Below are 144,179 nucleotides of genomic sequence, written 5' to 3'. Positions count from 1 at the left end.
AAATAAGCTTGATATTTATAGTGGTGATGGGGTGGGTTGGCCGTGGGTTTTGGGGGGACAAGGGGGACAACCTTTTACTTTTTGTATGGTGGTGGTCTAAAGGTGGTGCTTGTTGTTGGGATCCCATGCAACATGTGTGGTAATGGTTAACAAAAATGCTAGTATGTTGGCTCATATTAATGGATTTTTGTCTTACATTTTAATGGGTCATAAACTTAATAAAGTTGGGCTAATTTAAGAGTCCATTAGCTAGAGTAGGGTGGGCTTAAGTCCAATAAGGTAGAAAGTCCATTAAGACTAACTAGTGTGCATTAGTAAATTACTATGCGTAATTAAGCAACCAATAAGCCAAGTAATTGTCATTAGAAAATAACAATTAGTTTTACGTAGTCATAATATTCCAATTATGACCAAAATTAATCGTGTACAGAGTACATAGCTCGTTCTAAACGTCAAGTGACACTAACGGTCATAAAAGCATTCGAGGATCAAGTTAAGTAACTACGTACTTAATAACACGTTTTAAAATATAAACGAAAGTAATCAACATAAATAATGATCCCAGAATATAATATAGCTCAGTACGCACAAATACGTAGTTTCGTGAAAGTAATAAGCACAAAAAAAATAAGTCAAAAAAGTCGAGTCGTTACACTATGCCTACAGACAGGCCCACTTCGTTATCTAACCCAAATGATTTAAATGATGTTGGGCCTAAAAAGATAAATGGGCGTGGGAGTAATTCCCCAGTTGAGGTTATCAAAAATAAAAATAAAAAATACAAGTCGTATGGGCAGGGGATCAAGCTCGACATCACATCGGGGTCAACAATCTGAGGAGGTTTCACTATGTAATGGCTGTTACTGGGACACAATTGGGAATTGGAAGGCGTCTTCTAGGTTAAAGAGATTGAAAAGCATGGCGCGGAGTGGGGTGGACTTATCGAAAGACAACCGATAAAAATGTAAGAGATGCTGTAAATCCTCAATGGCAAATGCAAAATCAAAGTCAAAGTCGTGCAATCAGGGTCCTGTAATAGAAAACTCAGTGTGTGGGGATGCCTCGGAGGGGCAATCGATTAATAATAAGGAGCTAAAGGAGTTTGGGGAGCAAATCGGATTGAGGTGGCCAGGCCCCAATCCCCTGTAGGTTTGATCTCCTTGTTTTCATTTTATCTAGTTTTCTTATGAAGATTCTGTCATTGAATATTCACGGGTTTGGGTTTAAGGGTAAATTTGGTTGGGTTAAGGGTATTTTTTATAGTGAGAAATCGGATGTAACGGTCTTTCGAGAGACCAAGTGTAGGTGCTTAAGCAATAATTGGGTTCATGCTTTGTGGGGTAATGATAATTGTGGATTTATACAAAGAGAGGCCATTGGGAACTCGGGTGGATTACTAGTTGTGTGGGATACCTCTAGGTTTATGGTGGAAGGTGCGGTCACGAATGAGTTTTTCATAGCAATTAAAGGAAAGTGGTGTGGCTCTGGTCATGGTTCGATAATTGTGAATGTATACAGACCTCATAACGATGAGAAAAAGAAAAAGATGTGGTGTGCCCTAGATGAGCTTATCAATAGGTTCGAATCGGCTTGGGTGGTGTGTGGAGATTTTAATGAGGTAAGATGTCATTCGGATAGGTTGAATTGTACGTTTCATCATGCTCGGGCATCACGTTTGAATGACTTTATCCTAAAGAACAACCTTATTGAGATTCTGATTAATGGAAGGAGGTTCACGAGCATTAGCGATGATGGCACAAAGTTTAGTAAACTCGATCGTTTCCTTGTAAACGATAAGTTTATTAACTTATGGGTTGATTTATCGGTTGTTCCTATTGATCGTAGGGAATCGGACCATTGCCCAATCTTGCTTAGGGATCGCATTATTGACTTTGGTCCGAAACCTTTTAAAATCTTTGATGAATGGTTCAACAAGGTAGGGGTCGATAAGATAATTGTCGATGCATGGGGTATGGGGGTACTTGGCTCTAGAAGAGATTGCATTTTTTAGGATAAATTAAAAAACGTTAAAAAAGAATTGAGAATTTGGAGTAAAAAGGAATTCGGGAACTTGGACATGGAAATTAATGAGCTAAAGGGTAAAGCTTCTAGATTGGAAAACATAGCTGAATTGGGAGTTTTAAGCGAAGAAGATCGTGCAATATGGTTAGAAACACGAAGGTAATGGATCGAAAAGGAAAAAGCAAAGTCGGGTATGTTAAAACAAAAGGCTCGTGTTCGATGGATACTCGAGGGAGATGAAAATTCAAAATACTTGCACTCCTCTATCCGACGAAAATACAACAAATGCAATATTCGCGATTTGAACATCAACGGGCCATGGAACGAGGATCATTCGGTGGTGAAACAAACTATACTTGCGCATTATAAAGACACATTCACTGGAAAAAAAACTCCAATCTACCATCATTAAGGGCTGAGTTTGGGCCTGATATTGGGCTTGATGCTACAGTTATTAACAGCCCATATACGGCTGCCCAACATGCTGCTGTCCACGATCCTGTCTTGGGCCAGAACGTACCGGTTGGGCCTCCTGACCATGCTACGGCTGATGGGCTGTCTGGGCCTGCTAGGACTACGGTGGGTGGTGTTCAGATTGGGCCTGAACAGATTGGGCCTGAACAAGGGGTACAAGATTTCAACAGTGAACCGGGTGCACACTCTCGATATAATGGGATGGGTCTGAACAGAATTTCGGTGCTGGATTCACAGGCACTAGAAGAGAAATTTTGTGAAGCAGAGATATGGGATGCGGTCAAAGGGTGTGGAAGTTCGAAGGTTCCCGGTCCGGACGGATTCAATTTGGGATTTTACAAGAAATTTTGGTATGTTATTAAAGATGACTTAATTGAGGCAATTAATTTGTTTTGGGAACGCGGTGTGATTTCTAAGGGGTGCAATGCCTCATTCATCACATTGGTCCCCAAAAAATCAGATCCCATTTCTTTAAGTGACTACCGACCGATTAGTTTGATAGATAGCTACTATAAAATCATCGCGAAGCTTCTCTTCAATCGACTCAAAAAGGTAGTTCCTAACTTAGTGGGCGCCGAACAAAGTGCGTTCATAAAGGGGAGAAATATCTTGGATGGCGTCCTCATCGCTAACGAAACACTTGCATTCCTCAAACGTAAACGGCTAAAAAGCTTTATTTTCAAGGTTGATTTTGAAAAGACGTTTGACAGTCTCAATTGGGATTTTTTGATTGAATTTATGGGCATTATGGGGTTTGGGCCAAAATGGAGGAAGTGGATTCTCACATGTTTCAAATCGTCTTCCATTTCAATCCTCGTCAACAGTTCACCCACTAGTGAGTTTAGTCTCGAAAGGGGGGTTAGGCAAGGCGACCCACTTTCTCCCTTCCTCTTTATTCTTGCAATGGAGGGCCTAAATGTGTTGGCTAAAAACGCGGTTGAAAAGAGATTGTTCTCGGGTGTAGAAGTAGGTATGAACAAGGTTGTGATTTCACATCTACAATATGTGGATGACATAATTTTCTTCGGGGCTTGGAATGATGAGAATATTCGTAACCTCATGAAATTACTCAAGTGTTTTGAATTAACTTCGGGGCTTAAGGTCAATTATCATAAAAGTAACTTAATCGGGATTGGGGTGGAAAATGTGGAGGTTGAAAGTGTAGCTAATGTATTCGGGTGCAAAGTGGGTTCGACCCTATTTATGTATCTCGGGCTCCCCGTTGGTGGTAATATGAAAAGGGCGGAAAGTTGGGCCCCTGTGGTAAGTAAATTCGAGAAAAGACTTTCGGATTGGAAGGCAAATTCGGTTTCATTTGGTTGACGGTTAACTCTTGTCAAAGCGGTACTCAATAGTCTCCCGTTGTACTACTTCTCGCTCTTCCGCGCTCCACCATGTGTGATTAAACATATTGAGAGTGTAATACGTTCATTTTTTGGGGCGGGGCGGGTAATAAGTCAAAATTGGCTTGGGTTAAATGGGATGTTATGATTCTACCATATTGTGAGGGCGGGCTAAATTTGGGTTCTCTTAAATGCAAAAATATGGCCTTGATTGGCAAATGGTGGTGGAGGTTCAAAATCGAAACTAACTCTTTGTGGGTCAAGGTCATCTCGAGCATCTATGGTTCTTCGGGTGGACTTGCATTTAATGATTCATCTCATTTTGATTCTTTTAAATCAATATGGAATGGCATCATTAAGTGCGGGCTTGATATTGAGAAAGCTAAGGTTCCGTTTAGGAAACTTTTTGTCAAAGATATAGGTGATGGCGCTTCGACTTCTTTTTGGAATGATATTTGGCTTGGAGAAGAGGCGTTTAAAAATAGATTCAAGCATTTGGCGAGACTAGAAAATGACTCGGCGGCTTCGGTTAAAGATCGGCTCCTTGTGGATGGTTTAAATTATGTGGGTAATTAGTCTTGGGTTCGAGCACCGTCCGGGCATGGTAGTGGCGAATTAGAAACCCTTAATGAGCTACTACTGGGCGCGGTCATTGATCTTTCAAAGCATGACTCATGGAGGTGGAGAGCGGGAAACAATGGGATTTTCACAACAAAATCACTAACGGGGTTGATTGAAGAAAAGTTGATCCCTCGAGGTAATAATATTATGGAAACGTTGCGCAACAACTTGATCCCAAAAAAGATTGAAGTATTTGTATGGCGCGCAAGGAGGAAAAGATTACCAACTCTAGTGAAATTGGATAAAAGAGGAATTGATCTACACTCGGTCTGGTGTCCACTTTGTGATGACGACATCGAATCGGTCGATCATTCTCTTTTTGTGCAAAAATGTCATCGAGGTGTGGAACAAAGTATTTAATTGGTGGGGGTGCGGTAACTTCAATCCACGCAACTTGGGGGATTTCTTTTCGGACACGAGTTATGCAAATTTGGAAGTGGGTAAACGTATTTGGCAAGCGGTATTATGGTCAAGTTGCTACCTTATTTGGAAAAACCGTAACCAAAAGGTGTTTTCAAATAAGTCTTGGAATGTACCGGTTGCCTTTAATGAAATTCAAGTCAAAAGCTATGAGTGGGTCGCGAAAAGAAGCAAGGATAAGGGTATCGATTGACACAATTGGCTTCACAATCCCCAAATTTTCCTACAATAAGTGTGTGTATTCTCATACAAGTTGTCACCTTGACATCTTGATCTAATATGTATGTAAATAGTGATCGATGGTGCGATTAGTCTACTTTGTACTTTGAGAATTTGAGTAATAAAATCATATTTGCCTTTCAAAAAAAAAAAAAAAAAAGAATTTAAGAGCCCGTGGTGTTGACAAATTTTCAAAAATTCTTTTGAGTTTAAGAGACCGTGGTGTTGACGAATTTTAAAAGTTCTTTTAAGTTTAAGAGAGCTAGCGGTGTTGAAAATTTTTAAAGTGATTGTGGGTGGTGTTAGTAACTTAATGTCTACAATTTTTTTTTCACCATTAATATCTTTTTAATATATAAATTATATAGTACGTAATATTTAGAGTACAATGAAAATTTGTCATAGAACGTAAGTTATATTATTTTAGAATTATTATATACAATATTTTTTTGAATAAAGTGTAACCCGCGAGTTTAATTTTAGAAAAGTCATTAGTCATTTCAGTAAAATAATGGTACTCGGGAGAGTCGTCAGTCATTTCAGTAAAATAATGGTACTCGGGAGAGTCGTCATGTATAATTAATATTATACTACGTTATAGTTATATTTGCGTGTTCATATATATTTTAAGGACTTAAACTGTAAATTTAAATCGTTTCCATATTTATTGCTAAAAAGAAATACTCTGTTGGGTTTGCATCGAAGCTTCGTTTCGAATACAATTTATTGCGTTTTGTACGTAAAATTATTTCGAGTTAAACGGTGATGGTGGTGGAATCTAATTCGTGACGAAAAGAAAAATAAATCTGTCAAAAAAAAATTGGTGAGTAATATATATATATATATATATATATATATATATATATATATATATATATATATATATATATATATATATATATATATATATATATATTAAATATTAATTACGGATATAATTATAATTAATATATATACTACTTAATGATAACGCACATATATGAAACCCAAAGTAACAAATGAATGAGATCATGTAATAAAATAAAATATCTTAAATCACTATTTTATTCCGTTTCACCCTGAACAAATTTATCAAACTTTAAATTCTAGGGACTAAAACATTTACCCATGTTACAGATTTGATGCTATATGTAGAAGTCCTAAAAGTAATATTAAAATAAATTTTATACAAATATGTAATCTACAAAAATCACGTCTTATATTAAATATCACGTTTAATCTATTGATATCTATATAGTATGATGGAGAATCCCTATTATTTCTCTAACAAATTTATCTATTTATTTTATTTATATATTAAATATTAAGTGTAATCTATATTTATATATGTTAATCTATATCTATAGGTATATATATTAAATTATAATGAATAATTAATTCAAATTAACTACAAAATGACAAGTAAGCAAATACCTTTTTTGTTTATATATATATATATATATATATATATATATATATATATATATATATATATATATATATATATATATATATAGTGGTAGGATCAATGAGGAGGTAACCAATTGGGGAGAAGCGGGGGGAGTGGGTGAAGTAAATTTTTTTTTTTTTAAATTTTGTTTTTTTTCAAATTTTTTTTCAGGCATCAAGATCACACGAAATATGAACATTTAAAAAAGACACTCCGCGATGAATGTTATTATTTAGGCGGGAAAACGATCGACAAAAATAACATTCAAGATAATATTAACCGTGAAAAATGTTAATCTTCGAACGGTTTTTTTTCCATGTTTTGTGAAGTACTTTTTGTCAAAATTTAGGCCGATTGAGGATTTAGGGTTTTGGGTTTAGTGTTTTGGGTTTAGTCCCTAAACCCAAAACCCAAAGCCTAAAGCCCAAAACCTTATACTCTAAACCGTTCATGTTAAAAATTCAATCTAAATCCTAAATCTAAACCCTAAATTTCTAAACCGTAATATCTAAACCCTCAAAATACGCTCGAAAAACACGATAATTGTTATATATTATTTCTTCGAGCGTTTTTCCGCCAAAATAAAAACATTTATCACAAAGTGTCTTTTTAAATGTTCATATTTTCATCCAATATATAATGTTAGTGAACAAAGTTTTTCAAAAAACGAAAAAAAAAAAAAATTGCTTCCCCATATATATATATATATATATATATATATATATATATATATATATATATATATATATATATATATATATATATATATATATATAATTTCGTTTTTTGAAAAACTTTTTCACGAACATTATATATTGGACTTTTTACAGAAATACAAACTTTTTCAATGTGCATCATTGTGCACAAGTGTATTTTTGTGCACAAATACAAACTTTTTCAATGTGCACAAGTGTATTTTTGTGCACATTAGTTAGTTCTGTAGCTTTTTAGTTATGTATTGAACCTCCCCATATATATATATATATATATATATATATATATATATATATATATATATATATATATATATATATATATATATAGAACCAAAAAGTTACAAAACTAGCAAATGTGCACAGATTTACACTTGTGCATAATGGTGCACATTGGAAAGGTTTTGCGTTTGTGCAAAAAAATACACTTGTTTTGTGCACAATGGTGCACATTAAAAAAGTTTTGTATTAAACTTTAGAATATATATATATACATATATATATATATATATATATATATATATATATATATATATATATATATATATATATATATATATATATATATATATATATATATATATATATATATAGCTTAAAGTTAAAAAAGGTTAACGTTTTCCTTTTTAATTATATACTAACTATTTATATTTAGGACATAAAGCGGGTAAAGAGATAAAAAGGAATGTTAAAATAATTGCAAATGTTATAAAATATCTAGATTGTGTTATAAAATATCTAGATTGGATGTTAATTTTATTATTATTATATTTCTTGCATAGTAATATTTTATACTATAAATAGACATGTATGGTAACCATTTAAAGTGCACCATTTCTCTTGAAATATCAATATCAATATTTCTTCTCTCCTTCTTCTCTCTTTTTCTCTCTTTGTTCTTATAACCATTAAAGGTAGTTATAAGCCTACTGAATTATAACACGTTATCAGCACGAAAAGCTTAGTGTAATTAAAAGATATCTCAAACGATCACGAATCACTAATCAAGGTATGAAATTATTAATAATTTTCAGACTCGAATATATCAAATTTTGGACTACTAACATTTATATTTATGTTATTTAAGTTATATATGGTCGGTTATACCACCTGAATTATATTTCTGTAATCTAACTTTTACTAACTTCACTAACATTTATATTTATGTTATTTAAGTTATATATGGTCGGTTATACCACCTGAATTATATTTCTGTAATCTAACTTTTACTAACTTCACTAACATTTATATTTATGTTATTTAAGTTATATATGGTCGGTTATACCACCTGAATTATATTTTCTGTAATCTAACTCTTATTAACTTCACTAACATTTATATTTATGTTAATAAGACCTCATGATTGTACGCAACACGTCATTTGACAACACGGTACTTTATGTACGCAACACGTCATTTGACAACACGGTACCATGGGTCGAGATTAATTCCGATCAATACGAATACGACGGGGTCTTTATATGTTATCTAACATTTATGATTACTTATGCAATTAATCATTATTTATTTCATGCATACTAATGTTTATTCTTAAATTTATAATTTTAAAAGTTAAAATAAAAAAATAGTTTGTATTTTTATTAAAAGTAAATCTTAAAAGTTAAAATAAGAAAAAGTAGTTTGTACTTTTATTAAAAGTAAATCTTAAAAGTTAAAATACAAAAAGTAGTTTGTATTTTTATTAAAAGTAAATCTTAAAAGTTAAAATAAGAAAAAGTAGTTTGTATTTTTATTAAAAGTATATCTTAAAAGTTAAAGTAAGAAAAAAAAGGGGATGGTAAAATGGAATAGTTTTTTGTCAAAAATGAAGTATTGAAAATGAAGTGGTCTCCTTCTATAACTAAAAAATATATATATACTTTTATCAAATGAATTTTTTTGTGGCCGACAATTTCAAACACGAGTCCGTGTTTAGTTTATCAAGAATATCTCTTGCTTTGGTGAAAGGTCACGATCACGATATCAGGTGTTGTGAAAGAATTAAAAAATTGGTCAAGTGGCCTTTTAAAAACTAGAAAAAAAATTTAAACAAAAAGTTTTTTTTATATATTTATAATTTACGGGTAACGTAAAAAAAAGGAAGTTTTTTTTTAAAAAAAAAACAAAGAAAGTGTTTAAATGAGTTTTACAGAAAGGGGGAAAGCAAAGTAAAAAAAAAACTTTTTTCCAAACAAAGGTAAATGAAAGTAGGACTTAATACAAGAAAAAAGTAAACATCTCCTAGACGTGATAAAATCTATCAATGATAAGTATTAGACTTGATGAGCTAAATGTGACAAAAATGTTTCAACATGTCTTATGTTAATTTTCTAAAATAAGTTATTATTATTCCGAGTTTAACACATATACATATGTTAATTAAAAACAACCTTTTTGTTCTTATGTAGTGTTGGGTTGTAATTTTGGTTGTATGCCATAATTCCATCCAGTAGAGTGACAATAGAAAACTTTTGATGATAATCAATAAAAAACTTTTTTCCAAACTTGTCAAATGTTTTGTTAAAAACGTGACCGTTGAAAAAAGGAGGTTGAATAATAAAACTTAAAAAACAAATTATTTTTTTAAGAGTGTGCATCAAAATGGCCCGTTTAATAATGGGGAGTAAAAATATAGTCAAATTGTTTCAACGAACAAGGGTTCAATTGGATGTCTCTTAAAAAAAAATCTGCGGGTACGGGTGATGGATCCAATGGATCCGCATCCACGACCCGCGGGTGCTATCCCTAATTGTGACAAGTACAAATCAACTAAAAGTCTAAAAAATAAATGCTCTTATAGGGACCAAATGTTCACAATAATTGCCTAAGCTAAATATGAAACAAATAGTTCATAAAAAAAAAAAGGTCGTTGTGCGTTTTCGAGATGATAGCCGAAATACACTTACAAAAGTAGGTCAGCCGTCAATTCTTTATGGCCATATCAACGTAGATCAATAAAATCATTTATGGTTTTGATAAAAGATTAATTAAAAATTAATTGTTTTTTGGTCTTGGATTCTCGGTAACAAAAGCAAAGGTTGTTTTTGGTTGCCACAACAAACAAGACAGAGGTTGTTGACTTTTGTTGTTAAACATAGCACAAGTGAACAATAACAATAGATTATTGTTTTTGAAAAGAATAATGATGCGTTAATTTTATTGTATAAAATAAAATTAAAGAAAATGGTTTTCATTGATGACTATGAACAAACGCAAACAAAGTGTTTGTGGTATTTGGTGATTAAAAAAAAAAGTGCATCTAAAGCTTCTACTGAAAATAATATGCATCTAAAGCTTCTACTGAAAATTAATGTGCAAGGTACAACGTATAACTATATGGTCAAATTCATTTGAGCCTTCGGAGTCACAAGTATATGATGTATATATATATTACTCAATTAACAAAATAGTAAATCTAAATTAATTCATATGAATAGTAAAACGAAATTAATTAATTTACTATTCACATAAAAAAGCGCATATGATAAAAAGCGCATCGCATATGATAAGCGCATATGATAAAAAGCGAATATGATGAAAAGCACAACGCATATGATGAAAATCGCATATGATTAAAAGCGCATATGGTGAAAAACACAGCGCATATGATTAAAAGCGTATATGGTGAAAAGGATATATGATAAAAAAAAACACACATATGGTGATTTATAAAAAAAAAAAAAAAAAAAAAAAAAACACATATGGTGATTAATGGAAAGCACATATGGTGATTAATGAAAAGTATATTGTGAAAAAGAATCACAAATGTTTCTTGAAAGAATTCAAGGTAAGATATATGAACCAATTCATCCATCATGTGAACCATTTTGATATTTCATGGTTCTAATAGACGCATCTAGCGGATGGTCTCATATTTGTATGTTATCATATTTGTATTTTGATATTGTGAAAAAGAATCACAAATGTTTCTTGAAAGAATTCAAGGTAAGATATATGAACCAATTCATCCATCATGTGAACCATTTTGATATTTCATGGTTCTAATAGACGCATCTAGCGGATGGTCTCATATTTGTATGTTATCAAGCCGTAATATGGCATTTGCAAAGTTTCTTGCACAAATTATTAAATTGAGAACACATTATTCTGATTACACCATTAAAAGGATGAGACTTGATAATGCTGGTGAGTTAACATCTCAAGCATTTAATGATCATTATATATCTACAGGAATTGTTGTTGAACATCCAGTTGCTCATGTGCATACACAAAATTGGTTTAGCTGAATCAATAGATAAACGCTTACAGCTAATAACTAGACAATTGATAATGAGTACAAATCTCTCAATATTTATATGTGGACATGTAAATTTACATGCTGCGACATTAATTCGCATTATACCATGTGGAAGTCGTAAATATTTTCACTTAATACTTGATTTTGGCCAAGAGCCAAATATTTTCTACCTTAAAACATTGGTTGTGCAGTGTATGTTCCAATTGTATCACCACAACACAATAAAATGGTTCTTCAAAGAAAGATGATAATATATTTTGGATATAAAACATCTTCAATCATAAGATATATTGAACCCATGATGGGTGATGTTTTTACAGCACGTTTTGCTGATTGTCATTTTAATAAAACATTGTTCCCTAGATTAGGGGGAGAAATAAAAATAAAAAATAAAATGATGCTTCATGATGTGAACATCAATTAAGGTATATTGAACTCGCACAAAAGAATGTGAAACGAAAGTTCAAAAATAATGCATATGCAAGAACTTGCAAATTAATTACTTTATGCATTTACAGATATAAAAAAGTGACTAAATCATATATACCAGCGATAAATGCTCCAGCTCGAACTGAAATTCCAAAAGCTGGCAATAATGTCACTGTTGAGTCTTTGCCACGCATCAAACGTGGAAGATCAATTGGTTCCGAAGATAAAAATCCTCGAAAAAGAAAATCAGCTGATAATGAGGTAAGAGAAAGTGTTCAAGAAGAACCACAAATCAATATTCCTTCTGCAGAGGATATTGATAAATGTAAATACTAAAATTGCGATAAATTATGCAATATTATGGAACCAAAATGAAACTAAAATCTCTATGAGATATTTTCATATAATGTTACAATGACATCATGAATAAAGATGATGATCTGGAACTAAAATCTGTCATTGAATATACAAAATGGACATGATTGAGCTCAATGGAAAGGAGCAATAAGAGCTGAATTAGAATCGCTCGATAAAAGAAAAGTTTTCAGATCAATCGTTATCACTTTTAAAGATGTGAAACGTATGGGATACAAATGAATTTTTATCCGAAAAGAAATGTGCAAATGAAGTTACAAGGCAAAACTAGACTTGTAACTCAATATTTTCCACAAAGACCAGAAATGAATTAGGAGGAAAAATTATCCTCCTGTAATGGATACAATTACTTATTAGATACTTAATCAACCTGGTAGTTATTTAAATGCATCTCATGAATGTTGTTACTACTTATCTGTATGTATCACTTAATAGTGATATATATGAATATACCTAAAGGGTTAAGGTATCATAAGCATCTAATGTAAAACCCAAGGGAATATATTCCATTAAATCACAAAGATTTCTAAGTGGGTTTATACAAACGGGACGTATGTGGTATAACCGATTAAATGACTACTTGATAAAAAAAAGGGTATAAATATAAACTTATTTTGCACGTATGTTTTATAAAAACAATGTTCGGATATGAGATCGTAGTTGTTTATGTCAATGTTCTTAACATCATATGAACAAATAAAGAGATCTATGAAATCATTCAACTTCTAAAGAATTATTTTGAAATGAAAGATCTTGAAAAAACCAAGTATTACCTTGGATTGCAAATTGAGCATATGCCTAATGGTTTACTTGTACATCAAACAACTTATACCGAAAAGATTTTAAAACATTTTTTTTTAAAGACAAACTCATTGTTGTTAGATCACTCAATATTGACACTGATCTATTTCATCCCTGCGAAGAGCATGAAAATTTTAACAGATCGGAAGTTCTATATTTTAGTGCAATTGAGGTTCTTATGTATCTTATAGATTATACAAGATCTGACATTTCTTTTGCAGTTAATTTGTTGACAAGGTTCAGCTCAGCCCCTACCAAAAGACATTGGAATGGGATCAAACAAATAGTTTGATACCTTCGGGGAACTACTGATTTATAATTATTTTATTCTAACAACTCGAAACAAGATTTGTTTGGTTATACAGATGCAGATTATTTATCCTATCTACATAAAGCTAAATCTCAAACTGGATATGTATTCCTAAATGGAGGCACCGCAATATCATGACGTTCTCAAAACAAACACTTGTTGCAACATCATCAAATCATGCCGAAGTGATTGCATTACATGAAGCTACTCGGGAATGATTTTAGTTAAGATCAATGATACAAATCATTATTGATTCTTGTGGACTAGAACGCTATAAAAGCGTAACAACTATCTATGAAGATAATACAGCTTACATAATACAAATGAAAGAAGAGTATCAAAAATGACAGAACAAAACATAAATGCTGACGAGGCGCTAAAGCTATAAACGGTCTTAACGGTCATAAGTTTGATGGAAAAGAATGGTATATTGGTAAGGCTCAGAAAAAGACTGAAAGGGAATAGGAACTGAAACAACGGTTTGAACAAACCATGAAGGAGACTGTAGACAAATCACGAGGGCCAAACTTGTACATAAAAGATTTAGATGATACAGTTTCAGATGAAAACCTCAGATTTTTCTCATATACTCAAGATATCGTAAAAGACAACCAGATTAAAATGAGATACGTTCAATCAACAACTCTGCTGATCTTTATACCAAAGCACTGCTAACTGCTATTTTCAGAACACACGTTCATAATATTGGCATGAGGCATGTTCAGAAGATGTAACAACTCAGGCGTTGCCTACTTGAGGGGGAGTCAACTTTATGCTGCACTCTTTTTCCCTTAGCTAAAGTTTTATCCCAATGAGTTTTCTTTAGCAAGGTTTTTAACGAGGCAGTACTAGTTATTCTCTAATAAAATTGTCATCCAAAGGGGAGTGTTATAAAATATCTAGATTGTGTTATAAAATATCTAGATTGGATGTTAATTTTATTATTATTATATTTCTTGCATAGTAATATTTTATACTATAAATAGACATGTATGGTAACCATTTAAGGTGCACCATTTCTCTTGAAATATCAATATCAATATTTCTTCTCTCCTTCTTCTCTCTTTTTCTCTCTTTGTTCTTATAACCATTAAAGGTAGTTATAAGCCTACTGAATTATAACAGCAAAAAGGTTGTTGAAAAAATTACAGATTTAAATTTAAAAGGAAAAAATAAAAAAGGCGAAAAAATATGAAGAGCTAAAATCGGTCAAAAGATAATGTATGGTCGAAATAGAAAATTTGGTTAGTAAACCGGACAAAAAACTCACAGAGGCGAAGTGTAAATAATGAACTTTTTTTAAAGGAAAAAAATTGATGCAATGTAGTAAAATCAAACTTTGTAGACCAATATAAACCTATTACTTAACACCGGAACCTAATATTTACTTTGATTATATTATATAGGGGGTTTAGTTATATAGACCTACATTCCGGATGGAAAGACCCATAAGTCAAAAAGTAAAAAGAAAATGATTATTTAATGATTGTGTCTCTCATTCAATATTTTTTCCATTATTATTATTATTATTATTATTATTATTATTATTATTACATAAATATAAACGACAACTTCCAATGAGATAACTTGTCACGAGCTATATATTGACTTGCACGTAGAACTTTTACAGTATATTACCATTGAGTATTGAATTGAATTGAGTATCCCAATAAGTATTGAATTGAATTGAGTATCCCAATATATAGCATGTTGTCTCAAATTCTTACTAGTAAACTGTTGTACCTTGAAGGAGTCTACTACTGTTGAAGCAGAAAGAATCTGCAACAAAATAACAAATAAATTTCTGGGTTGAGTCGCGGACTAGGTCGCTTTCTTTAAGACGTTTGTGGTACTGCCCGGAATTGTGCTAGCAGACTATCAACCCCAACGCTCCCAGGATAAAACAGCCCAGTATAATTCACTGTGTTAAATCTCCACTGCACAATGGAGACTCCTAAATTCACACCCTCTTTTATTGCTTGGAAATTCAAAAGAAATTATATTGAAGTAAGTAATAAGAAACGAAGGCTTTTTTGTATGTATTTCTCTTACTTCACTTCAACTTGACTTATATAGCAAAAGTAGGAACGGATAGTTTTTATTATTTTGAGAAAAGTGGGTCTAGTACTAGTATTATGGGGAGCAAAATGAGGTGGGTATAATGACCGTTTATCATGGCAACAAGATTGAGTGTATGACCATGTCAAAAAAGAAAAAGTTCATCTCCACTTGATAATTTAATATTATTTTTAATAATTCATATAAAATTCCAACAATCCCCCACTTGAATTTTTAAAAATATTTCCAAAAGCAATATCTAAAGAAATATAAGATTGAGCATAAACAAGGTATCTTTCGACTTGAACCTTTGCGTAGTGAAAACAATTTAGAATGAACTAGAGTGACTTGTAGTCTTGAACTCTATCTCTAACAATGTATCACGCTCTACCTTTTCAGGGTGTAAGTTTAAAGCCCGTGCTTTAAAGCCATGCACGTCTATCCCAGTATAGTGAACGCTCTAGAAATCTGCCTCAATTTCATAGGAAGCGGCCTCACTTCCACATTCACATAGGTGAGTTTATCAAGAGCACTCATGTAGCTAGGTACTCCACTCCAACTAGAGTATAAATCTCATTAAGAGTTTCTATTAACTCATCCTAATATCGCTTCATGAATTCATGCGTTAAATTTATAGTAGCATGATCATTCTCATATCACAACACAATTTGTTATTACCCATTGAACCTATTTCATGGGATCTCCAGTCAATAGGTCGGGTTACTGTCATGTGTGACTCATCATTCTATTGGCATAAGTCCCATTCCTTTAGATGTTTTAAAGACTTTCTCTCTAGCTAGTCCTTTTGTCAATGGATCAGCTAGGTTCTCATCCGTGTGTACATGATCCACTCTAACTGCTCCTATAGAAAGGAACTCTCTAACTGTACAGTGTTTTCGACGTATTTGTCGTCTTTTACCATTGTAATAACGGTTCTGAACTTTAGCAATAGCCGCGGTACTATCGCAATGGATCAACACTGCAGGTACTGGTTTTTCCCAAAGAGGGATCTCAGCTAACAGACTTCTCAACCAACTTGCTTCTTCACTAGCTGTGGCTAATGCTATCAATTCTGATTCCATTGTTGATTGAGCTAGTATAGTTTGTTTCTTTGATTTCCAAGAAATGGCTCCACCGGCTATATTAAAAATATAACCACTGGTAGCTTTAGAATCATCAGATAATGTATTCCAATCAGCATCACTATATCCTTCGAGGACAGCGGGAAACTTGTAATAATGTAATCCAAGGTTCATGGTTCGTTTAAGATACCTCATGACCCGTTCTATAGCATGCCAGTGCTCAATACCAGGTCTACTTGTAAATCTGCATAATAATCCCACGACATAGGCAATGTCGGGTCTGGTGCAATCAGTGGCATATCTAAGGCTACCAATGATGCTCGCATAATCAGATTGTCTTACACTGTCACCAGTGTTTTTGAACAATTTGACACTTGGATCAAAAGGTGTACAAGCAGGTTTACAATTAAAGTAATTATATTTCTTCAAGATCTTCTCAATGTAATGAGATTGATCCAAAGAAATTCCCTTTTCAGACCTGGTAATTTTTATACCAAGTATCACGTTTGCTTCTCCTAGATCTTTCATGTCAAAGTTCTTACAAAGCATAGATTTTACATTATTTACGACATGAATATTAGACCCAAAAATTAGTAAATCATCTACGTACAAGCAAATTATAGTACAAATTCCATTATCAGACTTATAGTATATGCACTTGTCACTTTCATTTACACTAAACCCATTTGTGATCACAAGATTATCAAATTTTTCATGCCACTGTTTTGGAGCCTGTTTTAAGCCATATAAGGACTTATCCAATTTGCATACTTTATGTTCTTGACCATAAATTACAAACCCTTCAGGTTGATCCATATAAATCTCTTCATCTAACTTACCATTTAAAAAAGCAGTTCTAACATCCATTTGATGCACAACAAGATCATGCAATGATGCAAGCGCAATAAGAACACGAATAGACGTAATTCGAGTGACTGGTGAGTAAGTATCAAAAAAGTCAACATTTTCTTTTTGTCTAAATCCTTTTGCTACTAAACGTGCCTTAAATTTATCAATTGAGCCATCGGGTTTTAACTTCTTTTTAAGTATCCATTTACATCCTATTGTTTTACAACCTGGTGGTAAATCAACTAAATGCCACGTTTTGTTAGACTCAAGAGATTCCATTTCATCATTAATAGCTTCTTGCCACATATCAGCATCTATCGATGTTAAAGCTTCTTGGATACTAGATGGATCTTCTTCTAATGTATAAGCACAAAAGTCAGAGCCAAAGTTTTTAGTGATCTTAGCTCTTTTACTTCTTCTAAGTTCAGGTTCATTATCTAAATCTTCATCAACTACATTATCTCTAATTTTGAGCGTGTTACTAGTTAAAGCACCCCCACTATTTCCTGATTTAAATGGAAATTTATGTTCATAGAAATCAGCATCATTAGACTCTATTATTACTCGTGCATTTAAGTCAAAGAATTTGTACGCTTTGCTATTAATAGCGTAACCAACAAATACACATTCATATGCTCTACTAGCTAGTTTAACACGCTTTGGGTCAGGTATTCTTACATATGCTAAACAGCCCCAAGTTCTAAAGTAGGACAGATTAGGAGTTCTATTTTTTAAGATCTCATATGGAGAAGTTTTACTTTTATACTTAGGAACTCTATTAAGAACATAACATACAGTTAAAAGTGCTTCTCCCCACCAATGAGAAGCAGCTCCAGAATTTAATAAGATAGCAACAACTGATTCTGTTAATGTTCTATTTTTTCGCTCAGCTTTACCATTCATTTCAGGCGAGTAAGGTGCTGTTTTCTCATGTATAATCCCATGTGTTTTATAAAAATCAATAAATATACTTGAATCATATTCGGTGCCTCTATCACTTCGAAATCTTTTTATTTTTCTATTAAATTGATTCTCAATTTCAGTAATAAAAACTTTAAATAGATCAAGTGCATCACTTTTGTTTTTCATTAAATACACCCAAGTATAGTCTGAACAATCATCAATGAAAGTGATAAAATAACGTTTACCATTTCTTGTTAAAGTTCCATCTAGCTCACAAATATCAGAGTGTATTAATTCTAAGGGCTCTGTTATTTTATTAGTCACCAACCTATGAGGAGTTTTTGTAATTTTAGCCTGACTTCAATATTCACACTTTTCAAATTCATTCATAGATACTTTAGGAATCAAGCCTAAGCTACTCATGTTTTTAACTAGTCGCTTGTTAACATGACAAAGTCTAGCATGCCAAATATTAAAAGTACACAACATGTAAGCAGAAACATTCATTTTATTAACTTCAACATTTAGTTTAAACATGCCCTCAGTAGCATAACCTTTCCCTACAAACATTCCATTTTTAGTTAAAGTAAATATATCAGCCCCTGTAATCTGAGTGAACCCAGCCTTGTTGAGAAGATAACCCGAGACCAGATTCTTTCTTATCTCTGGAGTGTGCAAAACATCTTTAAGAATTAAAGTTTTTCCAGAGGTAAACTTCAGTTCAATGTTCCCCATACCAGCAACATTAGTGGTGTGAGTATCACCCAACAACACTTTCATATCCTCGCTTGCAACAGTGTATGTTTTGAACATACTTCGATCATTGCAAACATGACGCGAAGCACCCGAGTCTATCCACCACCCATCTGATTGACCTACAAGGTTAATCTCAGTAATCATAGCTACCATTGGCAACTCTTCAGTCAGGTTGACACCAGGAGTGGTGTTGGACCTGTTCCTACACTTGCGTGCCATATGACCCGGTTTGCCACAATTGAAGCAAAGAAAAGGTTCCGAGTCATTCTTAATAGGTGGTTGGTTCTTGTTTTGGTTCTTCTGTGGATACCAATTCTGGTGGTTCCCCCGAGGATGAATGTTGCGGGTTTGGTTCGACTTACGATTCTGATTCTTGAAGTTTTTACCTGTTGGTTTCAGAAAAGCAGCTGATTTTTTGCTAGTGTTGTTGTTTGTAGAAACAAACAACACTTCCTCTTTCTGGTCTTGTTTACGGGCTTCCTCCTCAATGCGAAGGCGGGTGATCAGACTTTCAAGTGAAAATTCTTTGGTTTTGTGCCTGAGAGTATTTTTAAAATCTTTCCACGAAGGAGGTAATTTATCAATAATAACAGCAATTTGAAATTTTTCATCTAGAGACATACCTTCAGAGATGATTTCATGGGCTATTTTCTGAAGTTCATGGGATTGAGTCTCCACTGACTTGTCGTCAGTCATGGAGAATTTGAGATAGCGACTTACAGCATATTTCTTTGCTCCTGCTTCTTCAGTGTCATACTTTTTCTGCAATGCCTCCCATAGTTTTTTAGAGTCGAAATCATCAGAGTTGTAGTAGTCATAGAGATCATTTGACAACCCATTGAGAATGTAGTTTTTGCAAAGATAATTATTATCCTCCCATGTTTTCAAAGCCTTAGCTTGCTCTTCGTCTACCTGGTCAGCAGCTTCATTAACATTAGGTTTCTCTGTTGTAAGAACAGAGTTAACCTTCTTCATGGTAAGAAAAAACAACATCTTTTGTTTCCATCGCTTGAAGTGAATGCCCTCAAATTGAAACGGCTTGTTGAGATCAAGAGTAGCAACACCAGAATTTTCATTAGTAGTCATGGTTAAAAACCAAAACGTCTTAAAATTGTTGTACCTTGAAGGAGTCTACTACTGTTGAAGCAGAAAGAATCTGCAACAAAATAACAAATAAATTTCTGGGTTGAGTCGCGGACTAGGTCGCTTTCTTTAAGACGTTTGTGGTACTGCCCGGAATTGTGCTAGCAGACTATCAACCCCAACGCCCCCAGGATAAAACAGCCCAGTATAATTCACTGTGTTAAATCTCCACTGCACAATGGAGACTCCTAAATTCACACCCTCTTTTATTGCTTGGAAATTCAAAAGAAATTATATTGAAGTAAGTAATAAGAAACGAAGGCTTTTTTGTATGTATTTCTCTTACTTCACTTCAACTTGACTTATATAGCAAAAGTAGGAACGGATAGTTTTTATTATTTTGAGAAAAGTGGGTCTAGTACTAGTATTATGGGGAGCAAAATGAGGTGGGTATAATGACCGTTTATCATGGCAACAAGATTGAGTGTATGACCATGTCAAAAAAGAAAAAGTTCATCTCCACTTGATAATTTAATATTATTTTTAATAATTCATATAAAATTCCAACATAAACTTTTACGTGTGAGAATGCTTGAAGTTTGACCACCGCCTGACTCATCTCCCATGAATTCCTTTGAATAGTTGAACATCATTTCTTCACTTGTTATTTGTTTAATGCACTGGCTTTGTAATAGAGTTTAAAAGAATAACTAAGAGATATGATTCAATTATAACAAAATAAATCTTCCGATATATTTTAAGTTTAATTGATATAATATTTTATTTGAAATAAAAAAAAATTACCGACAAGCTAATAACTCAATGGTATCTATTGCCTATGCGTTAATTTTGAAGTTGAATCCTGTTAAATGAAACCTTTGAAAATATGGGCATGGTTCGAGCCTCACTCGCAGCAAGAAGTTACCCCTCTTGGTGCAGCGAGATTCAATTCCTCTCTTTCCAATCACGTATCGATTGAGGTATTTACGGGTGTGAAAATGGGGCTTCAAATCCACCCTGTCATTTTTAAAGCCAATTAGACCATATATATATATATATATATATATATATATATATATATATATATATATATATATATATATATATATATATATATATATATATATATATAAAACTATAAACGATGTATCAATTCTTCTATAACCTTCTTTTATCGATCTTCATTTCTCTTCCATATTCAATAAATGAAACTCATTTATCATATGAGAACTCATAATTAAGAGCACGATGTACCGTGACACTGTTTTTCAGTGTGCATTTCGGAATCTTAAAGAGACACTAAAATTGTGTATATTTTTATTTTTATTATTTATTCCTTTTTTTAATTATGATTAATATTAATTAATTTTACTTTAAGTAAAACAATATAATTAATAAATAATGATTACATAAAAAATATAAATAATACTAACAATTACAATTGAAAATTCTTAAAAATAATTACAGTTATTTAATACCACAAAATATAAAAAAAATTAGAATAATTTAAAGTCTTAAAAATTAATAATATAATTACTCAAAAAAAAACATGAAATACGATTTATATATATATATATATATATATATATATATATATATATATATATATATATATATATATATATATATATATATATATATATATATAAGAAATACAATTGAATAGATTGTAACCGAGTCTTGACTCACGTATCCTGACTCGAAACTGCCCAAATCAGATGGACGCTCACGATTTTCATCAAAAAAAAAATATAAAACACAACTCAAATCTAGAAGAGTGTATGTATATTTTTTTAATGACAAACTCACACATCCACCTAATACTAACATGAATATATACACCACAAAATGTCACAAGCATGACTTGAACCCTCAACCTCAAGGTTATAAGGGTGATCTCAATACCACCAAGTCATTGGCTCTTTGGTAGAAGAGTGTATATTGGATCGTTCTTTTTTAGCATCACAATTGTTATCTCGCATAAAAAACATAAATACTTTCTTGTTTGCGTCGCAATACACAATATCCAATAAGATGTGGGGTATTTCTTCTCCTAGGAAGCCACATAACCTTGATATATTGAAGTCGGTTACATCAATATTATTAAATGATTTTTTCTCCCGCTAGTGTATGACTTCTAGTCATACACTACTGTACCCCGTAATGTACGTCTGTTGAAACCAAAATCGGATTAATGGAGATAAGTAATGGTTGAAAGTAGAAAAATTATATAAATTGTGTGAGGAAATGTAGAGTATTAGATGACATTGTATAAAATGTGTGTGAAACGTATGAAACGGAGTTCTGTTAATATATTGATGAGATAAAATGGTTTAAAGCTAAAAGGGAAAAAATAAAGCTGAAAACAAACTCTGTACGTGTAGAATTTTGAAAAAAAAAAATCAAACGGTTAAAACACAACGTCGGAATCTCGACGCAGAAAAATCGACACCGGCATTCGACGCCGGCACGGTGTTGGGTTTAGTTACGTGCCCGGCGTCGATTTTGTTAAAGAGCTAAAAATTGATCGACACCTCGAACTCTAAATTACGTGGTCAAAGATAATTGCACCCTTTTGTCATCCGGCACATTCTTACTATGGCCTTTTTAATGTAAAAAAGTCAACCATTCCAGCAAATCATATATTTCACCGTTTCAATAGTTAAAGTTTGGTTCCCATTACTCACCTTTTGTCCATTCACACTACAAATCATATACTCGTATTTTTTAACATTATTCGGTGCCAAATTCTTTGATTTTGTGTAATCTATGCAGACTTGATCCTTTTTGGGCCAATATAAATCCAAGTCCGCAACAGTTTGACATTTGTCAAAATTAGGAAGCTTTGCCCCTCTCTTCATATTAGCTTGGTCAACTTTCAATTTTCAATTTTCAATTTTCAACCTTTATAATTTTAATTTACTATACTAAAAGACCAATTTCCATGCAATCTTTTGTTGTTTTCTTCTTGTAGTTGTCTCTATAAACATAACTATAAAACCCCCTCTTTGTGATCATATATTTGTATCATTCTACTTTTGTTTATTAAACTTTACAAATCCCTCGTGCATCAAGATTGTGTGAAAATGATTGACTCCAAACAAAATCCACCTCTCCTTCAAGACTACACTCAACTTTTGAACCATTCTAGTAGTGCCCTTGACGTAAAAAAGTGCGTAAACCATGAACCGGGGCTAGAAGAACGCGAGCTTCCGGTTGTGGACCTTTCGAGCTTATGGAGCCCGAACGAAAATCAGAGGGCTTCGTGTGCTTCCGAGATATGTAAGGCTTCGGCCGAATGGGGTTTCTTTCAAATTATTAATCATGGAATTAGCCTTGAACTTCTTAGAAAAATGAGGAAGGAACAAGTGGAGTTGTTTAAGGCACCATTTGAACAAAAATCGAATTCCGGGCTTCTTGATAACTCGTATAGATATGGAAACAAAACTGCAACATGTCCAAAACAATTGTCATGGTGTGAAGCTTTTCATGTTCCTCTTACAAAGATTTCTGATAACTCTTGTTATGGAGAGTTTAACTCATTGAGGTATTACTTTTACTTCCTAATCTATTCATTTACTTTTCATGATCTTTATTATCGCCTTTTCGAAAAAATCTCATGCCACTATTTTGCCATGAATGTTTCAAACATATATAATAGAAAGTTCACATTATGATAGTAACTTATGTTTGAACACAAGGGATGTGTTTTCTTGAGTTTACATTAGGAATATGATGTATATAATCGGATATACTTTTCTGGTTTAGGTTATGTGTTGAAGAGATATATATATATTTACTTTGATATACGCGATCTAACTGTTTATTTATCTATCTGATCCTCTTACATTTCTTTCCCTGGTCACCCCTATATATTTGAATTCATATAAGTACTTCAAAATATGATGTGTACGCTATAGTTTAAAGTCATAGTGCTTATTTAATTAATCTGAAACATATTAATATATTACAAAAGGCATATTTTGTCTAAAGTAAAGAATAAACTAATGAAAAGTCTCTTAAGCCACAACCACTTTTGAATTCTTAAATCTATAAAGGAGAAATTGAAGCATAATGTTACAAAATCTCTTCCAAAATTAGATGATTAAATAGTAACTGTATGATCCGAAAATGGGAAAAATAGTTCTCTGTCGGGTTTCATTACTTTTTTAATTCGAAGATGCTTTATGTAGCAGTTAGGGCCGACATTTTTGTTATGCTATTTTATAGTACTTATCTTTTCAACTGTTATAATAAATAATTAGTTATAATTATTGGAGTGCTCCACCAATATTTATAATAATCAAGTGATGTTAGAATAAATTTTAGAGAGAATCAAAGTAGCTAGTAATTGGAACTAGAATATTATCATTAATTATAAACGGCTTAAAGTTATGGAATAAAAGTATATATTATAGTTATTTATTTATATATAGATCCTAACTAATTACCTAAATATATTGCCTTTTTAAGAGATAAAATTAATAAACTGATAAACCGGCCACTAGTATTTGGAAAACGTTCATAACTGACGATAATTATTGACTCATACTTCTCATTGAGGACTAATTTAAGTTGTATGTAATTATCTACTACTAATTTACTAATCGAATGATTCAGCATTGAATGTTGAAATGTAATGGAAAATAAGTTAAAATGAAGCAAAGTAATTAAGAACTTTTGTTTTGGTATAGGGAAGTGATGCAGGAGTACGCGAGTGCAATGCAACAACTCGCAAATTTAATAGCGAAAGTACTGGTAATGAACATGGGGGTACGAAAAGGTGAATGGGAAGACAAGTGTGATGCAAGCACATGTTTCATGAGGCTGAACCGATACCCGCCATGTCCCATATCCTCAGAGGTTTTTGGACTTGTGCCCCACACCGACAGCGATTTCCTAACCATTTTGCACCAAGATGAACATGTTGGTGGGCTTCAACTTATGAAAGATTCTAAATGGATGGCCGTTAAACCTAACCCTGATGCCCTTGTTGTCAACATTGGTGACCTTTTTCAGGTATATTTTCTTTTACCCTTGTGCATGTGATGAACACCTTTTATATAATTGATCAACTTTTTATGTCAATGGGAATAATTATATGTGGTAAAGGTGTTATCCGGAAACTTTAGTTTTGAATGTGCTCATTCCCAACCCTTAATGTATCGTATAAGCCTTTAATTTAGGAGTAAATGCATGCATCTTTTTACGAATGTCAATGAATCAAGGAAGAATCAAAACGCCATTGACCTTAAGGTATCGAGTAGCCCTTTCAACCAAGAGGTCGTGGGTTCGAGCTTTGTAAATATCCGTGAAAAAAATTGTATAGGGTCGAGGAAAACATTTGCTAAACTCGAAAAACAAAGCTTAAATTTCTCGAACCATTAGATATGATATATTATTTCTACATGTGTTATAAGACCACTTGTAGTGGTTGGGGGCGTTGGTTGAGGGCGTGTGTTGCTTTTTGTACCTTTTTGATGACTAGGAAGTGTGGGTTATTTTTTTGGAGTAGTGGTGTTGTGGGTTTTTGGTGTGGGTTAAGAGTATTATGATGATGTGCTAAAATATAATTGGGTTAGGTATTAAAAGGGATATACAATAATATTTTTAAATTAATAAAAAATTAAAAAAAGTAAACAACACACCGTTGCCATCCCCGTTGTAGGCTCAGGCACGCTCCTCTTCACCCTTCTAACCACGCCTCGATACGGGAGGTGGGGGGCGGCGCCAGGTTACACATCACCCTCCCACGCCGTTTTCCTCCACCGCTACAACAGGTCTAAAGAAGCAAAATTTGTGTCATCAGGTGTAATATATACATCTAAACAACATGATTATGCAATTTTTGTGACAACAACGACAACAATACTCAATTATCATCTCTAAGAGGTATGAAGAATATAAAATGTAAACAATTTATTCCTATACTAAGATTAAAAAGGTAGTCGTTTGTCTGTCGGCCAAGAGTAAAACAAAGTCACCCTCTCTCTATCCAAAGGCATATATTTTATTCAAGTACGAATAAAAAAAATACGTATATCATCACGTATGCTTCGTCATAAAACTTTTGAGCTAGATACTTTTAAGTTATTGACATGGTAAAATAAGTCAACAAATGGAAGGTTTAATAATAAATCATGGAAAGAGAAAGGAATAGTAATATATGATTTTTATATTCGACCAAAAAGTGTAGTTGTTAAGATATTACATTACAATAAATCACTTTAAAGTCAAAACTTTTAGCAGAATATAATTTTAAGTCTGCATTAATTTTTTTTTTATTCAATGGTTCGGTATTAAAGAAGCATATGACACTAACTAAATGAACAAAATTTGCAGGCATGGAGTAATGACGTTTACAAAAGTGTTGAACACAAAGTGATGGTAAACCGTGAAGTAGAGAGACACTCGATAGCCTACTTTTTGTGCCCGTCTTATGAGTCGATCATTGGTTGTTGTGACCAAGAAAAATCGACTTATAGAAAGTTCACATTTGGAGAATATCGAAGTCAAATTCAGCAAGATGTTCGAGCCTTTGGTCACAAAGTAGGCCTTCCAAGATTTCTTGTTTCGAACAGAGACACATCAATGAGAGTGTGATTGTAATCATATATACTTACTTATTATGGATATATATATAACTAATCTCTTAAGTACTTATTGGTTCATATTATGTTATATCTACTTGAGAGAATTTTCTTCATAGAAAGATTAATTTTTATTTTTTTTTAATCATATAGCAGCACTTATAAATTATATTTGTAATATCACATTATAATACAAGGAATGAAATGATGATATATATTTATTTTTTTTTGAAAAGCAAGAAAATATTATTAATATTGGAATGTGAGATTACATGTACCTATATATCTATACAATGGACAATCGAATTATACGGAAGTAATGTTTATTGTGAAGATAACCGAAAAGACCAAACCATTTGTAACGAGGAATAAACGAACTTGAAGGAACAAGCCGGGGGAAAGGGGATAACAGTGACGATCAGAGCGACAACAAATTTACCCGGCCAAACGCCCCGATTAATCAACCCTTGCTAGAAATAGAAAGGAATTAAACGGCATCCTCAAACAACATTTGGTAATTAACCGACACCTACACTATTATGGGAATCCGCAACATAAGAAGATGGATTGATTAACCATTGATGCCATTCAATTTGCTTCTTTCTACTCAAACGTTTGGATATCCAACTAAAGCTTTGAGATTGAATTTCGGATATTATGGTTGCGGGGGACCATTCTTTCTTTGAGAAGACTTTTAAGTTTCTATGTTTCCAAAGTGTGTAGCACACGGTCCGTTTGGTAGCTTGCCACAAGGAGGCGCCAATATTGGAACTAGTAAAAGATTGTTGATTGATTATGGCATCGTCGATATTTGAGATCAAGGAGGTAGATTGGTTCCACCAAATTAGTATAAGCGACCAAATTTGTGCTATTTTTGGACAAAGTACCATAGCGTGATCAATTGTTTCGGTGTCCGTGTTACAAAGTGGGCAAAGGATGGTATCGAGATCAATGCCTCTTTTGTCTAATTCTACCCTTACCGGTATTTTGTTTTGGGCAGCTCTCCAAGCAAAAATGTTAACCTTTTGAGGGATGTATTTGTTGCGTGAGATCGAAAAGTTTAGTGTGTGGTTTCCGAGTTTTAGGTTGTTAATTATTTGAGCTAACGATCTAGTAGTGTAGATGCCGGATGGGTCGAGAGCATATTTCCAACTGTCGGGTTTTTCGGATAGTTTGATGGAAGACACAATATTGTTAATTTCGTTGAGCTCATTTAGTGCCCTTCCGCTAGGAGGACGGATCCACGACCAATTACCACAAGATGATGTGCCAATGTGAGAAATTCGGTCCGCGACATAAGCATCTTTATTAGAATCAAGCATGTATAGCCTATGGAATAAAGTGCAAAAACTTTCGGAGCCACACCAATTGTCTTTCCAAAATTTTATAGATTCACCATTTTCAAGTTGTTTGGATATGGAATTAGAAAACGAAGCTCCAGTATCATCTGCAATTGTACCTGCTTTAATAATTTCTTTCCAAACGGTTCTACCTGAAATGTTTCTAACAGAAATGTTAGTAGCCAACCCGCCCCCCGCCCCATAAATACTTGTGATGATTTTAACCCAAAGAGCATTCTTTTCGTTTTTGAAACGCCACCACCATTTACATAGTAGTGATATATTTTTACTAAAAAGAGAACCAACGTTTAAACCGTCTTTATCATATGGAAGTAAAATTTGGTCCCATTTAATCCAATTAATTTTGTTATATGTGTTAGACCCGCCCCAGAAAAATTTTCGTCTTTTAGATTCGAGTGATTTAAGAATCGAGGTAGGTACGTGGAATAAGGAAAAATAGTAGAGAGGAATACTACTTAGGATGGATTTGATGAGGGTTAAACGACCACCAACGGAAATAGATTTCGCTTTCCAATCGGAGAGCCTTTTGTCGAATTTCTCGACGATCGGCTGCCAAGAGGAAGCGTGGGATGTGGGAACACCGATGGGTAGTCCCAGGTATGTGAATGGAGTGGTACCAATAGAGCAGTTAATATATTTGGCCATTTGTTCAGTTTCGATCTTGGGGACTCCAATTCCGTAAAGTTTGCTTTTTTTAAAGTTAACTTTTAGACCCGAGATTTTTTCAAAGCATTTAAGGAGTTTGGAAATGAATTTAGCGTTTCTTTTACTCCATTCGCCGAAGAAAATTGTGTCATCAGCGTATTGGAGGTGAGTAATTGTGATATTATCGTTACCAACATTTATGCCCCGAAGATGACCATTATTTAGAGCACGTTTGGTAAGAATGTTAAGACCTTCAGCGACAATGATGAAGAGAAAAGGTGAAATTGGATCCCCCTGGCGGATGCCCCTTTCCGGAGTAAATTCCATTGTGGGGGAACCATTGATGAGGACGGATATAGAAGACGATGTGAGGCATGCTCGTATGAAACTAATCCATTTGGAACCAAATCCCATGTGGTGCATGGTTTCAAATAAAAAGTCCCATTCAATACAATCGAAAGCCTTTTCAAAGTCTACCTTAAATACGAGGCCTTTATCTTTTTTACGTTTTAGTTCATCGATTATTTCGTTGGCAATGAGGACACTGTCGAGGATATTCCTACCTTTGAGGAATGCAGTTTGTTCACAACCTATTACTTTATGGATTACTTTTGCTAGACGATTAGAAAGAATTTTAGTTAGAATCTTGTAATAGCTTCCAGTGAGACAGATAGGACGATATTCGTTCAGGCCGATGGGGTTAGATCTTTTTGGAATTAGAGTGAAAAATGAGGCATTACATCCTTTGGAAATTTCAGACTTGGTCCAAAACCAATCAAGGGCATTATTGAGTTCATTTTTTATAAGATCCCAATGCTTTTTGAAGAATTTCATGTTAAAACCATCGGGACCCGGGGCTTTTGAATTTTCACATTCATTGAGGGCATCCCATATTTATTTTTCGTTAAATTTTGATTCAAGAATGAGGTTATCATGAGGTGAGATGTATTCAAGGTGAGGCGCATTATCAAAAGGACAACGGCTTTTAAGATTGTTGCTTTTAAAAATTGATTTAAAGTATAGGAACGTTTCATGTTTTATAATGTTTGGATCTTCAGTCCATGTGCCGTTAATTGAAATACCATTAATGTTATTTTTATTCGCCCGTCTTTTGATAAAGTTGTGGAAGTATTTTGAGTTTTCATCACCTTCGAGGGCCCATTTAATACGTGATTTTTGCTTTAGCATCTTTGTTTTCTTTTTTTCTTTTTCGAAATATAGCATTTTTTCTTCAACCCATTTTAACCTCTCAGTCTCAGTTATAGGTCTGGTTTCAGCGATTTTTTCCCATTCGTTAGTAGCTTTTAGGTGATCGTGAATTTGGGAGTCAAGGTTGTCAAGTTGCATACTATGTTTTTTAAGTTCCATTTTGACATTTTTTAATTTATTACGAAAAATACAGTCTGGACGATTACCGTTTACAGGTGTAGACCAAGCTGATATAATTACTTTGTCAGCATCTTTTAAGTCTAACCAAGTATTGAAAACACGAATCGGTTTTGGGCCAGAATCAAAAAAATTATTACGGAGGATTATAGGGCAATGATCAGAGAGGTCACGATCGAGGGTTTTGGATGAGATATTAGGCCAGATTTTGAGGATGTCGTCTGAAATTAAGAATCTATCTAATCTGCTGAATTTCATTCTTTTTTCGCAGATTCTGGTGAATTTTTTGCCACCAAGAGGAAGATCAATTAGACCGGTTTGATTGATGAAATTGTTAAACTTGTCGGACCATATTTGATTAAATTCACAATTCATACGTTCGGAAGGGTTTCTAACTTCATTGAAGTCCCCAAAAATTATGAACGGAGTGTTAATCGAGTTAATAAGTGAGGTTAGTTCGTTCCACATTCTTTGTTTTTTCGAAAATGAGTGAGGACCGTAAACATTGATGATAAAAATCTCGGAATCGTAACCCGCCCATGATCCTTTGATTGCTAAAAAGAATTCACCTTCAATTGCTAGGTCAAAGGAGAAAGTATTACAGTCCCAAATTAACATGATCCCACCCGAGGCACCTATGGAGTCTTTTTGGACGAATTTAAAATCGGAATTAACCCAAAACCAATCAATTAAATTATCCGTAGTTTGACCACATTTAGTTTCTTGTAACCCTAAAATCGTTGGTTTCTCTTTGTTGCAAATACGTTTTAACCAATTTAATTTTCCAACCTGTCTAATACCGCGAATGTTAAGTGAAATTGTACACATAGAAAAAACTTACAGAGATACGGGTGATAAAGGAGGTCCATCTAGCGATTGTTCCACCGAATGCCGAGGCTTTGTTCGAATTCGTTTGTATCCAAGCTATTAATTTTTGAGTTTTCACGTGAAGCTTTGGTATTACCATTAATAGACCCAGGTTCATTACCACTTACACTTTTAGCTCTACAACCCGTGACCGAAGATGATTTATTGAGTTTCGAAAGTTGTGATAACCGGAGTTTTTGACCACTTCGTGCTAGGTGTTTGATATACATAATATTTGATCTAGGTCTTTTGTATGGAGTATTTTGTGTGTTACGAGTAGGAGGTACGTTAGGGGGTTTAGGTTTGAGTATATATTGATATTAACAATTGCCCCGGCTCCCTTTTGATGCGTCAGTGTTAGCCTGTTACAGATCAAAAAGAAAAATAAGAACAAAAAAAATAAAATTAGATAACTTATTCTAGAACATTGATGGACACTTGAATCATCACAATATAATCTAGTGATTGGTAACTAATATTTTACAAGAGGTCTAAGATCCTTTATTATTATTCAGATTACTTACGTTACATATTTGAACTTTGCAATTGATTATATAAGCAACTGATTATATAAGCTCGTGTATCCGGTACCTTCAAAGTATAATACATCTACTTGTGTTTATACCTAAATATTACTATTATCATAATTCATACACTTACCATAATAAGGGCATTTGGCATCGGGATAACTCTTCAAACTTGAGATTATGAATTCAAGTCGCGTGGTTAACTATTTGTAATTGGGTGTGTGTGTGGTCTTTTAAAACATTATATTATATATACTCCTGAACAGCATGAATGCACATTTTTTGTGAATAAAGTCATAAACTAAAACCGCACATTCAAATATTGAAGATTCAACGGATCCATTGAATAGTTAGTTTCTAGCTATCTTATTTGTGTTGTATCAACAAGATGTAGGGTTAGGTCCACTTCGTTGGGCCACAAGCTCAAATGAAAAGAAATAAAGGAAATTATAAAACAAAAAAAAGGTAGGATAAGTTGTAAAAGAAAATTTTGGAAGAAAAAAAAAACGTGTTTCAATATTCTAACGCAAAACAAAACGCAAAAATCAAAACGCAGAACTGAAGCGTAAACGTGAATCGAAACGAGGAAACCAAAACGTGGAAGCCCGCTTGTTGGGCATGAAAATAAAAAGAGCGGACAAGCTTAAAATAGATTTGTGAGTGAACAATATTGTTGAGATATATTTATTGTTTTTTGCTATTTTAACAAAAGACAAAAAATAAGTTGAAACTTTAGTTTACACAATTCCAAAATAAAAAGGGTTGAAACAAATGTGCCAAAGGTAAAAAGGGGTAAGAGTTGAAAGAAATTAGAAGTTGAAACGAATGTGTGAAAGTTAAGTAGAGGTAAAAGTTCAAAGAAGTTTAAAAGAGGTGAAAGGTAGAAGGCGGTTAGAAGTAAAAGTTGGAAAAGGGTAAAAAGGATAGGCGGTTAAAAGTAAAGGTTGGAAAAGGGTTAAAAAAAAAAGGGATTTTATGTGGTAAGTAGAATGTAGTATAATTAAAATCTCGTGAATTTTTATAAGACAAATAATACGTATATATTATCATCATCATGTATGATTACATAAAAATTTTAAAAGAGCTAGATTCTTTCATCCACTGACATGGTGAAATAAGTCAACTAACGGTAGGTCTAATAATTTGGGAAATAGAAAGGAGAAGTCAGAAGTGTATACAATAATCACTTAAACGTCATAACTTTTTAAAGAATGTTAAATTATTAGTCTGCAATTATTTTTTATTCAATTCAATGAAGCATATGACACTAATTTATAGCATATTAGAAATTTGCAGGCATGAAGTAATGACGTTTACAAAAGTATTTGAACACAGAGTGACGGTAAACCGCTATGTTAAATTTAGATTTTTACCGTCAATTGATACGCTATGTAAAACCATCTTAACGTTCTAAAGCGTTATAAGATCACGGATAATGGTGATTGTGAGGTGAAGTATATATGGTGTATTTTTTGGGGCAAGCCGCTGACATGGCCATGACAGGAGAATAAAGGAATTGTAAAATGAGGGGCTTTTGTAAGGGCGTTTATGGGCGACGTGGTAAAATTTGATTGGTATTTGAGGTGTAAATAAATTAAAGTTGGAGAGATAAAATATCTAGAACCAATCATGGACTGCCACCTCATTGTCACGCCCACTCTCCTCAGCGTGTTTTATAACGACCCTCATTTTTTTTTTCTTTCCATCTATATAATGCCCGAACAAAAGACTTAAGTAAAATGAATAAACTCTAAGTATTAATAAAAGGTCGTTATATAACATACGAAATTAACGAATGTTAAACGAATAATAAATTTTATTCAACAACGTACGTGTAAGAATTTTTATAAAAAAAAATTATGTCATAACATGATTACATATAAAATACTTATATTACTTTTTTTTTTTAATATATTATACAATTAACTATATAATAAATACAAGTATATATAAATGTAGTACCATATATAAAACTAATAAAATTATAAAGTAATAATTTAATTAAATAAAAACCACATTTAGTATTTATAATTTTATAAATACCGAATATATATTTATATTTATCAAAATTCGTATTTAATAATTAAATAAAAATAGAAATTAATTTAGTTAACATTTTTAGAACTATGAAATATAAATATTCTGTTTTTTTAAAAAAAAAATATATAAACACCCCTTCATGGGCTTCGGCCGATTGTAAAAAAAAAAAAGTATTTTTTTATATATAAACTAGATCTAGATCCACTTTTATTTATTGTATTCCTACTTTTAATTTTACTTTTATTTATTTATATTTTGAAATGATGGCATGACTGGCCATAAATACTTTTAATTTTTTTTACAAGACACTAGTTATTTTTTATAAACTTTTGTATTTTTTTATTTTTTCTTTACTAAAAATTGTAACTATAAATACCATAGCCTAGTTCACAAATTTGTACACCAAAAACTTGAAGAATTCTCTCTCAAATCTCTGGAAATTTTTTTTTGTAAGTTCTCTATATTTTTTTTATAGTTTTATTTCAATTTTTATTATGTTTTTATGTTAGCCGATTGTTAAATACAAATTAAATTCAAGTTAATTATAAATAAATAAAATAAATACATGATAATTAGTATAAAGTATCAAAATGGTTATAAAAATTATTTATATGATTTATATATTCGGAAACTATATTAATTTATATTTAAAAACAAATTATTAAATTATCGATAAATACATGTAAATGCATAATAAATATTAAACGAATTTATATAACTGATCTAATAATTTTCGAGTGTCACACATGATGTAAAAACATTTCTGGAACTGAATGTTTGGTTTATTTATCATTATATATATTTATTTTCTATTTATCATTATTTCGGTAATTATATGTAAATACATATAAATAGAGATAAATGTTTTTAAATAATGAGAACTATATGTACTGAAGGAAAACAGTTGGAAAACAATTAAAAATGATGTAAAAATTATTTTTAGAATTATTAACTATTTATTTATATTTAATTCCGATTATATACATAAAACAAAACAAAATTTAAAATAAATAGTTAAGTCAGTAATATAAGTATACAAATAATTTTCCTGAGATTGTAATACTTGAACAAACAAGCGAAAATTATAAAAGTTGATTTTCAAAGTCGAATTATATTTTTTTATTATTTAATGTTAGAAATAATGCAAATTTTGAATTAAATATTTAAATCTGTAACATATATATATAAATAATTTTCTTGAGTTTAGTACACTTATGGAAGGTCACGAAAAATATAAAATATTTTATTTGAGTTAAATTGGTATTTTATACATAATTAACTATGAATTATTGTAAACCGAGAGCAAAATTTGAAATAAATACTTAAACATCATAACAATGAATTATAAAATTTTCCTATGTTTATATTGATCAGTAGATCCTAAGAAAAATATTAGATGTGATTTAAAACATATTTATCTATTTAATTGTATTTAGCTATTAAAACAATAATAGCAAATAATAATTAATGCATAAAAACTAGTATTAATGTATAGAAAATTTTTATAAAGTTTTAAACATGTTACCTTCTAATAAGAAGTCAATAAAATGTTAGTGAGCATTATTAGACAATTATTAATGCTTATATTGATCTAAAACTTAAATTTAAACTCTATATATATGTATCCTTACATGTATAATAAATATAAGATATAAATTAAAATACTAAACCCTAAACCTTTAATACTACCTCTAATTACTACTACACTAATTTAACCTACTTATCTAATACTACTATTATTACGTATAAGTATAACTTAAACTTTAAACCTAAAACGTATTAGAAGGGTATACTAGACGGGTATAGATCTTGATCTTTCTCGGAGGAGTGGACGCTCGAAAGTCTAGGCGGAGAGTTTGGGCTTCCGATTTAAAGGGTCCTGTGGCTCAGAACCCTATGACCTGAAAAGGCCATTCGAATTGAAAGTGTTAGATTGGAAGTTCGTCTAATATGAAAAGCCTTTCCAAAACGAGAAACCTTCTTTAATAAGAAACTTACTAAACATTGAAACTTAGTAAAGGAAACTACACTTAAACATTCATAAATTTATCTTAACAAAGGGCAAAACATCTAAACTATTCTCAACTTATTCTTAGGTTGACTTCTCCGTGCTTCAATCATCCATACTTTCTCTTTAAGGAATACTTTCACTCACCGAATTACTAAGGTGACTTTCATAGCCCCACTCTTATTGCTATAGCACTTTTTATACTTACTGGAGTGAGACACATGCTGCTTTTATACTTTAAACAACTTAGATACAAGTACGAACTTAAACTGTGCTATGACTAGCTTATGCTACTAAGACCCCACAGTGATATTTTTTAATTGCTTTCAGGATAAGGCATTCTTAATTATTGGGGGTAGGCCTATCGGGAGTAACGTCCCCGATACACTTGACCGCGATGTCTTTGTATTACTTAATAATGATTTAAACATGGTGATAAGGTACTGTCAACTTATCATCGGGGCAACAAAACAAACGTTTAGTCTAAAATATCACGAATCAGTACTACTTTTGGATCTGTGTGATCTACTTTTATAACAAATCTTGTGGTCTAAGAACAAACGGTCAATCATATTTGTTAAACCTATGAATTTCACTCAACCTTTTTGGTTGACACTTTTAGCATGTTTGTCTCAGGTACTGAATGATCAGGACCTCTATATCTACTGCTTATGTGATGACTTACTTGGCTAGGATCAAGACTTATCGCATATTTACTTTTCTGCATTTGAACAATTTATAATTCTTGTAATGACATTATTAATCCTTCCGCTGCAATTTGGTTTTATTCATATAGTTATTGTTCTCATTTTATAATATGTTGGTATGTATTATGATATTGAATCACATCTCGCCCAGGCCCTAACTGGGGGTGTGACAGATTGGTATCAGAGCTTAACCAGGCTGTTATAGAGAACCAGGATTGCATTTTATGTGTGCCTTACTTGTTAGCTAAGGTACCTTAGCAATCTAGGAAACTATAACCTTTCCTGCCTTAGACTTTAAAGCACTTAGGATTACCTTAGAATGTTAAAGCAAAGAGTTCAACCATACCTCTCATTCTTTACAATCATAGCTTAAAAATCTAATTAAAATCTCTATCTTAATGTTAGGATGTCAAGCTATCATCAAATAAACAAAATCACTCTTTTCATACCAGCTGAGGAAGATACTGAAGGATCTTCTACCGAAAAATCAGTTCGAAGCCCACTTTATAGTCCTCCTTCACCACCAATGAACTATAGCCCAAACACTCGTTACAACTCGCGTGGGTCTCCTGAATATTATCCAACCCCGAGAAATGAAAGCAAAGGAAAACATCCTGCCAATTCTGCTGACTCTGACTCTCATCAACCGATGAATACTCCCGAATGGAATGCTCTTCAAGACCTCCCTAACTACGACAGTGACTTCTCAGATTATGAGCCTGAAGAAGATCCTATTAAAGAATCATCTGAAAACTCATCTCGAAAGAGAAAACAAACCGAACCCGCCGCCACTAGAGAAGCCGGTCCATTATTTTGTAATACCATTGAGCACGTGATGGTGAAGAGTAACCTCCTCAACCTTCAGCGAAGTTGTGATAAGAGTAAAGAGTATAGTAGGCGCCATGTTGCTCGGATAGAAATGCGTCTAAACAACCTAGAAAAAGAAAACACAATCTTGAAAGAAATCATCAAAGAGTCCTTCGACTCTCAAACGGAAAGACTAGAAAAACTTGTGAAAAATAACATGGACAAAGTGATGGAGACAGTAATGAAAGTGAAGACTGAGGAAGAACGAAATACCCGTTGGGGAAAGCAATCTCTTGCCTACCTCCAAGAACTAGTTGAGTCTAAGATGAAAATAGAGAAAAACCGAATCAATCATCAACTGGCTATCAAGGAATTCAACAACAACTTTGTCAACAGCCGCATCACTAACCTCTACGATAATCTTGAATACCTCCACGAGAAGCAAAAGGAGAAAAATGAAAAGATAGAGAAATTTATGAAGGAAGCTGAGAACGAGAAAAAGAAGAACTAAAACCTATCTTTTGTTTTTCTATTTTCCGTTTACCCAACTATGTAAAGGCTTATGCCTAAACTTTTTCCATTCCAAACTCGTGTAATAAAGGATTATATAATGCCTCGTAGCTAATAATGTTAAGTGTTTATTTAAGCATATTGTCTTATTCACCTATGTGTATTGTGCAAACGTTATAAATCATGATTGTAAACTTATAACACCTTGATTCTTCAACTAATAATGTATTTATGTATTGAAGATCAATGGCTCACTCAACTCGTGGCAACAACAATAACAACAACAACAATCTTATACCAAATGTCACTCTTCCTACTGAGCAATTTCAATTGCTGCTAGCGGCCACCCAAGGCAATAACAATAACAATCATAATGTTCCTTCTAAAACTTGCTCCTATAAAGATTTTAAGAACTGTAAACCACCCACTTTTAGTGGCAAAGAAGAAGCCGTAGAACTGGTTCGATGGTTTGAAAAGCTAGAATCAATCTTCCGTGTCTGTAACTGCGGAGATAATGATCGAGTGAAGTTTTCCACAAGTTCACTCACTGGCAATGCTATGACATGGTGGACTGCTCATACCAAATCTGTGGGAATAGATAATGCTAATGCTACCCCATGGGATGAACTCAAAGGCATGATGATCACTAAGTTTTGCCCAATAAGTCAAGTCCAAAAGCTCGAAGCTGAGTACTGGGAACTCTGAGTTAAAGGAACCGATATCGAAAGCTATACCAATCGTTTTTTGGAGCTTTCTACCTTATGTCCAGAAATGTTCCCAACTGAAGCCCGCAAGATAGAGCGGTATATTGAGGGTCTACCCGAGGATGTTCAAGGAAATGTGATTTCTGCCGAAAAGGTTACTGTGGATGATGTAATCCACATGGCACAGAGTTTAATGATGGCTAAACGTAGGAGAGTTTCGGCTAATAAACAAGTTGAAGTTAAAAACGGTGACAATAAGAGGAAATTTGAACCATCTCAGGGTTCAGCTCAAAATGTTAACAAGAAACCGGGGAATGGTACGAGACCCGGTTATCAGGGTACTAGTCCGTTTTGTTCTAAATGTGAAAGGCATCATCCGGGAAAGTGCACTGCTGTGTGTACAATATGTAAGAAGATAGGCCATGCTGCAAAGACTTGTAGAACCCTACCTCAGAATAGAGCCATTGTTCCGGCTAGAGCTCCTCCAACATGCTATACTTGTGGTGAAAAGGGGCATATTAGCCCGAATTGTCCAAAGAAGAAAGATACTCCAGCTACTGGAGCAAATGCTACTGCCAAAGGTCGTGCTTTTGTGATTACTGCTGCAGAAGCCAGTGATGAGGATGAGGTCATTACCGGTACGTACCTCGTCAATAATTGTTATGCCACTATTTTATTTAATACGGGAGCCGATAAGAGTTATGTGTCAAATGAGTTTTGCACCCTTTTTACTGAAAAGCCCCAAACCCTACAAACCAGACGATTAGTAGAAGTGGCTAATGGGAAGTTAATGAAAGTTGATAAAATATATAAAAACTGCAACCTAATTCTAGCCGATAAGGAATTCAAGATAGACCTTTTACCGGTCGAGCTAGGTAGTTTCGATGTAGTGGTTGGAATGGATTGGTTAGGTCCATTGAGAGCATCCATCATGTGTTTCGATAAGACCGTTCAAATTCCGTTAGGAAGTTGAGAAACTCTTATTATCCAAGGCAAACGGAGTTGTTCCAATTTTAATATCATCTCATGTCTTAAAGCCCGTAAGTACCTTGTGAAAGGTTACTCTGCCATACTAGCTCACATTAAAATGATCGAATCCGAAGAAACGCGTATTGAAAATGTCCCGGTTGTTAAAGATTTTCCCGATGTGTTTCACGAATATCTCCCTGGTCTTCCACCGCCTCGTCAAGTTGAGTTTCAAATCGATTTATCTCCAGGTGCTGCACCCATTGCTAAAGCACTGTATCGTTTAGCACCTTCCGAAATGAAGGAACTTTCTAACCAACTCCAAGAACTTTTGGATCTAGGTTTTATTCGTCCAAGTTCGTCCCCGTGGGGAGCTCCTATCTTATTTGTCAAAAAGAAGGATGGTACGTTGATAATGTGTATTGATTACCGAGAACTCAACAAGCTTACCATAAAGAACCGTTACCCGTTACCTCGCATTGATGATCTATTCGACCAACTTCAAGGGTCAAGCGTTTATTCTAAGATTGATTTAAGATCCGGTTATCACCAGCTCAGAGTCAAGGAGTCCGACATTCCTAAGCCTGTATTCCGCACCCGATACGGACATTACGAATTTTGTGTTATGCCTTTCGGTTTAATCAATGCTCCAGCCGTATTTATGGATCTTATGAACCGTGTTTGCAAGCCCTACCTTGATAAATTCGTTATTGTTTTCATCGACGACATCTTGATCTATTCTAAAAGCGAGAAAGAACATGAGCAACATTTACGATTGATTCTTGAACTCTTAAGAAAAGAACAACTCTACGCAAAATTTTCTAAGTGTGAGTTTTGGCTTAGAACCATACAATTCCTTGGACATGTTATAGATAGTAATGGAATACATGTCGATCCCGCTAAAATCACCGCTGTTTAGAATTGGGAAGTGCCAAAGACTGCGAAGCATATTCGCCAATTTTTGGGACTTGCCGGTTACTATCGAAGATTTATTAAATATTTTTCTCTTCTTGCAAAGCCTCTCACCAAGTTAACTCACAAAGGGATGAAATTCGAGTGGTCCGAAGAACAAGAGTCTGCGTTTAAGATTCTGAAAGAGAAGTTGACCACTGCTCCGATCTTATCTTTACCTGAAGGTTCCGACGATTTTGTTGTCTACTACGATGCCTCGAAATAAGGGTTCGGTTGTGTTCTAATGCAACGCAAGAAGGTTATCGCTTATGCCTCCCGACAATTAAAGAAACATGAAGTTAATTACACCACACACGATTTGGAGTTAGGTGCTGTGGTATTCGCTCTGAAGATGTGGCGACATTATCTATACGGTACTAAGTTTACGATATTCACCAACCATAAGAGTCTTCAGCATGTCTTTAATCAGAAACAGCTAAACATGAGACAGAGACGATGGCTCGAATTGTTAAATGATTATGATTGTGAACTAAAGTATCATCCGGGAAAGGCAAATGTAGTTGCCGATGCTCTAAGTCGAAAGGACGAAGTTAGGCGTGTTCGTGCCTTGAATCTTAAGATCAAATCGAATCTCATCTCTCGAATCTGCGAAGTTCAAGTTGTAGCTATCAAACCTACACTTATCGAAGGAGAAGGACCTATAAATTTTGAAAACCAACTGCAAGTTATGTCCAATGGTATAAGATACTTTGGTAATCGAATTTGGGTTCCTCGTTATGGTAATCTCCGTGAAGTAGTCTTGGATGAAGCACATAAGACTAGGTATTCTATTCATCCCGGTTCTAATAAAATGTATCAGGATATGAAAGAGTTCTACTGGTGGCCCAACATGAAAGGCGACATTGCTACTTATGTGAGTAAGTGTCTTACTTGTTCGAAAGTCTCTGGTCTTCTAACTGAACCCAATATTCCACCGTGGAAGTGGGATGGTATAGCTATGAACTTTATCACAAAATTGCCTAAGACTGCAAATGGCAATGATACAATTTGGGTCATAGTTGATCGTCTCACTAAGTCTGCACATTTCATACCAATCAAAGAGACTGACAGAATGGAAAAGTTAGCTCGACTCTATGTTAAAGAGATTGTTACTCGTCATGGTGTCCCTACTTCTATTATCTCGGATCGCGATAGTCGATTTACTTCCAATTTCTGGAAATCCTTGCAAGCGTCTCTTGGAACTCGAATCGACATGAGTACAGCTTATCATCCGCAAACGGACGGTCAAAGTGAACGAACTATCCAAACTTTGGAGGATATGCTACGAGCATGTGTTATCGATTTCGGTAAAGGGTGGGATAATGTGATGCCCCGTACAAAACTATCGTGTACGAATCATCAACAACAGGATCATTACAAGGTTAAGTACTATATGTTGTAATTAAAGAAGTTGCATTCACGATAAAAAGGTGATGTCATAACCGACATCAAATGTTTTACATTTCAAAAGCATGCTTCACTAAGTAGAAGCAAATAATAAGTGTATGTGACCACAATGGTTGTTACAAGTCATAGTTCAAAAGTACGAATGTTTGAATGCAACATAAAGTAGTTCATGCGATGACAACTCTAAGCAGCGGGTGTCTACAGCACGACTAGTACACAGCGGAAGCTAACCTCAAGCACCTGAGAAAAACATGCTTAAAAACGTCAACACAAAGGTTGGTGAGCTATAGTTTAAGTATAACAGTATGTAAGGTAGGCCACGAGATTTCATTACTACAAAGAGCGTTTCAAAACAGTATGATAAAGTATATGTTAACCGTGGGCACTTGGTAACTAACTTAACGTTTATACACCCTGAAAGTACACTTGGCAAGTGTGTATGTCTACGAAGTATTAAACACTCGTTAAATGCTAGCGCTACTAGCCCGAGTGGGGATGTCAAACCCTATGGATCCATATCTAAGATTCGCGTTCACCGGTTCATAAACCAATGATTAAACGTTACCGAGCTAAAGGGAATCTTTCTGCCGTTATATAACCCACACATATATAAAGTTTAAGTACTCGTGCCTAGTATGTAAAACATAAAATCCGCATGTATTCTCAGTTCCCAAAATAAGTTAAAGTAAAAAGGGAATGCTATAACTCACAATGATAATGTAGTCGTAAAGTCGGTTCGAAAAAGGTGTGCAAGTAAACGGTCCGAAGTCCTCAACCTAAGTCAAATAGTACTAAGTCAGTAAGTCGTCTCAAAAGGTTTAAAAGTATGTAATTAAGGTCTTAAGGGTCATCATCATTCATCATCAAACAAAAGGCGTAAAGTAAGTTTCGTTTATGAAAGTAGTTTACAACAAAGGCTGACTTCAGTCAGTCACCACGGCCTCTACCCTTACTGAATTAAGGTGAGACCAGTGGACATGGCTCCGTCTATGAGTCATTTAAATGTGGTAAAAATTTCAGAAGCTAACTCGTCTTGGTTTGACCGTGGCGACGGTCTAAGTGCGAGTAGGTCAGAAATTTCTGCACAACGTTAAAGGACATAGTGACGATCGGAGGGCCATAAATCCTAAACCGTAACTCGGATTAAGACGAGTCCTATATGAAAAGTTATCTACTCGAAAATTTATATCTAAAAATCAAGGTTAGAATAGCCCAGGTCTACTGGTCTGTTACAGAAACATCAGATCAGTAGCTTTTGGACAGAAACAGTAAGTTTAAAAGGGTTCCGGTGGTCTTGGTGCTTGATGTTCATCATGGTTCTCATCCTTGATGCATATAGCTTCAAGTGTACAACTCATTGATGTATCTACATCATCTTAACCAAGTCTTGACCATCATAACCCTAGTGCAAGTCTAAGACATGAAGCACAACTCACTTAAGAGTTGTATGAAGTTTAATGAACCAAAGTTACATCAAAGTCTTAGATCTAACACATACATGAACTTTAAAAGAAATATTGAACTATAAACTTGAAAGTTAACTAACTAATCAAGATCTTAAAATGTAGAACATAGTTCTTAGTTAGATCTTGAAGATCCAAGACTCAAAAGTCTAGATCAAGCATAAGTATACAAAGTTATAATTAAAAAGTTTCCTTTATATGTTCTTGAACTTTAAAGTTAACTTTAAGTCCAAGATTAATGGGATCAAGACTAACTTGTAGTACTTGACCATTTAATCTAATTACATGAAATTAAAGTGCATGAAATGAAGTAGTAAACTAAATAAACAAGAAAAAGATTCATGGTTGTTCATACTTTTAAAGATTCAACCAAAGTTGATGTTTAAGTAAAGTAAACTTTAAGTTTACTTCCATGACTTACAAGTATGATTTTATACAACCATGAACTTAAATCTTTTGATGCAACATATGTAGAACATAAACTAGTAAGCTTAGTTCTTGTTTGTTCTTGTAAATACAAGATAAAAATGAAGAATAAACTAGGTAGTTTGATTCTTGTAAACTAAGTAAGTAAGAAACATACAACAAAGACAAGTGAGTAACTAATTAACAAACAAGAAACCAAACAACAAGAACAAGTAACAAGAGATGATGACGATGATATAAGTAGCATATACTACGGTTTTGATAAGCAAGAAAGGAAGAAGAAAGGTTCCAAGTTGCTTATAAGTATAAGAGAAAAAGAGAGGAAAGTTGAGAGAAAATCAAGTGTGTGTTTGAATGAGAGAATACAAGAATGAAGTAGTGAGAAAATGAAAACCAAAACACCCCATATGGAGCCTTGGGCTTCGGCATTTTCAGCAGAAAAAAGGGAGGAGATGTTTGTTCTTTGGTTACTAGCTTGTAAAGTTCATTAAAGTTGGTTAATGGAGGTAGTCTCATGGGGATTATGGACAAACTAGATTCCAAGTCAAGTTAACCAACTAGTTTCCATTTAACTTGATACTTACAAGTTCTTGGTGGGCTAACTAAGTCCATTAAGAAGTAGGGTGGGCTTACATAAGTCCATTAACACTAACAAGGCCCAAGTTCAAGTATTTACCAAGTTAAACCAATTAAAGCCCAAGTAACTAACAAGTAACCTTTGTTAATTAAAATGATTAATAAAACTAATCATGAATGCAAATAATATCTAGAAATATTATTCGTGCAAGTTCCGGCTGTCACAAAGACGTTTCGGGCAATTAAAGTCAAGTTCGGGCAATCATGGTAACATGTAAATGTAATAACATACATTCGTTTAATCACACGTATTAATAATAATAATTATTAATAAATAAACGTTGGAAATTCTAGGGTCGTTACATTACCCACCTGTTAAAGAAAATTTCGTCCCGAAATTTTAAGCTGAGGTAGATGGAGGAGTCGGGAAAAGGTGAGGATACTTCCGCATCATTTGATCCTCTCGCTCCCAAGTAAACTCAGGTCCTCGTTTGGCATTCCATCGTACTCGAACGATCGGAATCTTGTTGCGTTTCAAAGTTTTGATCTCACGATCCATAATTTCAACAGGTTCCTCCACAAAGTGGAGTTTGTCATCAATTGTAAGTTCTTCCAGTGGTATAATAAGTTCTGGTGCAGCAAGACACTTCTTCAAGTTTGACACGTAGAAGGTAGGATGAACTAAGCTCAATTGTGCTGGTAGATCCAAATGGTATGCAACGGGTCCAACACGTTCCAAGATTTTGAAAGGACCAATGTATCGTGGGTTCAACTTTCCACGTTTTCCAAAACGGATCACACCTTTCCAAGGTGCAACCTTTAACATTACACGATCACCAATGTTGAATTCAAAGTCTTTACGTTTAAGATCGGCATAACTCTTTTGGCGATCACGAGCAGTCTTAAGTCTAGCTTGGATCTGAGCAATCTTCTCCGTGGTTTCGTGGACTACCTCAGGTCCGGTGATTTGCTTTTCGCCTACTTCGGCCCAACAAATAGGAGATCGGCACTTACGGCCATACAATGCTTCGAAAGGTGCAACATTAATGCTAGAGTGATAACTGTTGTTGTACGAGAATTCGGCGAGTGGCAAATGCCTTTCCCAGGCCTTTCCGAAATCAATGACACATGCACGCAACATGTCTTCCAACGTCTGAATCGTTCGTTCACTTTGCCCGTCAGTCTGAGGGTGATAAGCAGTACTCATATCGAGACGCGTTCCCATGGCTTCTTGTAAAGAACGCCAAAATCTAGAAGCAAAACGGGGATCGCGATCTGAGATGATCGATAAAGGTACACCATGAAGAGATACAACCTCTTTGATGTACAGCTGAGCAAGTCTTTCCATTGTATCAGTTTCTTTCATCGCTAGGAAGTGTGCAGATTTGGTAAGGCGGTCAACAATAACCCAAATAGTATCGTATCCGCCCACCGTCTTCGGCAGCTTAGTAATGAAATCCATTGTGATCCTTTCCCACTTCCATTGTGGGATTTCCAGCTGTTGAAGTAACCCAGAAGGTCTCTGATGTTCGGCCTTAACTTTCGAACAAGTCAAACACTTCCCAACATAAGTTGCAACGTCCTTCTTAAGATTCGGCCACCAATACTGTTCTTTAAGGTCGTGGTACATTTTGCCTGCTCCAGGGTGAATCGAATATCTCAATTTGTGTGCTTCATCAAGTATCAGGTTTCGTAGATCTTCATAAAATGGTACCCAAATACTTCCGGCATAACATCGGAGTCCAGACTCCCTAACCTCGAATCGAGAGACAAGTATGTTCAAATGTTTATGAGATATGTTCTCCTCCTTGAGAGCCTCATCTTGAGCTACTCTGATCTGGCTGTTGAGGTTAGAATGGATGGTGATGTTCAGAGCCCTAACACGAAGAGGTGCCGTCCTCTCCTTTCGGCTTAAAGCGTCAGCTACAACATTGGCCTTGCCAGGGTAATAACGGAGTTCACAATCATAGTCGTTGAGCATCTCGATCCATCGACGCTGTCTCATATTTAGTTGCTTCTGATCGAAGATGTGCTGGAGACTCTTGTGATTGGTGAAGATAGTGCTCTTAGTTCCATACAAATAATGTCTCCACAATTTAAGCGCAAAGACAACGGCTCCAAGTTCAAGATCGTGAGTAGTGTAGTTCCGCTCGTGAATCTTCAATTGGCGGGAGGCATAGGCAATAACCTTTGATCGTTGCATCAGTACACAACCAAAACCACTCTTCGATGCATCACAATAAACGACGAAATCGTCACTGCCTTCGGGAAGTGATAGGATAGGTGCGGTGGTTAACTTATTCTTCAAAGTTTGAAATGCTGATTCGTGTGCGGGTTCCCAAATGAACTTCTTGCCCTTGTGAGTCAGTGCGGTCAAAGGATGCGCAATCAGAGAAAATCCTTCGATGAATCTTCGGTAATAACCGGCGAGACCTAGGAATTGGCGAATATGCATCGGAGTAGTGGGGGTCTCCCACTTGCTGATGGCTTCAATATTGGCGGGATCAACTTTGATACCCTGGTCGCTTACAACATGACCCAAAAATTGTACTTCCTTCAACCAAAATTCACACTTGGAGAATTTGGCGTAAAGTTGCTCTTGTCTTAAGAGTTCAAGCACTAATCGGAGGTGTTGCTCATGTTCTTCTTCGCTCTTAGAGTAGATGAGGATATCATCTATGAAGACGATAACAAACTTGTCCAAGTAAGGCTTGCAGACACGATTCATGAGATCCATGAACACGGCAGGTGCATTTGTCAAACTGAATGGCATCACGAGGAACTCATAATGACCATAACGGGTTCTGAATGCAGTTTTCATCACGTCACTTTCCTTCACCCTCAGCTGGTGATATTCGGATCGCAAATCGATCTTTGAATAAACGCTCGATCCTTGTAGTTGATCAAAAAGATCGTCAATTCGTGGAAGAGGATACCGATTCTTGATTGTCAATTTGTTGAGTTCACGGTAGTCGATACACATACGGAAGGATCCATCCTTCTTCTTCACAAACAGAACAGGTGCGCCCCAAGGCGAGAAGCTTGGTTAGATAAATCCTCGGTCAAGTAGCTCTTGTAGTTGACTCTGTAATTCTTGCATCTCAGAAGGTGCGAGTCTATAAGGTGCGCGAGCTACAGGTGCAGCTCCTGGCACTAAGTCAATCTGAAACTCTACTGCTCTCTGCGGTGGTAATCCAGGAAATTCCTCTGGGAAGACATCGGAAAATTCGTTCACAATTCGAACGTCGTTCACGCTCTTCACCTCAGTTTCTACCGCTTTCACATGTGCTAGGACAGTAAAACGTCCATTCTTCATAATCTTTTGCGCTTTCACGCAACTAATGAGGTTCAACTTCGAGGTACATCTCTCTCCATAGATAACCAGTGGTTCGCCATCTCCTTGTGGTATGCGAAGTGCTTTATCTCCATAGATAATATCGGCCTTTATCTTTGTAACGACCCGTCAAAATCGCTATTGACGCGGCACGTTAATCATTGATTCCACAGTGAGGTTTTGACCTCTATATGATACGTTTTGATAAAATATTGCATTCATTAAAATAAGTGACTTTCTAAACATAGAAAGTTATAAACATGTGGGCAAGTGCTTAGGTATAAGCAAAACCCCGAAATACATAAGTCTTTAATTTACAGGTTGACATCACAGTCCAATTATTTATTACACAACGCAATTTTATTTTGAATGCAATAAACTTTGCACAAAGCATGAGAGACTCCATGCAGGCAACAAGCACATCACAGCGGAAGCATTCTAAGGACCTGAGAATAAAACATGCTAAAAAGTCAACACGAATGTTGGTGAGTTATAGGTTTAATTGCTCGAGTCATAAACATGTATAAAGATAGACCACAAGATTTCATCAAAAGTTTATCAATAGATTCTACGTAACAGAGCACCCTGGTAACTAAACTTAACGCTATAGTGATAATTACCCCATTCGTTTTAATACACGCAAACCAACGTGTCTTAAACTCAAATAACATACGTTCGTTAAAAGGCTAGCGCTCTAGCTCGGACGGGGATGTCAAGCCCTATGGATCCATATACAATTATTCGCGCCCACCAGTCCATATCCTATGTACTGGCAGCTACTAGTTACCAAAGCTAAGGGATTTTCGGTTTAACTCAGTGTAGAATTTTGTATGTACTTGTGTCTTATTGCGTTTAAAATAAATTGCATGTATTCTCAGCCCAAAAATATTTAAAGTATTTAAAAAAGGAGACTATAACTCACAGTTCAATATTGCGATTCAATATTGTAGGCAAATTGCGTAGACGTAATGATGGTAGACGACTGTATGGTTGGTCTTGGATTCAAGAACAATACCCCGAACAATACCCAAAATTTCCTTATTTTAAAACGGTTTGAAACCCGAATTAAAAATACCCTCGAATATACTTTATTATTATTAAACTTAAAATTAAAATTATAATTATAATTATAAATATAAAATTTTACGTAAAGAAATTATTATGAAAAATTCTTCGAGCAAAACTGACCTTTTATAGTACTTTTTGATTTACTGTAGCTCATGCGATCGCATGAGTTTTCAGTGTTTTTGCCATGCTATCGCATGGCCGCCTTTTCTGTTTTTGTTTGCTAGTTCGTCGACATCAAATAGTGTTTACTGTAGCAAATAGTGTGTACTGTAGCAAATAGTGTTTTACTGTAGCAAATAGTGTTTCACTGTAGCAAAGTAATTTTTACTTGTACATATATATATACATACATATAATTGTTCATGAATCGTCGAGAGTAATCAAAGGTAATTGTATATATGAAACAGTTCTAAAATTTTGAGACTCAATCTAACAGACTTTGTTTAGCGTGTTAAAATAATAAATCGTATAGAGAATTGGTTTAAATAAGTCAAAAATTTTCGGGTCATCACAGTACCTCCCCCTTAAAGAAAATTTCGTCCCGAAATTTTGAGTAGTACCTGTTTCATGAGCGATATCAGTGAACAAATGTGGATACTTTTGCTTCATCTGATCTTCACGTTCCCAAGTAAACTCGGGTCCTCGTCTAGCGTTCCAACGAACTCTAACTATCGGTATTTTGCTTTGTTTTAATTGTTTGACCTCACGGTCCATGATTTCAACAGGTTCTTCGACAAAATGGAGTTTATCATTGATTCGTATTTCATCAAGAGGAATTACGACATCCTCTTCAGCTAAACATTTCTTCAAATTTGACACGTGAAATGTGTCGTGAACACTACTAAGTTCTTGTGGTAGCTTTAATCGATAAGCAACTGCTCCAATTCTTTCGGTGATTTCAAAGTGTCCTACGTACCTAGGACTTAGCTTTCCTCGTTTACCGAATCGTACAACGCCTTTCCAGGGTGACACTTTCAACATGACTTTGTCGCCCACTTGAAATTCTAGCGGTTTTCTTCTTACATCAGCATAACTCTTTTGGCGACTCATGGCCGTTTTCAATCGCTGTTGTATTTGAATGATCTTTTCGGTGGTTTCATGAATAATTTCTGGTCCAGTAAGTTGTCTTTCTCCTACTTCACTCCAACAGATAGGAGATCTGCACTTTCTACCATAAAGTGCTTCAAATGGTGCTGCGTTGATGCTCGTATGATAGCTGTTATTGTATGAAAATTCTGCCAACGGTAAGTGTCGATCCCAACTGGTTCCAAAGTCAATCACGCATGCCCGTAACATGTCTTCCAATGTTTGTATTGTTCTTTCACTTTGACCATCTGTCTGTGGGTGATAAGCGGTGCTCATATCTAATCGAGTTCCCAATGCTTTTTGTAATGATTGCCAAAAACGTGATGTGAATCGGGTGTCGCGATCAGATATGATGGAGATGGGTACACCATGCCTGGAAACTACTTCCTTCAAATATAGGCGTGCTAATTTCTCCATACTGTCTGTCTCCTTTATTGGTAAGAAGTGAGCTGATTTAGTTAGACGATCAACTATCACCCAAATAGTATCATGACTACATGCAGTCCTTGGCAATTTCGTAATGAAATCCATGGTTATTCTTTCCCATTTCCACTGCGGAATTTCTGGTTGTTGCAGTAATCCTGACGGCTTTTGGTGCTCAGCTTTGACCTTTGCACACGTCAAACATTTGCTTACATAAGTAGCAATTTCTGTCTTCATATTAGGCCACCAATAAAATTTCTTGAGATCGTGGTACATTTTCCCGTTTCCTGGGTGAATTGAGTACCTCGTTTTGTGTGCTTCATCCAGTACTAGTTGCCTTAGGTTACCATGTTTTGGTACCCATATCCTACCAGCAAAATACAGGGTTCCATCGGCTTTTACTTCAAGTTGTTTTTCTAACCCTTTGCTCATTTCGCCTTTTTCGTTTTCTTCTTTTAAAGCTTCTAACTGTGCTACTTGAATTTGCTTTGTGAGATCAGTACGAATTGTAATATTCAAAGCTCGAACCCTAAGAGGTTTTACTCTTTCTTTTCGACTTAAGGCATCAGCTACAACATTAGCCTTTCCGGGGTGGTAACGGATTTCACAATCGTAATCGTTTAACAACTCTACCCAGCGACGTTGCCTCATATTGAGTTGTTTTTGATCAAAAATATGCTGAAGACTCTTATGGTCAGTGTACACTGTACACTTGGTGCCATATAGATAGTGTCTCCATATTTTGAGTGCAAAAACTACTGCTCCAAGTTCTAAATCATGCGTCGTATAGTTCTTTTCATGAATTTTTAGTTGTCGTGAGGCATATGCGATGACTTTTGTGCGTTGCATTAATACACATCCTAAACCTTGGCGTGAAGCATCACAATAGATCACGAAATCATCATTTCCTTCCGGTAATGACAAAATGGGTGCAGACGTTAACTTCTTCTTTAATAACTGGAATGAGGATTCCTGTTCTGTGGACCAATCATACTTCTTTCCCTTTTGAGTCAATGCAGTTAAGGGTTTGGCGATTCTAGAGAAATCTTGAATGAATCTTCGGTAGTAACCAGCAAGACCTAAGAATTGGCGAATTTGTGTTGGAGTCTTCTGGATTTCCCATTTACTAATGGCTTCGATCTTGGCGGGGTCAACTTTAATTCCATGTTTACTGACAACATGGCCCAAAAATTGTACTTCTTGTAACCAGAAATCACACTTCGAAAATTTTGCGTACAATTCTTCTTTCTTGAGTATCTCTAGTACCAGTCTTAAGTGTTGCTCATGTTCTTCCTTGTTCTTCGAGTAAATCAATATGTCGTCGATAAAAACAATAACAAATTTGTCTAAATACGGTCTACAGATGCGATTCATTAGATCCATGAATACTGCTGGAGCATTAGTTAATCCAAAAGGCATGACTAGGAACTCATAGTGACCGTAACGGGTTCTGAACGCGGTTTTAGGAACATCTTCTTCCTTCACTCTCAGTTGATGATATCCGGAGCGTAGATCAATCTTAGAATAAACACTTGATCCTTGCAATTGATCAAACAAATCATCAATCCTCGGTAATGGGTACCGATTCTTGATCGTTAATTTGTTTAATTCTCTGTAATCTATGCACATTCTCATAGATCCATCCTTCTTCTTGACGAACAGAATAGGAGCACCCCAAGGTGAAAAACTAGGACGAATAAATCCACGGTCCGATAATTCTTGCAACTGGTCTTGTAATTCTTGCATTTCTGAAGGTGCAAGTCTATATGGAGATCGGGCTACAGGTGCAGCTCCTGGTATGAGATCAATCTGGAATTCTACACATCTGTGTGGAGGTAGCCCCGGTAATTCTTCTGGAAATACTCCGGGATATTCTCTTACAACCGGCATGTCATTAATGCTTCTTTCTTCAGTATCAATCTTCTTTACATGTGCCAGAATAGCATAACAACCTTTTCTTATAAGTTTCTGGGCCTTCATACAGCTGATAAAGTTCAGCTTTGAGTTGCTCTTCTCCCCATAAATCATTAATGACGTTTCATCCTTACGAGGGATGCGGATTGCTTTCTCAGCGCAAACAACTTCCGCTCTTGTTTTGGACATCCAGTCCATGCCAACGATTACGTCAAAACTTCCTAATTCTACGGGTATCAAATCGATTTTGAAGGTTTCACCAGCGAGATTCATTTCGCAACCATGGCAAATTTTATCGGCTTTTATCAGTTTACCATTAGCTAATTCAATAGTATATTTATCGTCTAGAGGTAATGATGCACATTTTAGTTTAAAACTAAAGTCTTTACACATATAACTTCTATCAGCACCCGTATCAAACATAATAGAAGCTAGTTGATTATTAACGGTAAACGTACCCGTGACAAGATTAGGATCCTCTCGTGCTTTACTGGCACTAACATTAAATGCCCTCCCTCGTGCGGGTTCTTTGTTCTTCTCCTTATCAGGGCATTGATTTATAAAGTGACCAGACTTCCCGCATCCATAACATTTCTTGACATCGATCAATTTTGTCTTTACTTCAGAAACGGTGGCATAACAATCTTTCGCCACATGTCCTTTCTTGTTGCACTTATCACAGACCACTTGGCAATAGCCTGCATGATGTGTGTAACACCTTTTGCAGAACGGATGAGGTCCCTTATAGTTAGGACTTGCAGTTGCCCCATCTTGTTTACCTTTAAAAGTTTCTTGTTTCTTCAGGTGAGTACTTTTGCCCTTATAGTCTTCCCATTTCCTCTTTCCTTCAGTTGTCTTGACTTCGGTAATTAGTGCCTTAATCAAACTCTCTGTGATCTGGTCCATGAGTTGGTGTGCCATTGTCATGGCTTCCTGCATCGTATTCGGTTTGGACGATGTAACATTTCCTTTGATATTGATCGATAAACCGTCAATATACATTTCTGTCTTTCGTTTCTCGTTTGGCACCAATTCGGGACACAACAAGGCTAGTTCCATGAAACGCTTTTCATAGTTATTGAGATTCGCGCCGATAACCTTCAGATTACGTAACTCAGATTCCATTTTTCTGATCTCGTTTCGAGGACAGTACTCCTCGATTAGCATCTTTTTCAGTTCTTCCCAAGAGATATCATATGCCGTATCTATTCCTTCTGCTTTAGCATAATTGTTCCACCAAGTAAGTGCACCATCTTGCAATGTGCACGAAGCATACTTTGACTTGTCTCCGTTCGCACAATTACTGATTTTGAAAACGGACTCCATCTTTTCAAACCATCGGGTTAGACCGACTGGTCCCTCGGTTCCACTAAACGTCTGTGGTTTGCATCCTTGAAAAGTTTTGTATGAGCATCCGTTTCGTGAGTTTGTGTTTACGGCTGCTGCTTTGGCTGCTACTTCGGCTGTTGCTTTTGCTGCCTCGGCTGCAGCAATTCTTTCATTCACACGTTTCTCGACTAGTTGCTCAAACTCAGCATCCGACATTTGAGACATGTTTCTTCAATAAACACAACAGATATAATTTAATCATATAGAATATTATAGGTAAAATGAGTTGTCAATAGTTAATCGTAGCATATTAATAATATGAACCGATTATTATAAAAGCCTTTTCTTCTTATTAGCATTTTATAATTATTTCTAGGGTATTATCTACCCGTTAAGTTCATACATAATAGCTAGTACAAGGAATTAACTACTAAAATCCTAATAATATTCCACTATGAAAAATTATAGCGAGTTATTACATTATTATGTAATAATAATAATAAGAAATAGTAATAATACAAATAATCATTCCATGCATTTATTATTAATAAACCAAAATAATACAATACCATACAATACCGATATTTTACATAGGCATATTTTACATAACAAGATAGAGTAGCACACATAAGCAATAAAATAGCGCATGGAAGATTTATGGTTGCGAGGTCGTTTATTCAGAACTATCAGAAACTTCTTCCCATTTGGTTCTCTCTGCCAATTGTTTGTGTGCACATGGTCCGACAGACATTCTGGCAGTGTATTTTATTTTTAGTTGGGGTTTTGAGGTACCCGTTGCCTCAGTGGGTTTAATACAATAAGGGTGGTTACGGATCGAATGGTCCTGTTCTTTTTTAATAATTAAGGACATTTTATTATTGTGGTTGTTTTTATTATCTATAGCAAGTTGGAATTTCTCCTTAGTGATCTCTTTTATTTCATTAGCGAAATCCTCCTCCTTACTGATCTCGTCTGATGACGAACTGTCTGAGTCATGTGTAGGAGAATATGATGACGAACTGCAAGAATATGTACCGGTGGTCATGAACCGAAATCTGCCAGGCGTAATCGGCACAACCCGCCCGTCGGCGGTATATCTGGACCAATGTCCATATTTGTTTAGAAATGGGCGATCCTCGTTTACTCCAGGGATCATGGGTCCATGCCAACGATACTGTGGCTCCAGAAAACTAAAGCTGGGTGGAGCTGGAACCTCCTCTGGGTTTACCGGGAGTTGAGATTCCCCGGCTAACACAATTTCTTCTTTAATAGGTATTGGAACGCCCTTTTCAGTTGTGGATAGAATAGATTCAGTGTCCGATTCCGAGTCGTACAAAATGATAGGATTAGAGGAAGTCATCTATCACATAATTGAAACAACAATTACGTTAGCATATAAATATATCACATATAATGTTTTAACCAAATAATAAGCAAAAATCAGTAAAAACAGATATGGTCATAGTCCAGACTCGCTAATGCATCCTAACAATTACCAGTTAAATACACTAATGTAATTTCTGGTTCCCTATGACCTCAAGCTCTGATACCAACTGTAACGACCCGTCAAAATCGCTATTGACGCGGCACGTTAATCATTGATTCCACAGTGAGGTTTTGACCTCTATATGATACGTTTTGATAAAATATTGCATTCATTAAAATAAGTGACTTTCTAAACATAGAAAGTTATAAACATGTGGGCAAGTGCTTAGGTATAAGCAAAACCCCGAAATACATAAGTCTTTAATTTACAGGTTGACATCACAGTCCAATTATTTATTACACAACGCAGTTTTATTTTGAATGCAATAAACTTTGCACAAAGCATGAGAGACTCCATGCAGGCAACAAGCACATCACAGCGGAAGCATTCTAAGGACCTGAGAATAAAACATGCTAAAAAGTCAACACGAATGTTGGTGAGTTATAGGTTTAATTGCTCGAGTCATAAACATGTATAAAGATAGACCACAAGATTTCATCAAAAGTTTATCAATAGATTCTACGTAACAGAGCACCCTGGTAACTAAACTTAACGCTATAGTGATAATTACCCCATTCGTTTTAATACACGCAAACCAACGTGTCTTAAACTCAAATAACATACGTCCGTTAAAAGGCTAGCGCTCTAGCTCGGACGGGGATGTCAAGCCCTATGGATCCATATACAATTATTCGCGCCCACCAGTCCATATCCTATGTACTGGCAGCTACTAGTTACCAAAGCTAAGGGATTTTCGGTTTAACTCAGTGTAGAATTTTGTATGTACTTGTGTCTTATTGCGTTTAAAATAAATTGCATGTATTCTCAGCCCAAAAATATTTAAAGTATTTAAAAAGGGAGACTATAACTCACAGTTCAATATTGCGATTCAATATTGTAGGCAAATTGCGTAGACATAATGATGGTAGACGACTGTATGGTTGGTCTTGGATTCAAGAACAATACCCCGAACAATACCCAAAATTTCCTTATTTTAAAACGGTTTGAAACCCGAATTAAAAATACCCTCGAATATACTTTATTATTATTAAACTTAAAATTAAAATTATAATTATAATTATAAATATAAAATTTTACGTAAAGAAATTATTATGAAAAATTCTTCGAGCAAAACTGACCTTTTATAGTACTTTTTGATTTACTGTAGCTCATGCGATCGCATGAGTTTTCAGTGTTTTTGCCATGCGATCGCATGGCCGCCTTTTCTGTTTTTGTTTGCTAGTTCGCCGACATCAAATAGTGTTTACTGTAGCAAATAGTGTGTTACTGTAGCAAATAGTGTTTTACTGTAGCAAATAGTGTTTCACTGTAGCAATGTAATTTTTACTTGTACATATATATATACATACATATAATTGTTCATGAATCGTCGAGAGTAATCAAAGGTAATTGTATATATGAAACAGTTCTAAAATTTTGAGACTCAATCTAACAGACTTTGTTTAGCGTGTTAAAATAATAAATCGTATAGAGAATTGGTTTAAATAAGTCAAAAATTTTCGGGTCATCACAATCTTGCTCAACCAATCCATACCGACGATCACGTCAAAACTTCCCAGTTTGATAGGTATCAAGTCAATTTCGAAATCTGCACCAGCTATGTTGATAACAGCTCCACGACTAATATGGTCAACCTTTTCAAGTTTTCCATTTGCGACCTCGACAAGCATACTTTCTTTTAACGGGACTAATGACCAATTAATCTTATCGCAAAAATGTCTACATACATAACTTCTATCCGCACCTGTATCAAACAAGACAGAAGCTAAAAGATTGTTGATTTTGAATATACCTGTCACCAAGTCGGGGTTATCGCGTGCATCCCTTGCATTAACATTAAAAGCTCGTCCACGGGGTGGTCCACCATCTTTTCGCTTGTTGGGGCATGCGTTTCTAAAATGGCCCGTCTGCCCGCATTCATAACACTTCTTCGGCCCATTGGTGTTTGGCTTCCCATTCAAAGTAGTGACCTTGCAGTCCTTCCCGATGTGCCCAGCCCGTTGGCACTTCTCGCAGACAACATTGCAATACCCAGTGTGGTGTTTGTAACATCGCTTGCATTGAGGTAAGGTTCCTTTGTAGTTCGGGTTGGTGTTGGTGTTGTTGTTGGGATTAGGGTTTCCACCGTTGTTGTGCCTCTTGGAGGGGGTTTGATCGTAGTTTCTCCCCCTGTTGTTGTTGTTGTTGTGGTTGTTGTGGTTGTTGTGGTTGTTGTAGTTGTTGTCCCATTTCCTCTTTTCGCTACTACCAGCCTCAAACTTAGCCTTCTCCGGCTCATCAATAAGAATCTGATTCATGAGAGTATGCGTCATGCGCATTGCTTCGGGAACATTCGGTGGTTTGGATGAGGTGACATTCCCCTTGATGGACTTAGAAAGTCCCCAAAAGTATCGCTCCATTCATTTGAATTCGGGGGTGACCATAGTTGGACACATCAGCGCTAACTCCAAAAACCTACGGTTGTAGCTGTCAAGATCGTTTCCTACGGCCTTATGTTGCATGAATTCAATCTCCATCTTTTGTATTTCGGTCCTTGGACAGTATTCCTCAATCATAGCACACTTAAACTCTTCCCAAGGCGTAGCATACGCCTCATCAATCCCTTTTGCTTGAGCTAACGTGTTCCACCATGTTAGCGCGCCGTCAGATAGCGTGCAAGATGCAAACTTGGTCTTATTATCCTCCGAACAGTTGCTAACTCGAAATACTGATTCAAGTTTCTCGAACCATCTGGTGAGACCAACTGGTCCCTCGGTGCCGCTGAAGTTATGCGGTTTGCAGCTCTGGAATTCCTTGTATGTACACCCATTTCGAATGGGTGGAATAACTGGTGGTGGTGGTGGTGGTGGTGGAGCTTCGAGATTTCTTTCTGCTAGGGCTGCAGAGACCCGTTCGTTGATCATGTCCTCAATCTGGGCGGCGGTAGGTGTGGATCTTCCGTTAGCCATGGTATTCTAAACAAAAATTTTGACTCAAGTTAAAATCCAGTATGCAAGAAGTAATAATACAGTATATAGTGACCAACATGGAATCAAAACATCACATGTTATTAAATAATGCATCTAGGTACAAATACCACAGAATCATCGTACAGCAATGTAAATAGAACATCGTGCAAGAATTAAATAACGCAAAGTTCCATTCATTAATAATAATAAGTTTCATACATCTGAATAAGTTCGTACAATACATATGAAATACATGAAACTATATCTAGATTACATCATGAAATCTAAATACAAGGTCCTACGGTGAAGGCGGGTGAACTGCTCCTCGAGCCAACTGCTCCTCGAGCTCAGTGACTCGAGCTCGGAGAGTCTCAATCTCCCTCATCAGTTCCTCGTTAGAGGGATCTGGTGGGGCAGGCGATGCAGGTGGGGCGGGTGGTGCCGGTGGTGCTGATGTAGATGGTCCGGCTCCGGATGTAGACGGTACGTCCCTAGATGTAAGTGGTCCATATCTAAATCTAGGTGGTACAGTTCCAGGAATAGTCAATACGTAACGGGGAACCTTACGTATCTGTGGGTCGGCAGGGTATGGCACAACTCGTTTACGAGCAGTAACCCTACGACGATGGCCAAATGCGTCAGTAAAAGCACGACCTCCATTCACCCCTGGAATGACGGTGCCGTCGAAACGGTACCGCTTCTTCGGCGGGGTGGAGGGTGCCTGAATAGGTATATCAGCAGGATCCTCATCATCACTGGAGTCGTCTGATGATGAAGAATCGGCGGATGATGAGTCATCCAAATCGTGTGGTGGTGACACTGGTGGCTGAGCTGGTAATCCGAAGCGTCCGAAGGCAGCCAACATCTGTCTGTGTCTGCCTGGCGGAATCACGACTAAACGTCCGTCGGGAGTGTGTCGGCAAGGCGTGCGCATGTGGTTACGAAAAGGCCCTTCCCCGAACTCCGCGGGGATCTCAATACCACCAATGCGGGGCTGTGACCTCGAGGGTCCGGGAGCAGACACTGGGGCAGGTGCACTAGTACCAGCTCCGGAAGTAGAAGCACCGGGATCTCTAGTGGGTGTCGGGGCCGGTGTATCGGCAGTAGCAGCAGCAGGTGTAGCAGTAGGTAGGGCGACGGGGTCTGAGTCTGTACTGCCCGAAATGCCAGCAGGTGGAACATCCGACATCTGAACAAGGAAAAATAAATTTTCCATGTCAGTATGTCATAAAGCAAGCAAATAATAGGCCAACAGTTTAAATAATGTATAACGATAACTAGCATGGCAATAACAGTAATTCGTATGAAAGTAGCATGCAATCGAAAGCAAGTAGCATCATGCAGTAGTGATATCATGTAGTAGCATACGGCATATAGTAGAAAAAGTAAGCATTAGCATGTAGTAAGCTCAGCGGAAACAACTAAACTAGCAAGTTGTAGATTAGTCCTATTAGTGAATCCTACTCGGATCGGTCTTAGACTCACTAATGCAACCTAATTCCCTACAACCAATGCTCTGATACCAAATGTGATGCCCCGTACAAAACCATCGTGTATGAATCATCAACAACAGGATTATTACAAGGTTAAGTACTATATGCTGTAATTAAAGAAGTTGCATTCACGATAAAAAGGTGATGTCATAACCGACATCAAATGTTTTACATTTCAAAAGCATGCTTCACTAAGTAGAAGCAAATAATAAGTGTATGTGACCACAATGGTCGTTACAAGTCATAGTTCAAAAGTACGAATGTTTGAATGCAACATAAAGTAGTTCATGCGATGACAACTCTAAGCAGCGGGTGTCTACAGCACGACTAGTACACAGCGGAAGCTAACCTCAAGCACCTGAGAAAAACATGCTTAAAAATGTCAACACAAAGGTTGGTGAGCTATAGTTTAAGTATAACGGTATGTAAGGTAGGCCACGAGATTTCAGTGCTACAAAGAGCGTTTCAAAACAGTATGATAAAGTATATGTTAACCGTGGGCACTTGGTAACTAACTTAACGTTTATACCCCCTGAAAGTACACTTGGCAAGTGCGTATGTCTATGAAGTATTAAACACTCGTTAAATGCTAGCGCTACTAGCCCGAGTGGGGATGTCAAACCCTATGGATCCATATCTAAGATTCGCGTTCACCGGTTCATAAACCAATGATTAAACGTTACCTAGCTAAAGGGAATCTTTCTGCCGTTATATAACCCACACATATATAAAGTTTAAGTACTCGTGCCTAGTATGTAAAACATAAAATCCGCATGTATTCTCAGTTCCCAAAATAAGTTAAAGTAAAAAGGGAATGCTATAACTCACAATGATAATGTAGTCGTAAAGTCGGTTCGAAAAAGGTGTGCAAGTAAACGGTCCGAAGTCCTCAACCTAAGTCAAATAGTACTAAGTCAGTAAGTCGTCTCAAAAGGTTTAAAAGTATATAATTAAGGTCTTAAGGGTCATCATCATTCATCATCAAACAAAAGGCGTAAAGTAAGTTTCGTTTATGAAAGTAGTTTACAACAAAGGCTGACTTCAGTCAGTCACCACGGCCTCTACCCTTACTGAATTAAGGTGAGACCAGTGGCCATGGCTCCGTCTATGAGTCATTTAAGTGTGGTAAAAATTTCAGAAGCTAACTCGTCTTGGTTTGACCGTGGCGACGGTCTAAGTGCGAGTAGGTCAGAAATTTCTGCACAATGTTAAAGGACATAGAGACGATCGGAGGGCCATAAATCCTAAACCGTAACTCGGATTAAGACGAGTCCTATATGAAAAGTTATCTACTCAAAAATTTCTATCTAAAAATAAAGGTTAGAACAGCCCAGGTCTACTGGTCTGTTACAGAAACATCAGATCAGTAGCTTTTGAACAGAAACAGTAAGTTTAAAAGGGTTCCGGTGGTCTTGGTGCTTGATGTTCATCAAGGTTCTCATCCTTGATGCATATAGCTTCAAGTGTACAACTCATTGATGTATCTACATCATCTTAACCAAGTCTTGACCATCATAACCCTAGTGCAAGTCTAAGACATGAAGCACAACTCACTTAAGAGTTGTATGAAGTTTGATGAACCAAAGTTACATCAAAGTCTTAGATCTAACACATACATGAACTTTAAAAGAAATATTGAACTATAAACTTGAAAGTTAACTAACTAATCAAGATCTTAAAATGTAGAACATAGTTCTTAGTTAGATCTTGAAGATCCAAGACTCAAAAATCTAGATCAAGCATAAGTATACAAAGTTATAATTAAAAAGTTTCCTTTATATGTTCTTGAACTTTAAAGTTAACTTTAAGTCCAAGATTAATGGGATCAAGACTAACTTGTAGTACTTGACCATTTAATCTAATTACATGAAATTAAAGTGCATGAAATGAAGTAGTAAACTAAATAAACAAGAAAAAGATTCATGGTTGTTCATACTTTTAAAGATTCAACCAAAGTTGATCTTTAAGTAAAGTAAACTTTAAGTTTACTTCCATGACTTACAAGTATGATTTTATACAACCATGAACTTAAATCTTTTGATGCAACATATGTAGAACATAAACTAGTAAGCTTAGTTCTTGTTTGTTCTTATAAATACAAGATAAAAATGAAGAATAAACTAGGTAGTTTGATTCTTGTAAACTAAGTAAGTAAGAAACATACAACAAAGACAAGTGAGTAACTAATTAACAAACAAGAAACCAAACAACAAGAACAAGTAACAAGAGATGATGATGATGATATAAGTAGCATATGCTACGGTTTTGATAAGCAAGAAAGGAAGAAGAAAGGTTCCAAGTTGCTTACAAGTATAAGAGAAAAAGAGAGGAAAGTTGAGAGAAAATCAAGTGTGTGTTTGAATGAGAGAATACAAGAATGAAGTAGTGAGAAAATGAAAACCAAAACACCCCATATGGAGCCTTGGGCTTCGGCATTTTCAGCAAAAAAAAAGGGAGGAGATGTTTGTTCTTTGGTTACTGGCTTGTAAAGTTCATTAAAGTTGGTTAATGGAGGTAGTCTCATGGGGATTATGGACAAACTAGATTCCAAGTCAAGTTAACCAACTAGTTTCCATTTAACTTGATACTTACAAGTTCTTGGTGGGCTAACTAAGTCCATTAAGAAGTAGGGTGGGCTTACATAAGTCCATTAACACTAACAAGGCCCAAGTTCAAGTATTTACCAAGTTAAACCAATTAAAGCCCAAGTAACTAACAAGTAACCTTTGTTAATTAAAATGATTAATAAAACTAATCATGAATGCAAATAATATCTAGAAATATTATTCGTGCAAGTTCCGGCTGTCACAAAGACGTTTCGGGCAATTAAAGTCAAGTTCGGGCAATCATGGTAACATGTAAATGTAATAACATACATTCGTTTAATCACACGTATTAATAATAATAATTATTAATAAATAAACGTTGGAAATTCCAGGGTCGTTACAGATAAACACCTACCTTTAGTCGAGTTTTCTTACAACAACAGCTATCACTCTAGTATTAAAGCTGCACCATTCGAAGCTTTATACAGTCGCAAATGTAGATCTCCGTTATGTTGGGATGAACTCGAGGACAGACAATTAACTGGTCCTGAACTTATTCATGAAACTTCCGAAAAGATCGTACAAATCAAGAAGCGTTTAGAAACCGCTCGTAGTCGACAAAAGAGTTATGCCGACCCTCACCGAAAACCGTTAGAATTCCGAGTTGGAGATAACGTTATGTTGAAAGTATCTACTTGGAAAGGTGTTATCCGCTTCGGTAAACGAAGTAAACTCAGTCCGCGTTATGTTGAACCCAAGGTTGGAGAATTCGGATCTCGGGGAGATCTCGTTTGGACTTTTTTAGGGAGATCTCAGCATCTCGGAATAATCTCGGGGAGATCTCGGACGTTGACTTACGTTGACTTTATAGTTTTTTAATAAAAATATACATAAAAACATCAATATATGTATATTTATATACGTTTTTACGAGATTTTACAAAAATATACGAGAAATGAGCGAGAAATTCTTAGAAACTACGAATTTTACAAGAAAATCTTACAAATTAGCAAGATAATCCGAGAAATCGTGTCTTTGAGAAAGTTTGACCCCGTTGACCGAGAAATCTCGGGAGATGAACATCTCGTCTCGGTTGCCTTCTAAAAACGAGATCTCGGAGGAGATCTCGGGGAGATCTCGGGAGATTTACAACACTGGTTGAACCTTTCAAAGTTATTCAAAGAATCGGTCCCGTTGCGTATCAATTAGAACTTCCAGCTGAACTAAGTCAAGTACATGATGTGTTTCATGTCTCAAATCTGAAAAAGTGTCTCGCCGAAGATACTCTTATTATTCCTTTGAATGATATCCGCATTGATGAGCAAATGCACTTTGTCGAAGAACCTATAGAGATTATGAAAGAAGAGGTCAAAGAGACTCGTAAGAGCAACATACCTATTGTTAAAGTCCGTTTGAATTCGCGTAGGGGCCCAGAATATACCTGGGAACGCAAAGACCAAATGATACGAAAATACCCCCATCTCTTCCCAACTGTTGATGAAGCTGACGGGAACTCCACTTAAAACTTCGGGACGAAGTTTTCATTAACGGGGAGGTACTATACCGACCCTCATTTTTTTTTTTCTTTCCATCTATATAATGCCCGAACAAAAGATTTAAGTAAAATGAATAAACTCTAAGTATTAATAAAAGGTCGTTATATAACATACGAAATTAACGAATGTTAAACGAATAATAAATTTTATTCAACAACGTACGCGTAAGAATTTTTATAAAAAAAAAATTATGTCATAACATGATTACATATAAAATACTTATATTACTTTTTTTTTGTTAATATATTATACAATTAATTATATAATAAATACAAGTATATATAAATGTAGTAACATATATAAAACTAATAAAATTATAAAGCAATAATTTAATTAAATAAAAACCACATTTAGTATTTATAATTTTATAAATATCGAATATATATTTATATTTATCAAAATTCGTATTTAATAATTAAATAAAAATAGAAATTAAATTAGTTGACATTTTTAGAACTATGAAATATAAATATTCTGTTTTTAAAAAAATATATATATATAAACACCCCTTCATGAGCTTCGGCCGATTGTAAAAAAAAGTATTTTTTTATATATAAACTAGATCTAGATCCACTTTTATTTATTTTATTCCTACTTTTAATTTTACTTTTATTTATTTATATTTTGAAATGATGGCATGACTGGCCATAAATACTTTTAATTTTTTTTACAAGACACTAGTTATTTTTTATAAACTTTTGTATTTTTTTATTTTCTCTTTACCAAAAATTGTAACTATAAATACCATAGCCTAGTTCACAAATTTGTACACCAAAAACTTGAAGAATTCTCTCTCAAATCTCTGAATTTTTTTTTTTGTAAGTTCTCTATATTTTTTTTATAGTTTTATTTCAGTTTTTATTATGTTTTTATGTTAGCCGATTGTTAAATACAAATTAAATTCAAGTTAATTATAAATAAATAAAATAAATACATAATAATTAGTATAAAGTATCATAATGGTTATAAAAATTATTTTTATGATTTATATATTCGGAAACTATATTAATTTATATTTAAAAACGAATTATTAAATTATCGGTAAATACATGTAAATGCATAATAAATATTAAATGAATTTATATAACTGATCTAATAATTTTTGAGTATCACACATAATGTAAAAACATTTCTGGAACTAAATATTTGGTTTATTTATCATTTTATATATTTATTTTCTATTTATCATTGTTTCGGTAATTATATGTAAATACATATAAATAGAGATAAATGTTTTTAAATAATGAGAACTATATGTACTGAAGGAAAATAGTTGGAAAACAATTATAAATGATGTAAAAATTATTTTTAGAATTATTAACTATTTATTTATATTTAATTCCGATTATATACATAAAACAAAACAAAATTTGAAATAAATAGTTAAGTCAGTAATATAAGTATACAAATAATTTTCCTGAGATTGTAATACTTGAACAAACAAGCGAAAATTATAAAAGTTGATTTTCAAAGTCGAATTATATTTTATTATTATTTAATATTAGAAATAATGCAAAATTCGAATTAAATATTTAAATCTGTAACATATATATATATATATAAATAATTTTCTTGAGTTTAGTACACTTATGGAAGGTCATGAAAAATATAAAATATTTTATTTGAGTTAAATTAGTATTTTATACATAATTAACTATGAATTATTGTAACCCGAGAGCAAAATTTGAAATAAATACTTAAACATCATAAAAATGAATTATAAAATTTTCCTATGTTTATATTGATCAGTAGATCCTTAGAAAAATATTAGATGTGATTTAAAACATATTTATCTATTTAATTGTATTTAGCTATTAAAACAATAATAGCAAATAATAATTAATGCATAAAAACTAGTATTAATGTATAGAAAATTTTTATAAAGTTTTAAACATGTTACCTTCTAATAAGAAGTCAATAAAATGTTAGTGAGCATTATTAGACAATTATTAATGCTTATATTGATCTAAAACTTAAATTTAAACTATATATATATATATATATATATATATATATATATATATATATATATATATATATATATATATATATATATATATATATATATATATGTATCCTTACATGTATAATAAATATAAGATATAAATTAAAATACTAAACCCTAAACCTTTAATACTACCTCTAATTACTACTACACTAATTTAACCTACTTATCTAATACTACTATTATTACGTATAAGTATAACTTAAACTTTAAACCTAAAACGTATTGGAAAGGTATATTAGACGGGTATAGATCTTGATCTTTCTCGGAGGAGTGGATGCTCGAAAGTCTAGGCGGAGAGTTTGGGCTTCCGATTTAAAGGGTCCTGTGGCTCAGAACCCTATGACCTGAAAAGGCCATTCGAATTGAAAGTGTTAAATTGGAAGTTCGTCTAATATGAAAAGCCTTTCCAAAACGAGAAACCTTCTTTAATAAGAAACTTACTAAACATGGAAACTTAGTAAAGGAAACTACACTTAAACATTCATAAATTAATCTTAACAAAGGGCAAAACATCTAAACTATTCTCAACTTATTCTTAGGTTGACTTCTCCGTGCTTCGATCATCCATACTTTCTCTTTAAGGAATACTTTCACTCACCGAATTACTAAGGTGACTTTCATAGCCCCACTCTTATTGCTATAGCACTTTTTATACTTACTGGGGTGAGACACATGCTGCTTTTATACTTTAAACAACTTAGATACAAGTACGAACTTAAACTGTGCTATGACTAGCTTATGCTACTAAGACCCCACAGTGATATTTTTTAATTGCTTTCAGGATAAGACATTCTTAATTATTGGGGGTTGGCCTATCGGGAGTAACGTCCCCGATACACTTGACCGCGATGTCTTTATATTACTTAATAATGATTTAAACATGGTGATAAGGTACTGTCAACTTATCATCGGGGTAACAAAACAAACGTTTAGTCTAAAATATCACGAATCAGTACTACTTTTGGATCTGCGTGATCTACTTTTATAACAAATCTTGTGGTCTAAGAACAAACGGTCAATCATATTTGTTAAACCTATGAATTTCACTCAACCTTTTTGGTTGACACTTTTAGCATGTTTGTCTCAGGTACTGAATGATCAGGACCTCTATATCTACTGCTTATGTGATGACTTACTTGGCTAGGATCAAGACTTATCGCATATTTACTTTTCTGCATTTGAACAATTTATAATTCTTGTAACGACATTATTAATCCTTCCGCTGCAATTTGGTTTTATTCATATAGTTATTGTTCTCATTTTATAATATGTTGGTATGTATTATGATATTGAATCACATCTGGCCCGGGCCCTAACTGGGGGTGTGACATGTTTTGCCGAAAAATGCCCCGACACAAACGCCCCATTCCGGGCGTTTATGGGGTGTTTCTCACGCCATGTAGGCAGCATAGGAGCCACAAACGTTTCGTTATATGTGTTCTAACACATTCAAGTTCATTACTATATAGTCCTTAGGCGATGGAGGTTACACGTCCTTTTGGCATGAGCATTGGATCGGATCTTCCAAATTGTGCAACTTGTTTCCTAGGTTGTATAAGCTGGAAATTCAGCCCAATGTTTCTGTCAAACATCGAGTTTCAAGAGCAACAGTAGGTGCCGAACTGAGTTTTAATTGGGATTGGTCGCAAAGTCCTACAAGCAGAACAGCGGATGAACTGAAGTCACTGATTACGCTCCTTAATTCAGATTCAAAGTTGAACGACAAGGAGGATTCGTGGAGTTGGAATCTGTCACCGAAGGGTCTGTTTACGGTCAACAAGCTGTCAAAATTGATCTATTTGCAGGTCCTAAGTCCTTTCGTTTTGCAGCAAAACGCGCACTTCAACAGGTTCGTTCCAAAGAAAGTTTCTATTTTTATTTGGCGGGTACAAAAGAATAGAATTCCGGTCAAACTAGAGCTCGACAAAAGGGGAATTGATTTACATAATGTGAAATGTCCGAAGTGTGATGACGATCTAAAATCTGCTGTCCACGCATTGGTTTCGTGCAAAGATGTCTCCGATATTTGGATACGTGTCTTCAAATGGTGCGGGTTAGGGGCTCCTACTTCCCTTGACCTTAATAGTCTTATTTCTGACGACGATGTTTCTTCCTTCTCGAATGATGGTCGGGTTATTTGGCAAGCTTTGAAATGGGTTTCGTTGTATCTTATTTGGAAAAATCGGAACTTGTTGGTTTTCCAAGGCAAATCTTGGAATGCCCCGATGGTCCTAAGTGAGATTCAAGCAAAAGCATTTGAATGGATTTCGAATAGGAATACAAAGAAAAAGTTTGAGTGGCTCTCGTGGATCACAAATCCAAGCATCTACCTCAAGTAATATTGTGTATTTGGTGTATTTCGTGTTATGTATTGTTTAAATTTTCGAGTTTCTTAGGCGGAACCAGTGTAGGGCAGGCGGGGGCAGCTGCCCCCAGTGGTTTATTTTTTAATTTTAGCATTTTCAATGTATTTTTTGGAATATTATAAAAGAAAATGGTGGAAATTGAGTTGAAGGGAGTTTTAGGGTTAATTTGGGGTTACAGATATTTGGGGAGGAAGATAACCCACGATATTGTACATGGCCCCACAATATATTTAATTATTCTAACAAAAGCCCATTCAGTTTACATATTTATTAACTTAGTCCCTCAACTATATCTATTTTTAATTTAATGCCCATGTTATATTATGGAGTAACTTAAATACTACTCCGTATAAATCAAACTAGATTTGTGGTCCGCTCTACGCGGCGGATTAGTGTAATTTTAACGATACTACATCGTTAGACAGTTTTTGGGCTGAAAGTCATCAAAATGTTGTCCACTCTTTCCAGACCATTTACGCAATGCCCAGCAACTGTTATGGTTTGAGGCATCCTTTGTTCATTTTTACACTCTAAATTATTGAGATAAAAAGAACAAATAAATGTTTGAATTTGGTGATAATAAAAGAACAAAAACTACAACTATGTTAGTGTAAACTTTCATAATTCATATTTATAACTTTTACCAACGACAAAAATAAAAATAAATAATTAAAGTTGTACAAAAAAATATTTTAAAGACAAAAAGAAAAAAGTCATTGTTAAGAAATAGGAGTATAAATACTACGCATATTTTTTCAATGAACTTAACTTTTAATTTAATTTCAAATAAGTTAAAATTAAAAATTAAAATTAAGATAATAAGAAATATGTGGGCTTTTTTTATCTCGTTTAATGTTTGGGCTTAAGCCCACCAGAAAAGGCTTGAAATCTGCTCATTTGTGATAGGGTTTTGGTATAAGTTAATTTTCTTTAACATTATTCAAACACCACACATTTTTCCATTTGCTTTATCCTCTACTAAACTGTATCTGAGTTTATCTTCTTGAATTTTCATCTTCAACGCGTTTTCATCAAATTTTTTTTAATTGTTTCTAACTTGTTTTGTTAGTATATTTTTAGCATAAATAATATCAAATCGAGTTTTATATAAACGATTTTTTATATGTATGCTTTCTCTAACATTCTCGTTCAACAAATCTAGAAAAAATAAACGTCGTTATTAAGAAACTCATATTTTTCTTTTCAAAGTGGTATTTGTAGTAGGTTGATGGTGGTGATGGACGGAGTTCGTGGTAGGGCGATGATGGCGGTGAACGGAATTTCACGATGGTGGTGGTGGAGGTCGATATTAGTTGTAGATCTCTCATCGTAACAATTAGAACCAAAATTTATGTTAAATCAATACCGGAAACCGCATCGGTCGGAAAAGTTGTTTTGGGTTAGAATTTTTTATTTTTTCAGTTTAAGATTAAAAATTTTCAAGTTCATGATCTTGTAAGTTCGTATATTATAGCGATATATGTTTTTATTTTTCAGTTGTTTTTTGTGTTTGTTATATTTTCAGACTTTGCTTAACTAAAAATAAAAAAAAATTGTCCTCAGATCTGTTTAGTTCTAGATCCATATTGGCTGGTGTTAGTGGCGACGTGCTCGTAGCAGCGGTATGGTGACGGTGGCGGCGGTGCTGGTGGAGGGGTGGTGGTTGGGTAAGAGGTAAAAAAAAAATGGTGGTGTTGAAGATCTAAAGATGTGAAAGAATATTGTAAACTGTGATCTTGCTTGGCGTCGGTGCTGGTGGATGGGTGGTGGTTGGGTAAGAGGTAAAAAAAAAAAAAATGGTGGTGTTGAAGATCTAAAGATGTGAAAGAATATTGTAAACTGTGATCTTGCTTTTTTTTTTTTTTTGCCACCTTGAGTGTGAAAAGACAAAAGTACCCCTGGTGGTAGTTGTTTTTGGTGATAAAAAATTCTTTATTAGTCTTTGTTAGTTACTGTATTAATTTTAGTATATGATTTTTGTTTTAAGATCTACTCCAATTTATTTATTTATTAGATTGTTTAGAATCGATTAAAGTAGATGTTAATTATTTAGTTCAACTTAAAATCAGAATTCAGAATAAAATCAGAAGATTAAGTAAATTATTTCCCAAAAATAAAAAAACTACTGTAGCTACAGTGCGCTACAGTGCGCTACAGTAGCTACAGTGTTTTTTGGGGTATGTGGCGGGTTGTGGTTGGAGGGTGTTGTCCATATTTAGTATATAGTATAATATAATAATCACAGAATTAGAAAAACTTTTACTTTAATTTTAAAATTTTAATTTCTTTGTGATTTTTAATTACAACATATAATTCAATGAATTGTAAGTTTAAAATAATATATTTCCAAGTATGAAATTTCTTATCTTTAAAACATGGATGGATATATATAAAGTTGCATTAACAAATTAAGAGTGCAGCCTTTTAGTATATGGCAACTTTACTAATATGCTACTCCGTATAAGTTTGTTTTTGCTTATTAATGTAGATTGATTACTGTTGGATATAGTTTTGTTTAGAAGAATTGGATATGGTTGCATAGTATTTGTGAAGGATGTTATCCCACGTAGGTGGGAGGAAAAAGTTGGAGGGGACTTGCTTGGTTATAAAAGAGAGGTTAAGTCTTCATTCCAAATTGCACCAATCAATACACTTTAAGTATTTGATTATTTCTTTCTTTCTTACCCTTGTTTGGGAGTTGTTTTAGTTAAATACTTTGGAGAGTGTAGTTGGCTTAAGAGAGTTGTCTATGTCATTGTAACAATTTGTGATATAGTGTATTTCTCTCTTTGGAGGCCCGTGGTTTTTCTTCTGTTTTGGAGTTTCCATGTTAAATTCTTGTGTTATGGATTGTTCTTATTTCTTTACTGTTTTTATTGGGCGTTTGTTGGGAATTAGTGAGACCGTAATTTCCCAACAACTGGTATCAGAGCGTCAGGTTTGACGGGGGTCTCGGTTATAGGAGTCGGAGTATGCTCTGTGGTTACCACGGGAGTGGATCGTCCACATCAGAAACGAGTTCTATTGATCGTATAGGGTATCTGGTTTGACAATATTTTTTTGATTCGGAGTAAGTGGTGTTTAGAATTTGTAGTGGACTGGGTGTTGGATTTTCCAATTTAACGGATCCTGTGCGCCACTCCACTACATCTGTCGACCAGTCGAAACGTGGGCAAAATCAGAGAAAGTGTTGTTCTTAGGATACAGATACGGTGTCGAAGTTCAGTCCGATGAGGTTTGATGTAGAGAAATTTGATGGAAGGATCAATTTTGGCTTGTGGCAGGTTCAAGTCAAGGATGTGTTGATTCAGTCCGGTTTACACAAGGCTTTGAAGGGTAAACCCACCCTTGTTTCCGGCAGTGATTCTAGCAAGAAGTTCGATGAAGAAGAATGAGATGATATGGCTTGGCTCATGTTCGTGTAAGGGCCAAGTCGTGTTGTATCTTCGTGTTTCTAATATAATCTTGCTTTTCAAAAAAAAAAAAAAACTATATAGTCTTCCCCAGGGGCGGATCCACCTTGGGGCAACCGGGGTCATCCGCCCCCGACGATCAAGAATTTTTCGCGATTTTTTTATATTTTATTTAATCAAAAAAGAGACTGAGCTATCTTGATATAAACGAAAAGTAAAAATCCAATAGGAACATTTGCCTTAGCCCAGTTGGTTATTGCCCATGCTTAAAATTGAGAAGGTCGCACGTTCGATTCAAACGTCTGTCATCAATATAAATTTTTTTAAATAATGTCTTTTTTGTAGAGTTATTTACTTATAAATTGTATACGAATTATTTAACATGATTGTTGATAGCTTAGTTCCTTAGAGGCTTTTGTTAAAGGAGGATAGGTGTGAGGTTCGAGACTTCTATTAATCTTTTTTTATCAAATAATTTTCTAATGCTAATTCAGATATGTTTTTATCAAAATTTTTGCCCACGTCGAAAAACATTTCTGGATCCGCCACTGGTCTTCCCGGTAATACTTTTCTTATTTGTCATATTTCGATTTGAGTGTGATTTTTGGGAGAAATTCAGCTATGGGAACCACATCTTTGCACTACATATATTTCTTTGACGCTACTTGGGATATCATTTGAACATTCACTCCATTCACTTCAAGAGACGTCTACGATAATCGACCTCAATTTCCATCTTGTTTTCAGCTTCTTGCAACAACGTTGGGTCTCTGCTTCATCTCAGCTTTTGTAAAGTCTCCTGATTTCGATACCTTTTTGAGGTTTGTTTCAATTGAAGTTAATCAAAAGTTGTAGATCTTCTCTTGTTATCATCTTCATCCATTATTTGCTTCTGGTTGGGACTTTCCTGATCTCATCTACCTTTTTACTTCCTTTTTTTTTAGACGCCCACCACCTGCTCGACCTTTTGTCTCAAAGAGTTTCAACATTGTGTCTAGATTAATTTCTCCGTTCAAGCCTTCACCTATTCCGATCAACCACCTCTACGACCACCCATTCCACCATCTCCTCCGGTCAGCCCTCTGACCGAATATGATGTAATCCTAATGTCGAAGCCAAATGGCTTTTCGTCTACAAAGTCGAGTGCTAGTCGTGTTACATCGTTTTTGATTTTCAATTTTCCGGATTCTTGGTCTCGTGATGATTGTTTGAGAGTATTCGAGAACTATGGGGCTCTCAAAGACGTGTACTTTGCTCGGAAGAGATTGTCGAGTGGTCAACGCTTCGGGTACGTCCGTTTTGATGGCGTTTCTGACATTGATTCCTTCATGAAAGCTCTAAACAACATTCATGTCAACGGGAGGTGGATTCGTGCCTATAAGGCCTTAGAGAGAAATGTATCCAATCGTGTAATGAATAAAGATAGTGGTGTCAACCGGAATGCTGATAATTATGGTCGAGTTTCCAATGTGAATGTTAACGATTATGAAGAATTTCCACATGCTCCTTGGAGTCGTGTCTCTTCAAACCCATCAAATCCAATTAGTTGGGAAGGTAAAACATTTGATGATTCTCTTGTTGGGTCTAACCAACAACCTAATGTGCCTCAGCTTATCAATCCAAATCGTATCGAGTTAAAAGTCGGGGGTAAATGGATCGAAATTGATCTTCCAGAATCGGTGAGTAATCATAACCTCGTTTTTAGTTTTAACAAGGACCGACTTTCGTGGTCTCTGGTCGAAATAAATAAGTCCTGTTTCGAAGATGCTGACGATGGGATTCAATCGGAGCCGACCAAGGGTTCCAATACGGGTGATAATGAATCGTCAGGTTTTGGTTCAGATTCCTCAAGTGAGTTTAATGTAACGGAAAATACAAATATGGATGTGAATTGTGAAGAACAGAAGAAGGATGTTCAACCTGAAAAACCTACTGTTAAAGTCGTGGAGGTCGATGATGATGAGGTTGAAGATGGTGAATTCACGTCGGATTCTGATCAGTCCCCGTCCGACACTGCTTCGATTTCCACACCAGAGTTCAATTTAAACGGAGTCCCAATGCCCGATAATTTTCAATCGCCGAGGTTGTCAGTTGCAGGTTCCAATGCTGATAGTGCAGGTCTCGAGGAAAGCAAGGGCACGCGTGTTTCTCCGTTTTCCAATTCGAGTTATAGTCGAACTCAAAATGGGCCAATACCTCCTATTGGGCCAGATTCCACCTGTGAGAATGTCATGGACAATCAGGCCTCAATCGAGTTAGACCTGGGCTCAGACCCTAGCCCAAAAGGAAAAGATTGTGTTGACTTATCGGACGTCCATCCCGATCCAATATATTCTGCGGTAGTTCGTTTTCGTGTTAAAAGGAAAAAAACTCATCCTTTGATCCAAAGTCGTTTTATTAATTATGTGTGGGGTAGGAGTAATATGAAGCGCAACCGACGTCTAGATAATTTTCGATGGCACGAAAGATATTTTATTGAGAATGTGATGAACAACTCGGAGGAGGATATTGGTTGCTGCTCATGTTGCTCTTCTTGCGCGTCATCGGACTCGGAAACATAGCTGCTTTGTAGTCGTGTTGTGTTATCTCTAATGTCCTCGTGATTGTGTGCCTAACTTATGTTTGTGTGTGCGTTCTAATCATGCGGTTCGTGTTGTTCGTGTTTTGTCTAGCTCCTTGCTAGTTTATTTCTCGTGTATTGGTTCTTTTTATTAATAAAAATTTACTTGCCTTTCAAAAAAAAAAAAAAAAAACATAATTAAGGTTTTGGACATATTCTGTATACATTTTATATCTAGTGGACAGAAATTATTATTATTAACCTATATACTAACACTCATGGAGAGTTTGGTCGTTTTACAAGGCCAAAACAACAACAGTAAAACCCCCTTTTTCACACTTGCTTTTCAATCATTTCCCCCCAACTATAAACAACTTACAAAAAATACCTCAAACTCTAGGGGGTTAAACCGTCAATCCTGTAAACTAAAAAAAAACTTCACCACCACCCTTCGACAGCCCGTATCTTCCTCCTCGCTCCGAGTTAAAATTCACCAATCACACCGTTAAACTCAAAATACTTTTATGAACAAAACGAAACTAGGTACGATCGAAACAGACACTTTTTAAAAAACACTAAACACAACGATAGCCCATATCTTCTCGCTCGCCGCAAGTTAAATTTTTTCGACAGCAGCGTCAGACTCGAAATAATTTTATCAACAAAACGAAAATAAGCACATTCGAAACGGACACTTTTTAAAAAACACTAAACACAACGATAGCCCGTATCTTTCTGCACGGCGCGAGTTAAATTTTTTCGCCAGAACCGTTAGATTCGAAATACTTTTATCAACAAAATGTTGGTACAAATTTTGTCCATGTTTTTACTTCTGCTGCTTCTGGTAGTAATTAGTATATAGGTTAATTATTTTGAGGTGATTTCCAAAATCGCATCTAAGCTAAAAATCGTATTTAACACAGCCTCATGCCGTGTGCGTAAATATCACTACATAATTAGACCACGACCCACAACTAATCGACTACAAAATCAAATGCACCCGCAGCAACGCGCGGGCCATTCATTAACTAGTTATACCATAAGACACGCTATAATTAGGGGGATGATTCTCACACACACTTTTTTGATCCACACACACCAATTGAGTATTATTAGAAGAGTAAAAGGTTAAAATAGGTGTGTGAGGATCAAAAAAGTGTGTGAAAATCTCCACCCTATAATTATGGTTTCAGCAATATAATAAATATAAATAAATATAATGATATAATAACCAAATGATTGTTCCAACTCAAAATAAAGTGAAAAAGCAAGATGCATGCACTAATTAGGAAAATACAGTTAACCTTACTTGCCCTTTTAGCTTTAACCAAAAGTATCTGCAGAAGAATACTTAAAGATGGAATACCAAATGAAAATTACATACAAAAAATTAATATTAATAATAATAATAATATAATATTAAAAAAAATAGGAAATACATAAAGAAGTTACATGGACAGATTAAAAATAAATCATTTGAAATTATCTACAATTATGTATATATCATCTCTTTTGGATATACTTGAATTCTTCAAGTTCTATGGTTCCTCATCAATGGGGAATTTAGTTCCACCTTATCAAAAACTCAAAGGGGCCGTACCGTATCAAACCGTAATAGCTAAAGCAAAAGCTGATAACTAATTAACAGAAAGAAAAAAAATCTAGTCCCTATACGAACATTTTTTCTGCTCGATTATCAAACGAAAGGGATTTCAAAAAAGTTACTTGATTAAGCTGAAAGTCTGCAATCAAGGATTGAAGATATTTGAGCCGCCCATATTAATAGCTGTTAGTATCGAAATACTTGTGATCACAGCAAGCCATATTAATGCTGAACCTGCAAATCGATCTCTAATTTAGCCAACACAAACAAATGTGAATAAAACAAAACATGTTTCTAGATGGGGTCCATACCTCCAGAACCATCAGAATTTGCAAGGTTGGGTGTGGTTGAATTTATATCCGTTGGATCGGTAAAAGGTTTATTAACCGATGTTTCAGAAGCAACTATTCCTTGAAATTCTTCACTGACGATAAATGCTGCTAATACATCCATGAACGTTTCTTTATCTGATGTAGGCGCGCTAGCTGGTTTTGGTTCAGAGAATTCATCGTCTGATGCATCGATATCGGATTTTATGGTTTCATCTTCTTCGTCTTCAACGTACGCTTTATACGTGAGTCGAAGTAGAATCTCTCCAGATGATCCATTGTTCAAAAGTCCCCAACCTCCTTGTAGTGTCACAACTCTATCTGTTGGTACCGTATCTTTTAACGATCGTAGGTCAACCTGAAATTGGACCAAAATAAAGATCTTGAACACATTTTAAAAGGAAAGATAACATAAAAAGCAAGGTTGCAAATATCGCTACTCGGTCGGAACTTTCTGAGTACTCGGAAACTCGGGGAGTACTCGAATGATGACCAAGTTTGACTTTGACCGATTTTCCGAGTAATCCTGAGTTTTGACAAAGTTTGACCGAGTAATCTGAGTACTCGCCGAGTAATTCCAAGTTCTGCAATACTGATAAAAAGGTATTGTACTTATTTCCAGCTTCTATTTAACGAAAACAGCTCTTGTTTTATTTAAAGAATAATACACTATCATTTTGTCATCGAACGAATGATGTTAGACCACTTGAGCAAAGGTCACCTTGGCCCGTAATGGTTCATCAAGCTACCTTAGCATGATAATAATGCTAAAATATAAAAATGTATATATGCATAAAAAACTTGATGGTTAGTTTATTGTTTATAGGAAAATTATTTTCCGAAAACAAGTGGTATGGTGCGCCCTCGGTAGCAGCTCCTTCGTGTCTTTTTTTTTTTAGTTTAACCTAAAGCAATTTTTGACAAAATGTTCTTTTTTTTTGTGTCGAAGAAGAACATTCGGGACCTTTAAAAGAAGTTTAAAGTACGGTACATTTTTGTGTAATATGTCCTTAAATAAAAGAAAAATGCAATTTTTAACATAAAAAAAAAGGTTACCTCTCCTGCACCAACAGTCAAATGTAAAAACCCAAACGAATCCTTTACTTGTATTGACAATTTCTGTTTTCGTGGGTTTATAACCAGCATACTAAAATCCTGCCATAAAGCACATAAAAAAATAAGAATAAAAGTACAAAGTTTTACATTAGTAATGAGCTTCAAAATTGCCATAAAAGAACGCAGACTAGTACTAGAAAACCCCTCACTTGATTCCATATTGGCTGACCAGGCGGCCCAGTGACAGTTGTTTGACTGTTCTTTTTACTACGCATAACTTGATCATCTAGCCTTAGTTCAACATACGGGTCTGTTTTTCCTGAACATAAATAAAAGTAAGCTAAATGAATCTTCATACAACCAAGATAAATTTACGTTTTAGTGTGCACTAGTTATGATATGACTTAACCATCACCAACATAGCCTTCTTGCAATATATATAAAAAATATTACAATATTACCTAAATGAATCTTCATGCAACTAGTTATGATATGACTTAACCATCACCAACAATATTACAATATATATAAAAAATGTGAAAATCTTTTAAAACCTACCATAGAAAATATAAGAGAGTTTCCGGGCATCAACTAGAGTGACTGAAAGTTCACCAACAAAATCTTTATTTCCTTCTTGCGTTTCCATCGATTTAGAATCGTTTTGAAGTGGACCAACTGCTTTTCCCTTTTGAAAGTCTAAAACGCTCTTCTTAGGACGCACGAATAATTGAGGCAAATCCTCGGTCAACAGCTTTTTTAAAAACCTAGAATTCCAAGAAACATCGAATAAGAAGTAGATGGATGACACGTTAAATTACCAAAGCACTAAAATTGAATAAAGTTAGGGGGTGTTCGGATTTGCGCTTCGAACTTAATCATCTGCTTACACTTTTTAATTTTTGGAAGATATAGTCTGCTTTTGAATACCTTAACTAAAAGCTTTCGAAAATCAATTCATACGAGTTGTAAGCTAATTATCTTTAGATAACTCGAATTACCAATTAACCTCTTCTGCTAAACAGATTGTGAGAATTTTACTTGTACTTCACAAGACAACTACCCTTTTTCACAAACTTCTCGTTTAGGTCATTTTAATTTAAATAAACAGAATTTGCTCAAGACTATACATTTGATGTTGATCATGCCAACTTCAAATAGGAACAGCGCCTGTCTCGGGTCTCCTAGTCCGTATTACTACAGTTGATTATTATTTATACCTTTTTTATAATTTACATCACATAATTAATTTCAAATCATACATCGAAACACTCTTTTAAATAATAAAGACATGCATTCATTGTAGAGATATCTATTCATAGTTGAGCACAGTGTATATATCATTGAAATAAGGTCATGATCACGCAATATATAAGAAATCATAATCGTATCGAAAAATGACTTACATTGAGAGTACAGGGATGGCTGGTATCGCATCAATACATGCAAGAAAGACGAAAAAGAATAATCCATATGTTAGTATAATTTAGTGTGTATATTATCTAGTATTAATTTGAACAATTGGTAACTAAAATTATAAATGTAAAGATATGGCATACCCATTAAGTTAAACAACCGAAATGGTGACAACTCGAACTTTATTTTCGGAAGTGAGACAAAAGCCCATGAAACAGCTCCCACCCAAGGCTCGGTTGGAATCAATCTCAATTTAACCCAAAGTTCACCATCAATATCAAAATGACGAACACCGACCGGAACCTTAATTGGAAAAATACCAAATTTTAACGTCAGCATTAGAAGCATTCGAGCACCACCAGTGTAACGCAGACCTATTTGGTACCTTGAATTGAAAAGCAATATAAGAAACAAAATGAGTAAAAAAAATACATCAAATATGTAAATTCTTGAAGGTAAATTTCGCTTTCGAGTTTAAAGAAAAAGAAAACTCACTGTAAATCATTCACACTGCGTGAAGTTCTACGTTCAACGTTTCTAACTACAAACGGTTCATCCCCAAGAGAAAATTGTTTTATTTCAACTCTTTCGACATAATTTGGTTTCTTTAAATCATCAATAACTGGTTGCATCAAACCGATGGCCCAACCTTCGAGCCCATTTCTATAAACTTTCCATAACTTCCCTAACACCATGTTCACCCATTCAACCGACTCCTTCCTCTGCAAATCCTTTTCAAGAAACAGCGAAAAACTTGTCGGAACTTGTGGCCACATACCTAATTTCGCGCCCTCATCATTGATCTTTTTCTTTCTTGATGTCCAAAGCTTATCGAACACAATCCCAATAACGAAAAAGAAAACAAACATTCCACCAATGTTCCTATTAATTGGAGGTAAAATGATAGGATGTATAACCCCAAGTTGAGTTCTTAATTTACCTACAATTGGGTCATCTCTAAATTCCCTAAATTCATTAGTATAATCTAATTGGTTATCATGTTGAGACAATTCAACACTATCTACATCTAATTCACTCGAAATTCGACTATTTGCATACTTATTGATACTCCTCTTAACCGAATTCGCAATCTCTAAGCTCAACCTTTGGTTTTTACCATTAATGGGTACCACACAAGCCAAAAAGGTACTCCTTTTTCTTCTTCTTCTAGATAGTTCTTTTCTACCAATTGAGGTGCTAATTGGTGTTCCTAGACTAAATTGGATTGTATTTTGACATGGGCATATAGATGGTGATGACATCCTCATTGACATACATGGAAATTAAAATGGGAAAACCCACAATTTTGAAACCCTAATCAAGAAACAAAAGATAATAGTTGATTTGGGATATAAAGTCTCAACCTTTTTGATATGGGTATCACAGAAAGATCAAGAAAATATAACCTGGGTAATGTTTGATTCAAACAAATTGGATTGAAGTTGACAAAAGTTTCAATCTTGATGAAAATTGATCGGATTTTGTTACCAGAAAGTGGTTTCAAGGAACGTGGGTCTTCACTGAGAATTAAGGAAATTGACAAATTGTGTGCTTTTATAATTCCAACGCAAATTGATAAAGGTCAAAACAGGAATATTCATGATACACAAAATACACGTGGGCGGAATCGACGCGGGTTGATTTGATACTGATGTTTTGACCCGATTATGTTGGGTCGGTTTTTGAGCCAATAATCTTGGTGAACGATGTTGATTATTAGGATCCAAGGTCAAAAGAAAAGAATGGAGGACATTTATTAAACGAGCTACGCCTACAAACAAATATTGGTGGACATTAAACGAGTTACGCCTACGCCTACAAATATTTGTGGACATTAAACGAGTTACGTGTCACGGACTTATCTAGATAAGCTCACGTGCGGCACTTAGTCTATACTAAGTCAGCCTTACTCGAACCTTATAACGATTCAAGTAACCAAAAGAGAAAATATTATAGAACAAGTGGAATTGAAGAAAATACTTATATTGCTTGAGAATGCTTTACAAGAGAGAATGTTTGAGATTTGCGTTGTGGTGTGCTAAATGAGGTCACCCCTATTTATACTACTCTTACATCAAAATGGATGGCTATGATTAAACTAAATCAATGGCTATGATCTAAGTACTAGAAACTTCATGACCTAGAAATATCTATGGAGTATCCATACCATTCTATGGAAGAATCAATGAGAGAATTCTAGATATTTTCCATATGCTTCTTGGGCCTTCCATGATTTGGGTTATAATCTTAGTGGGTTGGGCCACAAATTTGTTGGGTTGTGACATTCTCCCCCACCTAAGCTCACGACGTCCTCGTCGTGTGATCCTCGTGATACTTCTTGATTTTGTCTGTGAACTGCCATAATAAGTCTTCGGCTTCCCAGCTTGCTTCACTATCGGGCAAGTTACGTCACTTAACTTGGTATTCTCTATAGCTCGGCACACCTCGTCTCCGTACAGTTCGATGCAACAATATATCTTCCACCTCACGATCAAACGAAGTCGCAACTGCCATTGGTGCACGTTTGGAAACTCCTCGTTCTGGGTTTTCCTCGTCTCCATGATAAGGTTTTAGAAAACTTACGTGGAAGACTGGATGAATCTTTAATTTGGGCGGTAGTTGAACTCGATAAGATACATTCCCAACACGTCCAATTACCGGGAATGGGCCTTCATATCTCCGGATCAATCCTTTGTGCACCTTCCTAAATGTTTTGAATTGTTGAGGTAAAAGCTTCACCATCACTTGGTCCCCAACTTTGAGCTCAACATGTCGTCTTTTCTCATCCGCCCATTTCTTCATTTTCTTGGCCGCCTTATCTAGTGATGCTCGCGCCAAGTCGGCTTGTTCGTGCCACTCCTTCATCGTTCTATAAGCGGCTGGGCTGCTTCCATCATATGAAGCGGCCAAAGCATTTGGGTTCTCCGCAATATATGCGTCAAAGTAAACACATCGTAACTTATGGATTTCCCAATGTGATATCCCCCATCTTTCGAACGAAAGCCTTTTATAAATCAAGGCATTCTTGGAACGTTCTTCGAATGTCTTACAAACTGATCTCGCCTTAAATAGTTGTGCCGAGGAATTCTGACCGACTCTAGACAAGATTTCATCAATCATGTCTCCGGGTAGGTCTCTTATGTCATACCCCCAAATAGGGCCGGGGAAATATGACTTCACAATATCACAACACAAGTATGTATAAACGAGAACGACTATATATGAGACGTTTTTAATATAAACCAATGTATCAAAATAGCGGAAAGCACTAAGTCATTACAATTGTATACTTTAATGTTCTAATGCAATAATATGAATGTATATATGCGGACTCCAAAAGCAGCAAAGCCCAAATAGCAAATAGTCTTTAACAATTTTCACCTGAGACAAAACATGCTTAAAGTGTCAACCAAAATGGTTGAGTGAACAACATAGGTTTAATAATTATAACAAGTTTTAGACCACAAGATTTAAATAAGCGGTTTAATCAGTTCGGTAGTAGTGCTGGTGTATATGATATCGATACTAACCATTAGTTACCCTAAACACATTACGTTCGTGTCGTGTATCATTATTATGTATACATTGACCAACGGTCATCCGGATAGAGACGTCACTCTCCATAGCGCTATTCACAATAACTAAGCTTGCCTTTATACATAGCAATTAACGATATCATGGTAGGGATTTAGCATGAATCAAAGCATGTTAGCACAGTTTGAACTAATCAAAATAAAGTTTTCGAGTACTAGTGTCTAAGCGTAAAACAGTTTGAAAGCAAGCATGTGTCTCACCCCAAAGTTTAAAATAAGTAATAGAAACAGTTAAAAAGTGGGGCTATGAAGTTCACCTTAATAGCAGATAGATATTCCACGCAAGTTATATGATCGGAGTGTGTAAGCGGAGATCTCAACCTAGAGATATAATGTTCAATTAGTTAATGTCTAATAGACATAAAGTTTGTTTATTAATATAGCAAACTATATTAACAGTGACCGTTCTCGAGAAAAGTTATATTTATATAAGTGATAATATAATTTAGTTCAATTAAGGTGTTACAATATAAGATATGTTTTTATGTTATAATAGTATTATATATTATTACTTTAGTTAAACTTTTTAACCTTATAATCTTATATTATCAAGTTATGTTTTTTTTTTTTTTCCAAATCTTATATCTTTCATTATAACTGTAACTTATATTTTTTATTGTAGTCTTATCATGTTCATCTTTATATTATTATACATACATATATGTATATATTCGTGTTACATATGCATACACCTACATGATACATACATATAGTGTATATATATATATATATATATATATATATATATATATATATATACTTTTATTATTATATTACACGTACAATTTTATAACCATATTATATAAATAGTTTATGTCCATATTATATATAAATAATTAGACAAGATCATGATACATATTCACATACATATATGCTAATACTTCTATCAACTTTTATCAATCTTCAAACTTTCATAATCTCATCATTAATCATGCTCATAACCTTTAACATATTCAATAATTCTAAATCCTTTTAATCATCTATAACTTTTCAAACCATATTCATAACCTCTTACTTTTATTAATATCTTCAAGTATTCATAATATTCATGATCATAATCAATTCGTTATCTTTAACATATACTTTAATCCCATTCCATTAAAAGTGTATACTCCAATTAGTTATGAAAGCTATAATTTTTTTTCTAGTATAATTATATTAATTTAAAATAAATAATATTACTATACTCGTTCGAATAAAACACAGTTTAATAATTATACCGAAACATAAAATGATACGACGCAACACAAATTTGATACGACGCACCATAAAAAAAAAATATAGTACGCCTCATCTTAATCCATGATGCACCGCATCATGCAAGTTTAATTAAATCCATGTGATGCATCATATTATTACGTCGCATTATTTAATTTGAGTGTTTCCTGTTTGAATTTTGAAACTTACAATCTAATTATTTAAGAATCGTAGCAATATTAAACATAAAAGTTAGAATTTTGGTTCATACCTTTTTGACGAACCAAACTAAGCAACTGCAGAAAATTAGTCGATGGATTATTTTTTGTGGGTTTGGGATTCGATGAAAATAAAAGTCGGAACTTGAATGAGATGAATGGGTTGGGGTTAGGGATATTTATAGGGGAGTAATTTGGGTTAGATTAGGTTTACTTAGAGTAGGGACCAAGTCATTAGGAAAAATCTAGAATACTTCGGGAACAAGTTATTAGTTTAATTAATTAATTTATTATTATTATTTTTTTTCTTTTGGCCAAATTTTTTTTTATATTATTATATATATATATATATATATATATATATATATATATATATATATATATATATATATATATATATATATATATATATATGTATATATATATATGTTTTTTTTACAAATAATATTTAGTCTTTTTAATTTGTCCAAGACTTGCATTTATTTTATTGAGTTCCCAATTATTTTATTATTTACATAAATGTCACATTTTTAATTACTTATAGACTATATATTTGTAATATCACAGAAAAGCATAAACTTTAATTAACAGAGAGTGTCGACTAAAATTTTACTATTTGATCAACGTTTTAGTCAAATAAAGTTTACGAGTACACAAACCCTAAGGGCAATTTAGTAAAATAGAAACGGAAAAAGAGGGTCGTTATAGTACCTCCCCGTTAATTTAAACTTCGTCCCGAAGTTTCTGATGGACTTCTCGGATGCATCAACAGTTGAGAATAGATGTGGATATTTCTGCTTTATCTGGTCTTCTTTAACGCCTTTAAACGAGTAAAAATTTTTTTTTTTTTTTTTTTTTTTGAAAAACAGAGTCACTGCCCGGACAAGGCATATGCCGCGGCGCGGTTTGCCTTGTCGCGGCGCGACACAACGCGGGAAACATTACACATCTTAACCCAGTTTCTGATATCAACTTCAGGCCATTGTCGCGGCGCGGAGGGCTTTGCCGCGGCGCGACACAACTCGTGTCCAGGATCTGACCTGCAACTTTTATTCAAACCAAATTTTACACCTTTCATCATTTTTCCAACACAATCAAAACTGCATAATTCATACACAAACTTAAGGAAACAGTTTCTAATATCATTAAACATTCGCAAACATCTTTTAAACATCAAAACATGTTTTCATAATCTAAACCATCATTTGGTCCCAAATTTGACAATAACAAACATGACACATTCAAAACACTAGGCGTTGATAAGCGGTAACCGTAGAGCGTGTTTACAAAAGGGACTTGCAATACCACTTACACTAATGCCAATGCTCCCCTAGCGCTTCAAACGGGCTCCTTACCTTCGCGATGAACCTTAGCACCTAAAACATAAAACATCATGGGAGTAAGCTTTTACACTTAGTGAGTTATAGGAAAGTAGTAAAACATAAAACATAACACTTATCCTTCAACCCATCGGTTGTTTGCTTACTTTCGGATCCGATTCATTCATACCATAGGCATGACTTACTAGGCCAACCCTAGTAATCATACCTAAGCTAACCATAGACATACTAAATATGCCTAAGCTATCATCATTTCATTTCATCATCATTTCAAACATAGACATTTAATGTGTCTAAGCTAAAACAAACCATAGGCAAGATTACTAGCAATGTAATAACCTTGCCTAAGCTAAACATCAACAATAGATACAATTATTAGGCTAACCTAATAATTCTATCTAAGCTACATATATAGTGCACTTAGTCGTTACTCTCTTGCACGGATGCAATCCGAGAACACTAAGCCACTCTTGACCCGCCCATATTACCCCCTATAAACTCACCTTGCTTAATTGAATTTCCTTGATCACTTGTAACCTTTTTTCCTTGATTAGCACCTATACATGAGCTAATCCCATTAATCACACAACTCAACAGAATCACAACTTTCATGAATCATTGCATCTTTCTATACTTATTCGTACATTCTAGCCTTGATCTCATCTTTTCTAAGATAAGAATATTACCAATTAAACTTCATAACTTTAATCATGTACATTACTAGTTCATCTCTTTTAGTAATACATGCAACTTTCCACCAATCTTTTCATTATTTATTTAATAAGTTGCATACAATCCAATTCCATTACTAACACCCTTAAGTTATTACTTAATCAAATTCCATAACTTACAATAATAACAATAACTCAAACATGAACATCCTTCTTCAAAATTACTAACTAAAACACATGAACATCTCATTGAGACATTTTATCAAACACTTGGTGTGCATGACTAGAAATTTAACTAGAACATCACTAAATTCATCATATTCATACCATAAATCCAAAATGCAAGTTCATGCTTAATTCTTCTTCCAAAATCAATGACAATTTCATTTTAACTCAAACAATTGTGCACCATTCAACAACTAGCAACTTCTTAAGCATAAATCTCATCATTATCACACAATAAAAGCAATACATAGACATAAAATTCATACCTTGACTTTTAGAGTTTAAGAACCCTAATTGTGCACAAAGAGAGTGAAATTGGAAGATTAAAGCTTGCTAGAGTGATTAAGGTGTGTTAGATTTCACAAATCTTCAATTGCATGAGTCTAATTTCAACAATTTGTGGTTTCTTCCTCCTTCTCCCTCAACATCGACATACACACACATACAGGAGGTTTTTCTGTATAATTTTTGTGAATAACTCAATTTCCAGCATTTTAATTCCTTTTTATTTAAATTAACTTTGGCCTAATTGCACTTTCTACCCTCCCCATCACATCTATAGCTAGGAAGGTCCTTAATTCTAACTTTGCACCATTAGTCCTTCTTAACTTAACCAATAAACTTAACTTTTGTCCATTTAACATAAAATAACTTTTACCAATTAATTTCTTAGCAATAAAATTTCACATAAAATAATACCTTAAATAATTGGGATGTTACAACTCTCCCCCTCTTGGATCGTTCGCGTCCTCGCGAACCATTCTTGATGCAACGACGGATAATACTTCATGAGCCATTCTTCGGGTTCCCATGTACATTCGGAACCTTTTCTAAATTGCCATAATACCTTCAACAATATAACCGACTTATTTCTCAAGCGCTTAACCTTTTGCTCCAAAATCTTTATTGGCTTCTCCGCATATCTTAACTTATTATCGACCTCAATTTCATTCAAAGGAACATAGGTTGATTCATCCGCCAAACACTTTCTCAATTGCGACACGTGAAACGTGTCATGTATATTACTCAATTCTTCGGGTAAAGCCAAACGGTAGGCTACCTTCCCAACTTTCGCCACTATCTCAAATGGTCCCACGAACCTTGGACCCAATTTTCCCCTCTTTCTAAAACGAATGATGCCTTTCCATGGAGAAACTTTTAGCATCACTCTATCACCTACTTGAAATTCTATCGGTTTTCTCCTTTTATCTACATAAGACTTTTGTCGATCTTGTGCCGCCTTCATTCTTTCACGAATTTGGTCGATCATCTCGGTGGTTTGTTGTACTATTTCCGTGCTTCCTAATTCTCGTTGACCCACTTCGCCCCAACAAGTCGGGGTTCTACATCTCCTTCCATACAACATCTCATATGGTGCCATTCCAATTGTAGAGTGATAACTATTGTTGTATGAAAACTCAACTAAAGGTAAATGAGTATCCCAACTTCCACCGAAATCGATGACACATGCTCTCAACATATCCTCAAGAGTTTGTATAGTCCGTTCACTTTGACCATCCGTTTGCGGGTGAAACGCGGTACTTATATGTAACTTAGTACCCATTTCCTCTTGAAACTTTCTCCAATATCGTGAGGTAAATCGAGTGTCTCGATCCGAAACTATAGAAACCGGCACTCCATGCCTTGCAACAACTTCCTTCATATACAACTTAGACATTGCTTCCGATGACGAAGCTTCTCTTATTGCCAAGAATAATGCACTCTTAGTCAATCTATCAACAATAACCCAAATTGCATCGTGTTGTCTAGGGGTCTTAGGCAACTTAGTCACTAAATCCATTGTAATATGCTCCCATTTCCAAACCGGTACCTCTAAAGGTTGCATCTTACCATAAGGCATTTGATGATCGGCTTTCACTTGAAGACAAGTAAGACACTTGTGCACATACTTAACTATATCCCTCTTCATTCCCGGCCACCAATAGTCTTTCCTTAAATCTCTATACATTTTCGTAGCACCGGGGTGAATCGAATACTTAGATTTGTGAGCTAAGTCAAGGAGCTCACTTCTAACACCACTTTGCAAGGGTACCCAAATTCTCCCATATCTAAGTCTTAATCCACGAGAATCTACCACAAAATCATCAACTTGCCCCTTGATCCTTTCTTTTCTCATGTTTTCGGGCCATAATGCTTCACCTTGTGCGACACGAATATCATCAAATATTTGAGGTGATATTACCATGGCCAAACTCGTTATCTTAATCGGTTGATGACTCGACTTCCTACTAAGAGCATCCGCTACCACGTTCGCTTTTCCGGGGTGATATAATATCTCACAATCATAATCTTTCACCAAATCGAGACCTCTCCTTTGCCTATCATTCAGATCCCTTTGATCAAATAAATATTTTAAGTTCTTATGATCGGTATAAATGGAAAACTTAACACCATAAAGATAATGACGCCAAATCTTTAAAGCAAAAACTACGGCCGTCAATTCTAAATCATGCGTAGGATAACGTTTCTCGTGTTCCTTCAATTGTCGGGAAGCATAAGCTATGACCTTCCCATTTTGCATCAATACACACCCTAAGCCTTTCTTAGAAGCATCACAATAAACCGTCATGTTCTCATTCCCTTCCGGTAAAACCAATATGGGCGCTTGAACAAGCTTCTCCTTAAGGAGTTGAAACGCTTGTTCTTGCTTTTCTTCCCATTTCCATGGCACACTTTTACGAGTCAACTTGGTGAGTGGGGTGGCTATTCTAGAAAAATCTTGTATAAACCGTCGATAATACCCCGCTAAGCCTAGAAAACTCCTAACCTCGGTAGGATTCGTAGGTGGTTCCCATCTCATAATTGCTTCTATCTTTACCGGATCAACACAAATACCCTTCTTATTAATGACATGACCCAAAAATTGAACTTCACGAAGCCAAAACTCGCATTTAGAGAACTTAGCAAACAACCTTTCTCTTCTTAAAGTCTCTAATACTTGTCTTAAATGCACCGCATGTTCCTCTTCATTCTTAGAATAGACCAAAATGTCATCAATGAATACAATTACAAATCTATCAAGCATCGGCCGACAAACTCTATTCATCAAATCCATAAACGCGGCTGGAGCATTTGTTAACCCAAACGGCATAACCACAAACTCATATTGACCATACCTCGTTCGAAAAGCCGTTTTAGGAACATCTTCTTCCCTCACTTTCAATTGATGGTAACCCGACCTTAAATCTATCTTTGAGAAGAAACTTGCACCTTGTAGTTGATCAAACAAATCGTCTATCCTCGGCAACGGATACTTATTCTTAATAGTGACCTTATTCAATTCTCTATAATCAATGCACATTCTCATAGTTCCATCCTTCTTTTTCACAAATAAAACCGGAGCTCCCCATGGTGAACTACTGGGACGTATAAAACCTTTATCTATCAAATCTTGTAATTGAGTCATCATTTCTCTCATCTCCGACGGGGCTAATCGATAGGGAGCTTTGGCAATTGGCATGGCCCCGGGTATCAAATCTATTCTAAACTCTACCTCTCGTTCGGGAGGTACACCGGGCAATTCACTTGGAAACACATCCTGAAACTCGTCAACTATCGGTACATCATCTAATTCAACAATTTTTTTCGAATTATCAACAACATGTGCCAAAAACGCACAACATCCATGAGACAAAAATCTTTTAGCCCTAGCATACGTGCATATAGGAATAGCAAGCCTAGCTCGCTCCCCATAAATCCATATAACTTTCCCACTTGGCGATTGAACTAACACAATTTTCTTACGACACAAAATTATCCCTTCATTGTCATCTAACCAATCCATACCCACAATTACTTGAAATTCCCCCATATGCATGGGTATTAAATCAATGACAAACTTTTCATCATCCAAAACAATTTCACACCCCTTAATGATACTATATACCATCACGGTTTTATTATCCGCTATTTCAACCTCTAATGGGTGTTCTAACATACTTGGGGTCATATTAAAATGCTTACAAAAAGAATACGATACAAACAACCGCGTAGCACCGGAATCAAACAAAACATGCGCAGGTAAAGAGTTTACAATAAAGGTACCTGACACCACATTTTGGGACTCCTTCGCTTCGAGTGCGGTAATCTGATGAGCTCGGGCCCTTGGTCGGCTATCACTAGTCATAATGCTAAAAACGAACATATATTTCATAGCATTATTCCTCAAGAAAGACAAGCTTTTAGTTGCAATTGTTCTATTTACAAGTGATATTCATTTAAATAATAAAAGGTGAAGACAAAAGACAGATTCGACGAATTGAAGACGCAAACGACCAAAAAGCTCAAAAGTACAAAAGACAATCAAAAAGGTTCCAATTATTGATAAGAAACGTCTCGAAATTACAAGAGTACAAGATTCAAAACGCAAAGTACAAAATATAAAATTGTACGCAAGGACGTTCGAAAATCCGGAACCGGGACCAGAGTCAACTCTTAACGCTCGACGCAACGGACTAAAAATTACAAGTTAACTAGGTATATAAATATAATATAATATATAATTAATTATATTAATTATATATATATTATATTTATAAATAAAAACCGTCGGCAGAGAAAGACTCCAAGATATGAGCTGGAATTTCAAACTCCGCGACTTGCGGAGTTTGAAGGCAAAATTCACCGCGAGTCGCGGAGCCGAATTCTGATCAAAATCATCATCTTTTTTCTTCCTCATTCATACGTAAAATTTATATTTATATTTATAATTTATATTTTAATTTTAATTATAATTCTAATAATAAGGGTATGTTAGCGAATATTGTAAGGGTGTAAGTCGAAATTCTGTCCGTGTAACGCTACGCTATTTTTAATCATTGTAAGTTATGTTCAACCTTTTTACATTAATGTCTCATAGCTAAGTTATTATTATGCTTATTTAAAACGAAGTAATCATGATGTTGGGCTAATTACTAAAATTGGGTAATTGGGCTTTGTACCATAATTGGGGTTTGGACAAAAGAACGACACTTGTGGAAATTAGACTATGGGCTATTAATGGGCTTTATATTTGTTTAACTAAATGATAGTTTGTTAATGTTAATATAAAGATTTACAATTGGGCGTCCCTATAAATTACCATATACACTCGATCGGACACGATGGGCGGGGTATTTATATGTACGAATAATCGTTCATTTAACCGGACACGGGAATGGATTAATAACCACTAGAATAATTAAAACAGGGGTGAAATTACATTCAAGGGTAATTGGTGTAATTGTTAACAAAGTAGTAAAACCTTGGTTTACACGCAGTCGATAACCTGGTGTATTCATTAAACAAAGTATTAAAACCTTGTTACAATTCGAATCCCCAATTAGTTGGAATATTTAACTTCGGGTATAAGAATAATTTGATGAGGACACTCGCACTTTATATTTATGACTGATGGACTGTTATGGACAAAAACCAGACGGACATATTAAATAATCCAGGACAAAGGACAATTAACCCATGGGCATAAAACTAAAATCAACACGTCAAACATCATGATTACGGAAGTTTAAATAAGCATAATTCTTTTATTTCATATTTAATTTCCTTTATTTTATATTTAATTGCACTTCTAATTATCGCACTTTTATTTATTGTTATTTAATCGCACTTTTAATTATCGTACTTTTTAATTATCGTAAGTTTATTTTATCGCACTTTTATTATTCGCAATTTCATTATCGTTATTTACTTTACGCTTTAATTTAAAGTCTTGTATTTATTTTATATTTTACATTAGGTTTTAACTGCGACTAAAGTCTTAAAATCGACAAACAGGTCATTAAACGGTAAAAACCCCCCTTTATAATAATAATATTACTTATATATATATTTGTATTTTTAATAAAAGTAAACTAATATAGCGTTGAGCTTTGTTTAAAGATTTCCCTGTGGAACGAACCGGACTTACTAAAAACTACACTACTGTACGATTAGGTACACTCCCTATAAGTGTTGTAGCAAGGTTTAAGTATATCCATTCTATAAATAAATAAATATCTTGTGTAAAATTGTATCGTATTTAATAGTATTTCCTGCTAAAATTAATAACTATTTTATATACACCTCGCATAACATCAAGTATTTTTGGCGCCGCTGCCGGGGATTATCTTAAAAGCCGGAAGCGCAACGCTAATATAAAAAAAAAAAAAAAAAAGATTTTTAGCTTACTTCTATTAAAAATTCGTTTTTGTAAAAATACGTTTTAATTATTCAAAAATATAAAAAGAAAAACAAAAATATAAGTATTTTTTAAGATTTTGTTAAATATTTAAGTTTTATAAGTTTCTTTATTTTTATTTTAATTTATAAAAATATAAGTTTTATTAAATATCTTTTATTTATAGAAAAAAACAGAAAAAAAAAATAAAAATAAAGAAAAAACGCGTCGAATTTGAAACATGTCAGCTGAAATTTGAAACCCCGCGACTCGCGGGGTTTGAAGCATTAAATACCGCGACTCGCGGAGGGTACCTGACACACGGACAGAAGCCCTAATTCAGCATTTATTACGGATTATTAATTATTATTATTATTATTAACCCTAATTAATATTATAATTAAGTTTTATTTTAATTTAAGTTTTATTTAATTTATATTTTAGTTTAAATAAGTTTAATTAAATTATAAAATTAGTAGTTTTATTAAATAAATAATATAAAAATAATATTTTTATAAAAATTGTACTTTTTACAACTTTTTGTATATTTTTATATTTTGTCCCTTTTTAATCGTTGTAGCATAACTTTTGTATTTTTAGCTCATATTTAATTTTAAACTTAGTTTTTGCTATAGTTATTTTTACTCCTAGATTTTTAGGCTTTGCCGTAGAATTCCTTAAGTGCTTTTTCTTTAGACTAAGATTTAGGTGCTTTAGAATTTTGCGACGCCATTTTAAGTTTTAGTTTCTTTTTAAGTTATTTCCATTTGGAATTTAGTTTTTCCTGTAAGCTTTAATATTTTTAGACGACTTTTACTATGTACCAATTGTCATTCCAATTAGTAATTTCAATTTGCGATTATAATTTTAAGTTAGTTGTAGTAATAAGGTTAGGTTAGTTAAGTATTTTTAAGTTTTTATAAGTTTCTTTTATTTTTCCGTCACCTCTTATTTTTCAACCATTTTTTCTTTTTCGACCTTTTGCGACGAACTCTTTTTCTCTCTTATTTCTCGCCATTCTAGTTTTTAGGACTTAGAATTTTTTCTACTTCTTATCTAAATTTCTTAAAATTACGAAAATTTATTTTAAGTGGTTAAATTAATAGACATCAAAATTTTCTGGTTCGTAGTAATAGTTGGATTTGTACGTGGACCGGGTTATTGGAGCCAAACAGTCCTCAATTATATTGAGACCAAACGAATCCTGCCCCTCTGCTGCATCTTTTGGCTATTCGAAACGTGGGCAAAATCAGAAAAGTCTATTAATTGGATAACTTATTATAATTTTTCTTTCCTTTTTAAAACTAATAGGATATTCAGTGAATGCACCGAGCAAGACGTTCATCACCTTTTGTACGTTCACCACCTGTAACTAGATCAAGACATTTAGCAAATATAACCGCCGTTGATTTTTCTTTAGAATCGTCATATAGTCAACCAAGTACTTCAGTTCAAATTTCCGATAATCCATTTTTTGAACCCGACCTCACAATTGAGAATCCGGAAAATATTCAGGAACGGTTCGTAGATCCTGAACCATTAAACTTTCCTCCGGAGCCACCAATCATTCAAACAGAGATTGTTGAGGAACGAACTATTAAATCAGAATCATCTAGTGATACCGATTCAACAAATTCAATTATGGAGAATCTGGAACCTTTAAGTATGGAAGACCGAATGAGAGCTAAACGCACTGGCCAAGGTCACGCAATTACTCATCCAGACATTAATGCGCCAGATTATGAAATCAAAGGACAAATTCTACACATGGTGACTAATCAATGCCAATTTTGTGGTGCGCCGAAGGAAGATCCAAATGAACATCTACGTACCTTTAATAGGATCTGCACACTATTTAAAATCCGAGAAGTGGAGGATGAACAGATATATCTCATGTTATTTCCCTGGACTTTAAAGGGAGAAGCCAAAGATTGGTTGGAATCGTTACCTGAAGGGACGATTGATACATGGGATGTTTTAGTTGACAAATTTCTTAAACAATTCTTTCCTGCATCTAAAGCCGTAAGACTTCAAGCAGAAATTGTTACGTTCACACAGAAACCAAATGAAACTCTATATGAGGCGTGGACAAGATATGGAAAGTTGTTAAGAGGATGTCCGCAACATGATTTAGACACCTGTCAAATAGTACAAATATTCTACCAAGGATGCGACATCACTACAAGGAAAGACATAGATATAGCAGCTGGTGGTTCTATTATGAAGAAAACCGAAACTGATGCTTACAAAATTATTGATAACACTGCTTCCCACTCACATGAGTGGCACCAAGAAAAAGACATCATTAGATCATCTAAAGCAGCTAGAGCCGATTCTAGCCATGACTTAGATTCCATTTCCGCAAAGATAGATGCTGTGGAGAGACGAATGGAAAAGATGACTAAAGATATTCACTCAATACGAATTAGTTGTGAGCAGTGTGGAGGACCACATTTGACAAAAGATTGTCTCAGTATTGAATTAACAATGGAACAAAGAGAGAATATTTCATACATAAACCAAAGGCCTGGAAATAATTATCAGAATAATTATCAACCGCCAAGACCGATTTACAATCAAAACCAGAATTATAACCGAAATATTCCATACAACAACCAACAAGGTCCTAGCAATCAACAAGTATCCAATAATACTTACAATCAGCAAAGACCTAATTTTCAAAACAAACCACCACAACAAACCGATGATAAAAAGCCGAATTTAGAAGATATGATGACGAAGCTAGTTGAAACTCAAACGCAGTTTTTCACATCTCAAAAACAAACCAATGAACAAAATGCTCAAGCATTTAGAAATCAACAAGCTTCTATTCAAAATCTGGAACAAGAAGTAAGTAACCTAGCAAGATTAATAGGTGAAAGAAAACCGGGAAGTCTACCTAGTGATACAAATGCTAACCCCCGGAATGAAACAGCTAAAGCTATTACCACAAGAAGTGGTACAACACTTAAACCACCTGAAATACCTGTAACTTCTGATGAAACTATTCCTACTCCACAAGAACCACAACCTGATCAAGATAAGGAAAAAGAACCGGTAGTTGAAAAGGATAATGAAGATAACACAGTTAAGGATAAACCTTATGATAAACAATACCAACCACCACTTCCTTACCCGAGTAAAATGAAGAAAGAAAAACTTGAAGCCGAGCAATCCAAATTCTTGGATATGTTTAAACAGATAAATGTAAATCTTCCTTTCATTGATGTGATTTCAGGAATGCCAAGATATGCTAAATTCTTGAAAGATCTAATCTCAAATAGAAAGAAAATGGAAGAACTCTCGGCTGTTACTATGAATGCTAATTGTTCAGCAGTGCTGTTGAATAAGATACCAGAAAAATTATCTGATCCAGGAAGTTTCACAATTCCATGTTTTCTGGGTAGTCTTAGTTCAATAGAAGCATTGGCAGACTTAGGTGCTAGTATAAATCTAATGCCGTATTCACTATACACTAAACTAGACCTTGGAGAATTGAAACCAACCAGAATAAGCATACAACTAGCCGATAGATCAATAAAATATCCTAGAGGGATAATGGAGAACATGCTAGTTAAAGTTGGTACTTTAGTATTTCCAGTAGATTTTGTTGTTTTGGACATGGAAGAAGATTCTCAAGTTCCTCTCATATTAGGAAGACCATTCTTAAACACGGCTAAAGCAATGATAGACGTGTTCGGTAAGAAACTGACCCTAAGTATAGAGGATGAGAGTGTTACCTTTTCAGTTGATAGAGCAATGCAACAACCACAATCTGCAGATGATACATGTTATTATATTCAAACTATAGATGCACATGCAGAATTATTAGAAGAATTTCCAGAATTACAAGGAACAGGAGAATGTTCTTTAGGAGAAGGTAATGAACCAATTGATGAAGCTGAAATGTTAGCTACACTTATAGCTAATGGATATGAACCAACAACAGAAGAAATTCAAATGCTAAAAGAAGAAGACAGATATCGATATAAATCATCGATAGAAGAACCTCCGAAATTAGAGTTAAAGCCACTTCCAAACCATTTGGAATACGCTTATTTACATGGTGAATCTGAATTACCTGTAATAATATCGTCTTCTCTTACTGAAAATGAGAAATCACAACTCATTTCTGTGTTGAAAGCTCATAAACCAGCCATTGCATGGAAGATTCATGATATTAAAGGAATAAGTCCTTCGTATTGCACACATAAAATCCTTATGGAAGAAGGTCATAAAACGTATGTGCAACGCCAACGAAGACTAAATCCTAATATGCAAGATGTAGTTAAGAAAGAGATTATTAAACTGCTAGATGCAGGTTTAATTTATCCAATCTCTGATAGTCCATGGGTAAGCCCAGTTCAATGCGTGCCTAAGAAGGGTGGCATGACTGTCATTACAAATGAGAAAAATGAGCTTATTCCTACTAGGACTGTAACAGGATGGCGTGTATGTATTGATTATAGAAAATTAAATGACGCCACCAGAAAAGATCACTTTCCCTTACCTTTCATAGATCAAATGTTGGAAAGATTAGCCGGAAATAGTTACTATTGTTTTCTAGATGGATTTTCCGGATATTTTCAAATTCCAATAGCACCCGAAGATCAAGAGAAAACCACATTCACGTGCCCTTATGGTACTTTTGCTTACAAACGCATGCCATTTGGACTTTGTAACGCCCCTGCAACCTTTCAAAGGTGTATGATGGCGATTTTTCATGACATGATAGAAGAATGCATGGAAGTTTTCATGGATGACTTTTCAGTCTTCGGTGATACATTTAAATCATGTCTAGTTAATCTGGAACGAATGCTAATTAGATGCGAAAAATCAAATCTAGTACTTAATTGGGAGAAATGCCATTTCATGGTTAAAGAAGGCATCGTTCTTGGACATAAAATTTCAAAAGAAGGAATTGAAGTGGATAGAGCTAAAGTAGATGTAATTGCTAAACTTCCACATTCCACCAATGTTAGAGGAGTTAGGAGTTTTCTAGGGCATGCCGGTTTTTACCGACGTTTCATAAAAGATTTTTCTAAAATTGCCACTCCTATGAATAAACTCCTAGAAAAGGATGCGCCATTCATCTTTTCAGATGAATGTATCAAATCTTTTAATATTCTTAAAGAAAAACTCACTAATGCACCGATCATGATAACACCAAATTGGAATCTACCATTTGAACTAATGTGCGATGCAAGTGATTTTGCAATGGGAGCCGTTTTAGGACAAAGGATTGAAAAACGATTTCAACCTATATATTATGCTAGTAAGACATTACAAGGAGCACAAACGAACTATACAACTACTGAAAAAGAACTCCTTGCTATTGTCTTTGCTTTTGACAAATTTCGATCATATCTCGTTCTAGCAAAAACGGTGGTCTATACCGACCATTCTGCTCTTAGATACCTATTTTCAAAACAAGATGCTAAACCAAGATTAATCCGTTGGATCTTACTCTTACAAGAGTTTGATATTGAAATCCGAGATAAAAGAGGAGCAGAAAATCTCGCCGCTGATCATCTTTCTCGTTTTGAAAATCCCGAATTAGAAGTTCTGAATGAATCGGCCATACAAGACAACTTTCCTGATGAATATCTATTGAAGATAGATTATAAAGAAATCCCATGGTTTGCAGACTATGTAAACTACTTAGTTTGTGGATTCCTTGAAAAGGGATTATCGTACCAAAGACGAAAGAAATTCTTCAGTGATATAAAACACTATTTCTGGGAAGATCCACATCTGTTTAAAAGTTGTCCCGATGGAATAATACGCCGATGTGTATTTGGAGATGAAGCTAGTAAAATTTTAAACCATTGTCACACAGGACCAACAGGAGGGCATTATGGGCCTCAACTAACAGCAAGAAAAGTTTATGAAGCTGGATTCTATTGGCCTACAATTTACAAAGACGCACACCTTCTTTGCAAATCTTGTGATGCATGTCAAAGGGCCGGAAAAATAAGTCAACGTGATGAAATGCCACAAAATGTCATCCAAGTATGTGAAGTATTTGACATTTGGGGTATTGACTTTATGGGTCCATTTCCAAAATCTCATAATAATCTATATATACTCGTAGCCATTGATTATGTATCTAAATGGGCGGAAGCACAAGCTCTCCCAACTAACGATGCACGAGTTGTAGTCAACTTTTTAAAACGTCTTTTTGCAAGGTTTGGAACACCGAAAGCTTTAATAAGTGATCGGGGTACTCATTTCTGTAATAATCAACTTGAGAAAGTTCTTAAAAGATATGGAGTAACTCATAAAATCTCCACCGCATATCATCCACAAACAAGTGGACAAGTTGAAAATACCAACCGAACTTTAAAATGTATTCTAGAGAAAACCGTAGGATCAAATCCGAAGGAATGGTCCATTAAATTGGAGGATGCACTCTGGGCTTTTAGAACAGCCTACAAAACTCCAATTGGAACCACACCTTTTAGACTTGTTTATGGAAAAGCATGTCATCTTCCAGTAGAAATTGAACACAAAGCATTTTGGGCTTTGAAAACATGTAATCTTGATTTACATGAAGCCGGACGTCTACGATTAAGTCCACTAAATGAATTAGAAGAATTAAGACATGAAGCATACGAAAATTCGTTAATCTATAAAGAAAGAACGAAGAAATGGCATGATAAAAGAATCAGAAGTTCAAAAGAATTTAAAGAAGGAGACAGAGTTCTTCTTTTCAATTCACGATTCAAGCTATTTCCTGGAAAATTGAAATCAAGATGGTCTGGACCATTCATAGTCAAAAGAGTTTTCCCATACGGAACGATAGAATTAATAAATTCAAATGGGATGAAATTTAAAGTTAATGGTCACAGAGTTAAACATTACATACATGGTCCGATGGAAGTCGACAACGAAGTTAATCACAATTTCGACACCACAGCTAACTAAGTGTGGGGAGAATCAAGTCTTTAAAGGATAATATGTATTTCTGTTAGAGTTAGATTGTCTGTTTTCGTGTAGTTCTCGAAAATGGAACCCGAATGGTCTTTCCCTAGCAGACCCTAAAGAACTAGTCTTCTCCCCCCATTCTGAATTTTTATTTTTTTTAGGTTTTTACAAAATGAAGACTGCCTGTGAACTAAACCATGGTCTAATGCTACACGCTTTGATCACTAAAAGAAATAATGATATACTCCCGAGTGAAATAGTATCAGTAATCAGAGAAAGAATGGACGGAGTTAGAAAAGAATCCAGATGCGAAGATAATAAGTTACAATTTGGTAAAGGAAAATCAAAATCCGCAGCGAAAAGAAGAGCACGACACCTAGAACGATGTCACAAATGCGGAAAATGGTCACATGGAGGTAAATGTTCAAATAATCAAACCTATTCAAATACCGAATTTGTTACTTTATGCAGAGACGGACCGTTCATATGTTTAGAAGAAAAGACACTGAATGCTCGAGGTTACGCCTATGTAGCCATGGAAAACCAATTAAACCGACTATCTTATGAATGGGATAGATCATATAACTAAGAAATCTATTTCACAGGTATGTCTGTACAGTTTTTATTTTTATTTTTAACCTTTTGATAATAAACGCTAATTTGTTCGCTAAAAAGTATTAAATTGGTATTGAATAAAATTAGGTTTGGCGACCGAAATTATTGATATCATTCAAAAATTTATTACATCACTGCGAAATTTAACGTTTATTCTTAAGGTATAAATATCTTTAAACAATCAACCCAAAATATTTCAAAAATTCGTCATGAGTTAAATTAGGTCTTGGAACCGAAATTACTTTACCAAAAAGAGGGGCGCATATTTTTGATAATATTTGATTGATTAAAGTGGGATAAAAAGATAAAAAGATTTTTAATTTTATTTTTACCATGTTTTTAATCTTAATATTTAAATCTTAAATTAATATTGTAAACTTTGTAAAAACAATATATTTAAAATTGTAAATATTTGAAAAATTAATATAAGTTTAGTATGAATTTATAAATTTTTAAATTAAGTTTGGTGTAAATTTTTAATTTTTAAAATATTAATTTTTAATTTTATGCATTTCAAATTTTAAGTTTGGTGTGAATTTTTAATAATAATTTTGAATTTTATATTTAAGTTGTGTGAATTTAAAAACAAAAATTTACTTTATCTCATTAAGTTAAGAATATGATTTTTAAATTCGTCGTAAGTTGAAGACTAGGTCTTTGAACCGAAATTGCTTTACCCGAGAGAGGGACGAGAACTTTTATTATCATTATTTTTAATCTTATTGAATTAGAGTATACCAAAAACATTGAAAAAACCCAAAAATCTTAGCTTTTAAAACAATCGCTACAAAAAGACAAATTTTAAAATTTTGTCGAAGGACGGACTAGGACATCGATCCGAAACGACCTCGTCCTAAATAACAAGGGAAACAAAATTTTAAAATTAAGTACTTAATTGTTTCAAAAGTTAATGATTATAAAAAAAAAAAAAAAAAAACTCCGCGAGTCGCGGAGTTTAAAGGGTATTTCACCGCGACTCGCGGAGGGACCAATTCCCAGAAAAAAAAATAATAAAACGTAAAAAACAGAGCAGTTCACTCCCCCACCCAAAAACACTGCGAAGAACAGCGAACAAAAACCCCAAAAACCCGAAAAATACACCCCAAAATCCCAATTTTTAACCGTTAATCACCAAATCTTTTGCTAAAATCATGTTGAGAAGGATGCTATCTAAGAATTACTTAAGAAAAACGGTAAATTTCTACACCTAAACACCATTTAATCCGAAATTTGGTGTTCTTGAGCAAATTTTTCCCCAATTTGATTTTGATGCTTTTTAGTGTAATTAGACTTAAATTGTTTATGTATTATGCTTGTATAACCTAGATTGATGCTGTTTAACATGATTAGAAGCCTTAAACTTCAAATTTTGAATAATCTAGGGTTTGTGTTCTTGAGCAATTTGGGGCTTTTTGATATAAACAGGTTATGGCCGATTTTTGTCATGAATTGTTGCTAAATTGAGTAGTGTAACATGTCTAGGTAGTTAAATGATCCAAACTTTGAGCCTAAACATGATTTTGAGAATTAAAGTGGACTTTTTCAAGTCTAAAATTCATGAACTTGATTTTTGAAAGATAATGCCATTTGAGACTTGTTTGATTGCTAGTAATGATTATTTTGACATGTTATTTGAGTTGAATGCTTATGAACTTGGCGAACATTTTCGTATATGCTTATACGAAAAAGTGTAGATTTGATAAAAATGTGAAAATGAGCTTAAGTTTGATATAAATTGATAATGTCATTGTAATTATTTTGATTGATGATTTTGCTGACACTAATGCATATTTGGATGCACAAAAATTGTGTTTGATGTGTTTTGCAGAATGAAAGGGGTGAATCTTCATCCCAAGCCCGCAATGCTCCTGCTGAGAATTTGGAACAACAGGAGGTGGATAACTACTACAAGCAGGATATACCTCATCCAGTCATGACCTTTTCTGATATGCACTTGGAAGAGTTGCACCCGAACCTGAGATTTGACAGACTTTGGATAGATTATCCAAAATATCAACGGAGTTTGCATACTCTTCATTCTAAGGTTGTTGAGGTACCGAGGGTCATAGAATGGGGACCCTTAGAAGCTGTAGAATTGGCCGGGCCAATTAGGGAATTATTTGTACAGAGATATGGTAATTCTTCTTTTAATGACTGGGTACATTTATTCACCATACGTAGACCTGTATATAAAGTATGGTGTGAAGAATTGTTATGTAGTATAGAGTTGAATGATCGGGTAGCTAGTTTAACCGATCGTTCTTTTATTAGATTTTTGTTAGGCGGTTCGATGCGCCACATGTCTTTACTGGACATGGCTCAGGCTTTACGTATATATACGCCTGAGGAGTTAGCGTCTGCCGATTGTAGAGGATTGATACTAAACGGTAGAAAGATAGATGAAAATTTTGATACACACGGTGTGTGGAGTCAAATGACAAGCCATCACCGTTTCAAAGGGGGAAATTACTCTTATTTGGATATAGATAGAGCCGAATTAAGAGTGATACATAGGTTTTTAGCTAATTCGATTACACAAAGGGGTAAGAACAAAGAAAAAGTAAATGAACAGGATTTGTTTTACCATATGTGTATTCGAGACCCACAAAGCGCTGTAAGTATACCATATTGTGTGGGTTATTATTTATCAGCTATGGTTCGGGGGATGCGACCACATAGCATAATAGGAGGTGGTATTTTTATTACTTTGATTGGTGAATATCTCGGTGTGGATATAAGTCGGGGGGGATTATTACTAGAAGAGCCGGAACCCCGCGATACTATAGGTTTAAATGTATACCATGGTGCGAAAGTTTTGAAGAGGCGAAATAACGCCGCAGTACGATACCATGGTAGACATCCACAGGTGGAGAGAAACCAGCAGCAAGGTAATGTAGGAGGGGGGAATGATATGCAAGAAATGCATAGGTTTATAGCTTCTCAGGAATACGAAAATGCTAGACAGAGAGCATTTGAAGATTGGCAAGTTCATCAGAACCAGATCATAGCTCATTGCCAACATATAGGTAGAAACTATATTCCTACACCGAAACCCATCTTCCCTCCTTGGTCTATAGAGATGCAGCCACCGTATCCTACGTATGACCCTGCCGAAGCATTCTATAGCACTTATGGTTATGCCTGGAACCCCTATTGGTACCAATATCATCCTTAGTTTACTTATTATTATTTTTTTTGTAATTTGTAATTATTGATACGTTTAATACTTTTGTTAATATTGTAATCATTTTTATAATTATCTAACTTTTATTCTTAGATTTTAATAATTTTTGAATGTGGGGTAATATACCAAACTTCAAAAATATGTATATATGTTTGCAGTTTATCTTATGTACACAAACAGGGTAAAACAACGCATTTTCAAAGACTGGCATTAAGTTCAGCAAAAGCAACTAATTTTGACGACAAGATGCAAAATATATGTGAAATAACAACAAGACGGAATGAACAAATGATGTGCACCATTTATCATTCAGCAAACAAACGCCAATATATTTGGAAACTTTGGTAAAATTTAATCATTTTCACACTAATCACCCTCAATAATTTAAATTGTTACTGATTTCTTGCAAATGAGGGCATTGCAAGATCTTAAGTGTGGGAAGGGGTTAAATTCTTTCGGATTTTAAAATTTTTATCTTAAACACTTGGTTACCATTAAAAAAACTAGTAAAGCAGTAGTTGTATTAGAATCTAGTGCTCTCTGATAATAAAGAACAGCCCTAGTCTTATATACTAACTACCCAATTCTAGTAAAATTTTTTAAAAAAAAAAAAAATTTTCAATTAAATGAACTCAAAATCATGTTATACATATTTATGAACGATAAAACTAGGTTTTAACACCGAAATTATTGTTACCTCGGAAAGGACATAAATTGAGAAACAAACTAAAATGTTAAAATTCATTTAAAATGGAATAGAGGACGATAAAAAGGAAAATAAAAGCCAAGTGTGGGAAAATTTACCAAGTTATCTTAAACATATGTCACATATATCTGTAACAAATAACTGAAAATACTTTTGCTTTGGACTAAACTAAACTGTTTTACCCGATGAAAGAAAAGAAGAGATGGATCTACACGATGAATCAATTCCATCATTAAAAGGAAGTAAAGTCTTCCGAAAAAGACACGCGCTTCTTGATTTAAGTCATGAAGTTGTCGTCCAGACCAGCTGTAGGTTGACGAAAAATCTAGAAAAGTCATCACTAAAATCAGCAGGAAATCCACGGACCTCAGCATTAAACAGGGTCGCCAAGTGGTCAGATTTATCCTAACCATGAAAAGGATTTATCTCGTACAATGGGGGGGCACCGTGCAAATTAGCTTGATAAGACTAATGAATCAGATCCCCAGAAAGGATAATCTCCTTAAAGATTAAAAATCAGCTTTTAAGACTGATATCACTCAATCCTAGAGATTGACCTTAAAGATTGAGAATTCAAACTCATGGAATTCAATAATATCTAAACTCGAGCTTGAACGAGAAAATATTTTGATCAAAATTATAAACCGATTTGTTTTCTGAAAACCCTATTTTTAATGCGTTCATTACCATTGAACGTAAAATCCTAGGAATTCACCTGGAATTCATTAGGTCACCTGAACTAAATCGGGTGTCAACAGTAAGAACGGTGGTTGCATAGTGGTCAAAGACAGGACCTTGTGCCATACCGAAAAATTATAAGGGTGAGCTTTACTATTGCTCCTACAAGGATAGTAATTGCGTCCGACACGTTATAGACCATAATCAAAAGCATGTCACGGGACATTGCCTTAACAGTTGCTTGTTCAACGCTTTCCTTTACAACCGGACGGTAGTTTACCGAAAGGTAATATACGGGACAAGTAAACTGGACGTGTTGCTTTCCAAATACAAGGTTAGCAAGTGGGTGACACAAAACCGCAAGTTTGAGCTAAAATTTTCAAATCTGAAACCCACCAAACCCACAAAAATATTTTGCAAACACCGGTAAAGGGTTATTCCGGAAAACTTATCTAGGGTAAAAACTAGATTTCAAAAGATCAAATGTTTTCATAAAGATCCAATTTCCTTAATGGATCTAAATTTTTATAGTCATGTGGGACTGTAAACCATATCGTTACTACCATTGTTTATACCACCGTATAGAAATCACTGATGTACAAAGTGTGAAGAATAAAGAAGTGATTCTTGTATTTCAAGACAATATTGCTTGAGGACAAGCAACGCTCAAGTGTGGGAATATTTGATAATGCTAAAAACGAACATATATTTCATAGCATTATTCCTCAAGAAAGACAAGCTTTTAGTTGCAATTGTTCTATTTACAAGTGATATTCATTTAAATAATAAAAGGTGAAGACAAAAGACAGATTCGACGAATTGAAGACGCAAACGACCAAAAAGCTCAAAAGTACAAAAGACAATAAAAAAAGTTCCAATTATTGATAAGAAACGTCTCGAAATTACAAGAGTACAAGATTCAAAACGCAAAGTACAAAATATAAAATTGTACGCAAGGACGTTCGAAAATCCGGAACCGGGACCAGAGTCAACTCTTAACGCTCGACGCAACGGACTAAAAATTACAAGTTAACTAGGTATATAAATATAATATAATATATAATTAATTATATTAATTATATATATATTATATTTATAAATAAAAACCGTCGGCAGAGAAAGACTCCAAGATATGAGCTGGAATTTCAAACTCCGCGACTTGCGGAGTTTGAAGGCAAAATTCACCGCGAGTCGCGGAGCCGAATTCTGATCAAAATCATTATCTTTTTTCTTCCTCATTCATACGTAAAATTTATATTTATATTTATAATTTATATTTTAATTTTAATTATAATTCTAATAATAAGGGTATGTTAGCGAATATTGTAAGGGTGTAAGTCGAAATTCTGTCCGTGTAACGCTACGCTATTTTTAATCATTGTAAGTTATGTTCAACCTTTTTACATTAATGTCTCATAGCTAAGTTATTATTATGCTTATTTAAAACGAAGTAATCATGATGTTGGGCTAATTACTAAAATTGGGTAATTGGGCTTTGTACCATAATTGGGGTTTGGACAAAAGAACGACACTTGTGGAAATTAGACTATGGGCTATTAATGGGCTTTATATTTGTTTAACTAAATGATAGTTTGTTAATGTTAATATAAAGATTTACAATTGGGCGTCCCTATAAATTACCATATACACTCGATCGGACACGATGGGCGGGGTATTTATATGTACGAATAATCGTTCATTTAACCGGACACGGGAATGGATTAATAGCCACTAGAATAATTAAAACAGGGGTGAAATTACATTCAAGGGTAATTGGTGTAATTGTTAACAAAGTAGTAAAACCTTGGTTTACACGCAGTCGATAACCTGGTGTATTCATTAAACAAAGTATTAAAACCTTGTTACAATTCAAATCCCCAATTAGTTGGAATATTTAACTTCGGGTATAAGAATAATTTGATGAGGACACTCGCACTTTATATTTATGACTGATGGACTGTTATGGACAAAAACCAGACGGACATATTAAATAATCCAGGACAAAGGACAATTAACCCATGGGCATAAAACTAAAATCAACACGTCAAACATCATGATTACGGAAGTTTAAATAAGCATAATTCTTTTATTTCATATTTAATTTCCTTTATTTTATATTTAATTGCACTTCTAATTATCGCACTTTTATTTATTGTTATTTAATCGCACTTTTAATTATCGTACTTTTTAATTATCGTAAGTTTATTTTATCGCACTTTTATTATTCGCAATTTCATTATCGTTATTTACTTTACGCTTTAATTTAAAGTCTTGTATTTATTTTATATTTTACATTAGGTTTTAACTGCGACTAAAGTCTTAAAATCGACAAACCGGTCATTAAACGGTAAAACCCCCCCTTTATAATAATAATATTACTTATATATATATTTGTATTTTTAATAAAAGTAAACTAATATAGCATTGAGCTTTGTTTAAAGATTTCCCTGTGGAACGAACCGGACTTACTAAAAACTACACTACTGTACGATTAGGTACACTGCCTATAAGTGTTGTAGCAAGGTTTAAGTATATCCATTCTATAAATAAATAAATATCTTGTGTAAAATTGTATCGTATTTAATAGTATTTCCTGCTAAAATTAATAACTATTTTATATACACCTCGCATAACATCAACTAGTCTTCGGTTCCGTCTTAACCTCTTTCTTAACGCTACCACTAGCTAAATCCTTCTTGTATTCCGGACATTCGGCTTGAAAGTGACCTTTCTCAAAACAATAATAACATTGCTTACCTTTCTTAGGACATTCGGCGGCCCTATGACCCGGCTTCCCGCAAGAGTAACAATCAGTGGTACCCGCTTTACATTCACCCGTATGATTCTTACCACACCTAGTACACGACTTGGCTTCTTTCCCACCGCTCTTACCCGACACAAAACTCCCTTTTGACTTGTGCGGGGATTCGGAACCAAACTTACCCTTCTTCGGACTAACATTATGCATCGCCTTAGAGTCTTGATCTAACTTTCGCTTAAACGCCGCCTTCTTCCTAAGTTCATGCTCTCTAACAAGTGCTCTATTCATCATTTCGGCTAAGGTCTTATAGGTGCTCTTGTCGATAAATTCACTTATCTCGGGATTCAACTTTTCATGATAATGATCCATCATCAACTTGGGACTTGACACAAAGTCCGGACAAAAACGAGACTTATCATTGAACTCGGCATTAAACTCGGTCACCGATTTACTTCCATGCTCTATATTCATAAACTCGGATTTCAACCTACTAACCTCGGCGGGTGGAGCAAATTGGGTCATAAACATTTCACGAAACTTGTCCCATGAGAAACTTGTAGCCACTTCTCGCCCATGAGACTTAACTATGAAATTCCACCACTCATAACCACTACCCTTCATTTGATGAGCCGCATAAATTACCTTTAAATGCTCGGGGCATTCACACAACATAAAAGTTTCTTCAATCTCATCGATCCATCTTTGACTAACAATTGTATCAACCTTACCATGAAACTCCGGGGGATGGCAATTTGCAAAGTTCTTATATTCAAATCGATCATCCTTCCTTCTTGGGACTTCTACCTCTTCTTGTCTTACCCCACTTCCCCCTTCGCCTCTTAAAGTAGGGTTATTAGCAATAAGAGTCTTTAACTTCTCGTCTAATTGATCGTTTATCAATGTCTTGATCTTTTCTAACAAGGTTGGGGTATAACGTATCAAGGCTTGCCCTATTTGCCCCGAAATGTCATTTGGCATGTTAACTTCTTCGGATTCATTTTGAGAGTCTTCAATAGACTCCATGGATGGGGTGTGGACGTACTCGTCGTCCTCCTCATTACCTCTATTCGGTGATACAATAGCCATTCTGAAAATTACATTCAACTCGTTAGTTCAAATACCTACATCATCATCATAACCAAATAAATCGAAAGAATTCCTAACTCGATTCACCATGACCATAGTAGACGTTCATGTGTACTAAAATGAAGTAATAACAATGGCCTGTTGTTATTACACCATTCCATTACACATTTAATCTACTAAGACATCATGGCTAACGAGTATCAAACTCCTTACATAAACCAATCATAATCTCAATCATTAAACTACAAGTCTCGTCAACGACTCTACCCTATGGAGCATGGCACAACTATTCGACCTTAACACTTATGCAAGTCCTAAACCGCTTATCATTTCATAACAATGGTTTAAGCCTAGATAATCCCTATCGTGGGTTATCCAAGTCCCTTAAACCACAGCTCTGATACCAACTTTTAATGCCTTTAAACGAGTAAATTTTTTTTTTTTTTTTTTTTTTTGAAAAACAGAGTCACTGCCCGGACAAGGCATATGCCGCGGCGCGGTTTGCCTTGTCGCGGCGCGACACAACGCGGGAAACATTACACATCTTAACCCAATTTCTGATATCAACTTCAGGCCATTGCCGCGGCGCGGAGGGCTTTGTCGCGGCGCGACACAACTCGTGTCCAGGATCTGACCTGCAACTTTTATTCAAACCAAATTTTACACCTTTCATCATTTTTCCAACACAATCAAAACTGCATAATTCATACACAAACTTAAGGAAACAGTTTCTAATATCATTAAACATTCGCAAACATCTTTTAAACATCAAAACATGTTTTCATAATCTAAACCATCATTTGGTCCCAAATTTGACAATAACAAACATGACACATTCAAAACACTAGGCGTTGATAAGCGGTAACCGTAGAGCGTGTTTACAAAAGGGACTTGCAATACCACTTACACTAATGCCAATGCTCCCCTAGCGCTTCAAACGGGCTCCTTACCTTCGCAATGAACCTTAGCACCTAAAACATAAAACATCATGGGAGTAAGCTTTTACACTTAGTGAGTTATAGGAAAGTAGTAAAACATAAAACATAACACTTATCCTTCAACCCATCGGTTGTTTGCTTACTTTCGGATCCGATTCATTCATACCATAGGCATGACTTACTAGGCCAACCCTAGTAATCATACCTAAGCTAACCATAGACATACTAAATATGCCTAAGCTATCATCATTTCATTTCATCATCATTTCAAACATAGACATTTAATATGTCTAAGCTAAAACAAACCATAGGCAAGATTACTAGCAATGTAATAACCTTGCCTAAGCTAAACATCAACCATAGATACAATTATTAGGCTAACCTAATAATTCTATCTAAGCTACATATATAGTGCACTTAGTCGTTACTCTCTTGCACGGATGCAATCCGAGAACACTAAGCCACTCTTGACCCGCCCATATTACCCCCTATAAACTCACCTTGCTTAATTGAATTTCCTTGATCACTTGTAACCTCTTTTCCTTGATTAGCACCTATACATGAGCTAATCCCATTAATCACACAACTCAACAGAATCACAACTTTCATGAATCATTGCATCTTTCTATACTTATACGTACATTCTAGCCTTGATCTCATCTTTTCTAAGATAAGAATATTACCAATTAAACTTCATAACTTTAATCATGTACATTACTAGTTCATCTCTTTTAGTAATACATGCAACTTTCCACCAATCTTTTCATTATTCATTTAATAAGTTGCATACAATCCAATTCCATTACTAACACCCTTAAGTTATTACTTAATCAAATTCCATAACTTACAATAATAACAATAACTCAAACATGAACATCCTTCTTCAAAATTACTAACTAAAACACATGAACATCTCATTGAGACATTTTATCAAACACTTGGTGTGCATGACTAGAAATTTAACTAGAACATCACTAAATTCATCATATTCATACCATAAATCCAAAATGCAAGTTCATGCTTAATTCTTCTTCCAAAATCAATGACAATTTCATTTTAACTCAAACAATTGTGCACCATTCAACAACTAGCAACTTCTTAAGCATAAATCTCATCATTATCACACAATAAAAGCAATACATAGACATAAAATTCATACCTTGACTTTTAGAGTTTAAGAACCCTAATTGTGCACAAAGAGAGTGAAATTGGAAGATTAAAGCTTGCTAGAGTGATTAAGGTGTGTTAGATTTCACAAATCTTCAATTGCATGAGTCTAATTTCAACAATTTGTGGTTTCTTCCTCCTTCTCCCTCAACATCGACATACACACACATACAGGAGGTTTTTCTGTATAATTTTTGTGAATAACTCAATTTCCAGCATTTTAATTCCTTTTTATTTAAATTAACTTTGGCCTAATTGCACTTTCTACCCTCCCCATCACATCTATAGCTAGGAAGGTCCTTAATTCTAACTTTGCACCATTAGTCCTTCTTAACTTAACCAATAAACTTAACTTTTGTCCATTTAACATAAAATAACTTTTACCAATTAATTTCTTAGCAATAAAATTTCACATAAAATAATACCTTAAATAATTGGGATGTTACATCTTCACGTTCCCAGGTATACTCAGGGCCTCTTCGTGAATTCCATCGAATCTTAACAATAGGAATAGAGCTTTGTTTCAAGCCTTTAAGCTCACACTCCATAACCTCTATCGGTTCTTCAACGGAATGCATTTTATCATCAACGCGGATATCATCCAACGGAATAACGAGTGTGTCATCAGCAAGACACTCTTTAAGATTTGAGATGTGAAATGCATGAACTTTAATTAACATGAAGTATTGACTAAAAATTATCATTCGGTCAATGTTTTGTTAAAGCAAAGTTTACACTTAATTACACCGAGGATCTACTTGAGTGAGAGCTGATATTGTATGAAATTTCAGCCAAAAGGGCCTGGGTGATTAGAATATCTAGTCTTATGGACTTCCTCCATGACTAATTCTTGAAAATTTCTGATTAATGGTGATTTTTATAAGATCGACATGTATTTCTTCAATATTAACTACATGTCCAAGGAATTGTACGATTCGTAGCCAAAGTTCACACTTGGAAAACTTGGCATACATTTGTTCGTTCTTTAAGAGCTCTAGAATAAATCGCAGAGGTTGCTCATACCCTTTCTTGCTCTTGGAATAGATTAAGACGTCATCAATGAAAACGGTTACGAATTTATCAAGATAAGGTTTGCATACACGGTTCATAAGATCCATGTATACAGCGGGAGTATTGGTTAAACCAATAGGCACGACAAGAACTCATAATGTCTATAACGAGTTAGGAAAGTAGTCTTAGAAACGTCAACTTCATTGACTCTCAATTGATGATAACCCGACCTAAGGTCAATCTTCGAATAGATACTTGATCCTCGCAGTTGGTCAAACAGGTCATCAATAAGCGGGAATGGATAACGATTCTTGATGGTTAGCTTGTTGAGTTCTCGGTAATCAATACACATTCTCAACGTGCCATTTTTTTTTCTTAAGGAAAAGAACGAGTGCTCCCCATGAAGGCAAGCTAAGACGAATAAAACCTTTCTCCAAAACTTTTTGGAGTTGATTGGATGATTTCTTCATTTCGGATGCAGCTAAGCGGTATGGTACCTATGCAATAGGTATAGCACCGGGCGTGGATAGTTTACAAGTAAAGGATTTATAATATCTAGGGTTGATATTTTTAGTTGACAATGTAGAGATAAGGAGTATGTAATGGTACACAGTGGTCCTAAGGTTGATCAAATCTTATTCACATCATGATCCATTAGGATTTCTGTATGACTTATCATAATATAATGGCGTTGATCAAGTGTCATTATATTATTCTAAATCATACTTTTATCACTCCATAAGGTTACTACTATGTCATCTAGTCAATATGCATCTTCATCGAGGTGAATGATTCAATGGAAAATGAAAGAAATGAAAATAACATCATTCATCAAAAGAAAATAACTAGAGTATTACAGAAACTTAACGAAATCTTTCAAACTATAGAAGTACTAAACGGTAACACAAAGAATACTATGAAAATTTAATTGACTCATGTAGTTGTCAAAACTCTTCATTGTGCCTCTTCCCCTTCTTCCTCATTGTCCTGAGCTTCCTCGGCAGTCATCTCAAACGCTCGACCTTTAGCATTTCCTGTGTTATCCTTTTTCTTTGGACACTGGTTGCGATAATGCCCTTTTTCTCCACAGTCATAGCATGTAGGAACGACTGCGTTGGCTTTTGTTGCAGGTGTATTGGTCGAAGGAACTGCAACCCTACAAGTCTTGGCTATATGACCAATCTTCTTAAACTTAGTGCACTCAGCCTTGCAACACCCAGAATGGTGTTTCTCACAACGATTACAATAAGGTTGGTTCCCTAAATAACCTCCTCTTGAATTTTCAGCAAGCTTCTTATTCGAACCATGATTTGATTCCTGAGTAGGCTCAATCTTCCTTTTGCCTTCACTGGTCTTAGCCCCGGCTTGTTTATTAGCCGCGGCCTTTCTCCTCTTAGCCATCATCAAGTTTTGAGCCATAAGTATCACCGCATCTAAGGTTTCTTTACTAGCAGCAATAACATTTCCTTGAATCTCGTCAAGGAGACCTTCTATGTATCGCTCAATCTTCTTTTGTTCAGTGGCCACCATGTCTGGGCACAATGAAACCAACTCTATAAACCTGTTAGTATAAGCTTCAATATTGGTACCATTAACCTTCAATTCCCAAAACTCAACCTCTAGCTTTTGAATTTGGTTCTTTGGGCAAAACTTATCAGTCATCATTCTTTTCACAACGACCCATGGAATAGCATTAGCAGCATCTAGCCCTACAGTTTGGGCATAAGCGTTCCACCAAGTCAAAGCAAGACCACTTAGTGTATGAGTGGCATACTTCACTCGGTCGACCTCCGCGCAGTTACAGATGCGAAAGATTGATTCGAGTTTTTCGAACCAACGAGTCAATTCGACTGCTTCCTCATTTCCATTGAAGGATGGAGGCTTATAGTTCATAAACTCCTTGTAGGTGCATGATGTAGGTGGATTCCCTTGGTTGTTACCTTGATTATTGTTGCCTTGGGCGGCAGCAAGCAGTTATTGAAATTGTGCGGGAGTCAAAGTGACATTTGAAAGAGCGTTAGCACCACGATTTGCCATTGATCTTCAATACACAAAAATAGTATTAGTTGAAGAGTTTATGGTGCACTAGGTAGCAACACCAATGGATAAGAAAAGGTAGTATGGGTTAGTTAGTGATAATGATGGTGAAACAAGTGAGTAATTGGGTGTGCGGATAGATCCTTTAGTATCGGATCCTTCGGTGTCCAAAACGGTGATTGGGTGATGACTAGACATCCTAGAGAAGGAGTACTAACTAGATTCTAAGGCACGGTATGACGGTAGGGATATAAGGGGGGCATAGTAAGGCAATCAAAGATATGAGGATTACATTTCAAGCTAAGGCAGGAAAGGTTATAGTCCTATAGATTGCTAAGGCACCTAACTAACACATAATATGCAATCCTGGTTCTCTATAACAACCTTGCTCTGATACCACTCTGTCATACCCCCAAATAGGGTCGGGGAAATATGACTTCACAATATCACAACACAAGTATGTATAAACGAGAACGACTCTATATGAGACGTTTTTAATATAAACCAATGTATCAAAATAGCGAAAAGCACTAAGTCATTACAATTGTATACTTTAATTTTCTAATGCAATAATATGAATGTAAATATGCGGAATCCAAAAGCAGCAAAGCCCAAATAGTAAATAGTCTTTAACAATCTTCACCTGAGACAAAACATGCTTAAAGTGTCAACCAAAATGGTTGAGTGAACAACATAGGTTTAATAATTATAACAAGTTTTAGACCACAAGATTTAAATAAGCAGTTTAATCAGTTCGGTAGTAGTGCTGGTGTATATGATATCAATACTAACCATTAGTTACCCAAAACACATTACGTTCGTGTCGTGTATCATTATTATGTATCCATTGACCAACGGTCATCCGGATAGAGACGTCACTCTCCATAGCGCTATTCACAATATATGGTATCCCAAGATTACATAATATATTAGAATACATGTATAATACAATATAAGTTAGCTAGGATATGATTAATATAGATTTGTTACCAATTTTCACGTTGCTACAACAAGAAAAATTATCCAATCTTGTTTTACCCATAACTTCTTCATTTTAAATCCGTTTTGAGTGAATCAAATTGCTATGGTTTCATATTGAACTCTATTTTATGAATCTAAACAGAAAATGTATAGGTTTATAGTCGGAAATATAAGTTACAAGTCGTTTTTGTAAAGGTCGTCATTTTAGTCGAAAGAACGACTTCTAGATGACCATTTTAGAAAACATACTTCCACTTTGAGTTTAACCATGATTTTTGGATATAGTTTCATGTTTATAAGAAAAATAATTTTCCCAGAAGAACAACTTTTAAATCAAAGTTTATCATTGTTTTTAATTAACTAACCCAAAACAGCCCGTGGTGTTACTACGACGGCGTAAATCCGGTTTTACGGTGTTTTTCGTGTTTCCAGGTTTTAAATCATTAAGTTAGCATATCATATAGATATAGAATATGTGTTTAGTTGATTTTAAAAGTCAAGTTAGAAGGATTAACTTTTGTTTGCGAACAAGTTTAGAATTAACTAAACTATGTTCTAGTGATTACAAGTTTAAACCTTCGAATAAGATAGCTTTATATGTATGAATCGAATGATGTTATGAACATCATTACTACCTCAAGTTTTCTGGATAAAGCTACTGAAAATGAGAAAAATGGATCTAGCTTCAAAGGATCCTTGGATGGCTTGAAAGTTCTTGAAGCAGAATCATGACACGAAAACAGTTCAAGTAAGATTTTCACTCGAAATAAGATTGTTATAGTTATAGAAATTGAATCAAAGTTTGAATATGAGTATTACCTTATATTAGAAAGATATATTACTATAAATAAGAAATATTTCTTGAGGTTGGATGATCACTCTACAAGATTGGAAGTAAGCTAGAAAACTTGGAAGTATTCTTGATTTTATGAAACTAGAACTTGTAGAATTTATGAAGAACTTTTAGAACTTGAAGATAGAACTTGATAGAGATCAATTAGATGAAGAAAATTGAAGAATGAAAGTGTTTTTAGGTATTTTTGGTCGTTAGTGTATGGATTAGATATAAATGATATGTAATTTTGTTTTCATGTAAATAAGTCATGAATGATTACTCATATTTTTGTAATTTTATGAGATATTTCATGCTAGTTGCCAAATGATGGTTCCCACATGTGTTAGGTGACTCACATGGGCTGCTAAGAGCTGATCATTGGAGTGTATATACCAATAGTACATACATCTAAAAGCTGTGTATTGTACGAGTACGAATATGGGTGCATACGAGTAGAATGGTTGATGAAACTGAACGAGGATGTAATTGTAAGCATTTTTGTTAAGTAGAAGTATTTTGATAAGTGTCTTGAAGTCTTTCAAAAGTGTATGAATACATATTAAAACACTACATGTATATACATTTTAACTGAGTCGTTAAGTCATCGTTAGTCGTTACATGTAAGTGTTGTTTTGAAACCTTTAGGTTAACGATCTTGTTAAATGTTTTTAACCCAATGTTTATAATATCAAATGAGATTTTAAATTATTATATTATCATGATATTATGATGTACGAATATCTCTTAATATGATATATATACATTAAATGTCGTTACAACGATAATCGTTACATATATGTCTCGTTTCAAAATCATTAAGTTAGTAGTCTTGTTTTTACATATGTAGTTCATTATTAATATACTTAATGATATTTTTACTTATCATAATATCATGTTAACTATATATATAACCATATATATGTCATCATATAGTTTTTACAAGTTTTAACGTTCGTGAATCACCGGTCAACTTGGGTGGTCAATTGTCTATATGAAACCTATTTCAATTAATCAAGTCTTAACAAGTTTGATTGCTTAATATGTTGGAAACACTTAATCATATAAATAACAATTTCATTTAATATATATATATAAACATGGAAAAGTTCGGGTCACTACAGTACCTACCAGTTAAATAAATTTCGTCCCGAAATTTTAAACAGTTGGAGGTGTTGACGTATCTTCTGGAAATAAATGCGGGTATTTCTTCTTCATCTGATCTTCTTATTCCCAGGTGAACTCGGGTCCTCTACGAGCATTCCATCGAACCTTAACAATTGGTATCTTGTTTTGCTTAAGTTTTTTAACCTCACGATCCATTATTTCGACGAGTTCTTCGATGAATTGAAGTTTTTTGTTGATTTGGATTTCATCTAACGGAATAGTGAGATCTTCTTTAGCAAAACATTTCTTCAAATTTGAGACGTGGAAAGTGTTATGTACAGCCGCGAGTTGTTGAGGTAACTCAAGTCGGTAAGCTACTGGTCTGACACGATCAATAATCTTGAATGGTCCGATATACCTTGGATTTAATTTCCCTCGTTTACCAAATCGAACAACACCTTTCCAAGGTGCAACTTTAAGCATGACCATCTCTCTAATTTCAAATTCTATATCTTTTCTTTTAATGTCAGCGTAGCTCTTTTGTCGACTTTGGGCGGTTTTCAACCGTTGTTGAATTTGGATGATCTTCTCGGTAGTTTCTTGTATTATCTTCGGACCCGTAATCTGTCTATCCTCCACTTCACTCCAACAAATCGGAGACCTACACTTTCTACCATAAAGTGCTTCAAACGGCGCCATCTCAATGCTTGAATGGTAGCTGTTGTTGTAGGAAAATTCTGCTAACGGTAGATGTCGATCCCAACTGTTTCCGAAATCAATAACACATGCTCGTAGCATGTCTTCAAGCGTTTGTATCGTCCTTTCACTCTACCCATCAGTTTGTGGATGATAGGCAGTACTCATGTCTAGACGAGTTCCTAATGCTTGCTGTAATGTCTGCCAGAATCTTGAAATAAATCTGCCATTCCTATCAGAGATAATAGAGATTGGTATTCCATGTCTGGAGACGACTTCCTTCAAATACTGTCGTGCTAACTTCTCCATCTTGTCATCTTCTCTTATTGGCAGCAAGTGTGCTGATTTGGTGAGACGATCAACTATTACCCAAATAGTATCAAAACCACTTACAGTCCTTGGCAATTTAGTGATGAAATCCATGGTAATGTTTTCCCATTTCCATTCCGGGATTTTGGGTTGTTGAAGTAGACCTGATGGTTTCTGATGCTCAGCTTTGACCTTAGAACATGTCAAACATTCTCCTACGTATTTAGCAACATCGGCTTTCATACCCGGCCACCAAAAATGTTTCTTGAGATCCTTGTACATCTTCCCCGTTCCAGGATGTATTGAGTATCTGGTTTTATGAGCTTCTCTAAGTACCATTTCTCTCATATCTCCAAATTTTGGTACCCAAATCCTTTCAGCCCTATACCGGGTTCCGTCTTCCCGAATATTAAGATGCTTCTCCGATCCTTTGGGTATTTCATCCTTTAAATTTCCCTCTTTTAAAACTCCTTGTTGCGCCTCCTTTATTTGAGTAGTAAGGTTATTGTGAATCATTATATTCATAGATTTTACTCGAATGGGTTCTCTGTCCTTCCTGCTCAAGGCGTCAGCTACCACATTTGCCTTCCCCGGGTGGTAACGAATCTCAAAGTCGTAATCATTCAACAATTCAATCCACCTACGCTGCCTCATATTCAATTGTTTCTGATTAAATATGTGTTGAAGACTTTTGTGGTCGGTATATATAATACTTTTGACCCCATATAAGTAGTGCCTCCAAGTCTTTAATGCAAAAACAACCGAGCCTAATTCCAAATCATGCGTCGTATAATTTTGTTCGTGAATCTTCAATTGTCTAGACGCATAAGCAATCACCTTCGTTCGTTGCATTAATACACAACCGAGACCTTGCTTTGATGCGTCACAATAAATCACAAAATCATCATTCCCTTCAGGCAATGAAAATATATGTGCCGTAGTTAGCTTTTTCTTCAATAACTGAAATGCTTTCTCTTGTTCATCCTTCCATTCAAATTTATTCCCTTTATGCGTTAATATAGTCAAGGGTTTTGCTATTCTGGAAAAGTCTTGGATGAACCTTCTGTAGTAACCAGCTAGTCCTAAAAACTGGCGTATGTGTTTCGGAGTTTTCGGGGTTTCCCACTTTTCAACAGTTTCTATCTTTGCCGGATCCACCTTAATACCTTCTTTGTTCACTATGTGACCGAGGAATTGAACTTCTTCCAACCAAAATGCACACTTTGAAAACTTAGCGTACAATTCTTCCTTCCTCAATACTTCTAACACCTTTCTCAAATGTTCACCGTGTTTTTGGTCATTCTTTGAGTAAATAAGTATGTCATCAATGAAAACAATGACAAACTTATCAAGGTATGGTCCACACACTCGGTTTATAAGGTCCATGAACACAGCTGGTGCATTAGTTAAATCAAACGGCATGACCATAAACTCGTAATGACCGTAACGTGTTCTAAAAGCAGTCTTTGGAATATCATCTTCTTTCACCCGCATTTGATGATACCCGGAACGTAAGTCAATCTTTGAATAAACAGACGAGCCTTGTAATTGATCAAATAAGTCGTTGATTCTCGGTAGTGGGTAGCGGTTCTTGATGGTAAGTTTGTTCAACTCTCGGTAGTCAATACACAACCTGAATGTACCATCTTTCTTCTTGACAAACAAAACAGGAGCTCCCCACGGTGATGTACTTGGTCGAATGAAACCACGCTCTAAAAGTTCTTGTAATTGGCTTTGCAGTTCTTTCATCTCGCTGGGTGCGAGTCTGTAAGGAGCACGAGCTATTGGTGTAGCTCCTGGTACAAGATCTATTTGAAATTCAACGGATCGATGTGGGGGTAATCCCGGTAATTCTTTCGGAAATACATCGAGAAATTCTTTTGCGACGGGAACATCATTGATGCTCTTTTTTTCAGTTTGTACTTTCTCGACGTGTGCTAGAACCGCATAGCAACCTTTTCTTATTAGTTTTTGTGCCTTCAAATTACTAATAAGATGTAGCTTCGTGTTGCCCTTTTTTCCGTACACCATTAAGGGTTTTCCTTTTTCTCGTATAATGCGAATTGCATTTTTGTAGCAAATGATCTCTGCTTTCACTTCTTTCAACCAGTCCATACCGATTATCACATCAAAACTCCCTAACTCTACTGGTATCAAGTCAATCTTAAATGTTTCGCTAACCAGTTTAATTTCTCGATTCCGACATATATTATCTGCTGAAATTAATTTACCATTTGCTAATTCTAGTAAAAATTTACTATCCAAAGGCGTCAATGGACAACTTAATTTAGCACAAAAATCTCTACTCATATAGCTTCTATCCGCACCCGAATCAAATAAAACGTAAGCAGATTTATTGTCAATAAGAAATATACCCGTAACAAGCTCCGGGTCTTCCTGTGCCTCTGCCGCATTAATATTGAAAACTCTTCCGCGGCCTTGTCCATTCGTGTTATCCTGGTTCGGGCAATTTCTAATAATGTGGCCCGGTTTTTCACATTTATAACAAACTACATTGGCATAACTTTCTCCGACACTACTTGCTCCGCCATTACTCGTTCCGACACCATTTGTTCCTTTCGTTCTGTTAACCCCTGGTCCGTAGACCTCACACTTCGCCGCGCTATGACCATTTCTTTTACACTTGTTGTAAAATTTGGTGCAGAACCCCGAGTGATACTTTTCACACCTTTGGCATAGCTGCTTCTGATTGTTGTTGTTGTTGCGGTTATTATTGTTGTTGGGATGATTGTTGTAGTTGTTGTTGTTGTTGTTGTTGTTGTTGTTGTTGTTATGGGGCCGTTTGTTGTAGTTGCGATTGATGTTGCGATTGTTGGGATAGTTGTTGCGATTATTGTTGTAATTGCTGTTGTTGTTGTATTGGTGATTCTTATCACCGTTTTCCTCCCACTTTCTTTTGACTTGCTTCACATTGGCCTCTTCAGCAGTCTGTTCTTTAATTCTTTCTTCAATCTGGTTCACTAGTTTGTGAGCCATTCTACATGCCTGTTGTATGGAGGCGGGCTCGTGTGAAATTATATCTTCTTGGATTCTTTCCGATAATCCTTTCACAAACGCGTCAATCTTCTCTTCCTCATCTTCGAACGCTCCCGGACACAATAGGCATAATTCTGTGAATCGTCTTTCGTACGTGGTAATATCAAATCCTTGGGTTCGTAACCCTCTAAGTTCTGTCTTGAGCTTATTGACCTCAGTTCTGGGACGGTACTTCTCGTTCATCAAGTGCTTGAATGCTGACCACGGTAGTGCGTAAGCATCATCTTGTCCCACTTGCTCTAGATAGGTATTCTACCATGTTAACGCAGAACCTGTGAAGGTATGCGTAGCGTACTTAACTTTGTCCTCTTCAGTACACTTACTTATGGCAAACACCGATTCGACCTTCTCGGTCCACCGTTTCAATCCGATCGGTCCTTTGGTTCCATCAAATTCCAAAGGTTTGCAGGCAGTGAATTCTTTGTAGGTGCATCCTACACGATTTCCTGTACTGCTAGATCCAAGGTTATTGTTGGTATGTAGCACAGCCTGTACTGCGGCTATGTTTGAAGCAAGAAAGGCACGAAATTCCTCTTCGCTCATATTCAAGGTGTGTCGAGTAGTCGGTGCCATTTCCTTCAAAATAGTCAAATGAAACGAGTTAATCATATAGAATATCAAGAGTAGTCAATAGTATTTCGTAGAGTAATATGAACTTATTTATAAAAGCTCTTTCTTCATATTAGCGTTTTATACTCTTTAATTCGGGTAGTACCTACCCGTTAAGTTCATACTTAGTAGCTAACATACCATTTCAACTACTACAATTCTATATGAAAAACTAATCACAAAAAAAAAAAAAAAAAATATCATATTCAAACCTTTATACAATAACTTGCAAACTTACAATACCGCTTTTTTTTTTTTACATATAGCATGAAATATAGCACATAAAACTTTGATACAAAGTAGTTGCGAAGATAATTCTAGTTAATAAATAAGGCGTTCAGCAAAGGCAATAACGACACGTAATTCATACGTCCAGAAACAAGTCATGCATTCTGGTTTTACTAATACCACTTCCCATCCTTGGTTTTGTGGAACATAACCGTTGTGACCGATAGTAAGATAATGTGTTGTAACGTCGTCAAAAGGATGAAGGTTACGTAATGACCAACATTCTCGTAATAACCTAAAAACCTCATTTCTTACCCCAATTACCGACTCTGTCACTTGTGGGAACGTTTTGTTTAATAGTTGTAGCCCGATGTTCTTATTCTCACTTTGGTGAGAAGCGAACATTACTAACCCGTAAGCATAACATGCTTCTTTATGTTGCATGTTAGCCGCTTTTTCTAAATCACGAAGTCCTATATTCGGATATATTGAGTCAAAATAATTTCGTAACCCGTTGCGTAAAATAGCATTTGGGTTCCCCGCAATATATGCGTCAAAGTAAACACATCGTAACTTATTGATTTCCCAATGTGATATACCCCATCTTTCGAACGAAAGCCTTTTATAAATCAAGGCATTCTTGGAACGTTCTTCGAATGTCTTACAAACTGATCTCGCCTTAAATAGTTGTGCCGAGGAATTCTGACCGACTCTAGACAAGATTTTATCAATCATGTCTCCGGGTAGGTCTCTTAAAATATTGGGTTGTCTATCCATTTTGTGTTTTTATACTGTAAAATAGACAAGAGTTAGATTCATAAAAAAATACTTATTAATACAAGCAATTTTTACATATATCATAAAGCATAAGCACACTATATTACATATATTACACCACACGAATACAACTATCTTATTCCGACTCGCTCGTTTCTTCTTCTTCGGTTTTGGTTCGTTTTGCCAAGTTTCTAGGGATATATGATGTTCCCCTAATACGAGCCGTCGTTTTCCACATTGGTTTAGAAAAACCTGGTGGTTTAGAGGTTCCCGGGTTATTGTCACAACTTAAGAAATACGGGTGTTGACGATACATATAAAGTTCATCGGGTTTGGAATCAAATTTCTCTATTTTTATGCCCTTTCCCTTATTGTTCTCTTTTGCTTTATTAAATTGTGTTGGGGTAATTTCTATAACATCATCGGAATCCTTGTCGGGATCCGATTCATCGGAGAATTGGTAATCCTCCCAATACTTTGCTTCCTTAGTGGAAACACCATTGACCATAATTAACTTTGGTCGGTTGGTTGAGGATTTTCTTCTACTTAACCGTTTTATTATTTCCCCCACTGGTTCTATTTCTTCTTCCAGTTCCGATTCTTCTTCCGGTTCCGATTCTTCTTCCTGTTCCGACTCTTCTTCCGGTTCCTCTTCGGGAACTTGTGAATCAGTCCACGAATCATTCCAATTTACATTTGACACTTCATTAGTATTAGGTGAGTCAATGAGACTTGTTCTAGAGGTAGTCATCTATCACATAATATCAAACGCGTTAAGAGATTAATATATCACATAATATTCACATGTTAAAAATATATAGTTTCCAACAAAATTTGTTAAGCAATCATTTTTCAAGTAAACACGGTCGAAGTCCAGACTCACTAATGCATCCTAACAAACTCGATAAGACACACTAATGCAAAATTCTGGTTCTCTAAGACCAACGCTCTGATACCAACTGAAATGTCCCGTTCATATTGATTATAAATGTTCCATATTAATTGATTTCGTTGCGAGGTTTTGACCTCTATATGAGACGTTTTTCAAAGACTGCATTCATTTTTAAAACAACCATAACCTTTATTTTATCAATAAAGGTTTCAAAAGCATTACATAGATTATCAAATAATGATAATCTAAAATATACTGTTTACACACGACCATTACATAATGGTTTACAATAGAAATATATTACATCGACATATGTTTCTTGAATGCAGTTTTTATATAATATCATACAAACATGGACTCCAAATCTTTTCCTTATTTTAGTATGCAACAGCGGAAGCTCTTAATATTCACCTGAGAATAAACATGCTTTAAACGTCAACAAAAATGTTGGTGAGTTATAGGTTTAACCTATATATATCAAATCGTAACAATAGACCACAAGATTTCATATTTCAATATACATCCCATACATAGAGATAAAAATCATTCATATGGTGAACACCTGGTAACCGACATTAACAAGATGCATATATAAGAATATCCCCATCATTCCGGGACACCCTTCGGATATGATATAAATTTCGAAGTACTAAAGCATCCAGTACTTTGGATGGGGTTTGTTAGGCCCAATAGATCTATCTTTAGGATTCGCGTCAATTAGGTTGTCTGTTCCCTAATTCTTAGATTACCAGACTTAATAAAAAGGGGCATATTCGATTTCGATAATTCAACCATAGAAGGTAGTTTCACGTACTTGTGTCTATTTTGTAAATCATTTATAAAACCTGCATGTATTCTCATCCCAAAAATATTAGATTTTAAAAGTGGGACTATAACTCACTTTTACAGATTTTTACTTCGTCGGGAAGTAAGACTTGGCCACTGGTCGATTCACGAACCTATAACAAATATGTACATATATATCAAAGTATATTCAAAATATATTTACAACACTTTTAATACATTTTGATGTTTTAAGTTTATTAAGTCAGTTGTCCTCGTTAGTAACCTACAACTAGTTGTCCAACGTTAGATGTACAGAAAAAAATTGATATATATTATCTTGAATCAATCCACGACCCAGTGTATACACGTCTCAGGCTAGATCACAACTCAAAGTATATATATTTTTGGAATCAACATCAACCCTGTATAGCTAACTCCCACATTACTGCATATAGAGTGTCTATGGTTGTTCCAAATAATATATACACATGGGTCGATATGATATGTCAAAACATTTGCATACGTGTCTATGGTATCCCAAGATTACATAATATATTAGAATACATGTATAATACAATATAATTTAGCTAGAATATGATTAATATAGATTTGTTACTAATTTTCACGTTGCTACAACAAGAAAAATTATCCAATCTTGTTTTACCCATAACTTCTTCATTTTAAATCCGTTTTGAGTGAATCAAATTGCTATGGTTTCATATTGAACTCTATTTTATGAATATAAACAGAAAAAGTATAGGTTTATAGTCAGAAATATAAGTTACAAGTCATTTTTGTAAAGGTCGTCATTTTAGTCGAAATAACGACGTCTAGATGACCATTTTAGAAAACATACTTCCACTTTGAGTTTAACCATGATTTTTGGATATAGTTTCATGTTTATAAGAAAAATAATTTTCTCAGAAGAACAACTTTTAAATCAAAGTTTATCATAGTTTTTAATTAACTAACCCAAAACAGCCCGCGGTGTTACTACGACGGCGTAAATCCGGTTTTACGGTGTTTTTCGTGTTTTCAGGTTTTAAATCATTAAGTTAGCATATCATATAGATATAGAACATGTGTTTAGTTGATTTTAAAAGTCAAGTTAGAAGGATTAACTTTTGTTTGCGAACAAGTTTAGAATTAACTAAACTATGTTCTAGTGATTACAAGTTTAAACCTTCGAATAAGATAGCTTTATATGTATGAATCGAATGATGTTATGAACATCATTACTACCTCAAGTTTTCTGGATAAAGCTACTGGAAATGAGAAAAATGGATCTAGCTTCAAAGGATCCTTGGATGGCTTGAAAGTTCTTGAAGCAGAATCATGACACGAAAACAGTTCAAGTAAGATTTTCACTCGAAATAAGATTGTTATAGTTATAGAAATTGAATCAAAGTTTGAATATGAGTATTACCTTGTATTAGAAATATATCTTACTATAAATAAGAAAGATTTCTTGAGGTTGGATGATCACTCTACAAGATTGGAAGTAAGCTAGCAAACTTGGAAGTATTCTTGATTTTATGAAACTAGAACTTGTAGAATTTATGAAGAACACTTAGAACTTGAAGATAGAACTTGAGAGAGATCAATTAGATGAAGAAAATTGAAGAATGAAAGTGTTTGTAGGTATTTTTGGTCGTTGGTGTATGGATTAGATATAAAGGATATGTAATTTTGTTTTCATGTAAATAAGACATGAATGATTACTCATATTTTTGTAATTTTATGAGATATTTCATGCTAGTTGCCAAATGATGGTTCCCACATGTGTTAGGTGACTCACATGGTCTGCTAAGAGCTAATCATTGGAGTGTATATACCAATAGTACATACATCTAAAAGCTGTGTATTGTACGAGTACGAATACGGGTGCATACGAGTAGAATTGTTGATGAAACTGAACGAGGATGTAATTTAAGCATTTTTGTTAAGTAGAAGTATTTTGATAAGTTTCTTGAAGTCTTTCAAAAGTTTATGAATACATATTAAAACACTACATGTATATACGTTTTAATTGAGTCGTTAAGTCATCGTTAGTCGTTACATGTAAGTGTTGTTTTGAAACCTTTAGGTTAACGATCTTGTTAAATGTTGTTAACCCAATGTTTATAATATCAAATGAGATTTTAAATTATTATATTATCATGATATTATGATGTACGAATATCTCTTAATATGATATATATACATTAAATGTCGTTACAATGATAATCGTTACATATATGTCTCGTTTCAAAATCATTAAGTTAGTAGTCTTGTTTTTACATATGTAGTTCATTATTAATATACTTAATGATATTTTTACTTATCATAATATCATGTTAACTATATATATAACCATATATATGTCATCATATAGTTTTTACAAGTTTTAACGTTCGTGAATCACCGATCAACTTGGGTGGTCAATTGTCTTTATGAAACCTATTTCAATTAATCAAGTCTTAACAAGTTTGATTGCTTAATATGTTGGAAACACTTAATCATGTAAATAACAATTTCATTTAATATATATATAAACATGTAAAAGTTCGGGTCACTACACGGTATCCCCCAATACTTCACCACATTCTTGAAAAATAGTTTTGCGGTTTCATCCGCGGTAACTTCGGATGATGCGGCTATGAAGGTACCATACTTAGAAAACCGTTCTACCACGACTATAATACTCCCACACCCTTTCGACTTGGGTAAGCAAGTAATGAAATCCATGGAAACACTCTCCCATGGTCCTTTCGGTGTAGGTAGCGGCTGTAATAGTCCTCCTGGTTGGCGTTGCTCTATCTTGTCTTGTTGGCATATTAGGCATGTCTGCACGTACGTCTTTACGTCTTCTTCCATCCTTGGCCAATAATAAGTGCCTTCTACTAATGCCAGTGTCCTCTTGATACCTGGATGACCAGCCCACTTTGAATCATGACACTCCTTCAAGATTGTCCGTCTAAGATCACCCCACTTAGGCACATATAACCGGTCTCCTTTGGTGAATAATAGATCACCTTTGAGCCAAAACCTTCGCATTTTCCCATCTCGAGCCAATCCAACAAGGTTTTTGGCTATAGGATCATGCTCTAATCTCTCCTTTATACGATCTTGAAGGAAGAATTGTGGTTTTGTGATCGCTGCAAACTCCGCCTTACGACTTAGGGCATCAGCTACCACATTGGCTTTCCCAGGCTTATACTCCAACACATAGTCAAATTCGGCTAAGAAGTCTTGCCAACGAGCTTGTTTGGGACTCAACTTCTTTTGGGTTTGAAAATAACTCATTGCCACATTATCCGTCTTGATCACGAACCTTGATCCCAAAAGATAATGCCTCCATGTCCTCAAACAATGAATAATCGCTGTCATCTCTTTCTCTTGCACAGTGTACTTCCTTTCCGCCTCGTTAAGTTTTCGACTTTCGAACGCGATTGGGTGACCTTCTTGCATTAAAACTCCTCCAATAGCAAAGTCCGATGCGTCTGTGTGTAACTCAAACAGAATGGTCACATCCGGAAGTCTCAACATCGGTTCTTCCATGACAGCTCCTTTTAACTCCTCGAATGCTGCTTGACATTTCTCATCCCACAACCAAGCTTTATTCTTCTTTAACAATTCTGTCAATGGAGCCGCTTTCGCCGAGTATCCCTTGATAAAACGACGATAGTAGTTTACTAAACCAAGGAAAGATCGTAAACCAGTCACCTTCGTTGGTGCCTCCCACTCTTGAATTGCCTTGACCTTAGCCCTATCCATGAGTAACTTCCCATTTTTAATTCTATGTCCAAGAAAATCCACCTCCTCTAATCTGAATGAACATTTCTCTAGCTTCGCATACAACTCGTTGTCCCTTAGTACTTGGAATACTTGCTTCAAGTGCCTCACATGATCTTCCATGGTCGCTATACACGACTATGTCATCCAAGTACACCACGACAAACTTGTCGAGGAACGGGTGGAATAATTTGTTCATTAAAGTACAAAATGTGGCAGGGGCATTGGTTAAACCAAAGGGCATGACTAGGAATTCATAAGCACCATACCTCGTCATGCATGTGGTCTTAGCCTCATCTCCTTCGGCAATTCGGACTTGATAATATCCCGATCTCAAGTCTAACTTGGAGAAGTATCTCGCCTTCCCAAGTTGATCGAACAAATCAGAAATAAGTGGGATTGGATATTTGTTCTTGATAGTTACCTTGTTGAGTGCCCGGTAATCTATACACATCCGCAAGGACCCATCCTTCTTTCTTTGAAATAGCACCGGAGCACCATACGGGGATTTTGACGGTCGGATGTATCCCGCATCCAGCAACTCCTTAAGTTGTCTTCGCAACTCCTCCAACTCGGGTGGTGGCATTCGGTATGGGGCTTTGGAAGGTGGTTTTGATCCCGGCTCCAACTCAATCACATGGTCAACCTGAAATGTCCCGTTCTTATTGATTAAAAACGTTCCATATTAATTGATTTCGTTGCGAGGTTTGACCTCTATATGAGACGTTTTTCAAAGACTGCATTCATTTTAAAACAAACCATAACCTTTATTTCATCAATAAAGGTTTAAAAAGCTTTACGTAGTTTATCAAATAATGATAATCTAAAATATCCTGTTTACACACAACCATTACATAATGGTTTACAATACAAATATGTTACAACTAAATAAGTTTCTTGAATGCAGTTTTTACACAATATCATACAAGCATGGACTCCAAATCTCGTCCTTATTTAAGTATGCGACAGCGGAAGCTCTTAATAATCACCTGAGAATAAACATGCTTAAAACGTCAACAAAAATGTTGGTGAGTTATAGGTTTAACCTATATATATCAAATCATAATAATAGACCACAAGATTTCATATTTCAATACACATCCCATACATAGAGATAAAAATCATTCATATGGTGAACACCTGGTAACCGACATTAACAAGATGCATATATAAGAATATCCCCATCATTCCGGGACACCCTTCGGATATGATATAAATTTCGAAGTACTAAAGCATCCGGTACTTTGGATGGGGTTTGTTAAGCCCGATAGATCTATCTTTAGGATTCGCGTCAATTAGGGTGTCTGTTCCCTAATTCTTAGATTACCAGACTTAATAAAAAGGGGCATATTCGATTTCGATAATTCAACCATAGAATGTAGTTTCACGTACTTGTGTCTATTTTGTAAATCATTTATAAAACCTGCATGTATTCTCATCCCAAAAATATTAGATTTTAAAAGTGGGACTATAACTCACTTTCACAGATTTTTACTTCGTCGGGAAGTAAGACTTGGCCACTGGTTGATTCACGAACCTATAACAAATATGTACATATATATCAAAGTATGTTCAAAATATATTTACAACACTTTTAATATATTTTGATGTTTTAAGTTTATTAAGTCAGCTGTCCTCGTTAGTAACCTACAACTAGTTGTCCACAGTTAGATGTATAGAAATAAATCGATAAATATTATCTTGAATCAATCCACGACCCAGTGTATACGTATCTCAGTATTGATCACAACTCAAACTATATATATTTTGGAATCAACCTCAACCCTGTATAGCTAACTCCAACATTCACATATAGAGTGTCTATGGTTGTTCCGAAATATATATAGATGTGTCGACATGATAGGTCGAAACATTGTATACGTGTCTATGGTATCTCAAGATTACATAATATACAATATAAGTTGATTAAGTTATGGTTGGAATAGATTTGTTACCAATTTTCACGTAGCTAAAATGAGAAAAATTATCCAATCTTGTTTTACCCATAACTTCTTCATTTTAAATGCGTTTTGAGTGAATCAAATTGCTATGGTTTCATATTGAACTCTATTTTATGAATCTAAACAGAAAAAGTATAGGTTTATAGTCGGAAAAATAAGTTACAAGTCGTTTTTGTAAAGGTAGTCATTTCAGTCGAAAGAACGACGTCTAGATGACCATTTTAGAAAACATACTTCCACTTTGAGTTTAACCATAATTTTTGGATATAGTTTCATGTTCATAATAAAAATCATTTTCTCAGAATAACAACTTTTAAATCAAAGTTTATCATAGTTTTTAATTAACTAACCCAAAACAGCCCGCGGTGTTACTACGACGGCGTAAATCCGGTTTTACGGTGTTTTTCGTGTTTCCAGGTTTTAAATCATTAAGTTAGCATATCATATAGATATAGAACATGTGTTTAGTTGATTTTAAAAGTCAAGTTAGAAGGATTAACTTTTGTTTGCGAACAAGTTTAGAATTAACTAAACTTTGTTCTAGTGATTACAAGTTTAAACCTTCGAATAAGATAGCTTTATATGTATGAATCGAATGATGTTATGAACATCATTACTACCTTAAGTTCCTTGGATAAACCTACTGGAAAAGAGAAAAATAGATCTAGCTTCAACGGATCCTTGGATGGCTTGAAGTTCTTGAAGCAGAATCATGACACGAAAACAAGTTCAAGTAAGATCATCACTTGAAATAAGATTGTTATAGTTATAGAAATTGAACCAAAGTTTGAATATGATTATTACCTTGTATTAGAATGATAACCTACTGTAAGAAACAAAGATTTCTTGAGGTTGGATGATCACCTTACAAGATTGGAAGTGAGCTAGCAAACTTGAAAGTATTCTTGATTTTATGTAACTAGAACTTGTAGAATATATGAAGAACACTTAGAACTTGAAGATAGAACTTGAGAGAGATCAATTAGATGAAGAAAATTGAAGAATGAAAGTGTTTGTAGGTGTTTTTGGTCGTTGGTGTATGGATTAGATATAAAGGATATGTAATTTTGTTTTCATGTAAATAAGTCATGAATGATTACTCATATTTTTGTAATTTTATGAGATATTTCATGCTAGTTGCCAAATGATGGTTCCCACATGTGTTAGGTGACTCACATGGGCTGCTAAGAGCTGATCATTGGATTGTATATACCAATAGTACATACATCTAAAAGCTGTGTATTGTACGAGTACGAATACGGGTGCATACGAGTAGAATTGTTGATGAAACTGGACGAGGATGTAATTGTAAGCATTTTTGTTAAGTAGAAGTATTTTGATAAGTGTATTGAAGTCTTTCAAAAGTGTATAAATACATATTAAAACACTACATGTATATACATTTTAACTGAGTCGTTAAGTCATCGTTAGTCGTTACATGTAAGTGTTGTTTTGAAACCTTTAGGTTAACGATCTTGTTAAATGTTGTTAACCCAATATTTATAATATCAAATGAGATTTTAAATTATTATATTATCATGATATTATCATGTATGAATATCTCTTAATATGATATATATCCATTAAATGTCTTTACAACGATAATCGTTACATATATGTCTCGTTTAAAAAAATCATTAAGTTAGTAGTCTTGTTTTTACATATGTAGTTCATTGTTAATATACTTAATGATATGTTTACTTATCATAGTATCATGTTAACTATATATATATATATATATATATATATATATATATATATATATATATATATATATATATATATATATATATATATATATATATATATATATATATATATATATATATCCATATATATGTCATCATATAGTTTTTACAAGTTTTAACGTTCGTGAATCACCGGTTAACTTGGGTGGTCAATTGTCTACATGAAACATATTTCAATTAATCAAGTCTTAACAAGTTTGATTGCTTAACATGTTGGAAACATTTAATCATGTAAATATCAATCTCAATTAATATATATAAACATGGAAAAGTTCGGGTCACTACAGTACCTACCCGTTAAATAAATTTCGTCCCGAAATTTTAAGCTGTTGAAGGTGTTGACGAATCTTCTGGAAATAGATGCGGGTATTTCTTCTTCATCTGATCTTCACGCTCCCAGGTGAACTCGGGTCCTCTACGAGCATTCCATCGAACCTTAACAATTGGTATCTTGTTTTGCTTAAGTCTTTTAACCTCACGATCTATTATTTCGACGGGTTCTTCGATGAATTGAAGTTTTTCGTTGATTTGAATTTCATCTAACGGAATAGTGAGATCTTCTTTAGCAAAACATTTCTTCAAATTCGAGACGTGGAAAGTGTTATGTACAGCCGCGAGTTGTTGAGGTAACTCAAGTCGGTAAGCTACTGGTCCGACACGATCAATAATCTTGAATGGTACAATATACCTTGGATTTAATTTCCCTCGTTTACCAAATCGAACAACGCCTTTCCAAGGTGCAACTTTAAGCATGACCATCTCTCCAATTTCAAATTCTATATCTTTTCTTTTAATGTCAGCGTAGCTCTTTTGTCGACTTTGGGCGGTTTACAACCGTTGTTGAATTTGGATGATCTTCTCGGTAGTTTCTTGTATAATCTCCGGACCCGTAATCTGTCTATCCCCCACTTCACTCCAACAAATCGGAGACCTGCACTTTCTACCATAAAGTGCTTCAAACGGCGCCATCTCAATGCTTGAATGATAGCTGTTGTTGTAGGAAAATTCTGCTAACGGTAGATGTCGATCCCAACTGTTTTCGAAATCAATAACACATGCTCGTAGCATGTATTCAAGCGTTTGTATCGTCCTTTCACTCTGCCCATCAGTTTGTGGATGATAGGCAGTACTCATGTCTAGACGAGTTCCTAATGCTTGCTGTAATGTCTACCAGAATCTTGAAATAAATCTGCCATCCCTATCAGAGATAATAGAGATTGGTATTCCATGTCTGGAGACGACTTCCTTCAAATACAGTCGTGCTAACTTCTCCATCTTGTCATCTTCTCTTATTGGCAGGAAGTGTGCTGATTTGGTGAGACGATCAACTATTACCCAAATAGTATTAAAACCACTTGCAGTCCTTGGCAATTTAGTGATGAAATCCATGGTAATGTTTTCCCATTTCCATTCCGGGATTTCGGGTTGTTGAAGTAGACCTGATGGTTTCTGATGCTCAGCTTTGACCTTAGAACACGTCAAACATTCTCCTACGTATTTAGCAACATCGGCTTTCATACCCGGCCACCAAAAATGTTTCTTGAGATCCTTGTACATCTTCCCCGTTCCAGGATGTATTGAGTATCTGGTTTTATGAGCTTCTCTAAGTACCATTTCTCTCATATCTCCAAATTTTGGTACCCAAATCCTTTCAGCCCTATACCGGGTTCCGTCTTCCCGAATATTAAGATGCTTCTCCGATCCTTTGGGTATTTCATCCTTTAAATTTCCCTCTTTTAAAACTCCTTGTTGAGCCTCCTTTATTTGAGTAGTAAGGTTATTATGAATCATTATATTCATAGATTTTACTCGAATGGGTTCTCTGTCCTTCCTGCTCAAGGCATCGACTACCACATTTGCCTTCCCTGGGTGGTAACGAATCTCAAAGTCGTAATCATTCAACAATTCAATCCACCTACGCTGCCTCATATTCAGTTGTTTCTGATTAAATATGTGTTGAAGACTTTTTTGGTCGGTATATATAATACTTTTGACCCCATATAAGTAGTGCCTCCAAGTCTTTAATGCAAAAACAACCGCGCCTAATTCCAAATCATGCGTCGTATAATTTTGTTCGTGAATCTTCAATTGTCTAGACGCATAAGCAATCACCTTCGTTCGTTGCATTAATACACAACCGAGACCTTGCTTTGATGTGTCACAATAAATCACAAAATCATCATTCCCTTCAGGCAATGAAAATATAGGTGCCGTAGTTAGCTTTTTCTTCAATAACTGAAACGCCTTCTCTTGTTCATCATTCCATTCAAATTTCTTCCCTTTATGCGTTAATGCAGTCAAGGGTTTTGCTATTCTGGAAAAGTCTTGGATGAACCTTTTGTAGTAACCGGCTAGTCCTAAAAACTGGCGTATGTGTTTCGGAGTTTTCGGGGTTTCCCACTTTTCAACAGTTTCTATCTTTGCCGGATCCACCTTAATACCTTCTTTGTTCACTATGTGACCGAGGAATTGAACTTCTTCCAACCAAAATGCACACTTTGAAAACTTAGCTTACAATTCTTCCTTCCTCAATACTTCTAACACCTTTCTCAAATGTTCACCGTGTTCTTGGTCATTCTTTGAGTAAATAAGTATGTCATCAATGAAAACAATGACAAACTTGTCAAGGTATGGTCTACACACTCGGTTCATAAGGTCCATGAATACAGCTGGTGCATTAGTTAAACCAAACGGCATGACCATAAACTCGTAATGATCGTAACGTGTTCTGAAAGCAGTCTTTGGAATATCATCTTCTTTCACCCGCATTTGATGATACCCGGAACGTAAGTCAATCTTTGAATAAACAGACGAGCCTTGTAGTTGATCAAATAAGTCGTCGATTCTCGGTAGTGGGTAGCGGTTCTTGATGGTAAGTTTGTTCAACTCTCGGTAGTCGATACACAACCTGAATGTACCATCTTTCTTCTTGACAAACAAAACAGGAGCTCCCCACGGTGATGTGCTTGGTCGAATGAAACCACGCTCTAAAAGTTCTTGTAATTGGCTTTACAGTTCTTTCATCTCGCTGGGTGCGAGTCTGTAAGGAGCACGAGCTATTGGTGCAGCTCCTGGTACAAGATCTATTTGAAATTCAACGGATCGATGTGGGGGTAATCCCGGTAATTCTTTCAGAAATACATCGGGAAATTCTTTTGCAATGGGAACATCATTGATACTCTTTTCTTCAGTTTGTACTTTCTCGACGTGTGCTAGAACAGCATAGCAACCTTTTCTTATTAGTTTTTGTGCCTTCAAATTACTAATAAGATGTAGCTTCGTGTTGCCCTTTTCTCCTTACACCATTAAGGGTTTTCCTTTTTCTCGTATAATGCGAATTGCATTTTTGTAACAAACGATCTCTGCTTTCACTTCTTTCAACCAGTCCATACAGATTATCACATCAAAACTCCCTAACTCTACTGGTATCAAATCAATCTTAAATGTTTCGCTAACCAGTTTAATTTCTCGTTTCCGACATATATTATCTGCTGAAATTAATTTTCCATTTGCTAATTCGAGTAAAAATTTACTATCCAAAGGCGTCAATGGACAACTTAATTTAGCACAAAAATCTCTACTCATATAGCTTCTATCCGCACCCGAATCAAATAAAACGTAAGCAGGTTTATTGTCAATAAGAAACGTACCCGTAACAAGCTCCGGGTCTTCCTGTGCCTCTGCCGCATTAATATTGAAAACTCTTCCGCGGCCTTGTCCATTCGTGTTCTCCTGGTTCGGGCAATTTCTAATAATGTGGCCCGGTTTTCCACATTTATAACAAACTACATTGGCATAACTTGCTCCGACACTACTTGCTTCGCCATTACTCGTTCCGACACCATTTGTTCCTTTCGTTCTATTAACCCCTGGCCCGTAGACCTCACACTTCGCCGCGCTATGACCATTTCTTTTACACTTGTTGCAAAATTTGGTGCAGAACCCCGAGTGATACTTTTCACACCTTTGGCATAGCTGCTTCTGATTGTTGTTGTTGTTGTTGCGATTATTATTGTTATTGGGATAATTGTTGTAGTTGCTGTTGTTGTTGTTGTTGTTGTTGTTGGGCCGTTTGTTGTAGTTGCGATTGATGTTGCGATTGTTGGGATAATTGTTGCGATTATTGTTGTAATTGCTGTTGTTGTTGTATTGGTGATTCTTATCACCGTTTTCCTCCCACTTTCTTTTGACTTGCTTCACATTGGCCTCTTCAGCAGTCTGTTCTTTAATTCTTTCTTCAATCTGGTTCACTAGTTTGTGAGCCATTCTACATGCCTGTTGTATGGAGGCGGGCTCGTGTGAACTTATATCTTCTTGGATTCTTTCCGGTAATCCTTTCACAAACGCGTCGATCTTCTCTTCCTCATCTTCCAATGCTCCTGGACACAATAGGCACAATTCTGTGAATCGTCTTTCGTACGTGGTAATATCAAATCCTTGGGTTCGTAACCCTCTAAGTTCTGTCTTGAGCTTATTGACCTCGGTTATGGGACGGTACTTCTCGTTCATCAAGTGCTTGAATGCTGACCACAGTAGTGCGTACGCATCGTCTTATCCCACTTGCTCTAGATAGGTATTCCACCATGTTAACGCAGAACCTGTGAAGGTATGCGTAGCGTACTTCACTTTGTCCTCTTCAGTACACTTACTTATGGCAAACACCGATTCGACCTTCTCGGTCCACCGTTTCAATCCGATCGGTCCTTCGGTTCCATCAAATTCCAAAGGTTTGCAGACAGTGAATTCTTTGTAGGTGCATCCTACACGATTTCCTGTACTGCTAGATCCAAGGTTATTGTTGGTATGTAGCGCAGCCTGTACTGCGGCTATGTTTGAAGCTAGAAAAGTACAGAATTCCTCTTCATTCATATTCACGGTGTGTCGAGTAGTCGGTGCCATTTCCTTCAAAATAGTCAAATGGAACAAGTTAATCATACAGAATATTAAGAGTAGTTAATAGTATTTCGTAGCATAATATGAACTCATTTATAAAAGCTTTTTCTTCATATTAGCGTTTTATAAGTTTAAATTCGGGTAGTACCTACCCATTAAGTTCATACTTAGTAGCTAATATACAATTCAACTACTACAATTCTATATGAAAAACTGATTATAATAATATTTCGCGTTCAAACTTTTACACAATATTTTACAAACTTACAATACCGCTTATTTTACATATAGCATGAAATATAGCACACAATAAATTTGATACAAGATGGTTGTGAAGATAATTCTAGCTAGTACACAAGTCGTTCAGCAAAGGCAATAAAGACACGTAATTCATACGTCCAGAAACAAGTCATGCATTCTGGTTTTACTAGGATTACTTCCCATCCTTGGTCTTGTGGAACATAACCGTTATGGCCGTTGATAAGACAGCGTGTTGTAACGTCGTCAAAGGGACGAGGGTTACATAATGTCCAACAGTCCCGTAACAATCTAAAAACCTCATTTCTTACCCCAATTACCGACTCCGTCACTTGTGGGAACGTTTTGTTTAATAGTTGTAGCCCAATGTTCTTGTTCTCAGTTTGGTGAGAAGCGAACATTACCAATCCGTAAGCATAACATGCTTCTTTATGTTGCATGTTAGCCGCTTTTTCAAAATCACGAAGTCCAATATTCGGATATATTGAGTCAAAATAATTTCTTAACCCATTGCGTAAAATAGCATTTGGGTTCCCCGCAATATATGCGTCAAAGTAAACACATCGTAACTTATGGATTTCCCAATGTGATATCCCCCATCTTTTGAACGAAAGCCTTTTATAAACCAAGGCATTCTTGGAACGTTCTTCGAATGTCTTACAAACTGATCTCGCCTTAAATAGTTGTGCCGAAGAATTCTGACCGACTCTAGACAAGATTTCATCAATCATGTCTCCGGGTAGGTCTCTTAAAATATTGGGTTGTCTATCCATTTTGTGTTTTTATACTGTAAAATAGACAAGAGTTAGATTCATAAAAAAATACTTATTAATACAAGCAATTTTTACATATATCATAAAGCATAAGCACGCTATATTACATATATTACACCACACGAATACAACTATCTTATTCCGACTCGCTTGTTTCTTCTTCTTCAGTTTTGGTTCGTTTTGCCAAGTTTCTAGGGATATATGATGTTCCCCTAATACGAGCCGTCGTTTTCCACATTGGTTTAGAAAAACCTGGTGGTTTAGAGGTTCCCGGGTCATTGTTACAACTTAAGGACTTCGGGAGTTGACGATACATATAAAGTTCATCGGGGTTGGAATTAGATTTCTCTATTTTTATGCCCTTTCCCTTATTATTTTCTTTTGCCTTTTTAAATTCAGTTGGGGTAATTTCTATAACATCATCGGAATTCTCGTCGGAATCCGATTCATCGGAGAATTGGTAATCCTCCCAATATTTTGCTTCCTTGGCGGAAACATCATTGACCATAATTAACCTTGGTCGGTTAGTTGAGAATTTTCTTTTACTTAACCGTTTTATTATTTCCCCCACCGGTTCTATTTCTTCATCCGGTTCCGATTCTTCTTCCGGTTCCGATTCTTCTTCCGGTTTCGATTCTTCTTCCGGTTCCGACTCTTCTTCCGGTTCCTCTTCGGGAACTTGTGAATCAGTCCACGAATCATTCCAATTTACATTTGACTCTTCATTATTATTAGGTGAGTCAATGGGACTTGTTCTAGAGGTAGACATCTATCACATAATATCAAACGCGTTAAGAGATTAATATATCACATAATATTCACATGTTAAAAATATATAGTTTCCAACAAAATTTGTTAAGCAATCATTTTTCAAGTAAACACGGTCGAAGTCCAGACTCACTAATGCATCCTAACAAACTCGATAAGACACACTAATACAAAATTCTGGTTCTCTAAGACCAACGCTCGGATACCAACTGAAATGTCCCGTTCTTATTGATTAAAAAAGTTCCATATTAATTGATTTCGTTGCGAGGTTTGACCTCTATATGAGACGTTTTTCAAAGACTGCATTCATTTTAAAACAAACCATAACCTTTATTTCATCAATAAAGGTTTAAAAAGCTTTACGTAGATTATCAAATAATGATAATCTAAAATATCCTGTTTACACACAACCATTACATAATGGTTTACAATACAAATATGTTACAACAAAATAAGTTTCTTGAATGCAGTTTTTACACAATATCATACAAGCATTGACTCCAAATCTCGTCCTTATTTAAGTATGCGACAGCGGAAGCTCTTAATAATCACCTGAGAATAAACATGCTTAAAACGTCAACAAAAATGTTGGTGAGTTATAGGTTTAACCTATATATATCAAATCATAATAATAGACCACAAGATTTCATATTTCAATACACATCCCATACATAGAGATAAAAATCATTCATATGGTGAACACCTGGTAACCGACATTAACAAGATGCATATATAAGAATATCCCCATCATTCCGGGACACCCTTCGGATATGATATAAATTTCGAAGTACTAAAGCATCCGGTACTTTGGATGGGGTTTGTTAAGCCCGATAGATCTATCTTTAGGATTCGCGTCAATTAGGGTGTCTGTTCCCTAATTCTTAGATTACCAGACTTAATAAAAAGGGGCATATTCGATTTCGATAATTCAACCATAGAATGTAGTTTCACGTACTTGTGTCTATTTTGTAAATCATTTATAAAACCTGCATGTATTCTCATCCCAAAAATATTAGATTTTAAAAGTGGGACTATAACTCACTTTCACAGATTTTTACTTCGTCGGGAAGTAAGACTTGGCCACTGGTTGATTCACGAACCTATAACAAATATGTACATATATATCAAAGTATGTTCAAAATATATTTACAACACTTTTAATATATTTTGATGTTTTAAGTTTATTAAGTCAGCTGTCCTCGTTAGTAACCTACAACTAGTTGTCCACAGTTAGATGTATAGAAATAAATCGATAAATATTATCTTGAATCAATCCACGACCCAGTGTATACGTATCTCAGTATTGATCACAACTCAAACTATATATATTTTGGAATCAACCTCAACCCTGTATAGCTAACTCCAACATTCACATATAGAGTGTCTATGGTTGTTCCGAAATATATATAGATGTGTCGAAATGATAGGTCAAAACATTGTATACGTGTCTATGGTATCTCAAGATTACATAATATACAATACAAGTTGATTAAGTTATGGTTGGAATAGATTTGTTACCAATTTTCACGTAGCTAAAATGAGAAAAATTATCCAATCTTGTTTTACCCATAACTTCTTCATTTTAAATCCGTTTTGAGTGAATCAAATTGCTATGGTTTCATATTGAACTCTATTTTATGAATCTAAACAGAAAAAGTATAGGTTTATAGTCGGAAAAATAAGTTACAAGTCGTTTTTGTAAAGGTAGTCATTTCAGTCGAAAGAACGACGTCTAGATGACCATTTTAGAAAACATACTTCCACTTTGAGTTTAACCATAATTTTTGGATATAGTTTCATGTTCATAATAAAAATAATTTTCTCAGAATAACAACTTTTAAATCAAAGTTTATCATAGTTTTTAATTAACTAACCCAAAACAGCCCGCGGTGTTACTACGACGGCGTAAATCCGGTTTTACGGTGTTTTTCGTGTTTCCAGGTTTTAAATCATTAAGTTAGCATATCATATAGATATAGAACATGTGTTTAGTTGATTTTAAAAGTCAAGTTAGAAGGATTAACTTTTGTTTGCGAACAAGTTTAGAATTAACTAAACTTTGTTCTAGTGATTACAAGTTTAAACCTTCGAATAAGATAGCTTTATATGTATGAATCGAATGATGTTATGAACATCATTACTACCTTAAGTTCCTTGGATAAACCTACTAAAAAAGAGAAAAATGGATCTAGCTTCAACGGATCCTTGGATGGCTCGAAGTTCTTGAAGCAGAATCATGACACGAAAACAAGTTCAAGTAAGATCATCACTTGAAATAAGATTGTTATAGTTATAGAAATTGAACCAAAGTTTGAATATGATTATTACCTTGTATTAGAATGATAACCTACTGTAAGAAACAAAGATTTCTTGAGGTTGGATGATCACCTTACAAGATTGGAAGTGAGCTAGCAAACTTGAAAGTATTCTTGATTTTATGTAACTAGAACTTGTAGAATATATGAAGAACACTTAGAACTTGAAGATAGAACTTGAGAGAGATCAATTAGATGAAGAAAATTGAAGAATGAAAGTGTTTGTAGGTGTTTTTGGTCGTTGGTGTATGGATTAGATATAAAGGATATGTAATTTTGTTTTCATGTAAATAAGTCATGAATGATTACTCATATTTTTGTAATTTTATGAGATATTTCATGCTAGTTGCTAAATGATGGTTCTCACATGTGTTAGGTGACTCAAATGGGCTGCTAAGAGCTGATCATTGGATTGTATATACCAATAGTACATACATCTAAAAGCTGTGTATTGTACGAGTACGAATACGGGTGCATACGAGTAGAATTGTTGATGAAACTGAACGAGGATGTAATTGTAAGCATTTTTGTTAAGTAGAAGTATTTTGATAAGTGTATTGAAGTCTTTCAAAAGTGTATAAATACATATTAAAACACTACATGTATATACATTTTAACTGAGTCGTTAAGTCATCGTTAGTCGTTACATGTAAGTGTTGTTTTGAAACCTTTAGGTTAACGATCTTGTTAAATGTTGTTAACCCAATATTTATAATATCAAATGAGATTTTAAATTATTATATTATCATGATATTAGCATGTATGAATATCTCTTAATATGATATATATCCATTAAATGTCTTTACAACGATAATCGTTACATATATGTCTCGTTTAAAAAAATCATTAAGTTAGTAGTCTTGTTTTTACATATGTAGTTCATTGTTAATATACTTAATGATATGTTTACTTATCATAGTATCATGTTAACTATATATATATATATATATATATATATATATATATATATATATATATATATATATATATCCATATATATGTTATCATATAGTTTTTACAAGTTTTAACGTTCGTGAATCACCGGTCAACTTGGGTGGTCAATTGTCTATATGAAACATATTTCAATTAATCAAGTCTTAACAAGTTTGATTGCTTAACATGTTGGAAACATTTAATCATGTAAATATCAATCTCAATTAATATATATAAACATGGAAAAGTTCGGGTCACTACACAACCTCCCTCCTAGGTGGTAACTTCTTTGGTAACTCCTTGGGCATGACATCCTTGAACTCATCAAGGACCTTCTCAATTTCCTTGGGTACCTCTAGTTTTCCCTTATCTTCGACCGTCTCTTGCTTTGCTATCGCTAAATAGCATGTCTCATTCTTGTTGTACCCCTTCTTGAATTGCATGGCCGAAAGTGACTTGGATTCACTCTTGCTTCCACGTTCGGTTGACACCATACAAGTCTTCTCACCATCCAAGATACACAGTGAGTTAGTGAACGGTATAGGGAAACCGCGTATCTTATCTAGGAACTCCATCCCAAGTACTAACTTGAAGTTGTCTATAGGCACGACTGATAGATCAATCGTTCCTTCCCATTCTCCAATCTTCACTTGCACATCTTTAGCCACTCCACTAATCGGTTTAGCATTCGCGTTCACCGTCTTCATCATTCCGCCCTCCTTTATCTCTTTAATCCCCAATCTCTTAGCTTCCTCGGTGGAGACAAAGTTATGAGTAACTCCCGTATCTACCAAAGCTCGTACCCGGTTTCCTCGAACATAAACTTCCACGAATTGGAGTCCTTTAGCCATTACTTTGGGTACCTCCACCTTGGCCTTGATAGCGTTGAGTATTTGCATCGATCCCATGCACACATCCTCATCGTGACAACCCGCCTTTTGAGCTTCCATAGCATGAAGGCTAGCTTTCTTCGGACAATCTCGGGCTCTATGCGGTCCATCACATATGAAACATCCATCATTCTTGTAAGAAGTTTTTATGCTCTTGTTATTCCCGGTTGGTGGCTTACGTGTATTATCATTCCTTGATTTGGCGGGCTTATCTCCCCCACCTTTCTCATGGCTCACCTTCTTATCTTTTGACGTGAACGAATCTTTCCTATTAGCATGGTCAACTAGTGCGTCCGCTTGAGCAATTGCGGTGGCAAGGTCTTGGACTCCTCGTCTCTCCAACTCCGTTTTAGCCCAAGGTTGCAAACCATCGAGAAAATAGAAGAGAAGAATATCATCGGGAATATCTGGGACCTCCAGGCTAAGGTTCGTGAATTCTTTAATATACTCTCGAATCGTCCCGGAATGATGTAATTTACGTAGATAACTCATCGCATCCTTTTGAGCATTCTTGGGGTAGAATTGATTCTTAAGTTCAGTAAGAAAATCATCCCAAGTATCAATAGTAACCGTACCTTTCTCGATATCTCCATATCGATGACGCCACCATAATGCTGCGGTATCCTTCAGGTAACGGGTTGCCTTCTTGATCTTCGTTGCATCATCCACTATGTTGACTCCCTCCAAGTATTGTTCCATCTCCCATATAAAATCATCAAACGCTCGGGCTTCCCGCTTCCCCACGGACGGTGACGGCTTAGGTGTAGTGACCCGAACTTTTCCATGTTTATATATATTAATTGAGATTGATATTTACATGATTAAATGTTTCCAACATGTTAAGCAATCAAACTTGTTAAGACTTGATTAATTGAAATATGTTTCATATAGACAATTGACCACCCAAGTTGACCGGTGATTTACGAACGTTAAAACTTGTAAAAACTATATGATGACATATATATGGATATATATATAGTTAACATGATACTATGATAAGTAAACATATCATTAAGTATATTAACAATGAACTACATATGTAAAAACAAGACTACTAACTTAATGATTTTTAAACGAGACATATATGTAACGATTATCGTTGTAAAGACATTTAATGTATATATATCATATTAAGAGATATTCATACATGATAATATCATGATAATATAATAATTTAAAATCTCATTTGATATTATAAACATTGGGTTAACAACATTTAACAAGATCGTTAACCTAAAGGTTTCAAAACAACACTTACATGTAACGACTAACGATGACTTAACGACTTAGTTAAAATGTATATACATGTAGTGTTTTAATATGTATTTATACACTTTTGAAAGACTTCAATACACTTATCAAAATACTTCTACTTAACAAAAATGCTTACAATTACATCCTCGTTCAGTTTCATCAACAATTCTACTCGTATGCACTCGTATTCGTACTCGTACAATACACAGATTTAAGATGTATGTACTATTGGTATATACACTCCAATGATCAGCTCTTAGCAGCCCATGTGAGTCACCTAACACATGTGGGAACCATTATTTGGCAACTAGCATGAAATATCTCATAAAATTACAAAAATATGAGTAATCATTCATGACTTATTTACATGAAAACAAAATTACATATCCTTTATATCTAATCCATACACCAATGACCAAAATGTAACATCCCGCATTTTTCCGTTAAATTATTTTAACGCCCGTCTTTTTATTTTAAAAAAATATCCTTCGTAACTAAATTCGTATCCTCCGTTAGCTAACATTCTTAATATTTTTCCGTTATTGGATTTTAACATCCTCCGTTAATACGCGTTTTAAAATATTCCATTTAGGTAATTCCCGCACCCGACTACAAACGCGAGGGACTAATCTCGCCACTCGGGCAAACTTGGCTAACTAGTAACCCACCATCCACCACCAACCTCCCATTTCTCTCTATCTCTTTTTCTTACTTCCCTTTTATGCTCTCAAAACCTTCAAACACAAAATCATCATCCAAATTCGATTTAGGGAGCTAGCAACAAAATAAATTACATATTCGTGATCCTCTCTTCATCCTCTTCATTTTGGTACCAACTTCATCTCGTTTGGGTAACATTTCTAAAACTCTAGATTTCTCTAAATTCGTGTTTTTGACTTGAAATGGTGTTAGTTAGTGTCTATGGCTCATTGTGATGTCGTGTATGTAATTTGTATGCTCGATCTCGTTGTTTTAGTATAACTAGCATGAACTTGAATTTTGGTGTGTTGTTCTTGAATTTTGGATGATCATATGTTCTTAGATGTTAAAAGTTCATGTTCTAATTGTGTTCCTAGTATCACTAGCTTCAATTTGATGTGTAGGTTGCTTGAGAAAACTCCATAAACTTGATTAGTGATTTTTGGTGAATTTGGGTTAGGGTTTGATAAGCTTGAAATGAATATTTGATGCATTGAATGACATGAATTGTTGTTAGTAAGTGTTTAGATGCAATGTATGCTTAATTACCTTCGAAACGGCATATCGTATGTGTAAATTGGATTCCCGAATCATAAAATACGTTTTACGAACTTGAAACTTTGAAAATAAACCTTTATTGATCAATTGACGAGTTTTTGGTTATTGTAATTGATGTTTTTGATTGGTGAAAGGTAGTTAATTGTATTCCTTGTCAAAAGAGCTTTCCAATGATATAAGATGCGTATTCTAAGTGTTTACGGTTTGCGTTTTGTGCTAAATTGAATTTTGGATCAAGACTTGAACTTTTGAAACTGACCAGGTACCAGGCCACGCCTAATGTCGCGGCGCGACACCTCTGGCCGCGGCGCGGCAATAGCCGTGTTTGGGTTCTGACCTCTTTGGTCAAAATACGAAAAATGTTTGGCACACTATGGACCTCCGATTCACATGTAACTTGTTCTAACATGCTCATACATGATTAAAAACCTCAGAAAAATAGTTCGGGACCCGACCCGAACGTGTTGACTTTTTCGTTGACTTTGACCGACCAAAGTTTGACTTTTTTATC

The 144,179-nt window shown here is 34.9% G+C and overlaps 4 protein-coding genes across 4 annotated transcripts; 2 read left to right on the top strand and 2 right to left on the bottom strand.

The window, feature by feature from the left end:
• The first annotated feature begins 656 nt into the window (after positions 1-656).
• On the top strand, positions 657-2,011 carry LOC139890218 (uncharacterized). Its single transcript, XM_071873115.1, has 2 exons — positions 657-755; positions 1,193-2,011. Exons 1-2 carry the CDS (start codon positions 657-659, stop codon positions 2,009-2,011), a joined length of 918 nt encoding a protein of 305 aa, XP_071729216.1.
• A 21,187-nt stretch (positions 2,012-23,198) lies between these two features.
• On the top strand, positions 23,199-26,886 carry LOC139893875 (gibberellin 2-beta-dioxygenase 8-like). The gene is made up of 3 exons (XM_071877065.1): positions 23,199-23,692; positions 24,840-25,164; positions 26,488-26,886. Exons 1-3 carry the CDS (start codon positions 23,232-23,234, stop codon positions 26,746-26,748), a joined length of 1,047 nt encoding a protein of 348 aa, XP_071733166.1. The 5' UTR covers positions 23,199-23,231; the 3' UTR covers positions 26,749-26,886.
• A 2,749-nt stretch (positions 26,887-29,635) lies between these two features.
• On the bottom strand, positions 29,636-30,955 carry LOC139890216 (uncharacterized). Its single transcript, XM_071873112.1, has one exon. The coding sequence runs from the start codon at positions 30,953-30,955 to the stop codon at positions 29,636-29,638; it is 1,320 nt and encodes a 439-aa protein (XP_071729213.1).
• A 44,114-nt stretch (positions 30,956-75,069) lies between these two features.
• LOC139893873 (synaptotagmin-2-like) lies at positions 75,070-79,514 on the bottom strand. The gene is made up of 8 exons (XM_071877063.1): positions 78,534-79,514; positions 78,182-78,423; positions 78,029-78,047; positions 77,184-77,389; positions 76,835-76,944; positions 76,626-76,724; positions 75,552-75,927; positions 75,070-75,474 (listed from the first exon to the last, which is right to left on the bottom strand). Exons 1-8 carry the CDS (start codon positions 79,310-79,312, stop codon positions 75,386-75,388), a joined length of 1,920 nt encoding a protein of 639 aa, XP_071733164.1. The 5' UTR covers positions 79,313-79,514; the 3' UTR covers positions 75,070-75,385.
• Positions 79,515-144,179: the final 64,665 nt, after the last annotated feature.

This window comes from Rutidosis leptorrhynchoides, chromosome 2, assembly GCF_046630445.1.
Source record: "Rutidosis leptorrhynchoides isolate AG116_Rl617_1_P2 chromosome 2, CSIRO_AGI_Rlap_v1, whole genome shotgun sequence".
Lineage (NCBI taxonomy): Eukaryota > Viridiplantae > Streptophyta > Magnoliopsida > Asterales > Asteraceae > Rutidosis > Rutidosis leptorrhynchoides.
Note: the sequence above shows the minus strand (reverse complement) of the source record. Positions and strands in the feature narration are given on the sequence as shown.

Coding starts and splice junctions, on each gene's coding strand:
- LOC139890218 (XM_071873115.1), top strand. CDS start 657: ATGCCTACAGACAGGCCCACTTCGTTATCTAACCCAAATGATTTAAAT. Junction 756..1,192: donor GGAGTAATTCCCCAGTTGAG/GTTATCAAAAAT, acceptor TTTCTTATGAAG/ATTCTGTCATTGAATATTCA.
- LOC139893875 (XM_071877065.1), top strand. CDS start 23,232: ATGATTGACTCCAAACAAAATCCACCTCTCCTTCAAGACTACACTCAA. Junction 23,693..24,839: donor GGAGAGTTTAACTCATTGAG/GTATTACTTTTA, acceptor GTTTTGGTATAG/GGAAGTGATGCAGGAGTACG. Junction 25,165..26,487: donor ACATTGGTGACCTTTTTCAG/GTATATTTTCTT, acceptor CAAAATTTGCAG/GCATGGAGTAATGACGTTTA.
- LOC139890216 (XM_071873112.1), bottom strand. CDS start 30,955: ATGTGTACAATTTCACTTAACATTCGCGGTATTAGACAGGTTGGAAAA.
- LOC139893873 (XM_071877063.1), bottom strand. CDS start 79,312: ATGTCAATGAGGATGTCATCACCATCTATATGCCCATGTCAAAATACA. Junction 76,725..76,834: donor GTCAGCCAATATGGAATCAA/GTGAGGGGTTTT, acceptor GCTTTATGGCAG/GATTTTAGTATGCTGGTTAT. Junction 75,928..76,625: donor TGACTGTTGGTGCAGGAGAG/GTAACCTTTTTT, acceptor GTCCAATTTCAG/GTTGACCTACGATCGTTAAA.